Below are 121,896 nucleotides of genomic sequence, written 5' to 3'. Positions count from 1 at the left end.
CCTCAAGGGAGCTTGGACGGCGGCCCGGAGCAACCCACCACCTCTCAGCTCTTCTAATAGGTCTGGGTTTGTTGTAGAAGGAGGACTCTTACACAAGGAGACCCTTTCTGGTGGGCACAAGGAGGACTGCCATCCTCAGAGACAGTTGGTGCTTCCAACTAAGTATAGGGAAAAGCTCTTGAGCTTAGCCCACCATCACCCTAGTGGCCATGCTGGGGTGAATAGGACCAAAGACCATTTGGGGAAGTCATTCCACTGGGAGGGAATCGGCAAGGACATTTCTACCTATGTCTTGTATCGTGAGGTGTGCCAGAGGGTGGGACAGCCCAAGACCAGGTCATGGCCCCTCTTCAGCCACTCCCCATAATTGAGGTTCCATTTCAGCATACAGCTGTGGATATTCTGGGTCCTTTCTCTAAGAAAACACCCAGAGGAAAGCTGTACATACTGACTTTCATGGCCACAATGACCTGAGGTGGGAAACGACCTGAGGTGAGAGTTCCATTCAGAGATTCCAACACAGGCTCATCGGCAAGTTGGGCATCCTGAGACATGTTTGGTTGCAGTGATGGAAAATGGGACTCCCTGACCAGGAAGAAAGGACCTACAGTTTCCCAGGATGAACGTGAACAGATACCAATTGTTTCATAAGAGACAAGCAGTTTGGCCTCAGTGCTAGCAGGAGAATCCATGTGGAATTGTGGGGTTTTCAAATATAGGACAAACTCACAAAGAAGTTTAGAAATTTAAATACCAACATTTGAAGAAGTACTAACTGAAATCAAGTAATATTATACACATGATTTATAATGAGATGCAGGGGAATTTTAAAAGCTGTTACTATTTGTTCTATCCGTGCACCGTGAAAATATTTTCAGTTCATTTTACGATATTTGTAACAGGATATTTATGTCAATCTATTATTTATGTATTTTTCCTCTTTATGTATTTATCATAGATATTTGTTACTTATCAATAAATAATTATTTGATAGAAAATGGCAACCTATAATCATGATTTGAATTAAATACCTATTGAACCAAAAAGAAAAAAGGAGAATAAAAAAAGCCCTGTAATTGTTCAGCCTTAAAACCCCAATTCCAGAGAGTACTTATGCACGTGACTAACTTAAAGTTTGTGAGCCATCCCGCTGCTGTTCGTGCTCGAACTAGGAACATGCTTAAATACATTGACAAATCAGTGTCCCAGTTCACAGTAATTCCATATTAAAAATAATCGGTACAGAATGATAATTAGCCTTTCCATTCAAACAGACCACACACCACACCTGAACTCTGCCACCTTTTCCTATTCTACTTTTTACCAGATTACTTTTCCCCGCAAAAACTTGTCAATTTGGATGTTTAGTGTAGTAGATGGTTGTGTTGGAAGAGGCTAGATTGGTGCCGTTTCCCCCACTAAGCAAGATTGCATGCATCCCTTAATACAATTGTAATCAATTGTAAGTTTGTAATTAGCCTGCCCAGACCCCATCAATCAGGTTGATGTGCATTCACATACCCTCTCCCCGCACCAAAATCAAATCAGGTTTGCATGTATCCAGCACCTACCCAGAATACATTTACTATCACTGCCCCCAATAGTAAGTCTGTGATCACATGCACTCTTATCAGGTTTGTGGTCCCACCCCCTCATCCCATTACCTCTGTGTGCCCCCAGGCTAAATTCATTCTTGGGTGTATACCACAAACAAAATTACATGTGAATAATAAGAGCAGGAATAGACCATTTTGTATTAGGATTATCAAAGTTTCTCTTTGTCACCTCTAAAATGCAGCTCCCCATTTGTTGGAATATGTCAGTCAGTTACTACACATGAAAAATACGGAATTCTTCTGAAAAAGTCTAACAACCCCAAACCTATTCAGCTGAAACTATTCCCCTTCATTCCATCACACCTTTAACATGCTGAACTGAGCTTCAGTTGAGCTCTTTGACAATATCACCAGTTTCATAAGGAGCAGCCATGTCTGTGGGGAATCCCAGCTCACATTTATTAGAAGAGAGGAAAAATTTGTAAATATCTCCCTCTGAGATTCTCCCACATCCTTCCACTCATGGGCAGGAGGAAGGAGGGGCAGGTTCATCTGACAACTTCCTCCTGGAAGTGGCTGTCGTTCCATCTGCAGACTCAGCAGATTCTACGGTTTTGGCTCTGATCCAAAACACAGAAACCTGCAGCATCTGTCTCAGCTCTGGTCCCATTAGATTCCCTGCCCCCGTCCTTTCAGTGCCAAGTAGTATTTTCAGAACTACTATCCACTTACACAAAACTTGGGAGAGAGGTGAATCCTCACTAGATCTGATGCCACTTTAGATCACTTTAGATAAGCTATTACCAACAGGAGAGTGGAGTGCGGAAGAAAACCTGGATTTGTGCTGGAAATGGCCCACCTTGATTATCATACACATTGTAAGGCGAGTGATCACTTTAGATAAGCTATTACCAACAGGAGAGTGGGTTGGGGGGGGAGGGGAGAAAACCTGGATTTGTGCTGGAAATGGCCCACCTTGGTTATCATACCCATTGTAAGGAGAGTGATCACTTTAGATAAGCTATTACCAGCAGGAGAGTGGGGTGGGGGGAAAGAAAACCTTTTGTAGTGATAAACACCCATTTTTTCATGGTCTGCGTGTATAAAAACATCTTTTGTATTTTCCACAGTATGCATCCGATGAAGTGAGCTGTAGCTCACGGAAGCTTATGCTCAAATAAATTGGTTAGTCTCTAAGGTGCCACAAGTACTCCTTTTCTTTCTCCTTACAGTGTAACACCCATTGTTTCATGTTCTCTGTGTATATAAATCTCTGCACTGTATTTTCCACTGAATGCATCCGATGAAGTGAGCTGTAGATCACGAAAGCTTATGCTCAGATAAATTTGTTAGTCTCTAAGGTGCCACAAGTACTCCTTTTCTTTTTGCGAATACAGACTAACACGGCTACTACTCTGAAACCAGTTGATATTATGAAGTTGTTGTCATGAAATTTCCTAATCATAGGAAACCTCTTTCTCTGTGTATCCATCCTCTTGGAGAAAACCTACTGCAGGTCCTCACTAGGCTGAGGATAATAGGAAACACTTAACTTTAAAACTATGTTCTAAACACAACATACTTATGCTAAGTAGGGAAGCAGTTTGGCTAAGGTGGTGTTAAGAAGAATGCGGGTTAGGAGTGGAACCTACTGAAGGTCAACAAAGAGACAGATGACAAAAATAAAAGGTTCTAAAAGAAATCACTAGGGGAAGACCCACAGGACATTTGGGGAAGAGGAAGGAAGAGGATAAACTGGCAAAGGTCAGGTTATCTGAGCTGGGGGAGAAGGCTCTGTTTTTGTGCCTCTAAGTGATGCACTGCAACAGAAGGATGTTGGGTGACCCTGATCCAGGCCCATAGAAAGGCTTGGTGTGTTGAGGAAACTGAGATAGGGAATTTCGTGTAGGGTTTACAATTTTTCTTCCAATCTGTGTATTTTCTGCGTGATTAAGTAAATAGCACTAGTGTGTTAGAATCCTGTGCAAAGTGTCTGGGTGTTATTATCTACACCAGGGGTGGACAACCTGAGCCTGAGAAGGAGCCAGAATTTACAAATGTACATTGCCAAAGATAGAGCCACCGTAATACTCAGCAGGCCCCCCATCAGCTCCCGCCCCACTCCCAGCACCTCCTACCAACCGGCAGCTCCGCCTCCCAGTCCGTCCCCGCACCTCCCGATCAGCTGTTTCATGGCATGCAGGAGGGTCTGGGGGGAGGTGGAGGAGCGAGGTCATGGCAGGCTCAGGGGATGGGGCGGGAAGGGGTGGAGTGGGAGCAGGGCCTGTGGCAGAGCCAGGGGTTGAGCAGTGAGAACCCCCCGGCAGATTGGAAAGTTGGCACTTGTAGCTCCAGCCCAGGAGTCGGTGCCTATACAAGGAGCCGCATATTAACTTCTGAAGAGCCACATGTGGCTCTGGAGCCACAGGCTGGCCACCCCTGATCTACACTTACTCCATGGCCCCTGGAAGAGGTAAACATCTATGGGTGTACTTCTGGGAGAGGACATGTTGAAGCACATTCTGAGCTTCAAAGACTTCCCAGTTGACATCTCGGACGAGCCCCCACGTGCAATGCCAACAGTCCCTAGTTGTCAGCAGGCAGGACTGAACCTTAGACATTTGAATCTTAGTGTACGAGCCTTGACTGTATGAGCTGAAAGCCACATGCCTCTTAAGCCAAGGTTGTAGCTGACTCCTCAATGTCTAGATCAGGGTCAGCAACCTATGGCACATGTGCCAAAGGCAGCATGTGAGCTGATTTTCAGTGGCACTCAGACTGCCTGTGTCCCGGCCACCGTTCACTTAGTTTCTCTGCAATGAGTTTATCGTCTTTAAGTGCTCCTTTTCTATCCTGATTGTCCAGGGGCCCCACTGGTTGTTTAGCAGGCTTCCTGCTTCTGATGTACTTAAACATTTTGTTATTGCCTTTTGAGTTTTTGGCTAGCTGTTCTTCAAACTCCTTTTTGGCTTTTCTTATTACATTTAATTTCACAGTGTTTATGCTCCTTTGTACTTACCTCACTAGGATTTGACTTCCACTTTTTAAAAGATGCCTGTTTATAGTTCTTGAAAAGCTTCCCCCCACCATCCCCAGTGTTGGATGTTACCTTATCATTCACTTCAGAACTCAATGCACAACTACAATAAATGTATTTCCTAATTCCATTCATTTATTAATACTTACTTGATAATTGTTTGTTTATTTCTTACTTGCTAATAATTTATCTAGGCACATTTACAACCATTTTCCCATTTCAAAGAACTCTTAACTTGTGTAAGTGATTTAAACTTTAGATGAATACATAAACCTTGCATGTTGGTACCTCTGAGCAGGTATCTTTCTAACTTGTGGTTGTGAGTAAAACATTCTCCTTAGAATAGGGCCTTTGTCAGATAACATACAATGTACAGACATCTATAAAATGTCTAATTTATATAGTAAATATAATACATATCAGTGATTCAAAGTACAGATTGTCACTATCATTTCTCTTACATTTAGCACAAGTGATAAAGCAGTTACTTAGGGACCTGTGAGTTCTCTCTTTTCAATTTCCATTAAGAAAAGGTTCCTAGAATATAAAATAACAGAAAAGCAGGGGTCCAATGGGGACTTGACTTCAGTAAGATACTGTGAGAGCATAATATTATCATTGGAACACTTCAGCGATTGCTTTTAATTTTATTTGGGTTTTTTTGCTTTTCTTCTTTTCCTATTTTTAAGTTCCCTTGGCCCCACCACTCCCTCTCCACCTGTTTGCAGTGGTGGCCAGCTATAGCTAGGAGCGTGCATCATTCTAATCGGTGTACAAATCACACAAGCTGGACCTTTGCTTATAGGCATCAGTGAATTCACTGCCCTCAGATTCTCTACAACCCCAGCTTTTAATGGTATGTCAGATGATATCACAAATAAACATTTTAAGATGCATTTTTTAACATTTTTTCTTCTTTTGGGCACAATCAAAATAGGGCTGCTACTTTTGTAAATCAGTCTTAAGAAGCAAATTTGTTTGTCACAAATTCCTAACACTGCATTGGCACAATGTATTGCAAAGTGATGGTGGTGTAGTAAAATATCATCCTGTCAGGATATAGCTTGCTGTCATTCTACAACCCGAGGACAGTGCAGCAGAATCACACAATGTGCTGAAACAAAATGATGTTACAATGCACCGAGAGAAGGTGTCACAGTGTAATGTGACAATGGTGCAATGTATTGTGACATGTTTTCATCATCTCATGATGTAACATGGTGATGACATGAAGCAACATGTGCCAAAAAATCCTTCATGTGGTGTGCCAATGTTGTGGTTCAACAGTCGGGTGTTACAGCAGCATGTCTTCATTCACTTCCCTTTTCTGCCTCTGGATCCTTTCCCAGCTTTGTCTTGTCTGTTTTGATTGTACACCGCCCAATGCAGGCCCTATCTCCTACTGGTTGCATGTACAGGGCCTAGCTCACAGGGCCTTGATGGCTGTTGACAGTACTGCAATACACCTTGTGTAACTAAATCATTGAGCTGTGATACTATGTGCTGATGGGGAGACCCCATAACTGCTTCACTGAGCTGGCACAACCCCCTGTGCCGTGGTCCCTGGCTGGGGTTCTGGCCACACCTGAGGCCAGAGGCTTGGGGAGGACAAGAGGGCTGCCCCCTATTTGGGGGGTTACCCCATAGAATATCAGGGTGAGAAGGGACCTGAGGAGATCGTCTAGTCCAACCTCCTGTTCAAAGCAGGACCAATCCCCAACTTTTGCCCCAGATCCCTACAGGGCCCCCTCAAGGATTGAACTGCCAACCCTGCGTTTAGCAGGCCAATGCTCAAGCCACTGAGCGATCCCTCCCCCCTTGCCAACCCCCCCGCGCCAGGCTGCTTTGTGGGGAGGCTGGAGAGACCCAGCCAGCTGCCCGGGGACGCGCATGAGGATGGCCCTGGGCGCGAGGACTGGGCTACCAGCAGCACGTCAGCCACGCATCCCACCCTCTATCCCCGGGCCTGGCGCCTCCCACCGTCTCCCGCCTGCCCAGCTCTAGGGGACAAAAGAGTGAAGGGCCGCGGGGCTAGAGCGGCAACACCGGAAGCGCCCCAAACCCCTCCCTGCTCTTCCGTTTTGTGTGCGTAGGGCAGCCGGCGCGCGCGCTCTCTACCCTGTGCGTAGCGGGAGGCTGGTGCGCGCGCCGGCTGCTCCTCCTATAGCTCCCTTTTGCCGAATCGGCGCGGACCCCGCCCCCCCGCCGCAGCTGGCGCTCGCGCACGAGCGACTGAGAGTCCAGAGCCCCCTGGCCGCATTCGAAGAGTCTCATCTCTGCCACTCACCGCGCCCCCCCCCCCCCACCCCCGTTTGGAGCCGCCCCGCCGCCCGCTCAGTGCGCGCGCGCCCCCTCCTCTCCTGGAGATGGAGCGGCCTGGGAGTCAGAGCAAGAAAGTCAAGCTGAGCAACGCGGTACAAAGCTGGGTGAGCGGCTTGGGGAGCTGCACCGGTAGCGTGGGGGGGGGGAAGGAGGGAGAGCAATGGGGAAGCTGGTGGCTCTCTGCCTGCCTGTGCTGATGTGGCATTGCTCGTCTGCAGACCTGCTCGCTGAGCTCGAGAGAGGCAGCAGCCTGTGTGTCCGGTTCGCGGTCTCCGTTGCACAGGCTGGGTCTGCAGTTTGCCAAAGGTGAGGGGCGGCGAGGGAGGATGTGCACGGCACGTTTGCACAAAGGGGGGTGTTTCGAGCGAGGGTGACTTGAATCCTTGGTACTTGGCTGGGGTAGGGGGTGGTGGTGCAATGGGATTGTAAATGTCTCATTGAGAGATTATAAACGTTGCCTTAAAATGAATATACCTGTGAAAGTGTAGCTCCCGCAGGCGAGTGAGACTGGGTAACAGCACCTCTCTTCATTCCCAAGGGATCTGCCTCCAGGGGTCGTTCTTTTATGTTTTGAAAGTTGGGCTCCGGGGGAAGAAGTAGGAAGGAGGGTTTGCACAGGGAAAAATGCAGATTTCAGGCTTTCACTCCTGTCTTTTGCACCTTGGTTCCTCTGCTTCAAGTATGTTGGAAGAGGGAAAGATGAAGAATTCAATGTACAATGTAACCATTCATAAATCTGGGGCAGCTTGAGACAGAGGTTCTTTGTAATGTGGTGGCTAAATAGAAAGCTGTCAAAGTAAGATTTAAGCCAAACAATGAAAACCATGGTTCTTATTCATAGAGGTGTGGGCATATGGGCAAATCAATTTACAGTGCAGGCCCCAGACTAGCAAACTAGGGAGAAAGAAGCATTCCCCGAGAACACTTATGTTGTTTTTGATACTGTGTGTGAAGAAAATGATTGGGAGTCTGAAAATAATGCTATATTTAAGCAGATGTGATATGGAGAGATGGGCCTCTATTCCTTGCCATAATAAATATTAGATATTTCTTACTGTGCCATTAATATTGTAGAAATCAAGTAGCTAGTGTCAAAGTATTGCTCTGTAGTTTCCCACACATTCTTTTGGTAAGGAAACTTCAAAATTGAAAACTAGTATTTCTTGGTGTAGTATTTCTTGGTGAATGTTAGACAAAACAGGTGGGATCTCTGTTCCTTCTGTATTATTTAGAGATAATATTATTGGTCAAAACACGTGCCTGTAAATTGTTTCCATACTAACTTATTGTATCAAATTGTTGGAAGTTCTTAATTCTGTGTCAAGAATGAGGAGCACGTGACATATTTTAATCTTTTGCTCTTAAACTGTGTGTGTTCAGTTATTCTGGATTCTAGAGTAGGAGAACCCTCTGATCCAGAATAATTGTTGTAATTGACTGCAATGGGCTTACGCAAGAATGAATTTGGTCCTTTGTATTATAAGGATCTTCACCTAGTATTTTATGACATTCTGGGCAGTGTCATTAAGGGAATACTGGTTAAAATCAAATATTTAAAAAAAACAAAACAAGTTACTAACAACTCCATATGATTTTAAAACATTTAAACAAACAAAACCTGCTGGTCACTGTTCCTGCTGGTGTTTTGTTTAACTGAAAAGAAATGTAAGGCTAGTCCCTCTTATCTTTGTTTTATAGACAGTTTCACTTTTTCCTGAGTAGTGCATTGCCTGAGTTCTAAACACTGCTGGGGATGTTTTTGTTTGGGTCTCATCTGGAATTTTAACACCCTCCTCCTCCATTTCTGTTGGTTTTAGGGTTGTATAAGCTCACTCACCAAATCTAAATTGTCAGGGGCAAATTTGCCTCAGCAGTGTCACTTAATTTTAGCAATGTTTTTTATTCATTTAAACAGCTAATATCAATAGACCATGTATGTTGTTTTGTTTTTCTCTAGTACTAGGGGGGTAGCCGTCTTAGTCTATAAGGTGCCACAGGACTCTAGACTAACAGACATCTTGGAGCATTAGCTTTCGTGGGTGAATACCTACTTCATCGGATGCATGTAGTGGATGATGAAGTGGGTATTCACCCACGAGAGCTTATGCTCCAAGATGTCTGTTAATCTATAAGGTGCCTCAGGACTCTTTGCTGCTCTCTAGTACTGTGTAACACTTAAAACTGGTGATGTAACTAACCTGCAAAGGTAAAGTAGCAAATACTGTTAACTTCACCAATGTGTGCTGGATGTTTCCCTAAACCAGGCTGTTGTGGAAGTCAGCATGATACTTAAAAACATACTTGTTTCTTTAAGGTCCTACTATGTTCATCAATCTCCTATATTGATATGTTTCAGAGTAACAGCCGTGTTAGTCTGTCTTCGCAAAAAGAAAAGGAGTATTTGTGGCACCTTAGAGACTAACCAATTTATTTGAGCATGAGCTTTCGTGAGCTACAGCTCACTTCATCGGATGCATACCGTGGAAACTGCAGAAGACATTATATACACACAGAGACCATGAAACAATACCTCCTCCCACCCCACTGTCCTGCTGGTAATAGCCATTTCCAGCACAAATTTGTGCTGGAAATGGCCCAACTTGATGATCACTTTAGATAAGCTATTACCAGCAGGACAGTGGGGTGGGAGGAGGTATTGTTTCATGGTCTCTGTGTGTATATAATGTCTTCTGCAGTTTCCACGGTATGCATCCGATGAAGTGAGCTGTAGCTCACGAAAGCTCATGCTCAAATAAATTGGTTAGTCTCTAAGGTGCCACAAATACTCCTTTTCTTTATATTGATATGATGACCAATTGTGCAGTGTGCTGCAGGGGTGGGAGGCTTCCCAGAGCATGGGCTTCAGTCCAAGTCTGAAGGCGTACACCGCAGTTAAACAGCCCCTTATTCCAAGCTGGTACAGTGTAGATGTAGCCTGTAATTGCAATGTAGACGTGGCCTGGGATAACAATGGCTGAGCCATCAATGGGGCAAGATTCAACCTGTATGGGATTTTTTGGATGAGCTGAGAGAAGCTACCTGGATGTATCAGTGGAAAAAGTTGATGGTTTGGGAAAACTCAATCAGACTAAAGGATCATGTTGGAAGTGGTGCAGACTGTTTCTCCCAATTCAGAGCGGGGGAAAAAAGACACATCTGCCCAAATTATAGGGATAGAGTGGTTGAGCTTAGGTAAAGAAATATAAGTGTAGGATTCTTTTGTTTTATATCTTGGCTCTGCCTGCTGTATACTATTGGGCAAAAGAATAAACAGTACTTTGTGTTGAAGTTGTTGTTCATTCACTTTAATTAGCTGCTCTCATAGACTTCTGAAGGGAAACACTTGTAGATTCCAAATCCCAGTTGGACCTGCAGAAGTAGTCATGGTTGGTACCCAGCAAGCTGTAGCCCAGATTCTGGTCCAAGAGTAGCCAATGTGCAGAATTCAACCTCAGAAGAAAGAAAGGCCTGATACTTCCTGAGACCCCCAAGAAGGAACAGCAGTGCATAAGCCCCAGTAACAGTGATGCATTTATGGCCTTTAGGCTGTTAAAAAACTTATAGCTATAAAGGTGCTGCTGAATTTGGCCACCAAGAATGGCTTATTTATATAAATCTAATTATATCCCTTCAGTACTGATTCACATCTGTAGATAAACCTTATTATATTGGCACCATTCATTTTGATATACATAAAGGCTTTCTCAGCATTTATATTGTAAAATATAAATCCCTGACTAAATTAACTGATCGCTTCTTCAGACTGAAATTAGACATACATAATCTTATTGCCAGGAAACACTGTCTTCAAGTAGAGCCAAAAAAACTGACTGTCTTTAGACTTTGTGTCCTTATTATTTTAGCACTTTTTGGTCTTTTTGCAACCCTTCTGTCTATAATTTGAAATTTTACATTTAAAATCAATTTAATATTTTGGAAAACTGCACATTTTGAGTGATCATTGTCAATTTTTCATAACATTTAATTGTGATACACAATAGTTTTAATTTTGCATAGTGGTGCAACAGTAATATTGATTTGCGTAACTTTAAGATCCCAAAAGTGGGATTTCCAAAAGCACCCAAGTGACTTAAGAACACAAGTCTTATTGACCTACAGTGGCTTATCTGCTCTAAATCCCACTTTAAATAAATAATGTACAAGTGTTATGAGTATGTTTACCTAAGATAGTAAGTGTATATTACATGCTTCCCCGAGACTTTTTCCTTACAAAAGAAAATTATTTTGAAGTATTAAGACTGAGTTGTCCTTGAAATTAAGGAATGTAATATTCTCTGGTCATTGGATAGATTTTTTTTTTTTTTTTTTAAATCAATGGTATATAAACTTTTTCTGGAAAATCAGTATTTATCGTGTGTCTCTGTTAGAACATTTACTCTTTCACAAGTGAATGGCTTATTTCTATTAAATGCGACTGGGTGGGCAGGGCTGAATGGATACTCTTGTTCTCCTCTACTGCAGTGCCAGCTGTTCCAAATACATATTTTTTTTCTTCTTTGAAATCAGGAAGTGAGTCTAGCCATGGAATATCTCCAATTTAGTATATGTACCTGAACTGGTTTGTTTCTTGAATCTATTCCAAAGTTGTCTCGCTACTGAATTAATACATTGGTTGCAGCCTTATAAAAGCCTCCTTGTTAACTTCCGCAGGCAGATAGAGCAAGAATTGGGAAACCCACTTGCTTACTGTTCAACTTACATGGAAACTGAAGCAGTCTGAACCATTAGTTAGTGTGGAATTGAAACTTTCATTTAAAAAAAATTCAAATGTACATTGGGGCACTGTTGTTGTCTTTAATTAGAAAGGACAACAGCCGTAGTGTTCCTGCTGCTGTTCTTAGTTTTGATAGCACAGTAAGTGACTGGATGCTTTTGCATCTTAGTGCAACCGTATGGGCAGCATTAAAACTGGCAGGAATCATGACAATTTTGCTCCGCATTCCCAAGCAGCTGATCCCAAGCACTAGAGCTGTTGCTGTGGACCAGGCTGGTAGCCATTGCCTCACATCTTATTCCCCTCTCTTTTTTTGTGCTATTACTTAGCTGATTGTTTATATCTCTGACTCATATGATTGGTAAATTTCTGGAGCCCTGAGGTCACCTGGAAAACATGCCCACACAATTATTGAAAAACCCTTTTGTTCTGGAGGTATTTAAATGTCCAAGTGTACAAATGTTGAAAATTCTTCACCAAAAATCAAGCTGAACACAGAGATCTGTGTCTCCCAACCCTTCCCTAGCCAAAAATGCTAGAGAATCATAGTTTGTCAAACATAATGCAACATGCCAAGTATATACAGCAAAATAAACAAGCCATGGTTAAGATGTCGTACAGAAACGGAGGTAATTTTCCATTATTTAGGGCAATGGTGCTAGAGCTACTGTGAATCATTCACTATTGATGATCCCGTTTTCTGTAATACCGGCTGCACAATTTGGTGGTAGGTTGTCTAGACTAGGAAAATTTGTACTGCATCAAAACTGTCGTAATTTCCCAATTATGTTCAATTGAGAACAAATTAACAAAGTCACTAAATCTTAGTGCAACTCTTTATTAAAAGCTTCTCTCAAGAGATTTAGTCTAGATCCAGCTTTTATTTGGAGTCATGGGGGTTTTGTCATTTATGTGAGAGGGAATAGTATTGAGCCCTTTGGTTTTAAAGGTGAACTGCAAAATAAAAAATGAGTTGTGTTGTTAGGAAAGGGGTGTATTCTGGGATTCATAACCTTTGGATTCTTTTTATGGTTTCCTGACTCACAGCTGCACCCGGTAGGTTTTTGACACTGAAAGTACACCCCCAGAGCCCACTGGCTGCTGTGCTGGGTGTGTGTGTCTCTTCTCCACTCCCTCAGCTTTCTGCTTGTGGAGTGCCTTGCATGGTGACAGGTTTCAGAGTAGGAGCTGTGTTAGTCTGTATCAGCAAAAAGAATGAAGAGTACTTGTGGCACTTTAGAAACTAACACATTTATTTGGCCATAAGCTTTCGTGGGCTAAAACCCCCTGCATCAGATGCATGGAGTGGAAAATACAGTAGGTAGATATATTACACACACACAGAACTTGAAAAGATAGGGGTTGCCTTACCAACTCTAACGAGACAAATCAATTAAAGTGGACTATTATCCTTGTGCTGATACATGTTCTCTGTGTGTATAGATATATATCAGCATGAGGATAATAGTCCACTTTAATTGATTTGTCTCGTTAGAGTTGGTAAGGCAACCCCTATCTTTTCAAGTTCTGTGTGTGTGTAATATATCTACCTACTGTATTTTCCACTCCATGCATCTGATGCAGGGGGTTTTAGCCCACGAAAGCTTATGCCCAAATAAATTTGTTAGTCTCTAAGGTGCCACAAGTACTCCTCGTTCTTTTTGCTTGTGGAGTGTTTCTGCTAATTTATCCTTGGCCAGACTCTGATTTTGAGTCTTCCTCCCTAGCGAATGACTGCAGCGCCTCTTTCTGCTGCAGCTCACAGTTCTTCAAGCAGCAGCAGAATGATAATGACCTGATCTTTGTCACTTTCATTGCTGCCTACAGTTTTCTCTAGGACACCAAAGAAAACTGATAGGACTTCTGCTGCTGCAGCCTGGGAGAGCCAGCAGCAGAAGCACTGGAATAGTGTGCCCTGGGTTCTTGTTTTGAAAGGTATCTTTGGCACTGTGAGTGTGTTGGGGAATAGGGGAAAGCGAGAATGATGGCATTGTGTGTGCTACTGGAAATAGTCATAATGAATGAATGCTTCTTTTAATAGGTTAAACAGGGTCTTTCTTACATACAACCGAGCAAAAATATTTAATTTTTTAATACTTAAGGTTATTGTTAAAGAAGATGCCTCTGGGCTGCATCCCACTCACTGCATCCCCTCCCAAGTTGAGACTGTGCGAGATGTATGTGGCAGGGAGAATAAGGTTTCTTATGCCATTCAAGATATCTGAAGCAAAAGTAAGGCCTTGTCTGTATTACCGCGGTAAGTCGACCTAAGTTACACTACTCCAGTTATGTGAATAACATAACTGAAGTCGACATAGCTTAGGTTGACTTACAACGGTGTCTGCACTGTGCTGTGTTAACGGGAGATGCTCTCCTGCCGACTTACCTTATGCTTCTTGGGGAGGTGGAGGACAGAAGTCGACGGGAGAGTAATATGCCATTGACTTAGCTTGTTTTCACCAGACCTGCTAAATTGACACCCGCTGCATCGATTGAGCAGCGCCAATCTAGCGGTAAGTGTAAACATGGCCTAAGAGCGCCGTGGTGATGAACATACTAAATATGGATGGTTGGTATTTTCCCATTATAGTTTCTGCAGTGCACCTTTTTAGTACTCTGTATCATATCTCTGAACTTCTCTTAATTAAACATCTCACTTTGGACTCCAAACTACCTGTCTCCCATAAACCTCACTTTAAAACTATCAAATTGCTGAATCCAGAAAGTGAATTTAGTAATGTCAGTGTGTTTGTTTAAGCTAATTCAGCATTTTTTGAGAATCCTTTGAGAATCCTTTTCTAATGTGCTTTGTGTGTTTGTTTTTCCCCTTTATTGTCATATCTCTCATGATCTATTGTCTAATTACCTAATTTAGGCCTCAATCTTGCAGTGATTCACATGAGCAGCCCTCTACACCTTTGTGAAATTCCATCCCCAGACACGTTAACAGACTTCTCCGGCTTCATTGGGTTGGGAAGGTATTTCAGTCAGGGTGATAAAAAGATCCTGGCTGTCGGGGAGAACGGTGTGCTGTGTGCTCTCCTCAAGCTCCTCCTCCTTCTCCTCATCTTCCCCATCCATAAAATCCTCAGGCACGGCGGAGAGTACCCCATCATCGGAGTCCACGGACAGGGGTGGGGTGGTGGTGGCGGCCCCCCTTAGAATTGCATGCAGCTCAGCGTAGAAGCAGCCTCTGTCTTGGCCTCTGTCCTGGAGCGTCCGTTTGATTCTTTGGTTTTCTGGTACGCTTGTCTGAGCTCCTTAAGTTTCGCACAGCACTGTGTTGCGTCCCTGCTGTAGCCTCTGTCCCTCATGGCCTTGGAGATTTTTTTGGAATGTAGTTCTGGTAGCACGGATTCTTATCCCCATACAGCGATCGGATCCAGTACCTCCTGTTTGGTCCATACAGGAGCTCTTTTTCGATTCTGGGACTGCATGGTCACCTGTGCTGATGAGCTTGTCTGACCAAACAGGAAAGGAGATTCAAAAGTTTCTGGGGCTTTTCCTGTACATCTGGCCAGTGCATCCGAATTCAAAGTGCTGTCCAGAGCGGTCACAATGGTTCACTGTGGGATAGCTCCTGAAGGCCAATATGTTTGAATTGCATCCACACTAACCCTAATTTGAAACGGCGATGTCGATTTCAGCACTAATCCCCTCATTGTGGAGGAGTACAGAAATCGGTTTTAAGAGCACTTTATGCCGAAAAAAATGGCTTCGTTGTGTGGACGGGTGCAGGGTTAGTTCGATTTAACGCTGCTAAATCTGGCAAACTCGTAGTGTAGACCAGGCCTAAGGGATTGCCATGCTGATCACTCTGCTGGTTTAGGGCCTTAGATTGTAAGGTCACCATGACAGGAATGTCTTCTTTTTTGACTAGATTGTGTCACACATGCTTACAGTGCTATATAAGTAGGTTATTTTTAAATTTTTTAATTATAAAATAATTCTGGATGAAAGGTTTTGGCCAAAACTATTAACCATCTCCCGTAATCCCTTCTCATCCACGAACAATGTCCTAGACAGATGGAAAACATATTATGAAAGCGTGTTGAACCACACACCTGCTGACAGCTGTCCAGAGCTATGTGATCTGCTAAATCATGTGGGTGCAGACCTAGGGGAAAACACTGATCATCTGGGATAGCCTTTCATACTTCCTCACTGACAAAGTTGCAGAATGGCAGTGCTGCTGGACCTGATGGTATTCCATCTGAGCTACGCAAAAGTGCCTGAGAATCAGTGAGCATCAGCTTGCATCGACTGTTCTTAAAAGTGCAGTCATCAGACAGTTTACCACCAGAATGGAAAGTTGGCATCATAGTGTCCCTGTACAAGGGCTAAGGATCTCACACCGAGTCTGGCAACTGTAGGCTGATCTCATTGTTGTCAGTGTCTGGGAAGGTCTTTGGTCTCATTCTGTTTAGTAGGATGCAGCTGCTCCATAACAGACATTGTCATCTACAGCAATCAGGTTTCACTGATGGGTGATTAACAGTGGAAGCTGTCCCTATCCTCCAGCTCCTGGCTGAGCTGTGCCAAGAATTTAACCTCCTGCTTCACGTGGTATTTGTCGATATAAAAACAGTGTTCAATTTGGTTGACAGGTCAGTACTCCTCACACTGAAAGGAGTTGGCATTCTAGATGTTTTGCTAAACCTGGCACGCAATCTTCACACCAGTACTAGTGTGAGGAGTGTGCTTTGATTCATGGCTTTTGCTGTGTTTCAGCACAATCTCAGGTGTGCAGCAGAGATGCATTCTAACCCTATCACTTTTCTGTTGAGCAGCTGACTGGATATTAGGACTTGCCGCTCCACATGTTAGAATCAAGGCTGGCCAAGAAGCGTCCACTAATCAAGACTATGCCACTGACATTTCCTTGCTTGTGGAGAAGGCAGAGAATTTCAGCCCTGCCCCTCAAAGTCTCCAAGACACCACCAGCACTTTGGAGTTGACTGGTCTTCTGCCATGAGATGTAGCTGGACCTACAGAATCCTTGGTGCAGGTGGAGTCAAGTACCATGGAGAAAACTTGTCCAGTTCATCTATCTAGGTTGCAAACAGAGTTCAAATGATGGCAGCAAACTGGACATTTAGACTAAAAAGAGTTGCTGCCTTCTATGTGAAGTTTGTGTTTTACTTAGCACAAAGACATTTTTGTCTCCCTGAGGCAAAGTTCAGGATCTGTTAACCCCGTGTGCTACCTGTATGGCAATATGGGTCAGAAACCTGGATCCTCTTACAAGCGGGCTTGGAGCGCCTAGAGGCATTTCATATGTGGTCTATTGGCAGATCCTGAGCGTAAAGTGGTATGACATTTAGTGCAGTCAAAATCTTCCAGCATTCTGGTCTCCTCATTGCATATTCTTTGCCAATGCCACTAGGATAGACAAAAACATCCCAGCACACTGTGCTGTCACACTTCCCATTGACATGCAAAGGGGTGCATGCCTTTGTGTCGTTATCTGATAAAGTATGACCATGTAGATCACTGTTGCTACCACTGTTATATAATTGCAACAAATCTTGTACAAAATGTGGCATGTAAGGTTATGAGTATGCTATGTGTATGCACGTATCATTATTGTATTTGAAGTTATGAGTATTGTATTTATACCTGGATTTCAAATGTTTGCTCCTGGGGTAACACCCACAAGATATTTAGCCTGCACATCTTGAGGGGACTATTCAAATTAAGTGGCTCATCAAGGAACACTTATCTCACAGTGGACCATGGGAGAGGCCTATCTACAGATAATGAACTTTCTTTCTGTGACTAAGCGAAATTATGCATGGACATGTGATTTGCCCATGTGACTCCAAACTCCATCTTTTACCTGTAATTTTCTACTAGCTGTGCTGAGGGCTTTGTTTGACACAGTGGATTTCTCTCCACGTGGCAGAAGCTATAAAAGGTGCTGGAAACGTGTCAATTTGCCTCTTTCCTGCTCAAGCCTCTGGACTATGAACTTACACTAATGGGCGCATTCTAACCAAGGGACTGAGGATCTTCCAATGATTTGGAAGCAACCAGAGACTTGACTTAAGCCAGCAGTTTATTCCATCACAGCTACAAGCCTGAACCAAGAACTTCACAGTTATTGTATGTATTTTAGAAATAAACCTTTAGATTTTTTAGATACTAAAAGATTGGAAACAGCATGATTTTTTGGGTAAGATCTGACTTGTATATTGACCTGGGTGTGCGTGGCTGGTCCTTTGGGATGAGAACCACCTTTTATTTGATGACACTGGTTTTAAAGAACCACCCATCTCTAAGTTTAGTGGTTTTGGTGGTGATACAAGGGCCGGAACTGCTGTTCTGACTTCTTCTGTTTCACCACACTGGCTAATAAGTTTACTTTTGTTGCTGGTTTGGTATAACTCATGGGAGAATAACCTCCAGTTTTGGGGTGTGTCTGCCCTATTTCTCAGCAGTTTGTCCTGAATTTGGTATTCTCAGTTGTGACCCACGGAGGCATAGTCTTGACTCTACCTGATGCTGCCTGTGGGGTCACCTCAGACACTGTTGGATTTTGAGCCATATCTGGGAACTTCATTGCACAACAGCTGCAACATCATCCAATGGTAGTCACTCTGTGTAAGGCCCATCAGATCTCGAACCCAGGCCTGTAGAGCTGCTAGGCAGCAAACACCTCCCTGTTGCAGCCAGCAGCAGCGGTAGCCAGCTCACGCTCCATTCCCCATCACCTGCTGCAGACACAGACCATGGGAAGTCCCACCTCATAGGGTAGTAACCTCATGGCTCCTGATTGGCTCCCCACCGCATATAACACCCAGGGGCATTCCAGGAAGTATCCAGTGTGGATCTTCTGTAGCTGCTGTGACTATTCCTGATGTCTGCTTTTGAACTCCTGGCTTCAACCTTGGCTTGATTTAGACCTTGGCTCTTGACCTGGACCTGAAACCTGACTTGGACTCTGGTCCTTGGTATTGATCCTGTCCTGGAATTTGACTATGAACTCCTCCACTATTGTCAGCCTCAGGTTTGACCTTGCTCCAACTATTTGTCCTGACTGCCCTCGTCAGGATCTTGGCAGTCTGGCTGGTGCAATGGTCCTCAGTAGACTATATTTGTTTGATGATGGGGGACCCCCACCTCCTCCACACACACACAATCCTAATTCCTTTTAATAACTTTTCATAGTTTTTTAAAGCATTTTGCTAACTTTTCCTCTAACTGAATAGTCAGGAATTGGAATGATAGTTGAAGGTATTTTAGAAGTTGAAAGAAGATTTACCTACAGGCAGGGTGGTCTAGATGTTTGAGTGCAAAACTGGAAATCGGACCAGACATGCACAATTTACAGGGGAAAGGACCCCTTTTGGGGAATTTTAGAAAGGAGCATTAAGCCTTATAACTGGAGCCTTGTTACAATCCTGTGAGAATAGTTTTCCCCTTAATCTAAAGAATTTACAGTAGTGCTGAAAAAAATCTAACTGGTGTTCTAATTACCTAAATAAGGGCATTTTAGCATCTGACCTCATACTTTTAGCCAGTCAGATTTGCATGCAATAATTGACTAGTCCAGCCATCCCTATGGTGGAAAGTGGGGAGTTCAGTGTATGCGGTTCACGCAGGTGGTCTGTTTAATTTCCTTTGTACCCTTTGGCTTTATGGAGCTGCTGATCTATTCAGTGTTAACTTTTGCTTTTATTAGTTTGCCTGCCAGTCTCGCTTTGTATGTGTGAATAACTTAACCTAACTAACTCTCCTTTCTACAGGGAATGCAGAGAGCTACCAATGTCACTTATCAAGCCCACCATGTCAGCAGGAACAAGAGAGGCCAAGTGGTGGGGACGAGAGGTGGCTTTCGCGGCTGCACAGTCTGGTTAACAGGTACAGTCAAACCCTGTGCATGGATTTATGAAGGTTTTCTTCATTTTTGTTTACCCATTGTATCTTTTTTTTCTTCTTTTCAACTTTTTCTTGCTAAATGTGGGTATGAGGCTTAGATTAAAACAAAGGGGCTTGTCACGGTGCGAGACTTGCCCCTGCGGCGCCTCCTGCTGGCCTCTCAGGGACTTAGCTCTTCCAGCCTCCGGCGCGCCCTCTGGAGGCTGGTGTCCCTCTTGCCGCTGGCCCTCGTGTCCCTCCCGGACCCCGGTGCCCCTTGTACCCCCACAGTCTCTGGGTCTCCCCTCCCCAGGGAACCCCAACCTACTATCCCCACCTCGCCTCAGTCTTTGGCTACTGCCAGTCACCATTGAGCCTGCACACTGGGGCGGACTGCAGCGTATAAGCCAATCATCACAGGCAAGGGGGGTTTGGACCTGCTGCCTCTTCCTACCCGTGGGCTGCCCTGTTGCAACCCCAATACCCTGTCTTAGGCCGTCTGCCAGGCCTGCATCCTGGGGCTTTTCCAGTCTGGAGCCTCCCAGCTCCTCTGGCCTTCCCCAGCCCTCGTACGCTCCCTAGCAGCCAGGTCCAACTCCCTCCACAACTAGAGGAGGCTCAGTCTGCTCCTGACCCACTGCCCTCTTATAAGGGCCAGCTGAGCCCTGATTGGGGTGTGGCCACAGCTGAGCCTGCTTCCCCCAATCAGCCTGGGAACTGCTGGCTCCCAGCCACAGCCCTCTCCTGGGCTGTTTTAAGCCCTTCAGGGCAGGAGGGGTGACCACCCTGCTACAGGGCTACTGCTAGTTTATTGACTGCACAGTCATGGAGTAGGGAAAAGTTTGCTTATGTCCTAGAGAGAGCGCTGAGTGTTGCCTGTAAAAGGAGATATTCAGTCCTTTGTTGGGGGTGGTGGTGTTTTTTTTTTGTTTTTTTTGAAGAGAGGTTCTTGGAAAGGGAAGTGTTCTATAGAATCACAGGTCTCATAAAATATACAAAGTTTTTGTGTAGGCGAGCAAATGTTTCTCTTTAAATCTGTGCAGTGGGATCCTGGTCAGGCTTGCAGGAAATTACTGTAGGATAGACAGTAAAATGGTCTTTCTGCTTTGAACGTGATTTTGAGTAGGCCAAATATCGGCTTACATTTGTGTAAACAAGACAGCACCATGCCAGTGTTAGGGAGCTTATTCCTTCACCCACTTACTTCCCTGGTCCTTCTCGCATGAACAGAGAGCAACAATACCCGAAGTCCAAAGGTGCAAACAATTTGATGTTTATTGGGGTGAACTTCCAGTAAGCATGATTCCAGTTTCCTTCCTTAGTGTTCCCCTTTCCAGCTCTGAATCCAGAGAGCCTTACACCTGTGTCTCTGTTCCCATTCCTGCCCTTAGCCAAACATGATTCCAATAAGAAAAGGAGTACTTGTGGCACCTTAGAGACTAACCAATTTATTTGAGCATGAGCTTTCGTGAGCTACAGCTCACTTCATCGGATGCATACCGTGGAAACTGCAACAGACTTTATATACACACAGAGAATATGAAACAATACCTCCTCCCACCCCACTGTCCTGCTGGTAATAGCTTATCTAAAATGATCATCAGGTTGGGCCATTTCCAGCACAAATCCAGGTTTTCTCACCCTCCACCCCCCCCCCCCCACAAATTCACTCTCCTGCTGGTGATAGCCCATCCAAAGTGACAACTCTTTACACAATGTGCATGATAATCAAGTTGGGCCATTTCCTGCACAAATCCAGGTTCTCTCACCCCCCTCCCAAAAACCACACACACAAACTCACTATCCTGCTGGTAATAGCTCATCCAAAGTGACCACTCTCCCTATAGTGTGCATGATAATCAAGGTGGGCCATTTCCAGCACAAATCCAGTTTTTCTCACACCCCCCACACCCCCATACACACACAAACTCACTCTCCTGCTGGTAATAGCTCATCCAAACTGACCACTCTCCAAGTTTAAATCCAAGTTAAACCAGAACATCTGGGGGGGGGGGGGGGGAGGTAGGAAAAAACAAGGGGAAATAGGCTACCTTGCATAATGACTTAGCCACTCCCAGTCTCTATTTAAGCCTAAATTAATAGTATCCAATTTGCAAATGAATTCCAATTCAGCAGTTTCTCGCTGGAGTCTGGATTTGAAGTTTTTTTGTTTTAAGATAGCGACCTTCATGTCTGTGATTGCATGACCAGAGAGATTGAAGTGTTCTCCGACTGGTTTATGAATGTTATAATTCTTGACATCTGATTTGTGTCCATTTATTCCTTTTACGTAGAGATTGTCCCCACCCCCATTCCCTGTTCCCCCACCCACTTCCTGATTGACTGCAGACTATATAGTAAAACTTGAGTTCTGCGTAGCTATACTGTAACCAATTGTTTTACTGAAATTTAACCAATCCTAACATATTGTAACATGATTATTTAACCAATTATATCCCACCACCTTAATTAGTTTACACCCAGCAAAATTAATTATACAGAAGACAGAAACAAACACAGAACCAGACAGAGATTATACAGACAAACAATGGGGAAATGGGGACTACAGTGATAGAACAAACACAGAAATGAGGATTTCACATCCCAGCTATTGATAAGTGAGTTCTTGCCAGACAGGATGCTATCAAACTAAGTTTCCTTTTACATCTTCTAGGCACTTCCCTTTCTCTGGAGGCGATAGGCATTATCAGGACAGGATTGTATTCCGAACAGGCCAATAGCACCTTATTTCAGTGTGACTAGTTTGGAATGTGAGGATGTGACCGGTCGCTTCCCAGCTTATGGCTGTCTCTGTTGCTTAGCCAAAGGCCTTAGCCTAAGAACAGGGCCTCAGACTGTCACAGTAAGAGAAGGACCTTATGCTGGCAGACAGTGATTTTGATTCTTTCCTTTATACCTCTATAACTAGCCAAGTGGTAAGAATACATCTAAATTCTTAGAGTATAGGCCTTTACAGACAAGCCTGAATATCTATATCCTAACAGCCAGGATCAAGAACTTCCTTCAAATATCATTTTAAATGGCACTGTTGATTTAAGTCTCACTGCTGCTTCCAAATATAAATATGGCAAATTCTAAGAACCTTGGTAAGCAGACTTAGAGGAAAACCAGAAGTAAAAGTACTGATTTCTGTCAGGATTCACAGGATGAAATTGGCCCCTTATTGCCTGTCTAGGCTCCAGGTAGAGAGTTGGAACGGCTGTTTCTGAAAAACCTTGAAGCTGCACTACAAAAGGATGGGATTTTCAAAAGTGGCAAGTGACTTAGGATCACAAGACTCTCCATGGGACATGTGCTCCTAAGGCGCATAATCGCTTTTGAAAATCCCACTAAAAGTCTATAACAGAGCCTTAAACTTTTTTGCATATCTCTGTGCACAAAACGATACATGATTTCAGAGGTTCTGCAGATGATGAGCTCCCTCATTTGGGCAATACAGTGGAAACCTAAGTCTTGTTGGATCCCATAGATGATATCAATACGTTGTCAAGTGCTTCAGAGGCAGAGTAGTGAATCAAAGCCATTAAAGACAGGTTCTACAGCACATGATCAGAGCAGTGAAAAGCAAATAAAGTCTTAGGTTACTGGATCATCTTAATTTGGCTTCTTTATTCAAAATTAATCTCTTTTTGTACCACCAGGTTTACATCTTACATGGCAACCTTTTCAACATAATCTTTCAGGCAGATGTCCAAAGTAGCCCATTAATGGCTAAGAGGAAAAACTAGGGCTCTCTGAGCAATGAAGTGTCTAGGTACTGTTTACATCCCCCCCATCCCCCAAGGTTTTAGGGCCTGAGCTTAACTACCCTGAAGTTGATGGGTTGACTCTCTTGGTTGACTTCAGTAGTCTTTGGGTCAGGCCCTTACTGTATGAGATTCTTTCTTATATTTTAATGGATTTATCTGCAACTTGTCAAGATTCTAAATTGCAGTGTTTGTTCCTTCACTTGATATCCCCCTCTTTGTAAATTGCAGAAAATTATAGTTCCTCTTCAGGGTTATGTGATAGTGTACCATTCTCTTTGTTCTTTCTTATGGTCTCAGTCCAGAATGTTAAAGAAGTACATTAACCAGCATATCAATAGTGTCAGGCAAGTCATATCGCTGAGTTCACTACCACTCAAATAGGTATTGCTCTTCTGTTTTGTAGGATCTCTGCCTCCCTTTTTTGAAAACTAAGAATTTTCTGAGTCAATGATTAAGATTTTTTTAGTCTTTTTTTTCCCCCTCAAGTGGTTGCTCTTTGAGATGACTGTTACTCTTAAATTTTTTCACCCTGTTGCTGTCTTGTTTGTTTTCTCAAGTTACTTTTCAGTCAGGCCCTCCGACTTTGTCTGCTTTAAGAATCTGTCATGTGTATCTACGTAATCATACAACACGCAGTCACAGGCCCTGATCCAGCAAAGTACTTAAATGTTTAACTTGAGGCACATGAGTAGTCTTACTGACTTCAGTTAAGTTTAAAGTTAAGCATGTGCTTAAGTTCTCTGATGGATTGGAGCCTTCATGAGCAGTCTTCACTGAGTTCAGTGCTACTACTATCTAGTTTGCAGAAGACGGCAACTGCACTAGAGACTTGTGTGAGCACTGCTTAATCTGTCTCTGGTATTTCTCTCATTCAGTAGTCGAAGTCTGGAAGGAGAAAGTAGCAGCGCAATAAGCAGCTTCTTATTGTAGACCATGGAGCTCCTATTCATATGGCATCTCTGGCTCAAATTTCCTTCATCTGCTTAAAAATATTTGAGGGGGGGGTGTGAGAGAGTGACTGAATATAAATAGAGGAAGCTGATGGAGTTTAACATAATTTTTCTCCCATTTCTTAAAGTGGTATATGTTGAATGTCTAATTGGTCTAACTTTTTTGTTTTTGACTTGTTTAGGGCTGTCTGGGGCTGGGAAGACCACAGTTAGCATGGCACTGGAGGAGTATTTAGTGTGCCATGATATTCCATGCTACACATTGGATGGTGACAATATTCGCCAAGGCCTTAATAAGAATCTGGGCTTCAGTCCGGAAGACAGGGAAGAAAACGTTCGACGTATTGCTGAGGTTGCTAAGTTGTTTGCAGACGCTGGTTTGGTGTGCATCGCTAGTTTTATCTCTCCTTATACCCAAGTAAGCATACTGCCTTGATACATATTTATGGTGCTACAGGATGCAATGGTTTTGCTGTGCCACAAATGTGTTCATATCACCAGTCTCACTGGAGAAAACACATGCAAAATATGTCAGTGTCTCTCAAGGAAAATTTTTAAGCTTTAGAAATCATCCATTTAGCCTCTCTTCAGCTGATAAATATAGTATACATTTTTGGTATGTAAGCTTGAATTTCCTTTGAGTTGCCTTAGAGATACAACTGTAGGTGACATCTCATGAATTTCCTAGCCCAGTTGAACTTTTTTCAGTATTAGTGCAGTCCCTGTGTCTGCTAAATTTAAAATAGGAGCTGTCTTTTAGTGTAATTTTGTCAGCTGAGAAAAACAAATTTGGCATTAGGACAAGGGGGGAAAAGGAAAAAACAAACCAAAATTTCAGTGTGTTTTTTCACTTGTCCACGTTAGCCATCTGGATTTCTTTGTTTTTTAAATACTGAGAAGATGGAGAATATGCTTCATCTGGAAAACATAATTCAGCTGTTAAAACCTCTTTTCCACCCACCTCAAATATACAGCATGGTCTTTACTTCCTTAAATTGTGCAAGCAAAATATGCACTTGAGCATGCAAAATGGGTAACTGTGTTCAACTAGTTCAGTTTGTTGTTGCATGCAGTTTTGCATGTGTATTTGGATGTGGCTTTTTGGAAATACAGCATAAATGTGTGTGTACATTTTGTACTGTTAAGAATTTTTCATTGTGTCTGTGGAGATGTACTCAGTGAATGAAGGGGAGAGAGCTGGTGAATGGACACCAGGGAGCATCTTTCAAAATAGGTTTTATGGAGGGTGTCTATAGTGTGACAGTTTCCAAGTGAGAATTACCTCAGTATTTCTCTGGGTGTTGCTCTGCAAACTATTCTTTAAAGAATAGTTTGGAGAGTTCAGGATCCTGTAGCAGGCCACAAGTTCTAGAGATGAGAAAAATGCTCTATTGTGTATTTGTTTAGAGATCAAGAAATCTAGATTTAATATTTTAATTAATTGCTTTTTTAATGATGGCTAATGATTGGGAATCTTGTGACTAATAGTATGCTCTCAGCAGGACTGTATTTGTAAAATGTATGTGTGTTATTTGGGGCTGCACAAGTCTAGTCAGGTTGAGGTGTGCAGAAGGAAAGTTGATATTCAGCAGAAAGCCAAAAAAAAAAAAAAGGTCGGGAGGAGGGTTGAGAAGAGTTGAAAGATTCATGGGCAGTAAGTGACATCCCTTCATGGCTTCAATGAAATAGGGTAGATGTATTACTCCTAATATTTTTTTGGGGGGGAAATAGAATATCCCATTGTACATATGACTTGAGTATAAAAATCCAGTCCTGTATAAACTACCTCTGAATTTGGTGTCCATTTTACTATGCAGATAGCAGCAGACCCACTAATCATATGTAGTTTGTACTTCATGGAAGGAACATATGTTCCCCCTACACCCCCTCCGCCGCCGCCCATTTTGTGATTGCAATCTTAAATAAGCTAATGTCCTTCAAATATTCTTCTTTAATTTTTTCTGCTTCAAAATTCTATTTAAAATCTGTTAATTCTTTCCCCCCTCCCTGTTCAGGATCGGAGCAATGCCAGGCAAATTCATGAAGGTGCAAGTTTGCCTTTTTTTGAAGTATTTGTGGATGCTCCACTGCATGTCTGTGAAAAGAGAGATGTCAAAGGACTCTACAAAAAAGCCCGGGCTGGAGAAATTAAAGGTGAATCTAAGTATAGTCACATCTTTTTCCATGCTAAACTTTGATCTTGTTGTAATGGTTGGCTCAATGGACAAATAAAAAAAGGGCACACTCCAGGCTACGTTTCATTAAGGTGCAGTATGGTCCAGTGAATTGACACTGGACTGAGACTCAAACAACTGGATTTCTATTCCGTACTCTGCCCCTAGCCTGCTGTGTAACCTTGGGAAAGTTGCTTTGTCTCTCTTCGACGGTTTCTCCTCCCACCCTTTACCAGTCTTCTCTATTATAAGCTCTTTGGAGCAGGAACAGTTTCTCCACTCTGTACAGTGCCAACCACTGTGGGGTCCTGAGCTAGTTTCCATATGTAGACACTACTGTAATGCTAATAATGGCCTGCCAAAAAAGTAATGGAAAAGTAGTACATTCGCAATCCTTCCTTCTGTAAAGCTGCATCATGAAGACCGGTTTTACAAATTTATTTTTGTGGTGCTGAAGAAGGTGTGGTTGCGTGCTGATGCTCTGTTACATTTTAATACCCCAAATAAGACCCACTGCCCCGCTAGAAAAAATTTAAAAAGCTGGAAAAAAATATCCTAATGGATTGGAATCAGTCAGCAATTTTGCTTAAGGATAACCTCATAACTGCCTTTTTGCTGGATAGTAGTCCTGCAACTTGTAGTGATTGGCAATAGTCATTCTGCCTGTATTTGGAAGCAAAACAGTGTTGTACAGTTTCTGCTTCAGCTACTCAATTTCATAGACTTTAAGGGCAAAAGGGACCATCATGATCGTTTAATCTGACCTCCTGCATGTTGCAGGCCACAAAACCAGCAATAGGCCCATAATCTCTTGCTGAGTTACTGAAATCTTGATTTAAAGACTTCAAGTTACAGAGAATCCGCCATCTTTTTCTCTAGAGATGATGAAGCTACTGAATCAAAGACCGCTTAATGCGTATCTGGATTTCTGTGGAAGCGATTGTGGGTGTGACAGGTTCGATCATAGAAATCTCCTTGGGACTGTCACCTGATGTGGTGAAACTACCTCTGAGCCCATTTTCTCTGCCAGTTTGGGCCTCCAGAACCCTGCCTTGTTGTGCCAGACATGCCAGTCTTCTCCAGCACAGACCCAGGGTCTGAACCACGTGCCCCAAAGCTGCAGACTTAACTGAAAACAGCTTAAGACGTGCTCCTGTCTCCAGCACCCAGACACCCAGCTCCCAATAGGATCCAAACCCCAAATCAATTTGTTTTACTCTGTATAAAGCTTATACAGGTAAACTCAAAAATTGTTCGCCCTCTGTAACACTGATAGAGAGAGATGCACAGCTGTTTGCTTCTCTGCTCTGGGTTAATTAATAAGCAAAAAATGGTTAAATATAAATACTAGGATTTAAGTGGTTCCAAGTAACAACTGACCGAACAAAGTGAATTACCAAGCAAAATAAAACAAAAACACGCAAGTCTAGGCCTAATTCAGTAGGAAACTAAATGCAGGTAAACCTCACCCTCAGAGATGTTCCAATAAGTTTCTCACAGACTAGACCCCTTCCTAGTCTGGGTCCAGCAATCACTCACATCCCCATACTTACTGTCCTTTGTTCCAGTTTCTTTCGGGCATCTCTTTGGGGTGGAGAGGCTATCTTCTGAGCCAGCTGAAGACCAAATGGAGGGGTTTCCAAGGCCTTTTATATTCTCTCTCTTGTGGGAGGAAAACCCTCTTGTTCTCCTGTGCAGAATCACAGCTACAAGATGGAGTTTTGGAGTCACATAGGCAAGTCACATGTCCATGCATGACTCAGTTATTTACTGGCCAATGCCATTGTTTACATGTTTGTTTGAACGTTCCCAGGAAAGCTCAGATGTGGATTGGCGTCTCCCAAAGCGCATTGTTGGTTAAGTGTTTCTTGATTGGGCACTTATTGAGAATAGTCCTTTCTCAAGAAGCTGACCAAATGCTTCACTGAGGCTACTTAAAATCCAAAACACATTGAGATACAACTACATAGCCAATATTCATAACTTCAGCTACAAAAATGATATACACACACAGTATAATCATAACCAGCAAATCATAACCTTTCCATAGACACCTCACACAACAACCTTTGTACGATATTTGCTGCAAATATTGTGACAAAACTCTGTCCTTGCCTCTGTGGGTCCTGCGTTTCCTGGTGGATTTTGCTAGCCTCAGAGGCTCACTGTGACCCTCTAAGTAACCCTTCTCTCTCTAGAGACAAGGCTCACAGTCTACTGAGCCATTTTCATCATAAGCCAGCGAGGGAGGTGAGGAGAAGTTATCCTTCCTTGCACAGTCTGTTATCTCAGTGATCTCAGTCTCTGTTATCTCAGGGGGCAAAGGTGCGGGGGAGCCCAGGCCCACCCTCTACTCCGGGCTCCAGCCCAGGGACCCTAATAGTATCAGCTATGGTATCTGACCTTTTAGAAACATGACATGTACAATTCCCTGGGCTACTTCCCCCACAGCAGCCCTCACTTCCTCAAGCTCCACTTCACCCTTACCTCAGGGCCTCCTGCCTTGTGCCTAATATGGTGTGTACTACTCAGCCTCTCCACCAACGCAACTTCCTCCCACAGCTCCTGACATGCACACTCACCAGCCTAACTGGGAGGCTTTTAACTAGTTTCAGCCAGCCCCTGATTGGTTTCAGGTGTCCCAATCAACCTAGCCTTCTCCCTGCCTTCTGGAAAGTTCTTAATTGGCCCCAGGTGTCTTAATTGACCTGGAGCAGCTGCCATTTTACTTATCCTGGTACTAGGAATTTGTTTAGCCTGGAGCTAATATATCTATCTCCCACTACTTTTCCATAGCCATCTGGCCTTGCCCCGTCACAATATATAGTAGTGGTTGCAACAATGATCTATACCGTCACAGTTTATGTCAATAATGTCACACACTGATAGAGAGATATGCATAGCTGTTTGCTCCCCCAGGTATTGATTACTTACTCCTGGTTAATTAATAAGCAAAAGTGATTTTATTAAGTATAAAAAGTAGGATTTAAGTGGTTCCAAGTAATAACAGACAGAAGAAAATAAATTACCAAGCAAAATAAAACAAAACACGCAAGTTTAAGCCTAATACATTAAGAAACTGATTACAGATGAAATCGCACCCTCAGAGATGTTCCAATAAGTTTCTTTCACAGACTCGACTCCTTCCTAGTCTGGGCCCAATCCTTTCCCCAGGTACAGTTCTTGTTAGCTCCAGCTCAGGTGTTAAGTAGCGGATTTCTCATGTCTGGAACCTCTTTTGTTCTGTTCCACCCCCTTATATAGCTTTGGCACAAGGTGGGAATCTTTTGTCTCTCTGGCTCCTTCTAAATGAAAAAGCCCCAGGTTTAAGATGGATTTCAGTATCAGATGACATGGTCTCACATGTCCTGTGAGACCCCAAGTTTTAATTCTTCCCAGCCTGACTCACAGGAAGGCTTGCAAGTAAACACAGCCGTTTACAACCAGTTGTCCTAGTTGTTGGGAGCCATCAGGATTCCAAACCACCATTAATGGCCCACACATTGCATAATTACAATAGGGCCTTAGTTATATTTCATATTTCTAGTTTGATACAAGAACGATACATTTATACAAATAGATGACCACACTCAGTAGATTATAAGCTTTGTAATGATATCTTACAAGAGACCTTTTGCATGAAGGGAATATGAAGCATATTCCAGTTAAATTATATTCACACTCATTAGCATATTTTCATAAAATCATATGGAGTGCAGCTTCACAATGGGATTGCCTCCCTGGATGGAGAGGCATGATAGCATGATTGGTTAGAAGCTCTTCTGTTTCAGAGTAGCATGTTAAGTAGAGAGGGCAGAGAAAATGATATGGTGTCTGATTTGGGATGTAAATACAGTCTTTAGGAGTGTAATAGCCATGTATAGCAGGCTTTAACAACTCACTTAACTACTTTCAGCTGTATTAGAAAAACCGCTGTGATGTTTTGCCCTTTAGAGTTCTGCATGTTGAATCAAAAACTTGTTAATCAATCTTGAGTGCGGATAAGCAAAATATATAAAGATTTAACAATGCATTCCGTATCAAAGCAATTACAGTAAGGACAGCCAAAAGGGTGTCTAATTAGTAACTTCAGATTGTTGTACATTGTGCTTTTGCAACACTCCCTTCCTCATCCGTGGTATATTCTGTTATTTACTGTAGAAGGGTGCATTTAGAAAGATCGGACAGTGATAATAAAGGGCCTCATTTAAAAAGTCAGTCACCATACAAAATAGTGTCAAAGAAGTTAAAACTAAGTACTCTGCCATACTGCATGTCTGAAGTATGGAGGAATTTTCAGTTCTGTCTTCTGTCATGCAGGTTTTACTGGTATTGACTCGGAGTATGAAAAGCCTGAGGCCCCAGAACTAGTGCTGAAAACTGATTCCTGTGACGTGAATGACTGCATTCAACAAGTAGTGGAACTTCTTCAAGAAAGGGTAAGGAGATGTGGTGGTGTTGTCTATTGATTTAAGTTTTGGTTTAAATTTATCTCCAAATTTGAATTCTTTTAAAAATAAGTTTTATGAAACTAAAGAGCTATAAAAATCTTTTCCACAATTAAAAAAAAAAAATCCACTGTGAACAGTTGTCTTTAAACTCACCCTGCAGAGTCTTAAAAACAAATGTTGTAGCAGTAAGAACCTGAAAGTGGGAAATAGACTGCAAACAAAAATGAAACTTAATTCATTTTTGTTGTCTAAGCTGAGAGACTCAAAAAGTAAGGAGCTCTTCTGATACCTCACAACTTGTTCATCAGTAATATCATGGTATAGTGCGTATAGCAACATTATAAATAAAGTTATGAACATCAACTGAAATCCATGGCTGAAGAGTATTTCCCAGTTAAGTCTGGGGAGTGGTTAAACCAGTTCCTCAAAGACAAAGGGCAAGTTAATGCCCCAGCCAGGTGTCAACAAAGCTAATGAGCCATTACCTACCAAGTGGCCATTATTTACAAAAAAGGGTGTGCAGGGACAAAGACTTGCATTTTAGCACAGAAACAGCATGGAGATTTTTTTCTTCCTGAGACTGGCAGTCTTCTAGTTTCCAACTGGAAAAGCTTTTAAAAGAGGAACAGGGGCAAACACCCCAAGGGACCTCCCCCCCCCCCCCATCTGCCTCTGGCATGGCACCTAAGACGACAGAGGAAAACAGCCATTAGACTCTGGAGGGGATGTGGGTCCTGACCTGAAGAGTTTGGTTAGTAATCTTTCTGGAAGTGTGTGGTGAGAAATTTTGCTTAAATCTAATATAGTTTAAGCACCAGTAAGCTTTTTATCTTGATGTTTCATGTAACCATTTTTGACTTTTATGCCTCGTTACTTGTACTCACTTAAAATCTCTCTTTTTAGTTAATATACTTGTTTTGTCTAATCCAGTGTGTTTTAGTTGAGTGTCTGGGTAACTTTTTAAGATAAGATGGTATATTATTCCCTTAAAAGAATAATTGAGTTAATACATTTGAGCAGTCCAAGAGAGAACTGGGCAGTACAGGACGTACATTTTGGGGTGGGGTTAGGGGAGGGGATGGGAATCTGGGACTGGGGGTATGATGTGATTAGGTGTGATGTGGCAAGGGTGACACAGCCCCTCACTGTTCTGACTTTTACTCCAGTATGTCACATAAAGCCACCCCTGTCACTATAGCGTCTGAGCACCTCACAATGTTTAATGTATTTATCCTTGCAGCACCTCTGTCAGGTAGGGGCAGTACTATTCTCTTTATTTTACAGAGTCTCTGTGTCTCAGGTCCCCAAGTGACTGTGGCAGAGCAAGGAATTAAATCTAGGTCTCAAGTCCTAGGGTAGCACCCTAGCTATAGGCCATCATTGTCTAAATATATACAGGGAATACATACAGGGAAGCATTACTTGCCATATATAGAATGTTATTAATAACTTGATCTCAGGATCTCTGCACTTCCTACTAGGAAAAGCCATCTCTGTTCTAAAACTTCATAATTCAAGAGACCAGCAGCATGTGAGCCCATGTAACGAGTCTCCAGTTCTTTGCTCAGTGCACTGGGTCTGGTATGCTGACTAGGGTTTGGCGTTTTTCTCAATTAAACCGGTTTACCCTGCCCCTTGCTTAGGCCATACTGTAGCACTTACTAAGAAGAGAGAGAGTGAATAACTATTCAGGGAAGGGCATGGGGGACTTTCTTGCCATTCCTCCCCTGAAGGACGAAGAGGGTGAATCCAGAAGGGAGTGTGGATGTGCCAGAGACTGTCTACACTACATCGTTTACAGTGGCGCATCAGTAGTGCTTCAGGGGAAGACCCTCTAAGCTGATGGGACAGAACTCTCCCATCGGCTTAACTACTGCCTCCATGAGAGGCGGTACCTATGTTGGTAGAAGAGCCTCTCCCGTTCACATAGTGCTGTCTACACCAGTGCTTAATTTGTCACTCAGGGTGTAGACTATTCACACCCTTGAGTGATGTAAATTATACTGAAGTAATTTGTAGTGTAGATATAGCCTTAGTCTCAAGTGAATTATGTATGCTTTAAGAATCTATTAGGAGTAGTATTTTACCTGTAATAAGCACGTGGATTCTCTTTTTTAGCAATCTATTAGGACTAGCAGAGGAAAAGCAGAGGGAAGACAAGATTAAAAAATTTGATTTTGTTTAAAATAGTTATGGAGCAATCCTTATGCAAAATGTTGGTATTCCTTGAATTTTTTGAAGGGAAACAAGCAGCTTTGATGTCTTCCTGAAATCTGTGCTAAAAGCTGGTAGTTTAATGGCTATCCAAGGGTTATGTAATCCCAAATTAGGGGAGTAGGTGTTAAATTGGTATGGGATTCCTCATAATCCTGCATCTTCCATTTCACTCATGCTTTTGAAATGGAGTAGGAGGAGGTTTCTGGAGCACTGAATCATGTCTGGATTCCTGTGAATCTTGTCATGGCTGGAGAAGTGCTGGATGTAGCAACATCAGTACTGGTACAGTCCTCCACTAGGGGGCATGGAGAGCTACAAATAGAAGGAGAAGATGAGTTTCAGACTTAGAGTTGAATTGCGGAGATGCACAAAAAGATGGAAGGTAGTAGTGAAATAGCGGAAGATGTTAGTTCTTGCTGGGTTTGGTTCATGTTCTCTTTGGTGATACAGCTGTAGTAACTGAAGAAATATCATCAGTAGGATTCAGGAAGGAGAGTTGATGAGAAATAGACTCTGAAATGGGACTGTGCATGTAGAGGGGGAAGAAGATACAAAATATATCTCCATGGGCTCCTCGGAGAAAAGGAGTGAGGGAGACTAGAGAATAAGACAGTACGGGAGAGAAGTGAGACATCAAAGGGGGTTTTGAAGAAATCTTACTGCAGAGGAGATGAGAAATCTTACTGCAGAGGAGATGAGACAAGGAAAAGAAAGGAGTTAGGACACAGATGAAATGTAGGAATTTGGGTTTCTTTTGGTTATAGTTAGTTTGGTGGCTGAAAAAACCTCAAGCACCCTGTAAAGAAAGAACCTTCTCACCACTGCCCCACATATTAAAATTAAGAAACCTGAATGACAAACTAGAGTATAATATGATCTCCCGTTACCAATATCCATTCTGCTGTAATACAGTTTTAACAATCAGTAAAAAGCATACTGCTCAAACTTCTTTGTCTAAGGTTCAGAGACTAATATTCTCATTGTTAAACCAGGAGGGGAACTGGCCTGTGTGTGATGTGAACAGCCAGAAGTATTGAATTGTTCTCTAAGGGTATGTCTACACTGCAATTAGACACCTGTGGCTGGCCTGTGCCAGCTGACTCAGGCTTGCAGGGCTCAGGCTAAGGGGCTGTTTAACTGCAGTTTTGATATTCTGGCTCAGGCTTCCATTCGAGCTATGGGTCCTAGAGCCCGGGCTCCAGCCAGAGTCCAAACATGTACACCACAATTAAATAGTCTCTTAGCCCGAGCCAGCTACCATGGGCTAGCTGCAGGTTTTTAATTGTAGTGTAGACATACCTGAAGGGTGCTTAAGTTGACCAGCAATATTGTTGCTAGCTATTTTTCTTTTGTTTATTGTTTAGGGCTAACTATTTTCCATTCCCTTCATTTGCTTAGTTACACGTGTTCCCATAATCTGTTCTGAGGAAGTTCTCCTTCTAGCTGGCATACTTTCCAGGATGTGACATCCTAGATTCTGTCAGTCTTAAAAAACACATTGTGTATGAAACACCATCCCCTGTAGTGTTTTATACATTTCACAGCAAAGAACAGCTATTAAGACAAAATCAATCAAATAAGATCTAAGCACTATCTGAGCTCTATGACATGACAAACAAAAAAGGTATTAGCCTTTATTAAAAAACAAAAACAAACCACCACCCCCAAAAACCCCCAAATAAACCTATGGTAGCTGTGAGGTTCAGAATATTACAATAACTGTGAACTAAAGAAACAAAGATATGGGCAGAGTCTAAATCACAAGAGCCTTTAGAACTCAAAGCCCCATACTCTCCAATCCACTTGAGTGTCAAGATACTTACGTCAGGGTCTCCTTTAAACAAAAATGTGTAAGTCAGTATACGTGCCAACAGATTGGTACTCTCTATTGGCTACAAATAGGAAGAATTCCTCCCATCCCATATTCAGCATTGATAAAGTGCTGTCACACTTGAAATTTAGCTCTGGTTTTGCATAGCCTGAAATAGTGTTTTATAATATACCTTCTGTGTCTGAAAGACATGCATTTTTTGTGGTTGTCTATTCAGTAACCAAGAGGAAAAGCTTCTGTCTCTAGCAACTTCCTTGAGATGCTTTAAAAAATGGCTCTGCGTCTCCTGTAATATAAGTTTGGTTTTATCATATTACTGTAAAATTAGAGTGACGTCATTAAATTTACTGGAGTGGCTCCTGATCCGAAGAGTTGTAACAGAGCAGGACCTATAACTTCTGGCTTTATTTTGTCTTGTGGCAAAATAGTCTTGTCTTCTTGAGGAAATACAGAAAAGCATAGTTTGGTGATAATTACTTTCTTATAATTTACACAAGCTGTGGTGCTTAGAACCTCATTGCTACTCACCAGCCAGTTTCTCAGTGGGGTTTCTAAGAAGAAGCTATTTGTCGCTAGGGTTCTTGGTCTCCCTCAAATTTCTTATTGATCATAGTTTCGCCACCTCTGGGTCAGCAATACCGTGCAGAACGTACGCTGCCCATTCTATAAACAATAACCATTAATCTGCTGGTATATAAAATGTAGAAAATACACATTTAAATTGCAGTGGTGTCACTTTTTCTGCTGGAAAAGGATGATATTAGGCCACACTTTGGGCAGTGATCACCTTTTTCAGCAAAATAAAGGACAACTATGTATGGCATGCAAGGGGTTAATTTTGATTAAAGAATACATAATTTCATTTATTTTTAGTTATAGTAATATAGTGGTATTAAGAAATAGTTGACAGAAGGTTTAATATTGAAACTGAAACAAATGCCAGGGAAACCTCTGGGTGAACTCTTAGAGTTCAGATTAGTGTTGGTTCTATTCTCATACAGTGCACTCCTTTTAGAACTGTCCCAGATGATTCAATTCTGATAAGTGGCTGATTTTTACAGTGGGAATTGCAAAGTGTGGATAAAATCAACTTGTTTTAGACAACCATCTTTTTTTTTTTTTATTCAATTGAGAAACGTCTCATTTACCGTAAGGAACGTCTTTAGACTTTAAACATATTAAACATGGAACAGAACCATGCCAGCATTCTAACTGAGCCAAATGCTACTATTATCATTATTATCACCACCACCAAATCATTTAGCTGGTGCTTTTGTTCAAAGCAATTATTAATCCTGTACAGCATGTTATAATTTTACACAAAGGAGTCAGTAGAGCTATATACCTCTTAAGGTAAAGATCCAAAGATATACATTTTAAAAATTGCTCAAATAACCTTCCACAAACATAACATATGAATGTGCACGACACTGACTTCTATAGCATAAATACAAATGTGAAACAACAAAACAGACTGTTTAACAGTATTGACTCAATATTTATTTTGGAGTGTCACGAACTGTCACTGTGAATGCACAGTGTGGGGTAAAAAAATACAGGAAAAGGCTGATTATTACAGGATAGAACACGTTTAAGTTGTAATACAGAAACAATTGCCTTGTGTCACTGTGTTTAGCCTGTGGGTGTTGCTGAAATACTGAACAGTGCGTTCTGTTAACTTGATGCGGAACACTAGTCACCAATAAGCCATAGAGAGTCACCCTGGGACATTTATGTAGGGATAATAGATCAGTGTCCAACCTGCTGCTGTATTTATTTTAAGGGTAGAAATGGTTTAACGTACTAAAATGAAGTATTTTTTTGTGATAGACCAATATTAAGGTAGGTTGAAAGCTATTTTTCTTCATGCTGAGGTCCACAGATCCATTACAAAGGTACTGCAGCGTGGGGGCAGAACCAGACCTGTCAGTTACTGGCAACAGGAGAATGTCCCACTTTCTGAAATCTACAATTTTATCTGTATCTGCAGCAGCCGATGGCTTAGCAGGACCTTCCTGTTGCAGAGCATTATTGAGGACCATTCCGAACTTCATTTCCAATTTTCAGACTAACATTTCAGTTCAATATATCTGTGTAATTCCCAGCTTTGTCCATTAGGTTCTTGAAGAGATTGTCCCCTTAACTCCCCTTTCCTTACTGCTTACCATTTCTTTCCTACCCTGGCCTCCATTGTATAAGGCCAGAAGATTCTTGTGTGTGCAGTCAAAAACTTAACCTGGTATCTGTAGTAAAGATAAATGTGGCTGTTTTCCATGGTGGTCAAGGACTTGATATCTTTTAACAGCAAGGGGAGATTTTATCTTCACTATACAGGCCCTTTGTAGACAGCCAAGTCCAGGCAGGCACTCTCTGTCCTTTCATTTGAGCATAAAATCATAGGTGGCAACCATTTAATAAAAAATATTAACTGTCCTCTGACAATATGTGCCTCAACATGTTTTCACAAGCAGCGCTAACATGGATGGACTGTATTGCAAGTATGGTCTGTCTCTCTCTCTGTCGAAAAGTCACATAGTCGAAGGGCTTCTGTCTTGCAGGTTGGGGGAATGGGATTCAGATGTATTTTATGCAGATATATGGAGCTTTGGTCCTTGAAATCAGGTGCTCAAACAATCAGTTCTGAGTTATCTTGGTGTGATACAATAGGAGACTTTACGGAGAGCTGAGGTTATTCAGTCATTAGAAAAATCTACTTAAAATCCTGACCCCTGCCAGTTCTAGAAAGGGATTTTTTGAAGTAGTCCGAAGTACAACAGGAGAAAATACCTCTTTGCAAGTGATTGCTAGATCAAGTTGCTAGATCAGGGCCAGAAGTTGCTCTCTTTTACCTTAGCGCAATCTACAGATCTTTTAACTCACCTTAGCTGGAGTTGGACCCTTGCTTAGTGCCAGCTCTCTGTTTGGGAGAGAAAGGACTACCTGTAGCTTTGGTCATCTGAGGTCCCTGGACACGGTCTTGAGGGATACGTTGCAGAGATGTGAAAGAACTTCAGGAGCAGCGTTGTTCTATTCCTAGTCTCAACAACCTACCAGAAGGCCGTCTACTTAAGATTGGAGCACTGTGATCTGCTTCCCGTCCTATTTCTAGCCTCAGAACCAGGGACAAGCAGAGTAGGACGCTGAAACGTCTAAAATTTCATAACAAAGGCTTATGTTTAAAGCATTCCCATATTTTCTGTCCTCAGACTATTCTGTTTTGCAGCTGGATGACAGCCTCTTCTCACAACTTAGATCATTTTCTGTTTGATCTTGTGTGTATTCCCTGCGTCTCAAGTCTCCCCACTGCCTGATGGGGAGGAAGTATTTGAACTTGAGTCTCCCACCAACTGGGAGAGTGCCCTAAAACTGAGCTATGGGGTATTCTGCTGTGGGTCTCTTGCTCTCCCCTGTTAAAGCTGTTAAAGCCACTTGGAGCAGGACAACTGGACCTCACCTCTCAGGAGAGTGTCCTAACCATCAGGCTGTCGTCCCTCACTCACACTGTCCTTAGAAGTGGGAGACACCTGTTCAAACCCTCTCTCCTTACAGCTGAGGGAGGCACTGAACCTGGGTGTGTCACCTTCTGAGTGAGTGCTCGAAGTAATAAGGGAGGAATCACCACCACCTCCTCTGGCATTTCTTGCAAAAAACAGCTTAGGTGCCTAACGCCAGGAGAGAAGCTGAGGATCCCAAGCAGAGGGAGGCACCTACCTACAACCTGGACTCAGGTGCCTAACTCCCAGAAAGGGGCAGAGCTTAGGACACACCCCTTTCCTTGGCATCTACTAGTGGCTACCTTGGGTGGCTCCCAGCCTAGTGTGCTAGTTTTTGTGGTTCCCATTCTTAGGTGCCTGTCTGTACCCGTTCATTGTATAGGGAGCCTAGGGTTAAATACTATGCCCAGTTTGTTCAGTCCTTTTCTTCAGGGCACCTTTTATTCGTTGTATTGATAACTTTCAGCAAACCACAAAATAAAACAGTTCAGCATAAGTCAAACAGCTACCTTTCCTTTGACTCCAGGGCTTCTTGCCAGAGATTCCCTGTTCCTGGCAACTCTTCCCCGTCTTCCTGTCACAGGGGTTAATCTGCATCCTGGAGCCCCTGCTCATGAAACTGAGCAGTTTCAGTCTTTGCCTGATAAGCACCTGATTCCTATAATCACCTAACACATCCCAGCTGGATCTGATAATCCCCTGTACCAGACACAAACACCTGTTCTTAATAGGCTCAGAACAGGGCTGGTTGGACCCCAGGCCCATTGGTCCTTAGTGGGTCAAAAAACTCTGTTACATATATCTGTCCAGTAACTCAGTATTCTTCTCCCACCACTCTACACCCATATTATCCTATCTCATCCATTGGCATAGTCTTCATTCCCACAACTGGTGAATGCAAAGAAACAGGTTTTTATTTATTTATTTTTTTGAAGGGGCATCTACCCAGTTCAGCCTAGCATCCACCTGCTGGAACACAAGGATTAATTGAGGTCTCTGAGCACTGCTCCTTCCATAGATAAGACTTGTTCTGATCATGACAGTCAATGTGTCTGAAAGAATTTTCTGCACTGCTATTATGAAAGGGATTCTTCAGTTTTGGGCAGAGCAAACTTTCCTGTCTCTGTGGACTGCACACTAAGGGGGATATGAATACCAAGAAGCCAGATTAGCAGGGTGGCTGCTGCACCCAGAAATATCTTGAAGTCAGTTTGGTGAGCTAATAGATCACATTGCATCTGGAAGCAGCGGTCACGGGGCCCTTTATATAGTGTCTGTGTTGGATCTTTGGATGCCTTTATCTTATTAGAAATCTGCTATTGGAAGACCATCCTCCATCTGAGACCAGACAGGTTTTTAATGAATTCTTGGTTGAAATGATTATTGCTCTCATGGAGCCCCAAAGAGATATTAACAAATAGAACTTATTCTACTGGTTGGTGCAAAATTTACTGGCTAATATATGTTAAACCAGTGAAACATAGTTGTTTGCAATGTTGTTGTAGTCATGTTAGTCCTAGGATAAAAGAGAGACAATGTAGGTGAGGTAATATCTTTTATTGGATCTACTGAAGAGGAGCCTTTTGTAGCTCTAAATCATGTACCTTCCACCAACACAAGTTGGCCCTGCACAACTGCCTGCCTTGTCTCAGTGAAACATTGTCACGCGTGGCCATCGCCCAGGAGGGCTTTCTTTATAAAGAAAATAGGAACCCGAAAGCCAATCCTTATGTGTAGAAGCCCTTACTGAGGTCTATAGGGATACTTTGCTGGAACTGAAGGATCAGGCTCTCAGTTTCTCACTTGACTCCTGAAAAATACACAGTTGTAAATATGCATAAACATATACAGAAATTCTGTATTATCTGTGCTATATTTTTGATTTGTACCTGTCTGTTTAGAGTAACAGAAATAGAATTCTGTTATGTGAAGCACAGTATGTTCCTGGAGCTAGTGATCTGATGTCTGTACTTTGATATTGAAAAATAAGAGTAAAGGGCATGCTGGATGGCCACCTGTGTCATAAAATGGAATCATTACAGGCCCACATACATCTTTCAGTATTCTTTTATTGAGAAACTTAGGCCATTTCAAGCATCGGAGCCTAATATTTTCAATATCAACATAAAGCATGCATACAAAATCTTGAATCTACTGCATTTTCATCATTTTAATATAAATTAGGGAAGCAATAGAGTGCATTTGACACAAAATTCATTATACCCATCTTTTAGTAAATTTTGAATAATTATTTTACCTAAAACCTTCTTTCCTGTCTCTCATGCCCTCCCCCAAATGTCCTTAGTAGTATTCCTAGGCAGTCCCCATTGAATCCTTGAGACCCTTTCTTAGCTAACTATCACAGAGGATGATTGGGTGGGACTTCTTTGGAGTCATAAGAAAAAGTGCTCAGCATAAGATAACTGAGTTAAAGATTTGTAATGGTGGGGGAAGGACTTACTGGATTAAAATGTAATGCACAGGAAGAAATCTATTGAGCAGCCTGTTTCTAAATCTTCAGTGTGTGCAGCGCTGCATATTCTCGGATATCAAAAAGATAAGCTAATGGAGAAAAGATCACTGTTGGTGTAACCTTGAGGAGATTTGTAAGTTTGTAAGAATAAGATTGGCAGTCAGTTTCAGTAGTAAAAGGGGGAGAGAATGGTTTAACATATTGATCTTAATGAAATATATTGTTTTGCATCATAAGAATGACAGCTATATTTTGACACAAATGAGGGGAAAAACACTGGTGAACTGGTTTAAAGAGACTTCTATTTAATTCCTAAAATATGATTATTTTTATACTTTTATACTTTTAAACTGAAGATTTGAACACATATTGTAAGTATGTTCCACAACACTGTGGGCAGAGAAAAGCCTGCATCATCATAAAAAGTGCTCATAATATTAAGTATGATGAGGAATTTTTGTGTACATTAAACTTCACTAATCTTCACACCATATAGTCAACACAAAAGGTGGATCTTTTCCCATATCTCTCTGCAAAATTGAACAGCACATTTTAAGTTGCATAAGTTTTCTCTATCTTTACGAAATATACTACAGTGTGTTGATGGGGTAAGCTGTTTCGTATAATTAAAACAACTATAGTTGATCAAATCAATAAAATACAGGTATAATTGTTTTGAGTTAGTTAACTGGCTAATTTAAAAACTTGCACTGAATCTCCCAGTCATTCATGAGGTTGTGCTGTGGTTTCTATTTTATCAACTGCTACATTCTTTCAATTTATGTCATGTTGTCTATGACTTCTAGAAACAAGAATCAGGGGAGGACTGCTAATAAAGAAAAGGTGTAGGAGCGAAACGCCCCCTCCCCTCCTCCACTTCCTCTTAAGTTGCTTTGTTTTACAGAATATGGGGTAACTTTGAAAACATAGGTGCCTAATTTAAACCCAGTGTATTTAAAAAAATAAATAATTACATGTTTAAAACTATTAAAACCGTAAAATATACATGCATGTTTATACATATGCATACATTGTGGTTTTAACTGTGTTTGCAGCTTTGACCTAAAATATGTTTACTGTTTGTCTAAATATTATTTTCACAAAAAAAACAAAGTGTATTTAAAATGTTGATCCATAATTGGAGAGGGCTCTAAGTGCACCAAGGCTATTTAAAGCAGAAAATATTATCAGTGTCATGTACCCAACTTGCTACCTGTCGGCCCCAAAACATTTAAAATACCCAATGAACACTGATGTCTTTTTAATACTGTAAAATGCTTGTGACTAATATGAATATATAGTGGTCACCATTAGGATCTTGACAGTTGTTGCATGCAATTCTGGCCTTGTCCATGAGACTCAGTTTTCCCTGTACTTGAACTACTTCAGCACATGCTATTCCAAGCTGAAAGTATCAAAATTTTAATGGTAATTGCAGTACAGCAGGTGTCTGTACTACTGTATTTTTAATATCTGGTTTTTGTGGGCTTAACTCAATGTTAGTTGAATGACTGGTGTTACAAATGCCAATCTATTGGTGTAAATTAGCTGAAGACTGACTGTTCCTTCCTCTAATAGTGTATGCTTTTCGCTACTATCCGATGTGCTTAATAAATTGCTTGAAATGCCTAGGTTTTTTTTTTTTTTTGTATTGGTTTGACATGTAATTATATAAATGTACAAAAAAAATAAAAGGGAAATGCTTTATAAGCATTGAGGGATGTTCAGTGCAACTTTATCAACCTAAAGTGGTCACTAGATGGCCTGCTAGCATAGCCTTTTTACTGAAATTTCATATGGTTTGAAGACATATGGATTCTTCTTGCTGCTGTTTTTAATCTAAAGTGATGTTTTAAATACTGTTTTTATATCTACCAGGAACACTAGATTTACTAATGCTTTAAGTTATTTAAATGTCTGTCTCTTTGTGAAATGGTTTAATGTTCCAAAGTGAATTTTATACTGCACATAAAAAAACAGGTTTTTTTCACAAACAAATTTTAATGTGCTGTCAAATATATCTTTGGGTAGTGCGCACCTCCTTGGATGGGGGGAGGGAGTGTGTGCGCGCACGCGTGTGCGTGTGTGTGTAATATACACATTATACAGTTCAGATAGAGATTTTTAGTAGACATAAAATATGACTAAGTTTAACTTTCAAAGGCAAATTTGGATGCAGAAAATAAAGGGGGGAGGGGAATGTCATAACTTTGTTATGTGAGAGCACAGTGTTTTGTTAACAATATACCAAAATGCTTTTATGTTTAAGGAAAAGTGTCCTTCACCTCCCTTTTACGCTTATGGAGCAGACTGAAAGTTGTGCTTTTTTTTGTTTGTTGATTATTTTGAGGGAGGGAGCAATGTTTTAATTCTGTCATTAAATGAAGCTTTAATTTTCTCATAGCCGTGTGATGGAAGTTAAAATAAAAACAGAGGCTAAGCATTAAGATGTATGAAAGATGACCAAATAAACATTGCAAAATTTAATTTTTAATAATGAGAGATCTGGCAGCAATAATAGATACAGATCATTGACATATTCTTAGCTGGGTCTATGTAATTGAGTCTGTATTTTCTCATTATATACATAATTAAAATTGAATATCTCCATTTTTGTTTTGCATTCTGCATCTGCAGTAGATCAACTTTAAAACAAAATATTTTTACTAAAAACTTTATGGTAGAAAAATGTATGGATTTTGCAAAGCTGCATGCTGTGGAATTTAAGATTTTTATTAACAATAAAGAATGTAATATTTAATTTCTTTCATGTGTACAAACACATCAGGTTTATAACAGAATAAATGCCAGACTGTTCCCATGAACAGATTATTATAGTTCGTAATCTTGTTTAGAAAACTGTAAGGATTAGTAGATAGACCCTGGAGATTTCTTAGGTACTATCTTGCTCAACTGGAACTGTCTGCATGCATACTGTGGAAAGTGTAGAAGATGTTTTTATACACACAAAGCATGGAAAAAATACCTTCCCCCACCCCACTCTCCTGCTGGTAATAGCTTATCTAAAGTGATCACTCTCCTTACAATGTGTATGATAATCAAATTGGGCCATTTCCAGCACAAATCCAGGGTTTAATAAGAACATCTGAGGAAGGAAGGGGGGTGGGTTAGGAAAACAAGGGGAAATAGGTTATCTTGCATAATGACTTAGCCACTCCCAGTCTCTATTCAAGCCTAAGTTAATTGTATCCAATTTGCAAATGAATTCCAATTCAACAGTCTCTCGCTGGAGTCTGGATTTGAAGTTTTTCTGTTGTAATATCGCAACTTTCATGTCTGTAATCGCGTGACCAGAGAGATTGAAGTGTTCTCCGACAGACACACCCCTGGAACCCCAACCTGGGATATTCTATCTACTACCCAAGATCCATAAACCTGGAAATCCTGGGCGCCCCATCATCTCAGGCATTGGCACCCTGACAGCAGGATTGTCTGGCTATGTAGACTCCCTCCTCAGGCCCTACGCTACCAGCACTCCCAGCTACCTTCGAGACACCACTGACTTCCTGAGGAAACTACAATCCATCGGTGATCTTCCTGATAACATCATCCTGGCCACTATGGATATAGAAGCCCTCTACACCAGCATTCCACACAAAGATGGACTACAAGCCGTCAGGAACAGTATCCCCAATAATGTCACGGCAAACCTGGTGGCTGAACTTTGTGACTTTGTCCTTACCCTTAACTATTTCACATTTGGGGACAATGTATACCTTCAGATCAGCGGCACTGCTATGGGTACCCGCATGGCCCCACAGTATGCCAACATTTTTATGGCTGACTTAGAACAACACTTCCTCAGCTCTCGTCCCCTAACGCCCCTACTCTGCTTACGCTATATTGATGACATCTTCATCATCTGGACCCATGGAAAAGAAGCCCTTGAGGAATTCCACCATGATTTCAACAATTTCCATCCCACCATCAACCTCAGCCTGGTCCAGTCTACACAAGAGATCCACTTCCTGGACACTACAGTGCTAATAAGCGATGGTCACAGAAACACCACCCTATACCGGAAACCTACTGACCGCTATTCCTACCTACATGCCTCCAGCTTTCACCCTGACCACACCACACGATCCATTGTCTACAGCCAAGCTCTGCGATACAACCGCATTTGCTCCAACCCCTCAGACAGAGACAAACACCTACAAGCTCTCTATCAAGCATTCTTACAACTACAGTGACCCAACACTCTCACAAATCTTGGGAGACAGGCCAGTCCTTGCCTACAGACAGCCCCCCAACCTGAAGCAAATACTCACCAGCAACCACATACCACACAACAGAACCACTAACCCAGGAACCTATCCTTGCAACAAAGCCCGTTACCAACTGTGCCCACATATCTATTCAGGGGACACCATCACAGGGCCTAATAACATCAGCCACACTATCAGAGGCTCGTTCACTTGCACATCCACCAATGTGATATATGCCATCATGTGCCAGCAATGCCCCTCTGCCATGTACATTGGTCAAACTGGACAGTCTCTACGTAAAAGAATAAATGGACACAAATCAGATATCAAGAATTATAACATTCATAAACCAGTTGGAGAACACTCCAATCTCTCTGGTCACGCGATTACAGACGTGAAAGTTGCGATATTACAACAGAAAAACTTCAAAACCAGAGTCCAGCGAGAGACTGCTGAATTGGAATTCATTTGCAAATTGGATACAATTAACTTAGGTTACCTTGCATTAATGACTTAGCCACTCCCAGTCTCTATTCAAGCCTATTTCCCCTTGTTTTCTAACCCCCCCTCCTCCCCCCCTTCCTCAGACGTTCTTGTTAAACCCTGGATTTAAGCATAGAGGACTACTGCTATGTTCCTGGGTTAGTCAATGACTCATGGTTTAGCAAGATTGCGCATAAAGAACCATTTTAGACAAGTGGAAGATAACACAGTATTTCTAATGTCAACATATGTCTCTTGAATCTTGTATACCCTAGCATTTTATACTGTCCATCAGAAGATGACTGAGAGCCAGGTGAGAGATTTGATCATGGGCCTGATATGCTCACAGTGGCCTAAGCCATGGAGAAGGTTAGCAGATGCTTTCTGGACCATCTGGAGTTTGTGCATAGAATCACAGAATATCAGGGTTGGAAGGGACCTCAGGAGGTCATCTAGTCCAACCCCCTATTCAAAGCAGGACCAATCCCCAATTTTTTGCCCCAGATCCCTAAATGGCCTCAAGGTTTGAACTCACAACCCTAGGTTTAGCAGGGCAATGCTCAAACCACTGAGCTATCCCTCACCCCAAAGGCTTCACATTCAGCTGTAATCTAGCCTAGATGTGACAAATGCATGGTCCCTTGTGATCAGCTTATTATCCAGGAAGAAGGGATGAAGTTTCCTTGTGAGCTGGAGGTGAAAGAAGACATTTTTTTAGAAACTGATGTTTCCTGCTCATTCAAGCTTACTGAGGCATCAAAGTATCCTGAGGCTTTCTACCACATTGATGAATCGTGGCTGTGTACCTTCAGTGGAATGTGGATACTGTGTCTTATAGTTTTCAGAGTAGCAGCCGTGTTAGTCTGTATTTGTAAAAAGAAAAGGAGTACTTGTGGCACCTTAGAGACTATCAAATTTATTAACGCATAAGCTTTCGTGAGCTACATCCGATGAAGTGAGCTGCATCCGATGAAGTGAGCTGTAGCTCACGAAAGCTTATGCTCTAATAAATGTTAGTCTCTAAGGTGCCACAAGTACTCCTTTTTCTTTTTTGTGTCTTACAGTATTTTTCAGGGCTTCTTGAGCTTTGGCATGTGTGATGGGACCAAACTCAGTCAGGTGCAGTGGAATGGATAATACTATCTGGTCAGTGCTAGAAGCTTCTTTCCCAGGTAGCCCCATATGTATTCAGTCGACCTTGTCAGCAAAGTATGCAGACTGCTCTTCACATCAGTCGATGCTTAAGTCTGGTGTATAGGATGTGCAGTCTGGGTTGAGAAGATGGTTTACTATGCAATAGAGCTCTCATAGCCATGATTCTGCTCGGTCGTTTGTGGGGGAGGAGAACGCTCATTTTGCCTTCTTTCCTGCAGTGGCATGTATTTGTATTGTGCAAATCTTAATGAACAGCAAATAAAACCAGCAGCTTTTGTGCCATGTATATTTGTTTGAGCTTCCTTTTCACGTAAACTAGTTCTTAGAGATGGCATTATTTTCACTCTTGTCTATAGAGATTTATTAGTTCCTTGTCTAATAATTGGCCAGACATTCCTCCTTTTTTCCATAACTGCAGGTGCTTTATCACTTCTCTGTCCCACCTTGATTTCTGCAAATGATACCTATGATCTGTCATGCAGTTTACTCAAATGATGCCAGTTGCATAAGATGCAGAGAACATTCCTTTTTGAAACACTAAGAACAAACTGTCAGCGAATTACAGAAGCACCAATCTGTATATTAGTTGCAGGAAATGGAAGAATTTAGGAATAGATTTATATTCATGCTATGTTTTTGCAAATGACTTATTTTAAAGCTGTCTGCACCAGTTTTTTGCCTGTGTCAAAAACAGAACACAGCTAAAAGTTTTGCAAAAAGGGACATCATAATCTAAAAATTATAATAGCTGACTGACGAATGTTTCACTGACTTCAGTTACTAATACGACTGGAACACTTGGTTGGATTCTGAAACTAGCCATCACTGGAGAGGAATTAATTTTCTAGTGAAATTATATGGTGTTCCTCCTTTAAATATTTATCATTTTTCTCTAAGATGGTGAATGGACACTTGTGTGTGTCCTGTACATCTCATGGAATCTGTTACACAATATACATTTTTAAAATAGACAGACATGGAATAAGAAAAGGAGTACTTGTGGCACCTTAGAGACTAACCAACCAAATAAATTGGTTAGTCTCTAAGGTGCCACAAGTACTCCTTTTCTTTTTGTGAATACAGACTAACACGGCTGTTACTCTGAGACATGGAATAGACATTTAATTTTTATTTAGACTTTAAATGATGTAGATTTGGATTTTGGGTTATAGCAGAAGTCTATCATAGTACTTTTATTGTTGCTATCTGACTGCCATGTCAGACATCTTGAACGAGGAATAAGGAGGATAAGGCTAGGGGGAGACGGAGGATGACAATCAGTATACCAAGAAACAGAAGAGGAAGCTTGAAATTTCTTCATTTGGGCAGTTTTCTCTTGTGAAGACTTTAGTTCAAGTCCCAATCCTACAAACACTTATATACATGTGTAACTGTATGCACAGAGTGTTTGTTTGTTTCCATTGAATTCAGTAAAACTTCTTGTGTAAAACTACTTCATGTTAGCGTTTGGATTGGTGCACTTGTATTATCCACTATTTACATGTAATATTTAAATTTGTGCCAGTGCTTTGTGGTAATCAAATTTGCTTGAGAAGCATATTTTGCACTGCTTTGTTAACCTTGCTAAAGTCTCCTGTGCAATTAGTTGCTTAAATTCCAAAATGAATGAATGTTCTCTCTTTCTGCATAAGTAAATAAAGTTTAAAAAAATTTTACATGCCCTGACACGAGCTAAATTTGTAAATGACAAATACAGTACTAATGAAAAATTGTATTCAGTTCAGTGATAAATAGTTACTCTGTAGTTGCTAGAGTTTATACCATACTATATAATTATAAGAGTTCAGAAAAAGGTTCCTTATCAGGGCACTTAACCTATGCAAAAATTAATACCTCTAGCCAACTTGTTGGCTAGCAATATATCAAACTTTTAGAATAAATTTGGTTTTCAACTGAATAAAAATGATTTAAGATGTATACCGCTCAGAGAGATTCTGCAACAATAAAATATTACCTTGACCATATGTTCAGCAGCTGAAAAGCATTTTGAGTGAGTACTGAATTATGATTCTTTTTTTTTTTTTTATGTAGGACATTGTACCGGTGGATGCCTCTTATGAGGTAAAAGAGCTGTATGTGCCAGAAAACAAGCTGAAATTGGCCAAAAGTGATGCAGAGACTCTGCTAACGTTGGAAATAAATAAGGTAGAGGAGTAATGGTATTGTGTTTCAGTGATTTGATTTCTGAAGCTGAAGCCAGAGTCTAATCTGTCAATTCAGCAGGTATAGCACAGTACCTAAACTAGTTACACGCTGTAACTTTTTAAAGATTGCTACAACATCCGCTTTGCTGATCTTTTGTTATCTTTGAGTCTCCATGACCTCAAAACTAATTGTTAGCATTTAAAAAAAATTTAGTTAATTCCCTTAACATCTCTGTGACATGAGTCGGATGGTCTGGATGATATGTTTTCTAGTTTCCTAAACAAAGCAGTCTCCTACCTGCCTTTTATAGATAGCTTTTTGTACAAGTTCTTAATTATTTTACAAATGTCCAGGCTTTTTTATTTTTCTTAAAGACAGATTTATACTATAGAAGGTGACTCTTTGTAATTTCATCCTTTTCTTTTTATTAACTAAGTTACATTTTTTTTTCCCTGTCACTTATTTTTCTTTTATGCTTTTAGCTATCATGACCTCATGCTGCTTTTTCGCTCCTCTTGGCTTCCCTGCTGGATGCCTTGACCTACTCTGTTCTTATTTGATTAATTTACTACTCTTCCAGTTCATATTTGAGCCAGTCTTTTGAAAACACAGACTGGCTGCTTTTTGTTCCTTGTATTCTTCTTTTTTTTCAGAGGAATTGGGCCATGAGCCAGCAAAGCACTTAAACACAGACTTAACTGTAAGCACATGAGTTTTCCTTTTAACTTTTTAATGAGCTTACTAGTGCTTAAGCATATGCTTAACTTTAGGTGCTTTGTGGGATCAAGGTCTCAATCTGTCTTGGAAGGATGCCTTAAGATTTCCAGTCTTTTTTTTCTACACCTGTGGATTTTAACACTTCCTCTCACTGCAGTTTATTAGATTCCTTGCTCTGCTGCCTTCTGTGAAGTTATCTGTTGCTTTTCTGAATTAAAGTAGCTTATTGGTCACTAGTACCAAGCTTCCTTAGTCTTGTATTGTAAATTGCTTCCTCTCTCTATTGGTAAGAAATAGATCAATCTAGAAAAAAAATCCCCCCCCTCCTTTATTTTTTGGTTACTAAATACCAGCACAAGCTGTGGGAGAAATCTGCATCTTAATTGTCTCAACATGAGGTAAACAAAGTAGTAAATATTAGTCATGTACTTGTATTACATGCACTCTTGCACAACGGACCTGCCCAAGCTCAGCAAGCTCTTCCTTGTGAAAAGCTCTTGACTCAGTCTCATTAATGTGCATACAGAAATAATAAAACAGTTGTGATACATCTCACTGTGTGGCCTTTACTAAGTGTTAAGGGAGGAAATTCCCTGTAAACTGATATCAGTCTTTTAAACTAAAATAAGTGGTAGTCTGATTATTATGAGGCTGATGGGAGGGGGCGGAGTCTTAACTGCTTTTTGCTATAAAAATACCACTTCTAATTGATTAAAAGACTTTTAACAGTTACGCCCAGGATTATTTTTCTGTTTTATGTGTTTCCCTCATCCTCTTGCTTAAGAATGTAAGTAGCCCTATGTATAAGACATGGTCTTGTTCATTGCAGAACTATCTGAATTCTGCTAATTTGAACTACTAAAGGCCTTCAGTATGCAAACTAATTGCAATTCATTTATTTCTAGCATAGCATTGGAAATTCAGCTAATACGATGCTGGAAATGTGAAAAGTAGCTCATTTATAAATTGTGAGGAGGAAAAAGGCATTTTTTTTCTGTGAAGAGACTGAGATCTGTGCTAATGATGATTAATGCTCTCTATTAAAAGCTGATCTGTACTTCAGATTTAGTATGGAGAATATATCTGTATTCTGAAAAAAAAATTCTCGAAGGTTACTTGGCTCAGTGCATGGAGTTCACTGGTGTCAGCATGTGTATGTCTGTCTCTTTACCAGGTGGATATGCAATGGGTGCAAGTACTGGCAGAAGGTTGGGCGACACCACTTAATGGCTTTATGAGAGAGAGAGAATACTTGCAATGCCTTCATTTTGACTGCCTTCTGGATGGTAAGGCATTTCAGTTTAAAAATACTTTTTAAAACCACCTGAAGCACACAGCTCTGTAGCTTTGTTGTGGTACATTGATTTGCCATGTGAGAACTGTATTAGATGTGTGTCCTCTCCTGAGGACAGAGAATCAAAACTTGCAAATGATTAAACTTAATATGAAATAATATCTTGCTTTTAGCTTCTGCCTTCTTGTTACTGGATTAGTTTTATAAATGAAAACCTTCCACAATTAATAATTATCTTCAGCAGTGTATATGTCTTTCAAACTTTCCTATTCACTTTTGAAAAACTTTGTCCTTCTCCAGTCTCATTAATTTTTGGTATTCAGGATTACTGATAAATAACTGTTAGTATGTAGCTCTAGACCAAGATTGTCTAAAGACATGTTCTGTGGCTGTGCCAGAGTGAAGAGAGTGCAAAGTGATTCTCTGCTGAGGCTTGGAGCCATGGCAGACAAAACCAAGAAGAAGGTTCAGGCCCTTCTGGTCCCCTTTGAAGCTCTGCTGGACTCCAGCCTGTCTGATTTTGCTTTTGCCTCTTACAGCTCCCTTTTGCTACAGAATTGACTCCCGTCTCACCATTTCCTGCTGTTATTCTTTGTCTGCCATGCTGCCTCCAACAATTGTTACTCCTGTCTTATCCCAATGTTCCAGATACCTCTTTTAAATCCCCATATTTCTTTTACAAATCTCTCAAATGCTAACCTGTATAATAAAATGTTATCACCATTCCATTATTTCATACTCTTCAGGTTTGCACCACCCTCTGAGACTTCTTTCTTTCTTTCCATACCATTCCATTTCTTTGTCTCTCTGCCCTGTAAAGCTCATTCGTATAGAGACTTCAGCTTCTTTTTGCATCTTGTATATGACTGAATGTACTGTTTAACAAAACATACATCCTTTTGTAGTGATACTATAAATGCAGATAAAAAGTTTAGTGAAAAGAGTTTTTTAAAATGGTGGAGTATTTTAATATTCTTTGGAAAAATATCTGGTTACTGTTTTTGAAACAGAATGTATCTCTGTCTGTGTAGAGCTGTCCTGCAATTCTGTTCTTTTGTCTGGTTGTATCTGTAAATGCAACTGCTTTCAGTTTTGCCTCTGTTTCTTTCTTTGATTCTTATTTAGGTCAGACACATGGAGAGAGTAGCAATGTAGGGAACATGTGGGAAGAAAGATGTTGGGGTGAGGGGTAGAAACAGCTGCACCCCTGTCAGTACACCTACAATCTTTCCTTTGATCACAGATTTTTCAACATTTCAGAGGCCTGTAGTATCACAGATGGTCATTTGAGGGCAGGTCCTTCAGTGAGAAAAGAAAAGAAACGTCAATTTTCAGATTGAAGGTAGAGAGGAAATATAGTGCCTAAGGAGGTGATAGCAGCCATTCGGCAGTGTGTGTTTGGTGGTATTCATTTTGAAACATGCCTTTTTCCCAAATCACTTCTTCTGTTCACCTGTTCTGTTCCTTACATTTTTCTTACATTTGTGTATTAGCAGTTAATTACAAGCTAAAATTATTTTGTAACAAATAACAAAATGCATTCCCCCATTTTCCCCATTCTTTGTGCGAATAAAGTTTACTTCAGCACAATGCAATTTCAAAGCCCGTAGCCCCAAAACTTTTCCTTCATGGCTTTAGTTTGCAGCCCTAGACTTGTCATAGTTACAGAGCAAGCTGCGCTTTAGACCCCTTTACAGTTCTTCTTGAGTACACACCTCAGGCAACAGGCTATGCTGCCTTCACCTCTCTAGGTGGAACCCCATGGTTCTATCACTGCTACACTGGATCTTTGGGGTGCGGCCCCCACTATGCCCAAAGGCTACTTAACTTCCAGGGTGTTTGTATGCATTTTTTAATGCAATTTTGAAAAGTTGTAGTAAATCAGGGTTAGCAATTTTTGACTGTCAAGTGAAATATTAATTATTTAACATTGTGTTTTTGGGGTTTTTTTGTTTTTTTTTTTTTTGCAACCAAACCTTAGTGGTGGGCAAGTAGACTGGCTGATAAAAGGTTTGACGCTTTTGCAACACAGTAAATGTTTCTCTTTTGTACAACTAAGTGCTTAATAAGTGCTATTTTATCCTTTGTTTGCTTTGGAAAACAAAGAATCTGGATACTAAGACTAAATTCTGAGTGCAAGTATGCGACACACCTTTCATTTCAGATTATATGAGAGACTGGGAATAAAAAATTATTGCATGTTCTTTTCCAGCCAACTTCATCATTTTTAACTTTCTGACTCTAGGGGCAGGTTTGAAAGGTTTCTAAAATGTATTGTCCAAAGATGTGAGTTTACATAGGGCCAGTGGTGAATTCCTAACCCCACTGAATTCATTGGCCAAATTCCCGTTGACTTCAGTGGGGACAGGATTTTGCCCTAGGTGAATACCCTGGAGTTTCTCATTATTATGGTAAGTATGACACTAAGACTTCAAGCTTTTTCAGTTAATTTACAATAACTAGTCCACTAGTCTCTCATAACCTAATTCCCTTATTGTTGTCAAGAAAAATAAGACTTCCAGCATGTGGTAATGAAGTAAATCTTTAAAAATGAAGTTCACATGTAGTTTTAGAATTGACATGCTCTGGGCTAGTTTTGTGGGAAGTTGACAGTTGATAAGATTGCAACTAAACAAACATATGCTAAATGTCTGACCAACTCAGTTGTCAATCTGTTTTGAAACATATGGGTTCAGGTAGTTCAGTCTGAAAATATGTTGATTCTCTCAATATTATAGTAGTAAAAACTTAACTTTTGAATTAATTGAATAATATACACTAGCTGATTTGACGTTTTTGACCACTTTCCATCACATTGAACTTGCCCAAGCATCTGAAGTACAACTAACAAAAATGTTAGTGGGAACCAGAGGTTAAAATGCAGATTTGTGCCCAAATGATTTTTAGATGATCTTCTGATTTAAAAGGCAACATTGAACAAGAAGTGAAGAGCCTCCTTTTACTCCCTGAATGTCAGTTTTGGAACCACATACCCTAGTATGTAAGGCGGTTCTGGCAGCCATAAAACATGGACTATCTTTAGACTCCAAATATTTGTGTCTAGTATCAATCTTTTGACAGATAGTTCTGTCTGTGTAGATTAGAAGGTTTTGGTACCACTTTCATTAGTGCACATGTTGATTGTGTCACAACCAATTTTTAAACACGCTGGTTCCTTCTCAAGACTTGGTGCCTAAATTACTGTATAGCTACCTTGTATCTCATAGAGGAGCACAATCTCAAGTATTTTATTCTAAAATTTGCCCCTTTAGCACCAGTTAAGTGTAATTACTTGAACTATGTGTCATGGAATGTATAGCTTGTATTATAACTTGTTAGAAAGAGGAGATTGGGTTTGCATATGCCATTTGGTCACCATTTGTGAAGTGTGTATTCTTTATCCTACAGGAGGAGTTATTAACCTATCAGTGCCTATAGTGCTGACAGCTAGCCAGGAAGACAAAGAGAGACTGGATGGATGTACAGCTCTTGCACTGGTGTATGAGGGGCGTCGTGTGGCCATTCTTCGTAACCCAGAGTTTTATGAACACAGGAAAGAGGAACGCTGTGCCAGGCAGTGGGGAACAATATGCAAGGAACATCCCTACATCAAGGTTGTTTGAAAGCTGTGTTATCTAGCTCTAATTAAAACTATCCTTTTTGTAGAGTTATAGTTGCAAGTGGAGTAGAGTTGACACCAGCAACTGTTTACCTGGACCAAAAATTCTTTGCTCTTCTGTTTAATTTTTAGACAGAAGTAAAGCTTTTACTGTTCGATGCAGCTGATCTCTATTGCGTACTCTTCACTTGTTAGTGTGGCATTCTAAAATGAGTGGATGATCTACATGTGAAACGCATAGACTGTGCCACAGAATCAGCAATAGATCAGAGAAGAGAACTTTCTCCTTGGGTACACTTTGGAAATGCAGCCTTCTGTTTAAGGTGGGCCCAGATGGGTCATCAAAACTACTCAAGCAGCAGATGAACATGGTGCATATGGGGTGTATCTATCCTCCCTGAATATATAGTGGATGGTTTTGAAGGTATTGAAACATTTAGTGTTCCCTCTCATAGGGATAATTAACTTTCCTGTCTCCTTGCACTCTGCCTACCACAATGCGTGTTCTGATCATTGAGTAGTCTTCGTGACTGTGTCTTAAGGTTTGTAAACTCTGTTCGTTAGGGTTTGTAAGCTCTATGTGGATACTGCATTAAAGATTACCTGGGTTATCTCCAGTTGAGATGTTTTTTGAATAGTCTTGTTGGCATGCTGATGACTCAAAACCAATGTATTTTTTAAAAACTCAGACTAACTGTGAGTTTGTCCTAAAAAAAGGAAAAGTTATTGATACATTTAAAAAATCTATACAACTAATACTTGCACAAATTTGAAAACTGCACACTGCCCTACTTTACATTAACCTTTTAAATAATATAGTGCCATAGAACATTCTTGCGGGAATATGACTATATCTGGAATATTGCATATTTAGCTGTTGCTAAAATTATTTCAATGATCATGCATTCCATCCTGTACAATGACAGGTCCGGTGGATATGACGGATGGATGGTGAGATTGCAAGTTCAGTAAAAGCTGACAATTATATCGGTTAAAGAAATCCAAGACAATGGAATGCATACAACAGGTGAATGCCACCTTATAGTATGCCACCAATCGCAATATGACTTGGTTAAGATTGGTGTAGGAAATATGAGCCCTCTTCTCATGTCTGCTCAGCAGCTTTGCACCATGTTATCAGCCCAGAGCAGTGGATCTGGCTCCTTAGAATTCCCCTTAGTTAAGAGGACTGTCTAGGTGTCAGAGCTGGTATAGCAGTTCCTATGTTTTTCACATGCCCCTTTTTTTCTGCCCTTGGGCCTCCATTTCAGCAGGCTTTTTAGCATTCTTAAACTGTAGTGATCCCTAGCTGTTGGAATGGTCCCTTTGGAGAACTGGAAGCCCGATATAAGTTAGATTTGCCAACAGGTGCAACTTGGCTGGAGCAGATATTCTAGGCTTTGTTACTTCAATATCCTGATTTGTGTAGGTTTAAAAAAAAAAATCCTTTATTGTAACATTTTGAATGCAGATGTGGCACAAATTTTGTATTCTTCAAATTCCATAATGCTGGAATTTAAGGATAAATTTATTCACACAATTGCTCTTTTGTACAACAACTGGGCAGTTACTGGCTCAGTTGCTCATTTGTGTATCCTTGCATAAAGGCAGCTCTAGCCTTTCAAGAATATGAATTTCATACTTAGATTTCCACGCATACACTTCTGCTCTGTCTTCTTAACATTTGTCATAAATTAATATTTGGTGATAAAGGATGAGATGACACTACTTCTTAAAAGTTATAAATAAGTAAATACCTGTTATGACACAGATCAATAAAAGTCAAGGCAAAATAAATCTAAAAACTTTAAAAATCCTTAAGATTTCAGTTTTAGTCACAAATGTAATTCATTGTAATGGATGAATAGTCAATCAAAACTTTATTTCTTTATTTGCTACTAAATGCTTGTTGTTACTTATTGATTTTGGGTTGACCAGAGCTTTTGTAGGCTTCATTCCAATACTGGGAGTAAGAAGTTTGAACAATTAAATGGCATGTGTCCTGAAGTAGGAAGCTTCCCAGGCATCTACACCTTTTGGCTGTGGATGTTGCATAATTACACTGGTTAAGATGTTAGTTACTTTTCATTTCTATGCAGCATTTTGAAGGGAAATACACGTGCCAGTCACGGATTAGTTATTCTCACCTTCTTTGCCCTACAATGTAACTGATTCAGATCACATTTCAGTGATTTTAAAAATTACCACTTAGACTCAGAGAGTCTCTATAAAATAGAATGAACTCAAAACAGATTTTAGCAATTGCATTGAAGTGCAGTCCTTTAGATGTTCAGCTGACAACTGTCTTCTGTAACTGAAGTGTTTTTGTTTTAATTTATATGCTGACAAAACCTCTTCCACTCTTTCTTCTAGATGGTGATGGAGCAAGGGGACTGGCTTATTGGTGGAGATCTACAAGTCCTTGACCGTATTTATTGGAATGATGGTCTTGATCAATACCGTCTCACTCCTGCTGAACTAAAGCAGAAATTCAAAGAAATGAATGCTGGTGAGTCACTTTTGTAGCTGTATCCTAGTATTCTCCATATTATCCAGAAGCTTACTGCTGCAAGACTGGATGGGCTTCTTGCCCAGGAGGGACAAACATCATTTGTGGGACATGTATTTTGAAAATGTTTTCAGTATCTTGGAAAACTTGAAATTCTGTCTTCTAGATGAAAAATGGGCAGACATATTCTTTAAAATTTGGGTGAGCTGTTACTTGCCCAAGGTATCATAGCAAGTCAGTGACCATTGAAGACCTGTCTTCCCAGTACCCTTCAGAAACCACTAGACGGCTGCTCCACAACTACATTCTACAACTCAGGAAAAGAAGAGATAACATTGGCTTGTGGTGCAGCATGATTTTAAATGATCATAAGGAAGATGTACACTAAACCTCTCCCCAGTGTGTTCCCAGCTGGATAAAAGAGTGCAAGTCTGATTGATTGATTTAATTCAGTTCTTCAGAAAGAATTCACTAAGCCATTGCAATATTGAGCCAGAAACGTAATCTTCAACAACAAGCAAGTGCCTTTTTTCTCCTTCCAGATGTAAAAGAGAGCCTGACTGTTTTGAAAACTTTGTTTTTGTTTGTTAGAAATAATGTGTGTCCACACACACACCCACCCTTAGAGGACTGGATTAGCTTGACTAACTAAAGACTGAAATCTGAACTAGTTGGAGAGGAAGCCATGTTGTGTCAGGCTGTCTAAATTTAGCTGTGTGGGTGTGTTAATACCTGTGAAACTCAGACTCCTGACAAACTCTTGGTGGGTTGGAGGTTGGGTACGTGGCTTTTTTCTGTGAAAGATTTGACATCCCTGATCCTTCAGTTGAATGCCAAGAATGCTCCCTCTTCAGTTCCCAAGTCCTCAAAGAAGTCCTCCAGCAAAACCAGGGAAGACAATTGGTATTTCTGATGGCTTGAAGGGCAAAAAAAACCAAACCCTTTCTTAAAAATAAAATCTTTCAGACTCCTCTGTACATCATAAAGAACCCGCCCTCCCTCTCACCCCCCCAAAAGCACAAGTATAGTTTTTTTTTCAGGTCGCCTTTGATGACTGCCTTTTAAATGAGCTAAATATTATTGGTGTTCTGTAATTCTTTGGAATGCTTTTATAGTGTTTTTCCTTACATATTATCTTCATTGCCTTTTACACTCTTTTAATTAAAATCTATTCCATGCTGCTCTTTGGGAACAAAACACATGAGCCTTGCAAGGAAACTAGCATAACAAAAGGTATTGGAACTTTTTTAGAAGTATTTGGGATCCAATTACTAGCTTCACATCAGAGAAAAGTAACCATTGTGTTAGTTTATTTGTTTTCCGTTTTTAGAGGTTCCTGTTAGATAAATAAGTAACAGACCAAGTGGTAATGGCTTGGCAGTAAAGTTGTTTGTTCTTTGCTCTTCTAGCGGAGCCACAACAAACGGGCTGCTAAGAAAGCACTGTAAGGTGTGGGAGAGGGAGGTAAAAGATGGAACCCAAATCAGCTATACAGAGTTTGAGATATAGAATCCTTACTTTAAGTCTTAGTTATCCAGTGAGCAGACAAACAGTTGTCTGACATCTGAAAAACCTGTTATCCTGGCTTCATTATTTCCTTATAACGAGGTGGTGGTGCTACTGTGCAGTCATGCATGATCCTCATGTCCTTCATTGATTTTCAGTGGAAGGAAAAACACTGTGGTTTTTTTGGTTTGATGTATTGTTGAAATGACTTTAAGGTAATATTAACTGTAGTCTACCTATGTCAGCTGCTTACACTGCATAAACTCTACTATGGTGATTAAAGGTGGAAGAGACCTATTAGGTTGTGTCAAATCCCCTTGTAAAAGGTAGGCTACATTCCTTTTATAGTGGGGGCAGGAGGAAGGGAGGGAAGAGGCAGGAAACGAGAGGGGATATTAAAAGAATTCTGCTGACATCTCAGATAGCCTGTAGACTGTGTGCTGCCTCAGGTTTGTGATCTGGTTATTCTGTAGACTAGTTCATTAAGACCTCCGTGTCCAAAGAACTTTCGTGTTCTGGGATCACTGCTAATGTGATGCCTGTTTGGTAGAGTTCAGCAGCAAGCTACTAGATTTGGATCACTCTGGCAGCTTTATGTTCAACAAATGCCATTGCTGTTGCTTATGGAGAAAAGTTTGTGCATTCTAGATAATAGGGGTGCATTGGTTCCTGTATTACATAACATTTTCTTCTGTGGATATTATGTATACCTAAACCAAAACCAGTATCTTAAATTTCATCCAGAATCCAATCGGTAGAGCCTTGAGCAGATACAAAATTTATATCCGCGGATATCTGCGGAGTTGCAGGGCTCTACCTGTAAATGAGCAAGTCCAGCAGGGCCATGGCCAGCAACCGTGACAGGAACTGCAGCATCAAGTCAGCTGCCACTTGCAGGAGCCAGGGGGGAAGGATAGCTCAGTGGTTTGAACATTGGCCTGCTAAACCCAGGGTTGTGAGTTCAATCATTGAGGGGGCCATTTAGGGATCTGGGGCAAAAACTGGGGATTGGCCCTGCTTTGAGCAGGGGGTTGGACTAGATGACCTCCTGAGGTCCCTTCCAACTCTGATATTCTGTGAGTGCTGAGCCTGGGCAGCTCCTCTGGCATGGCTGTACCGCCCCTAGCCCTACCCACTGGGCGAGCTGTCCCTGGTCATGCTAGTATATGCAAGTGGCTAGCACGCTCCCAGACAGGAGATGTAGACCACTGCGTGGGAGGGACCATGGGACCAGCCAGCTTTCTATGGACCCTGGTTTGAGAACCTCTTGGTAACCAGTACAGATCATGGATCACAGCTGCAATGTGCTCTTGGAGAGATGCCCCACTCAGTAAGCAGACTTGTTTTTCAGTCTATTTTTCTGAATATATTTAATGGGGAGTAGCGCTGTGTAGAGCTCATTGCAGTAGTCTAATTTTCTGAGTGATTAACGTCATTGTATAGGCAATCCATTATTGACACAACTCGATAACCAAAACCTGGAGTTATTTTTTGCTTCTGCCTTGTGAGTAAGGTGTGAATCCATGCTGATTGGCTAGTTCGAAAATGCTGATAAAGTACATAAAGCAGTGATCACAATTTAACATTGTTGAATCATGCAGTCTACTGCTCATGGTCTGAACTTCACAAATAGTAACTCTAACCATTTTGGCCCTTTTTTCTTCCCATAGATGCTGTCTTTGCATTCCAGTTGCGCAACCCAGTGCACAATGGCCATGCTCTGTTAATGCAGGATACCCATAAGCAGCTTCTAGAACGGGGCTACCGGCGTCCAGTTCTGCTCTTGCATCCACTTGGTGGCTGGACAAAGGAGGATGATGTTCCTCTGATGTGGCGTATGAAGCAACATGCGGCAGTACTGGAGGAAGGAATATTGAATCCAGAAACAACAGTGGTGGCCATATTTCCATCTCCCATGATGTATGCTGGACCAACGGAGGTAGATAAATTGTGAGAGTATAAAAACAATGCCAGTGTTACTCTGTAATGCTTTGTATTATTGCGCTGTGTATTTTTTTTTTAAACTGGCAGTTGAGCCTTTAATAATAATCTTCTCTTCCTTAGCAAACAGCACCACAGAAATCTCTTTCCTATTCAGGCAAATATCTGTTTCTATGCAGTAATGGGTTTAAAGTGGGAGATGGGAGACAGAGCAGTGTCAAATTTTTAGATGCTGTTTCCTTTTTTCTGTTAAAAAGACATGATGATACATATCTCTTCACCTTTTCTTTTTAGATGAAGTTATAAAGTCTTTTAACATATTGAATAATTGCCAAAAAACAGGGATTTTAGAGATCCTAGTTTTATGTCCCAATTAAAATTGGGACAGTGGGGTGGGTGGATGAGTGTGTGTCTTTGGCAAACTTAATCTAGGGAGAATTGCTTTACGGCGTTACATAAAAATGACTATGAAATAACTTTTGGCAAGATTTTATTTAGAGGTTTGCATTCAAATTGAACCCTCTAGAGGTTGTGGGATACAGTGAAGAGAATTAAATGTTGACATTTGGGGGAGATTATTTGGCTCAGGGGACATTGGTTCTATATCTCATTACCATTTTTTTTTTCCTTCGGGCCATGGGAAGTTCAGATCCTGACTAGGTTCATAGTAACTGAAAATTAACCATCTGATGGCGTTGTGATGGACTTAGTCTAGTTACTGTAGACAGGGAGTCCACATAGCAAAAATCAGCAGTCACATTTAATGTTCGGTTACCTCTCGTTGGCAGGCAAGGTAGTTATGGAGACTGAGCTGCCTTTTCACCCACAGAGAAAGGTAGCTCCAGATCACAGTTGAGACGTGTTAGCTAGGCACTATGGGAAGCTTGTGCTGTTGCTTACAGTGGATATGTTGCCACCTTTCACTAAAACTAGATTCATGCAGTTTAAAAAAATTCTCTCTTTTGACATTAACAATGTTATTGCTTTTGGCTGCTACTTGTACTCTGTTGTGGTTTAAGAAAACCAAACACCTGTAAATTAAGTCGCTTATGAATACAGTGTCCCTGTTTCCATGTTTTCCAAGTGAAAATCTTGAGTGTGTAAGAGGGATTTGAACAAAACTCTACCCACAACCTTCAGTCGTGATACTGAATAAAATAAGAAACATCCCCTAATTTATGCAGCATTTCCAATGACCTCAGAAAGCAGCCTGCCAGTAATGTATTGTAACCAGCTAAGGGAAAAAAAAACACTCTTCCTTTAATCATTTTCTGTAGGTCATTTAGAAGACATTGGTACCAGATTTGTTTCTTTAGCGCAAATGATTTACAGAACAACAGGCAGCTGTTAAGCCAGTATGGTTATCAACAGGATGTACATGGTTTTCCAGTCTGTAAAGATTTAATGGGCATGTTTTGTAGGCCTCAATTTAACATTTTTGTACTTTAAAAACCTCTTTTTATGGTGTGTTGGGTAACCAGCTAGGAAACTATATTTGCAGTCCTGACAGTTATCTCTGAAGAAAAAGAATCAACTCCAAAAAGGGCAAATGCCATATAAAAACCTTAACTGCTTCAACCACTGGGGAAGATGAGCACATTGTCAAGGAATATGAATGCATCACACTTGGACAATAGTTGCTGATTATGTTCTTGGCTCTCACGCTTACACTTTATATGATTCTAAAGCTTTTTGAAATTATTCTAATGAAACATCAGTTGTATCCTCCACCAGGTCTCATTGTGGCTGAGATTTCTTGGTTGTTGTTAGCAGTATGATAGTACAAAACAGGGGTGGCCAACCTGAGCCTGAGAAGGAACCAGAATTTACCAATGTACATTGCCAAAGATCCACAGTAATATGTCAGCAGCCCCGCATCAGTTCCCCGCCGATCAGCGCCTCCCTCTCCCTCCCCCACCTCCTAATGAGCTGTTTTGTGGAGTGTAGGAGGCTCGGGGGAGCGAGGGCATGGCAAACTCGGGGGAGGGGATGTGAATGGGGGGGGGGGGGCAGAGCCAGGGGTTGAGCAGTGAGCACCCCTCCTCCCCCGCCCGGCACTTTGGAAAGTTGGCGCCTGTAGCTGCTGTCCTGGAATATACAAGGAGCCGCATATTAACTTCTGAAGAGCCCCATGTGGCTCCGGAGCCACAGATTGGCCACCCTTGGTATAAAACATAAAATTTTCCTTTAGAGATCAGGAAAAGCCCAACAGCTATAGTGGCCCATCTGCATGTTGCTTGTGTAAGTGATGGTGTGTTCATGGTGCAAATGTGTAAAATAGACTTCAGATGCTTTGTTTGTACCCATAGCTCTCATCAGCAGTGGAATCCGGTACATGTGCTGTCTAGCTGTGGTCAAGGTGAAAATTCATACCAGTTGTACAGTGGTAATTCTGTAATTAGTTCCTGGTTCCAGTATTTGCACAGTACTTTGATACTATATGAGCTCCCCTCTTAAACGTTAAATCCTGTGTTTCTTGCCATGTTAACACTTGCAGTATAATTTAATGCAGAATACAGTGTCATGCATAGTTACCTAACACACAGGATATTCATCTTTCAATAGGAGATCTGTGTATGAAGCAGCTGCAGAAGCAGGCCTTTGACTCTTAAAACTGTAAAAATGCGAATTTACATTTTTGCATGTAAATGTTTGGAATAGGAAGATGATTATAGGTGTCTGCAGAAGTCTGTTTAAACCTAACTTTTTGCTGACGCAATTTTTATTTCTAAAGTTGCATGTTTCTAATGTCACAGTAACATAACAGTCTCACTCTGATCTTCTGTATCACTTTTTTTTCTCAGTGGTTGCCTGGTATTTTTCTTTTAAGACATTTTAATTACTGTCTAACTCAGTGTGTCTATTTTATGTTATGTATGTTAGTTTATAGTTATTTTTATGAGAGGATAAGAATATAGTTTTAAAAATTTTGTGTTCACACTATCAAGTGCAATATTCTGTAGGCTACACCCTTGGAGTCTTAAAAGGTCACCTGCCCTGCAGGGAATTTTCTAACTTGCAGGGTGAATTCTATTGATTTCCTATAAAAGACCCACTCTTCCTCAAGATAGGTAGAATTTTAAGGCATCAGGATTGTACACTGAATGAAAACATGCACATGCACAAGGTGCTGTACTTGTTAAGCTGTATTTAATTCCCCCCCCCACCCCCCGTTCCCATCAAAAAGTGTGAAGGTTGACAAACATGAGAATATTTCCTGTTAAGGGGATAAATTGATATCCGCTGAACTTCTCTATCATTTTCAGTCAATTACTTACTATATAGTGTACAGCTAAGCCACACACTGAAAATATTACAACTAACAATGAAAGAAGAAAATTTGCTTAAGAACTAATTGTATAACTGGTTATACTAGAAGCCACAGAACTGCTGCTTGGTTACAAAAAAATCTAGTTCCATAAGAGCCGAAGATAATGAATCGAAAGGTGTTACTTTGTCCTATCAGAGATTACATCATAAAAAGACTCCAAGTGGTTTTACTCTTAACATTACTCTTACTCTTAGATTGGGATTTCAAAGGTGAGGGAATTAGGTGCTCAACTTGCAGTGAAATTCAGTGGGATTTGGATGCCTAAATCCCTTAGGCTTATTTTGAATATTAGGAAAATATCTAAAACATACATGGAATCACACGATATGTTACACTTTGGAATCTAGTGAGTATTACTTGCAATCTTTCTATCCACCTATTATTTTAATGAGGATTATCTACAGACAGACATTAAACAAGTTCCTCACTTCTCTAAAAACAGTTCTCTGTGTTTGGCTGTAGAAGAATGTCAGTTCTGTTCAATGTGGCATAGTCTACACAGAATTTGCTTTTTAAAGAAAAAAATTTCTGCCTTCAATAAATAGCTTAGCAAGAGGGGGAAAAAATGGCAAAGTTGAGCTGATGGAATGAGTGAAGCTTGTAACTATGAACTTTACAAAAAGTAATGTAGGAAAAAAATGTTGGCATGTCTCAGTTTTTAAAATGTGTGAGTGTATATAAGTGCATATTAAAAACAAACAAACCCTGAAATATGTTTTAATATTTAAATGCTGCTTTAAGATTTGAAATTTTAACAAAAAGTCAGGAATGCAAAGGTAAAGTTTCTAATAAGTGTTATTTCCTACCTTTTTCATTCAGGATATATTTCAGTCTGACAAGTAATCAGAAATAGTGCACAGATGCAGTTTGGCCGTGTTTAAAATTGCTGTGGGAACTGTAACTTTCACATTTTCTGACTGTTGAGATTTGCAGTCTTAAAACTATTTTTCTTGATGTAGGGGAAGTAATTGTAGTAATGTTCTATTCTTTTAAGTTCCGGAATCTTTGTGTTGACAACCTAGTCTGCCTGAATATATTGCTAACAGAAATAGCAGTGACTTTGGAAATACACGAGAAATACTGTTCCTTTGTCTATGTGACATAAGGAATACCCATCTTCTAAGACTGTAAGGGACAGATTTTCAAAAGAACCCTGCATGCAATAGCTCCTGTTTAAACACCTAAACAAAGTGGACAGATTTTTCATTTGTGCTCAGCATCTGTTGAGACTAATGGGAGCTGCTGGGTACTGAACACTCTTGAAAATCTTGTCACTTCATTGAGGTACCTGAATAGGTGCTGAGTTTGTAGAACAAATAGCCCCAGTTTTGAGTACTGAACACTTCCGACATGGTGTCCCTACATCTTCTGGATCTTTATAAGAAAGGCCATAATGGGTCAGACCAAAGGTCCATCTAGCCAAGTATCCTGTCTTCCGACAGTGGCCAGTGCCAGCTGCCCTGGAAGGAATGAACAGAACAGGTAATCATCACGTGATCCATTCCCTGTCACTTATTCCCAGCTTCTGGCAAACCGAGGTTGGGGACACCATCCCTTCCCATCTTGGCTAATAGCCATCGATGGACCTAATCTCCATGAATTTATTTAGTTCTTTTTTGAATCCTGTTATAGTCTTGGCCTTCACAACATCCTCTGGCAAAGAGTTCCACAGGTTGACTGTGCGTTGTGTGAAGAAAGACTTCCTTTTGTTTGTTTTAAATCTGCTGCCTCTTAATTTTATTTGGTGACCTCTAGATGTGTTATGAGAAGGAGTAAATAACACTTCCTTATTTATTTTCTCCACACTAGTCATGATTTTATAGACCTCAGTCATATCCCCTCTTAACCGTCTCTCTTTTCCAAGCTGAAAAGTCCCAGTCTTATTAATATCTCCTCATACGCAAGCTGTTCCATACCCCTAATAATTTTTGTTGCCCTTTTCTGAATCTTTTCCAGTTCTAGTATAGGCCACTTGCATGCCAAATGGAAAAACTGTTCATTCCCTTGCCTGTGTTTGTCAGTTTGGGCTCTGCTGTATATCTTGAAGTAGTTCTTGGTGAGAGCTGCTTTTTACACAGGAATAGCCGTACGGGATCAGACCCAAGGTCTGTTTAGTTCAGTATCCTATCTCCATTAGTGGATAGCACTAGAAAGCTGCAAGCAACTTCTTGATAGGTTGATATGGGGTAATCTGGCCCCATGAAAGTCTCATCCTAATCCCTAATCTGTCTTCAGCCCTGAAAAATTGAGAGTTCATCTCCTTTCTGCTGCAGAGCTACTCTCCTCCTTCATCACTAATGGGTAATGCTACCTGTGGAATTTTGGATGTGATCCGTTGTTATTCGTGGAGTCTCCAGGACTAAGCCTTGCCCTTCAGATCAGGCCACCAGATCTTCTGCATCTAGTGGTATAACAAAATAGCACTTCAGTAGGGGCGGAGGGTCCTGGGAGGTGGTGGTCAGGGAACAAGGAGCAGGGGGTGTTGGATGGGTCGCGGGTTCTGAGGGGGGCAGTCAGGGAACGGGAAGTGGGAGGGGTTGGATGGGGGCTGGGGCCAGGCTGTTTGTGGAGCACAGCCTTCCTTACCTGGCCCTCCATACAGTTTCGCATCCCAATGTGGCCCTTGGGCCAAAAAGTTTGCCCACCCCTGGCCTAGGTCTTCAGAGTTGCTGCAGACAAGATGTTAAAATCCTGCACCAGTTGGAATGCTAGGCATCTGAAAAACTGTTCATGAAGAAAGATTCACAGCTCCCTCTACAGTGTTTCTAGTGGCCTTGCGGGAAGCTTCATCTGCGGAAGATTTGCAAAGTAGGTTTCCATTCCCCTGCGGAGGTATCTACTCGTAGGAGGTGCTACTGGGTTGGTTCCCAAATAATTCCTTTAAATTACAAATCTCTTGCTGTATATGGGGTGAATGTCTGTTTCTGCCTGTTATTCTATTACAGTAGTTAAAACTCTCTTCTTTTCCTTTCACTCCCTCGTTCTGTGGTACACTACTTCCCATTAGTGATGAAAGAGGAGAAAAGCTGTGCAACAGAATGAGAAATTTGTGACCTGGTAATTCTCTTTGTTAGCAGATTCTCTCCTTATTCAACCTACCCTGGTGGTCTGGTAAATGACTAGAATGCAATTTGTAACAAATTGAAATTTTTTTTCCCTAAAAAGACTTGACCATTTAATTGATTTAAGGTTGTTATATATAAATCAAGTTATTATTTTAATGCTAATCCATTGCTGGAGGATTTTTACAGTTTTGGAAGAACTCTTCTGGTGGCCTGAGCTGCAGGGTGGGACTTAGTGCTGGAGCCTACAGCAACACTGGATTGCCTCCAAATTTCTTAGGTAAATGATATTAACCCAGTAGTGATGCATGAGGAGAGAAGCTGTTAACAGAAAATTATCGGTAAGAAATTGCTCATTCCAGTATAACTTTGATTATGACCTAAAAGTCATTAATCAGAAGTTAACATTTTTCTATTTAATTGCTCAATTCTTGACATTTGCTTACTTATTCTACTGTGAAAATGCCTTATGATAAAAGAAGAGGACAGTGGGGAATATGCAGTCCTTTGGCACTCTGCCTTCCACAGTCTCTTTAGTCTCTTGCCATCTTGCAGAACTTGCTAATTGATCAAACTGTCTTCAAGATGCCAGATGCCTCCTGATCTACTATGGCCACCCAGTGTAGTTTGGAAGGCCAGGGAAATGCAGATGGAAAGTTGTTTTTAGTTTGACTTCAGTTTGGCAAAAGTAAAACTGCTGAAAGTGAGTAAATATTTATTTCATAGTACTGATTAACCTATAGTAATGCTTGCAATTAAAATGTTTATATATGTAATTTTTTATTGCTCTGATGGGATTTTTGGCAGGGAATTACTGGTCTGCATTTCTTTTAGAGGAGGAACGTATTTAATTTTAAAATGGAAATGTGGAGCCAGATCGCATTTCACTGATGGAAAGACTTCCTTTGTATTAATCTGTCATTATACTGTAGGCCAAAAAAAAAGGAAAAATAAAACATTTTCAGAGAAACTAAGTGTTCCCAAAAAGGATTAAAAAAATTAAAGGTTGCGTATTTTTCTTCCCAACCACGTTAAACACAAATGAACAACCCTTTTCCCCACCTCAGCCCTCCCTCCCCCCAGAATTAATATAGAGTCTATTAGGATTTGCAGGTGGTATTTTCAAAAGTGCCTAAGGACCCAATTTTCAAAGGTATTTAGGTGCTGAGAGATGTAGATTATCACCTAGTGAGTTTTCAAAAACACCTGAGCGGGTTAGGCACCTAACTCCGATTGATTTCTGAGTGAGAGAAGCTTTGGGGAGCTTTGGATTTAGCAGTGATATGCAGAGGTGTTGGGAGCAGGGGGCCCAGAATCTCATCAGAGGTGCTCGTAGCCACCTCCACTCCGGCTTTGTCTCAGCGAACCAAGCAAGAGTGCCAGGGGTGCAGAGTGCTTGAGCCATCTGTGCACTAAGAGTTCCCTACTTCCATGCAAAACAGTGCAACGTTTACTCCAACTGTGTTAGAAATAGCCACCTTCTTACTGGTTGGAGTGTTGAATTGATTTATTGAAGTAGATGGCTAATGTGTGAATCCTGTAGATTTTAATTAATGGTTTATGTTTCAGTATGTTGTATTGGGTGATTGTTAATAAAGGGAGTTTTTTATGTAGCAATAGGTTGTAGTGTATTAATATGGGAAACTATTGCCTGTCCATGTTACTTAAGTGATGTGGTGGTTTATGCATAACTGTTTTTTCAATAATTGGCATTTATGGTTGGAGATAAGTGTTGCACATTTTATGCAGAGATGAAGAGGAAAGATGTGCATTATGGTGGGCGTGTCTGGGTGAGGTAATATACATATGGCAAAACTATGGTGGATGGGTGAACATTGAGTTAGGGATTTCCTGTGGTGGCTTTTTTTTTTTTTTTTTTTTTTTTAAATAATTGTTGTATTGGTGATATATGCAGTTGAGCAACCTTACCTGCTTTTTAACATTTTGTTGGGACACTGTATATTCAGCTTATGGATCATTTCCCCGCTCCCTGTCTTTTAGTACCAAATAAGAAGCATAGTTATTTGAACACAGGTGCACTTTTAAATATGCATTTCCAAATTTTGCTGTTGTAAAGCAACGTTGTGAGAGAATGCATAATCTTTTAGGGAAGTGCATTTTACTCTATCAGATTAACTTTTAAATTTTGGGGGGAGTATTGAGGATTGTGCCTAGAAATTGTAATATTATGGAATGGAGAAATAGTGTGTGCTTGGGTCTAAACTATTGCTATCGTTTATTTTAGTATCCTCAAGAATACTCCAGGATATGTGCTCCCTCATGTCTCAGATCAGTGTTCCAAACACTATACTAAAATTACTGTATCTTAAATATGTAGAAGACCCAAGGAAATCTTAGATGTCATTGGATTGCCTGGAGATAAAGCACCACTTGTATGGGCAATACATATAAAAATGATGCAGAAAACCACTTTAATTTTAGGATAGGTCTAGATGAAGGCTTATATTTACATATTTAAATATTTGAGGAAAAACTTGTGTTTGTGTGTTTGTTTAGATTAGGATGTGGAAGTCATTTCTGTATTATCAATCAGAGGCTACCTACCTATGGTCATCCACTGTTTGAGGGTGTGAGACACTCTTCTGACACGGCATGTGTGACTGGTTGGATCACAGAAACCCCCTTGGGAACTGCCAACTGATGTGCCAAGACTACTTCTGCCCCTGCTTTCCCTGCCAGTTTGGGACTCCAGCACCCTGTCTTGTTGAGCCAGACATGCCAGTCTGCTCCAACACAGACCCAGGGTCTGATCCATGCACCCCAAAGCTGCAGACTTAACTGAAAGCAGTTTAAGAAATGTTCCTGTCTTTGACACTAAGATTCCCAACTCACAATGGGGTCCAAACCCCAAATAAATCTATTTTACCCTGTTTAAATCTTATACAGGATAAACTCATAAATTGTTTACCCTCTATAACACTGACAGAGAGAGATGCACAGCTGTTCCCCCTCCTCCCCCCCAGGTATTAATACATACTCTGGGTTAATTAATAAGTGAAAAGTGATTTTATTAAATACAGAAAGTAGGATTCAAGTGGTTCCAAGTAATAGCAGACAGAACAAAGTGAATTACCAAGCAAAATAAAATAAAACACACAAGTCTAAGCCTAGTACAGTAATAACACTGAATACAAATAAGATCTCACCCTCACAGATGTTTCTATAAGTTTCTTTCACAGACTGGACACCTTCCTAGTCTGGGCACAATCCTTTCCCTGGGTACAGCCATTGTTCCAGCTCAGGTGGTAGCTGGGGATTTCTCATGATGGCCACTTCCTTTGTTCTCTTCCACCCACTTATATATCTTTTGCATAAGGCGGGAATCCTTTGTCCCTCTGGGTTCCCACCCCCCTTCTCAATGGAAAAAGACAAGGTTAAAGATGGATTCCAGTTCAGGTGACATGATCACATGTCACTGCAAGACTTCATTACCCACTTGCCAGCCCACAGGTATACAGGAAGACTTACAAGTAAAAAAGAGCCATCTACAGGTAATTGTCCTGGTTAATGGGAGCCATTAAGATTCCAGACCACCATTAATGGCCCACACTTTGCATAACTACAATAGGACCTCAGAGTTATATTTCATATTTCTAGTTTCAGATGCAAGAGTGATACATTTATACAAAATAGGATGACCACACTCAGTAGATTATAAGGTTTGTAATGATACCTTACAAGAGACCTCTTGCATGAAGCATATTACAGTTACATTATATTCACACTCATTAGCATATTTTTATAAAATCATACAGAGTGCAACGTCACAGCATGTTAGTTCAGTTACATTTCTTGATTTTGTAGGCTTATCCGAACAGCATTTCTGCATTGCTCTCTACAGGCAGGTTAATTTTGACACTGCTGTTAAACATTAAAAACATAGTGATTTACACATTAGGTCTCTTTGTTGTAGTCTCTTGTCTTTTTATAGTGGGCAATACCACATGTTTCAGAGGAAGGTGTCAAAAAATCTCTGAAATATATCTACATTAACACTGTAATTTTTCACCTCTAGGGGAAACTTTCTTCCCTAACTCATAAGCTTGTGTTTAGAAGGCTGAAACAGGACACCTCTTTTAACTTCATTGTTGTTAATACAACTACAATACTCTTATCCACGTGAATAACTAATCTGTTTTAAATCCTACTGAGCTATTTACTTCCACGCTATCCTACACAAGGGAGTTGCATAGGCTAATTATATTACTTAGCGTTTGCCCTTATAGATTTTTTTTTTTATTTAGTTCCTTTAAATTTAGAGGTCCCAGCTGACCATTCTATTCATTATTCATTCCATTCATTCGTCATGTCAACATATTCTTTCCAAGTTGTGTCATCCTATTACTCTCCTACAGAAGCTTCTCCCTACATCTTAACATGACATCCCTAGGGCAACTACAGTAATTGGTTACATGGAAAAGTAAGAGGAAAGTATTCATTGTAGCCTGACTGTCTTTTAATGAAACTTAGCAGCTGGAAATGGAAAACCAGCACTGTGACCAGTCAGGTCTTCATGAACCTAATAGCAAGTGCTCTGTTGAACCCTCACTGATTTATGGCTTGCGAACTGCTTAACAAACTGGTATGTAATATTGCTTTCAAGAAAACTCTTGTTTTATATTTTTACTGTAGAATAACAATAATATATACACTGATGCACATTTTATTTATTTTCTTGGGACATGAGACACCAGAGCCTAGTTCTACGTTATAGGCAATAGTGTTAGTTTAGCGGTAGCAATAGCGTTGTTGGTCCTCCCACTTACCTCCCACAACTTCTCTTTGTCTCCTGTTCGTTTGTTTTTCTCAAATTGTGTTCCAGGTTCAGTGGCATTGCAGGTCACGGATGGTAGCAGGAGCTAATTTCTACATCGTGGGACGGGATCCAGCAGGCATGCCACACCCTGAGACTGGGAAAGATCTCTATGAACCAACCCATGGTGCAAAAGTGCTGACTATGGCTCCAGGCCTCAAAACATTGGAAATTGTACCCTTCAGAGTTGCAGCTTACAATAAGAAAAAGAAGGGCATGGATTATTATGACTCTGAACAGTAAGTTGTTTCTGAGTAATGTGTGAGGTTTGGGTTGTATTTTTGTTAAGTCTTTCATAATTTATCACCTAGTTTTTGATTAAATAGAAGCTTCTCGGAGATCAGACAGTTTGGTTTGGGAACACTTAGTCTCAGTTCACAGTTCTTAACTTAGAGACTAACGAATTTATTTGAGCGTGAGCTACAGCTCACTTCATCGGATGCATCCGATGTAGTGAGCTGTAGCTCACGAAAGCTCATGCTCAAATAAATTGGTTAGTTTCTAAGGTGCCACAAGTCCTCCTTTTCTTTTTGCGAATACAGACTAACACGGCTGTTACTCTGAAACCAGTTCTTAACTTGTTTTTTATCTTCGTATAGAAGAAATTATTTTAACCTCCACCTCTTTTGAGGTTGTTCTTCACTCTGTGTGTCCCAAAACAGTTTCTATATATATTACTGTGGTGCTTACCAGTGCAGTGCCACTGTAGGTGGAGATCATTTACCATTTCATTTCAAACCACTTTCTTCAGGAGTTTAAAACACAACTGCTTTCATTTTATACTAGTTGATATCGCTGACAAGCTGTAAGGGTAGATGTCTTTCCAAAAAGAGAGCATAAATTAGGTACGTTATGTCTATAGCATACATTGGGTTGGCCACCCTGAGGCTCCGGAGCCACATGCGGCTCTTCAGAAGTTAATATGCGGCTCCTTGTATAGGCACCGACTCCGGGGCTGGAGCTACAGGCGCCAGCTTTCCAATGGGCTGGGGGGAGTGCCCATTGCTCAACCCCTGGCTCTGCCACAGGCCCTGCCCCCACTCCACCCCTTCCCATCCCCTCCCCTGAGTTTGCCACTCCCTTGCTGATCAGGGGGAGGGAGAGGGAGGCGCTGGGAGAGGAACTGATGCGGGGGGGGGGGGGGGGCTGCTGGCATATTACTGTGGCTCTTTGGCAATGTACATTGGTCAATTCTGGCTCCTCCTCAGGCTGGCCAGCCCTGGCCTACATCTACGTGCTATGTGGTTTATCAGGGCAAGCAAGCTGCCTGTATCACATGGCCTGCTGAGGGGTGTTGTGTGGCACTGCTGCTTTTCCCCCAGTGGCGGGCCTCTGTGAGAGCTTCCTGTCCCTTCTGGATACTGACCTGATCTATGAGCAGGTCTAACTTTTTTCTGTGTACACATACAGCCACCCCTAACTCTTGTTGCCGTCCAGTTCAGGCAATAGAAAAAATGTGGCTGTGCTGTAGGGCCTGCGCATGTGACCACTATGCGCCTATTGCTGAAGTTGCAGGATCCCTCCCTTGGGATTTTTCTATAGGGTAGGAAGGGTGGTCTAGGGAACAGGGCAGTGGACTGGGACTCAGGAACCTGAGTTCAGTTACCAGCTCAGCCACGAATTTCCTGTGTGACCTTGGGCAAGTCACTCAATCTACCTCATGCCTCAGCTCCCCTTCTGTAAAATGGGAATAATACTTCCCTACCATCCAGGGGTATACTGTGAAGATAAAATCGATCAGTGATTTGAGGCACCCAGATCCCATGGTGATGAGGGCCGTATAAAAAGGCCAGTACTCTTTTTCCCTCCTACCATTTGTTTGAGGCTAGTGCTTGCAAGCCCAGGCAGCTGGTAAGACGAGAGAGGTTAAATGGTTTTTTTACTGGAGGAGTGAGGCCAGATGGAAGTAGGGAGGATTTAAGATGATATTCTGAAGAACTCCTAAACTCTGCAAAACTGAAAGTGACCGAAGCTGTGTTTTTTCTGGAGCTAAATAACTCCATAGGACCATGGCTTTCACTCTTGTAGAGTTGAGCAGGTGTTCCCATCCCCTTCACGCTAGCTGGCTGAACTTATGGGTGGGGATGAGGAAAAGGTAGACAGACCTGTTATGTTCAGCCTCGCAGCAGGGAGAGTACTTGTGCAATGCCGACAAGGATTAGATGGCAAATTTACAGAGGGAAATTATGCAGGCATTTGGACAGCCCGTATAACCATGTTGTACCTGGGCCCTGTATGATGCTTAATTAACAATTTGGGATGGTTACGTAGTTTTGGGTGTCTACTGAGGTGGAGTAATTTTCAAAAGTGCTGTAGGTGCTAAGGCGCCCAAGTCCCACTGACTTTCAGTGAGACTAAGGGCTGGTCTATGCTGCAGAGTTAGGCGTGCTTATTTACATGGCTCAGTGCTGGGAAAAATGTCATGCCCTGTGTGATGTAATTAAGCCAGTCTAAGCCCCAGTGTAGACAATTTTAGGTTGATGGAAGAATGCTTCCATCGACCTCACTACTGACTCTCAGAGAGGTAGATGAAAGAACCCCTTCTGTCACTGTAGTAAGTGGTTCTTCACTTAGACGCCTAAGTGTCTAAGCAATTTTTGAACTGGTGGGACTTAATCCCTCTTGTAAATTTTTACCACCGTTTATTTTTAAAAAAGGCTTAATTTTAAATGCTAACCTGGGATTAGAGACAGGGATTATGTGCATAGTTTGGACTGGTGCTGTTTATAATAACTGAGAGCAGTAGAACTACTTAATATTGAAAAGTTACTAACAGCACCTAAATATTTCTGTATTTATATAAAATAAACTACAAGCTTTATAGTAAAGTCAAACTAATGACATGAATATATTTCAGAGTAACAGCCGTGTTAGTCTGTATTTGCAAAAAGAAAAGGAGTACTTGTGGCACCTTAGAGACTAACCAATTTATTTGAGCATAAGCTTTCGTGAGCTACAGCTCACTTCATCGGATGCATACTGTGGAAAGTGTAGAAGATCTTTTATGCACACAAAGCATGAAAAAATACCTCCCCCCACCCCACTCTCCTGCTGGCAATAGCTTATCTAAAGTGGTCACTCTCCTTACAATGTGAATGATAATCAAGATAATTTCCAGCCCAAATCCAGGTTTTCTCACCCCCCCCCCCCAACACACACACACACACAAACCCACTCTCCTGCTGGTAATAGCTCATCTAAAGTGACCACTCTCCTTACAATGTGTATGATAATCAAGGTGGGCCATTTCCAGCACAAATCCAGGGTTTAACAAGAATGAATATATTGTTACTTGAAGATGTCCCTGTATCGTGATATCATGTTCTATGTAGTCCTAAATCAGCAATGTTAGCAATGGCAAGAAAGTTAAATCCATTGAGTCTACCCACTTGTAACATGGGATAGTGCCTGGGGAGACTATCCATATATTATACTGATAAGGTACTGTCACTGCTAGTGCATTGAATGAATATGCAGGCATGGCCATTAGATTAACCTGCTATTTAAGGGTCCTTGCAATAGATACAGTAGCAGTTAATATTGAGCATCTTATCCAACCAAACATTGGGCAAGTCAAGAGGAGTGTTCATGGAAAGGGTAATGTAAATGTTGGGGCTAGGAACTAGAGAATTAAGCAACTGAGAAATGTTTTCTTTAGTTGTAGTGGAAGGGAACCAGCAACAGACAGCAAAACTGAAATGTGACAGCAGAACTCCCATTTCATGTGATGGAGAAAGTTTGTAGGGTGAAGCACTCTCAGAAAAAGAGGTGCTTAGGAAGCAGAATTTTAAATCCTTTTACAAAGGGAATGCAAGCCAACCACCTGGGACTCAGAGAACTTGGCATTGCGAAGGGAAAACAGACTTAAATGTGTTCTGTGCTTTTCCTTTTGTCAAATGATCAAAGCAGAATTGTCTAGCGTGCTGTGTTACCATTTCTTTGTATTGCTGGATAGCTGATCTCACCTACATTTCCGCAGGAAAACTTGAGCATTTTTGCTCAAAGCTGAACTTTTGTAGAATTTCCTCACAAGACTACATTCTACTTCACTGAACTATTACATGCAGAAACCAAGATGGTACAGTACTATGGTCCTGTGCTAACCCTAACTTTTAATGTAAAATTTGATCATACTTACCCATTGATAACTGAATCAGTTAACATTAATACAAGCAAGAGGTTTGGAGAAAACTTCCAAATGAATTGTAATCATTCAGTGCACTAGGTGGGTGCAAAATTTGCTTGCTAGCCAAAAATATACTATGATAACCATGAAAAGGCAGCTGTTACACAGTTAGTTACTTCAGTCAGGTGTAACTTTGCAAGGCTGGAGTTGGCAGCTAAATAACAGTAATTGTTTGGGAGAGGACAGATTCCCAAGTCTTTGCAAGAAGACTTTCCTGTAAAATTCAGCCACAGACTGCTGCTGAGAAGAAACTCTATTAAGAAAGGAAATTTGTTTAATAATCGAAAGAAACCACAGCAATCTTTGGAAAAAATAATAATTCTGTCTTGACGGAGAACGCTGTGAGATCCTCTTAGCTAAAGGAAGCCCATAAATACAGCTACCAGAGCAGGCTGTTTGTCCTCCCTCTAAAATGTGCTTGAAGCTAATCTATCTACATATGCAAGGAGTGATGCTTCTTTAGCTCCTTCTGTTGGCCCTGATAATGGGTTTTGGTGTTGCCAGTGGAAAATAGGAAACTTAAAATGTTAAACACTTACTTTAAAAGTGTGGGGGGAAACTTCAATTTGTTTAAACTAAACATTGCACTTTTCTCAGTAGCCTGCTATCATTCTGCCATGAGCAGACACTTTCCTGGAGGTTAAGGCACCAGACAGAGACTGAGACTCAGGAGAGTTGGGTTCAGTTCCTGCCTGTGCCACAGACTTCCTATGTGACCGTGGCCAAGTCCCTTAATTTCCATGCCTCAATTCCCCATCTCAAAACAGAGGTAATATTTCCTTCCTCTTACCCTTTGTCTTCCCTCTGTGGACTGTAAGCTATTTGGGTTAGTGACTGTCTTCCTATTTTTTGTATGTAAAGCTCATAGCAGGGCATGATGTTGACCCTGGTTTCTGCTGGGGCCTCTTGGTACCACTATAATTCAAAAAATATTGAATGGTTAAACTTGTAATCTTTAAAGAGAGAGAGAAGCCCATTTTACTGGAGTGATAAGAACTCTGGTCTTGAAAAATGAAAGAAAATAATGAACTGTTAATCTATTTTGTCTGGTTTGTCAATTATCACATACTTTGTTTGATTTTTATATCGTGATTAGTGGTATAGTCCAGTTGTGTTACTGATATACAACGTGAGTAATGTGAAGACCAAGTGGACAGCACCAAATTGTTCTCTGTTTGCATCCTAATAGAATATAGGTTTCCACATGTAAAATGCTCTTTCTCTCTCTATCCATCTTGTCTTTTTAATTGACTTATTGCCATTTCCCCCTTATTCAACTGCCTAGCTCTTTAGAACTGAGCTGCAACAGACTGTACTTGTTTTTGGGTCTCAGGCTTACACCAGGCTATAAATCTGCAGCATTATTGACCTTCAAATGCCCTTTCAGCTACAGAGGAGGCATGAGGAATACTATGGAGCTCTTTCTTCTCCCTCCCTCGTCCCCACCCCTGCTATGGGTTTAATAGAGCAATCTAACCCAAACTTCAATGCCCACTCACAAAACATATTTCATAGCACTCTCATGGAGTGATTTTACAGCTTCAGTATAACAGAGCTGCAATACAGTATGCTTTGGAGAAACTTTCATCATCTCACTGGTGCATATTTTGAAGATCAAGTTTTCTGTTTCCCACGCCACGTTGACAGTTTTCACAGCTAATTTATTCCTGTCTTTTTGGAATGTGTGTTTAATTGCTGTTGCTCCACAAATTGTAAAATTTAAGTGGAGTTGTTAATCCTTGTGCAGATCCTTCATGAAATTCCCTGCTGTACCAACCAATCCATATAGCTGCTCCCCAAAACAAAATAATTTAAATGTTACCAGGCTAAGGGGGAAATAAACTAAGGACACACTCTTTCTTTTTTTGTTGTTGGCCACTTCTAAAAGGCTGTGAGTAACCTTTATTCTTGTGAAAGGTACTCCATCACATCAGTGCTACAGTCTGAAACACAACTGGCAGGAAAATAATTTTAAATAACTTGTGGAAGCATATACAGTAATATAATTTGGCTCAGCCGAAACTAATTCCATCCCATAGAAATAATTTTCAGAGTGCCTAAGTCCTATTTTAAAAAGTGATTTAAGTACTTAGGAGCCTGAATTCCCTTAATTTAACTGAGCTTTAAGTTTCTAAGTGCCTAAGTCTTTTTTGGAAATGAGACTTATGTGCCCTTGAAATGTCTACCCAACATCAACGTTACTCTTATGGTAAAGGTGTCTTTCTGTCCCTTTCGTCGCCCCATTTTATTCCTGCCCAGCTTCCCATTCCACCGAGTAATGAGCACAAGAATTCCTAACGCATTCAGGAGTCCTCCTTAGCAGTCCTCCTTGATCTGCGTTGTTTAAGATATTTATTTTTCTCAAGTAGCACCTTTTCAACTGGAAGCAAACTACGTTTACCAATATGTGTTTTTTCAAAAGAATGCTGGGTCCTATTGAATCATAGTTTCAGTAATGGTATTGGGTAAGGCTTCCTTTTCTTGCTAGTTACATCCTCCATTGCTAATACTCAATGGCATTATGATCTTTATCATTAATAAATATGTCAAATTGTGAGTGGTTGAACAATTAAAGCTACTTTTATAGTATTTTCCGTTTTAAAATGGAAAACGTTCTGGCAACACATACAACTTCAAACCAAGGCCTATGCAAGGACTAAGCAAACACTATTGGACCAGATCAGTAGCAGGTTTAAATTGGAATAGTTTCATTTCAGTTTAGCTAAACTTATTTATGCCAGCTGCTGAGAATCTGGCCCACTGCATTTAAGGAAAGCCATGCATTATAAAAGAAAATGTTTGCTGGAGGAAAAAAGAAAAGTGAGGAAGAGTAGAAATAACTCCTTGACCAAATCAAAATTTAATTTTATGAAGATTTGTGTAAATCTTTTTTAGATAGTAAAAGTTCTTCCAGTTTCTTAAAAAAATTAGAACTTTTTAATGCGGCAATGGACCCCTAGACTTCTTTATAATATTCCCCATAATTCTCTAATTGGAGTTTCTTAGCCATCTGACACATCTTGCTTGAAATCTTCAGGTCTGTGCTCTATGTGGCTGCTCCTTAGGGATGCTGTTATACAAACAGGGCCAGGGAGAGGTCAAATAGACCATGCATTGATGGAGATGCACTTAAATAGCATATCTGAGTCTCTTTAAATCCAAAGGCTGGTACCCTCTTCTGATCCCTTCTGGGAACCTGAGCCTCTGTTCAAATTCCCACCCCATTCCCTGCCTATAAACAGCTAAGTGTTGACACACAAATTGTATGCGAGCTTCAGAATTAACACCCCACAGAGTAGAATGTGGGGAGTCCATTCTTACAGCTATCTTAATCTGTAAACTCTGTACTATCTTATTCACACTAGGAAATTAATCTGGGTGCCACCTCCAACAAACTATTGGAGAAAACAGCTGCTTGTGTAGATAGGACAAAACTCTTTCCAACACAGTTATTGAGAGGTTGATAGACACCAGAGTCCTATCTATGCTGGGGAAGAAACTTGATGAATGTTCCCTATTTTTCAGTCCAATTCAGAGCACAGCTCTTCTCCATTCCAGTACCCTCCCTTTAAAAAAATAGTTCAGTTAAGGTTTCTTATCTGATGGGTGTTATATATTCTGTGTAGTTGAAGTACGTTTATATATATTTCTCCTTTGTTTCCGCAATCTGGGCATCCACACTACTGAGAGCAGGAAGCTCATTCTAGGCTTTACTGTTCTGCACCGGACTACAATTCAAATCAAAAAGCTGTGTTGCTAACCGCTTGTATGGTATGCATTGTGAAAGGGGACTGTGGAATGCTTTCTGTACTTTCCAGAGTTGCAGCCGTGTTAGTCTGTATCCACAAAAAGAAAAGGAGGACTTGAGTACTCATGCTCAGATAAATTTGTTAGTCTCTAAGGTGCCACAAGTCCTCCTTTTCTTTCTATAGCTTGCTAACCTCCAGCTCATACTGAGCATGGTTTAGCACTTAAAGTTAAACTCTGCCCTCTGATGCACACACTTGGTTCTCATTTGTTTCAGTCTGAACCATGTGCATGTGAGGTCAGTATTTGGCTTTTATTTCAAACAGACTAGGGAAGAATGAGTAACAAATACATGTTGCAAGTTGAACAAATGAAGTAAGTAAAATTGCTATATTTAATTTAACAATAAATCACTTTTGCTTAGGAACACTTGGTGGATTTTCTTACATTGTGTCTTTGTTTTCAACTGTGTTGGATGTTGAACTTGAGTAGCTGATGATAGATAATCCTGATTGCCCTCAATTTTCCATCTCTCCTCCTGAATTTTATCTTTAGGAATTATAGCTGTAGGAAGATAGGCAGTGGACCAGGATGAAACTATCTTGAGCATGTGCGGACATACACACATACCCCTAATTTATCTTAAGAATATATATATATATATATATATATATATATATATATATTCTATAGGGTGTATATACTTTCAGGATTTTCTGGTACTCTTCATTAGCAGCATGTCTGAAACCACAGTTGTGTTCTCAAAGTAGTATAAAGTCATTGTCAAAAAAAGGAGGAGGTAAGATCAGTCTCAGCTATAACTTCCATCTTTTCAATTTACATTCTCTTTTTATTTACTTTTTTAGCCATGAAGACTTTGAGTTTATATCAGGAACCCGCATGCGCAAGTTGGCTCGGGAAGGACAAAACCCTCCTGAAGGTTTCATGGCTCCCAAAGCCTGGACTGTGCTGACAGAGTACTACAAATCCTTGGAGAAGGCTTAGGCCTCTTATTAACTGCAGATCAATCTTTGACGCTTGATTTATTACCAAGAAGGGGACCACACAGTCACCATTCATGCTGCTTTGTTGTGGTGTCTGTCAGGAAGTTCTTCCCTGGAAACAGACTCTTTCTCTCGAACTTAGCATCATTCGTTGCTTGTCTTATGGGTTCTATTATGTATTGGCACCTAACAAACTGCTGGTTTTAATGTCTTCTCTTTTATTACAGTCTATACTCTTGCAGTAGGATTTTTAACTCTTGTCTTTTTTAATATTATTTTTATGCCTCTGTCCTATGAACTCTGCAGCTGTTACATCGATGCAAATTTTTTTCATACACTATTTAAGCAGTCTGGTAGTTTTTAATTCCATGGTTTGCAGGATAAAAGTAATGATTAGAACTATGGAAGTAAATGAAATATTTTAAAACTGTACTCAATACTTTTTCTGTCAACTAGTGATCACAGAAGCATTGTAACTTTAAGTTCTTGTTATATGTAATCTCAGAGAAAACTTCTTTATGAAGCTCAATTAAACTTTTTTGCTTTCTGTATTACATTTCGGAGTTTATTATTTTATTTTGTACTTCTGCACTGGAGCAGCAAAGTGAGAGAAATGCATAACTCATGAACAGAGAAAAATATAGGCTTTACTATTAATTATATGTAATGCTTATCCCAGAGGTTTAGGGTGGTGGTTGAATTTCTTTTATTTGCTTGTTGCCAATGGTGTAATATGTACTTAGTGGGAATATTTTATCTAGTTGGATTTTAAGTCTTCTCAATATTTGGTGCCACTTATTGTCTCATGACCTTAATACTTTTTTTAAAAAAAATGTCAGAAATCCTGCATCCATTTTTCTAGTTACTTATATTTCTGTGTATGTTCTTAGGCAGAGAGTTCATTCTCACCAAAAAAAATCTTCAAGTCTTGGCTACTATTGCAATATAAATACATGTCTCATGAGAGAATTTAGCCCAACATATGAACTCCCTATTTCCATCTTTTCAAGAGTTTTTGATGCGAAGTAAAATCTAGCCTTTTTTCTAGAACTTCCCAGTTTGCGTAAACGATGAAGCCCCACACATTTCAGAGGTCCAGAAAAAATATTTAACTAGTTAAATTCAGCATCCAAAACAATATTTATTGCAAAAATTACAAAAAGCAAATTCTCAGAAGAGTGAAATACAAACACTTACTTTCTGCTGCAGGATCTTTAGGAGGGGGAGATGAAAGATCACACAAAGTGACTAAGTTTTAAAGCTTTATTGATAAAATAACAACGGTGAGTGTGGGCCAGAGGGAGGGACGCTAAGCCTCCCTCTGTATTACTCGGCCTCTACCGCAAAGGGTTCATACACCAAATACCAACCCCCCCGCCCCCCCCCCCCGGCAGGGCAGAGCGAAAAACTCTAAATTCTCTTCTGCTCAGTCATGCTACGGCTGAGGGTGGGGCACACCTTTAATCATAAAATCCTCAACATGAAATACCAACCGTGCTGGTCAGAGCAAACATGAAATACCAAGGGAAGACCAGTTGGTGCACTCTGCAGGGCCGGTCGCTCTTTCCCCCCTTCCCCCACCCCCCGCATTTTCACCAAAACTGTGACAGATTTATGTTATCAATCTGCCTGGGGCGTCAGGCGATCAGGCTGAGGCCACAGGATCTTTACGGGGGGAGATGAAGGAGCACACCAAGTGACTAAGTTTTAAAGCGGGGTGCTCACCACGTCATTCAGAGGAAGGAAAGAAGCGTTAGTGCCCCAGCCCTAATCCACTTTCATACTCACACACGCACGACCCGAGGCTGGCCAAGCCTGGGTGTAAAGTAAGAAGAAGAGGGGGAAGGGTGGACAAGAATTCTGTCCTGTGCACAGGCCGTCCAGGGTCTGCTGTTCATCTCCGACTTGCTTTAGCTTTCAGGAGGGTTTTAAGTCTTGGGATTTGTGTGTGGCGTTTTGTTCAGGGACCTCTGTACCCTGTGCTCTTTGTACCAGTCTGAACCAGCCTTCCGTGGCTTCCTCAGCTTTCCCAAAACACACCAGCTTCAGGGACGCAAAACTGTTTTCCCCCTCGCTGGCCTTCACCGTCTCACTAATTTTTGCAATCCCCGGCCGTTTTGTTTAGTTTGCTGCTCTATTCTCACGGCTGGTTGGGGTTGGAATTCAGGCCCCGTCTTTTTTGGCATCAGAAAGTTTGCTTGGGTGCGATGGCCTTGGGCGGCTGGAGTCAGCTTCTTATTTTAGGACCTAGCTGGATTGTCGAGTTAACCCGTTCCTTTCTTCCTTCCTCCCCCTTTGGCCTCTCGCAACCTGCAAAGGAATCTTTCGCTCCACACTCACACCTTCAACCCCTCCCAAAATACTTTCCCATGCATATGCCTATATAGGTGTCAGCGATATACAATGTTGGTGCTTTTTCAGGGGACCGCAGGGGGGCAATTTAACTGTGACTGGGACATTCCCATGGGGCTATTTTACTGTGACTGGGACACTTTGGCTGTACCTTAATTTTCTTTTTCCCCCTCCCAGTAATGAAACTGAGTGATTAATTCTGCTTTTCCTCTGTAGACAAACTGTCTCTTCAGAAGGCTTTTTCTGTGTAAAGAAGCATACAACAGAAATGCTGCTCCTTGCTGCAGGCTCCTCTGTGGTGTCACATTCATGACTATACAGTGATTCAGAACCTTTTCTATAGCTGCTCTCAAGCTTAACTAGAGGAGCTTCTCAGTGTCCTTAACTGCCTGGCGCTGACATCCTTTTCTTTACAGTGGGTGCTACCTACCAGGGGGCCATAACTTTGAGAGCCTTATGGAAAAACTAGCAATAAGTGCCTTACACAGGCAGTAGCAGGACTAATGAATTACAGAGGTAAATTTATCCCAGACCTATCCACATAGCTTTTGGCACCTCACGTAACTGAAGACTGACCAGGGTGTTAAAGGCTAACAGGAACTATTTATCTCAGGAACAAGTGAAATTAACAACTTTTTGGAAATACTGATGTAATTCTGAATTGCAAAAAGATAAAGATGTATTTACTGAGATGTTTATTACTTGACCATAAAAGAGCACCCATCCAAAGTTCTTCTTTTTGAAGATCATCTTCCTGAAGTATAACGGACCAGAGTTGATTCTGACTCAAAGAATTTGGATTAGATATACATTTCAAGGTGACTTTTTTTCCGCTCTCACTCTCTGGCTAAAATCCTTACAAATGGGCAGTGGCCTCCCATTCTGATCTTACACAGGGGGACCATATGGCTGTTCTCCCATATTTTTTGCAGATCTCTGGAACTCTTACTCACCACTATCAAATCATTCTGACATATTGAGTATAATGGCTTAAAAAAGTAATAAAACACCAAAAAACTAAACCCCTTTCCTGCTGATTTTAAAACGCTGTATCAATGATGCAAGGACAAACTGGACCCAGCTTTCCAAAACGTAAGAGTTAATGAGGTGGATGGAGTTTACCAAGTCCTGGTCTTTTGGGGTTGAATAAGTGTTACAAAATGATTACAGCTCCTCAGTGACATTATTTATTCCAGATGATGCCAATTCCAGCAACATGCATTGAGCAACTTGAGAAAATTGTATGAGTTTTCCTGTAGAGTCACAAGGAAGCATAGAATGGAGGACTCAGGTTGCCTATTTTAAGGTTACACCAAACTGCTTGTCAGTGTAAATTGTGTGGGATAATGTTCCAAATCAGATGCCCTGGTTTGTGATGGAAAAGCAGCCAACAAAGACTGAGGATAGTGGCTCCTATCTGTATTTTTCAATAAGGGATCTAAACACTTAACAACTCAGTAATATTCCAGACATGGAAAATGTGGAATAGGTTGCATAAAGCCTGGAGATAACCCAAACTTCTACATCTGGAATAATTCTTCAATAAAAATCAGCAAGAATCAAATATACTGAATGTTTTGGATGGGGAATAAAAGGATTTGAGTGATCATAGATCTTAAAGTGGATCTTAATTGCTGTTGGGCCAGTCCTCCATGTGCTTTGTATCTGGCCCGTCCATGGACTTCAGTTTTTCCCTAATTCATTGACTTCAGTGAGAGTTCCATGAGTGGAGCCCCTTGCAGGATCAGGTCCAATGACTTTTAATGAGCTAAAAGAAAAATATACCCTAGACCCTAGTGTTTGTAACTTAGGAAATGCTAACCAGGAAGTTTTGGCCCTCTATTCCTAATGGAATGTGAATTAAGGTACATCTACACTAACAACTGTACACATGTCAATGCACATGGTTGTGCCATAACGCCCCTCTTTTCCACATCTAGACCCCTGAAACCTGTGTCTGAAGGTGAATACAGGGCATGTAAGCCAGCACACTTGAGGAGTGTGGGTATATACACACCTCACACTAGCAGTCACATACCCATTCTATGGGCCAATACCAGGTGCTAAATTTCAGTAGTTCTCCAACCCCTTTCTGATCCAATCTATAAAGGTCCCTGTCTTCCCCTTGTCACTGGGGGTAGCAAACTGTGCTGACCAACTGAGAATGTGTTTTCCGCTGCACTATTTTGATCAATACATGTGAACATGGATCATGTTCTGAGAGCAGCTGCCTAGTTCACCAAGCACACATGGGCGTGGTCAATGTGTAGTTGGAATACACCCGTCCTCCACGATTTCTCCCAGAGCTGCGAGAACTTTCATCTATACTGGGAAACTTCACAAAGGCTGCAGGAGGTGGGCATTTGTTGGACTCCATCCCAGTGCTGGAAACACCTGAGGCACCTGTACTGGAGATCAAAACAGTCACTCTGGGAGGGATCATCATACATGCCCATTCTATGATAAACTGGACACAGTGAATCTAAGGTTCCCAGTGTAGAGCCTGGAGTGGCTAATGACCCCCTCCCCTAAACCCTGACAGCCTCCTCATCCTTTGGGATGCCAATGAGGGTCAGGGTAAGGAGGCAGCAGGGACTGTGGAGGAAACCCCAGAAGTCCCAGAGGAAGAAGAGCATGTCACTTTGCTCCTAGAGGAGACAGCTGAGCAAGCACCCACTGATGAGCCTGGGGAGGACCCTGAGCCAAGGCAGAAATAAGTACCAAAGGCTAGTAAGTTACAATAGACCCACCCCTGCCTTTTCCTGCCAATATCCCCTCATGCTCTGGTGCTAAATGTCTGGTTTTTAAACCCAGCCCCTGCTCCACTCTACTCCAGAATGTCCCCAAGCAAGACATGGCTGTAAATCAACCATTTTACTGAATTCCCATGAAGCACTATTATGTATTTGGCAGAACATGATTTTATACACATACAAACACATCTTTCCTGCATAGGCTTCTCCTTTCCCAAAAGGCTCCTCAGTTCCTAATAAACCTAAAACCCTGTTCCCTACACCATTGGCTGGCCCTTTCACTGCATTAAGACTCTTCAGTTCTGCCTGGTTAACTGACCCTGTGCGAGGAACTGGAAGCCTTTCAGAAAATGCTACTATGAAGATCCTGGACTTTAATCTCTTAACACTGTAAATTTGGCTTTCAGGACCTTTCTCCTATCTTTCCTTATGTCTCTGGTACCTACATGTACCATGACCACTCCTCTCTAGTACTGCACATAAGTCTGTCTAGATGTTTTGTGAGATATGCAGCCTCTGCACCCAGCAGACAATTTACCATGCGATTCTCCTGATTGTCACAAATCCATTACTCGTGCCTGGCTCTCCCTAGTAAATGGGATTCCGTCCTTGGGAGAGGTATCCTTAGTGCGAGAGGATACCATGTGACATCTGGAAGGCGGGTCCCAACTATGGGCCATCTTGATTATCACTACAAAAGTTTTTTTCTCCTGCTGATAATAGCTCATCTTAATTAATTAGCCTCTTACAGTTTGTATGGCAACTTCCACCTTCTCTGTATGTGTATAGATATATATCTTCTTACTATATGTTCCATTCTATGCATCCAATGAAGTGGACTGTAGCCCATGAAAGCTTATGCTCTAATAAATTTGTTAGTCTCTAAGGTGCCACAAGTACTCCTGTTCTTTTTGCAGATACAGACTAACACGGCTGCTACTCTGAAACTATGGGATTGTTTCCCTCTGCTACAGCTTGATGTTCTCTTTCTCTGAGATTTTCATCCTCTTTAACAGCATAGAGGCTGGCAGACTGGTGGTGGGATTGCTCTACTGTGTCCCTTAAAGTCTCCTTTTGTACCTCTCTGTCTCCCTTAGCTCCTCCAGTTCAGCCACTCTGGCCTCAAGAGCCTATATTATCAGAGGGCCATGAGCTGCTTGTCCCATGCCACCTGTTCACAATTGCAAAATGCAGATAATTGCACATGCTGCATTTAGTGCAATGAATTGGGTAGCCCTCACTCTGCTGCTGGACTTCTGCCTGCTTTGTTTGTACTCCTGCAGTTCTTTTGGGGGGTGGGGTTACTGGCCTAAGTTTAGAGTATGTTTGTTAGGTGTATTTGCTTCTCACACTCCCTTGCAAAACTCCCTTGTTTGCTGCTCCTGGCTTTTTAAACTCCTGTTCTTCTGAGTTAGCCCCACCCCAGTCAAGGGATTGCAGGATGGCAGGCTAGAGCCTCATTAGTAAACTCTCAGCCCAGCCTTGCTGGCCCTTTGTCTTAGCACACAGCCCCCAGAAGAGACCACACTATAGTTTGCATGCAGCAAACAAACAAATTAACAGACAAACTCACCCCAATGGTCACATAGTCTCTCCTCCTTCACCTGGAGAACTCCCTCATGAAACTCCCCTCTTTGCTGCTCCTGTTCGTTAGCTCCTGACCTGAAGCTATAAAACAGATTATTAGCAGACTATCAATGTGGCCTTGTGTCTGTGCATTTCTTGGCCAGCGTGCTGTCAGCGATAGTCCTGGGGCCATGCAGACCAAGAGAAGGGATGGGTTTGGAAAATGCCTGGTTGGGGATAGGATAGTTGTTGAAAACTAATGGTTGTCCACAGTTACAGCTGTCTTTGTCTCCTGTGAAGATTACAAAAAAGTTTTGAATGATTTACCTGAATTAACACTTCCCCCTCCATGCCCTGTCTTACTGTCCTCTTACAAATGAAAGTTGAACGAAACTGGGGGGCTAAGAGGGTGCAGGGTTGGTTAGATATGGGAAGGGAAAGGGAATCCTTTGGTTGTCCAAGGAATGTCATAGCAGTTCTTTCTCCCTTTGAAGATTGACAGGTTTTTTAACCCTTCCCAGTCCCTGTTGGCTTCTCCCTGCTCCTAGCTCTATTGCAGAAGCCAGTAGAGGTGTGGGGTGGGTGCAGTATCTGCTTCAGCAATTGTACAAACACAATGCAGTGTTCCTTTGCCGTGGAAAGGTGAGTAGCTTGCAGTGTCGATCACAAAGTTCAGGGACAAAATAAAGTTGTGGTGTGTCTCTTTCCTTCCCTGCCTCTTTCACTACTGTTCGCTGGACACAGGGGCCAGATTTTCTGGTGATGAAGGGGCAGTTGGGGATGGGTGAATGTTCATAGTGGTTTGCTTCTCTCCTTTCATGGAAACTCCATCTGCTAGCATGGAATATAATCAATTTCCTGTCAAATTCCCGCCCACGCGCATATGCATATTTCAGCAAATTTCTGGGGTAGCAGAAATTCCAGCTGGTTCCTGAGGTTCAGCGGCAATGCAAATGTGGTTCACCTTCATAGCTGACCAAAACCATCCATTCAGCAATACGTAGAGGGTTAATCATTAACAGAAACATCTCTCTGGCATTGATTGACGAATCATCTCCATGGGACTGGAAAGCCACATCTCTTTTTTCCATTCTGGTACCTTGAAAACTACTTTGTTCTCCAAATGCTGGCCAGCCTTTAAAGAAGAAATTGGCAGTTGGTAATGTAGTCCCTTGAAGGACTTGAACCCCATCCCAACTTCCCACTTGAGACACTAAGAATTATATTTTTTTAAAAGTATTGCTATATGTGTCTTACCATTATTAGCCTCTGCTCCTGGGGGACTGCAAAAGTTGTCTGAGAAGCAAAGATAGTCTAATAAGTGCATTCCTAAAATGCTCAAAAGTATTGATAATGTGGCCTTCAACAGCAAAATTATGTGTGGGGGATTTTTAGCTTTGTCCAAAAAATTGAAAATAAATTGCTATCCTTGTCTTTGAATCTGAAGGACCTTTGGCTGTAGAGAGGGGAACAATTCCACCAAGAGGCCAGGAGCAGCACCCCAAAGACAGCAGAGGCAGAGGGAGAAGGATCCTGGAGAACCTGCTCATTGATATGGAGACTAGGAACCAGAAGCAGTTTCAGTTCCTCAGAGCACAGGAGGATCGGTCTCTTTAGCAGGAAGAGATACTGATGAACCAGTTCCTGGAGCATGATGCACGCCACTGGGAATGAGTGCTTGCCCCCCAAAAATGGGAGCATGCCCTGATGGCCACTCATACAACTGGTGGCTGAAAGAATTCGAAGCCTGCATGCTGCCATGAACACTGCTCCTCTGTGGGAACTGGCATCACCACCTCCTCCAGCTGCAGTCTAGGGTGCTGATGTGGATGACCCAACCCCCCGGAGTGACTGGGAGGAGCCTGCATGACTCTTTATACAAACACCCCTCCATCAGCACCTGAATGCCCTCATAAAGGAACCCCCCTGAGTGTGCAATGGGGGAATGATGAGCCTGAGGCAGTCCCTGAAGCCCAGTAAGAGTTCAGCCTCTAAACCCTGTCCAGGAGTAGGGTTGCCAGGTGTCCGGTTTTTGACCTGAACATCCAGTCAAAAAGGGAAGCTGGAAGCATCCGGTCATCCACAGTAGCCTCCAACTCCATCCCATCCCAGCATCGGCATGCAGCAACTCCCTCCAAGTCAGGCTGCCTCTCCCTGAAGACTCCGCAGAGGGTCAAACTGCTTGAGTGACCCCGTTCCTCCCTGGGTCCTGCTCCCAGGCTGCAGCTGCTCCTCACCTTCTCCTTGCAGTCTGGGTACCCCGCTCACGCCTCATCCTGAAAGAACCCAAGGTTCCTGGTTGCAGTTGACTGCACTTATGAGTTCCAGGTAGTAATCAGCCCTGTGCTTGCATCGCTCAGCCTGCAATGCTCAGAGCTAAACAGCAAGGACAGTAGCTTTCTACTTGTAAAAGAGGGAGAGGAGAGAGCAATATCTCAATTGCAATTATCATGGACAAGCATGCAAATTGATTATTTGAACATGCAACTGCCATAATTGTGAGTGTGCCTTTTTTGCACAAACAATTGCTCCAAAAATCATGTGTGTGTATGTAATGCCTCTGTGCGCGAATGAATGATCGGTCTCCCTCTCTGTCAGGCCTCAGTGTTCACTACGCGGCTGATAGAATGCGAGCTGTGGGGTTCTGTTTTTCACTTCAATATCGGCCACCCAGCTGAACTGACAAAGCCCTGAGCCCAGGGGTGAGGGGTCTGCAAGATGCCTTCTCACAGACAGGCCACGGGGCATGCTCATGGCTGGGCCGGTGGCTCCAGGCACCTCCAGTGTGCAGTGTTAGGCTGCTAGGCCCTTCTCTGTGGCGACACTATGCTGTGGCGCAAAGTCCAAACTGTGCAGTCGATGGGCTCTGTTCACAAGGCTCGGGCCGGGAGACCCCGGGCAGGGAGCAGCTTTGGGCCTCAGAACAATCCGACCCCTCCCTGCCCTAACCCCTTGCTCCAGGGACCGAGCTCCGCTGTGCCCCAGTTGAGCAGGTGGGCAGGTTCCACGTCAGCTCCTCCCAGCCTGGCTCTGCAGGCAGCAGGTGAGTCCCAGGAGAGGAGGGAGGGAGGGGGGAGAGGACTGAGCAGGGGGCCTGAGCCTCAGGAGAAGAGGCGGAGCAAGGGTGTTCGGTTTTCAGAAATTAGAAAGTTGGTAACCCTATTCAGTAGACATCCCTAGTTGTTCCCTCCTCCCACCCCCAAACAGTTTTCTGTAGCCATTTCTCCTCATGTCAGGGGGAGTGGGAGGGGGAGAGTAAGGATACAGGTTCACATGATAATAAGTGTATGGTGCTCAGGGAGTGAGACACCCATTGTGTTTTGACATGCAGTTCCTCTTTTAAAAGTTTCACCTTTATCTTACATGTGTCATATTTAATAAATGTTACAGTTTCCTTGACTTGCGTGTGGACTCTCCTGCCTGAATGGGACATTTTTTCTGTTTTGGTATAGGGTCCCCTATTCAAAGCTTATTACTTTGATTTGTGTAACACTCTGTGGTGTCAGCACACTGCAAATAATAATTTTTCCCTCCCAACCACTTCTCCCCCTCTCCCCCATGACCATAAATATCCAAATTCCAAAGAACACACCAGAAGGATGGGGAAAGTGAAATGTGCTCATAATGCACAGGTAGTTTTAACATAAGCAGAAGTCACAAAACAGAGAAAGGTTAAATAAACTTATTTATGGCTTGGTTCATATACACGTAAGCAGGATCTGAATGAGCTTTCCCGCCCCACTCCCTCAACATCTAGTGATGAGCTGGGGGAAAAGATTTCAGGAACAGACCGTATTTGCATAAACATAGCTACTCTGCCTAGGAATTCAGCAGAGGGAACTGCTTTGCTAAAGTGATCAGTTTTCCTGGTGTAATGAAATGTTATCCTGATTGTATGAGTAATGGGCAGCAGAACTGTACTTATTCTGCCCTTATTGAATGGGTCACCCTCAACTGAATCTCACTTGCTAATCAGGTGGTTGGGATGCCAAATCCCAGTGAAAGAGAGAGAGGGTGGGACAGCTGTTCCTACCCGGTGGTGTAGGCTATGCCTAACATATCCTAGACACTATTTAACTCTCTCTTTCTCCATTGTTTAATGACTGAGCTAATTAGACTCAATTGCGAGTCCTTCCTTTTGTTTAGTGATTATTAGAACTGAAATCACTTGTAACTAGGTCTGAGAGCCAAGCTTTAGACCTGGCGTGGGACAACGTTTTAATGAAAGACACTGTACAGCCTGCACTCTAGCAGTGAGGTTCCCCACTAACTGGTGAAATCATGGAGAGCTCCGTTAAGTGGTGGGACCTCAAGATGTGGCATCACAGGGGGTGCAGCAGAGAGGCAGGTGCAGCAAAGAAGTAAAGGCACAGTGGAGAGTATGACAGTGCAGCAGGCAATGGTGGCAGCGGTGGGCAGCAATGCAAAGTGAACAATGGCAGCTGTCAGACAGTTGCAGCAGTGGCCACAGCAGCTGAGGTCTTGACGAACACAAGTGAATGCTCCTCTGAACTCTGGGTCCTCGCTGACAAAGGACGGCAACTATGGGGTGCAGTGGAGGGGGAGGGGAGTGGCATATTAAAGGAACTTTTGTTTGTTGGACTTTCGCACCGCAAGATGAGAAACTGAGGCAAAGGACACTACCCTAAATACTCTGGGGTGGGTGTTTTTCTCATGGTATATGCTTTTGAATCATAGTTGTGGTGTTTCCTCAAATTAAAGCTGGCTTCCTTTTTCCTTTTTATTAAAAGTTTTCTTTGTTACATACAGACTCAGTCCTTGCAAGAAGGGAAGAATTGCCTCTTAGAGGCACCCTGGGGTGGTGTTTAACTTTCCCAGATTAGTTATTGCGGGTCAAGCCGGTTCTGTTTTGTATTGTTAGAGGAACCTCCTAGATACTGAACCCGGCCCTCATGGCTGATGACTCAACCTGGCAGAAGTTACATACAGAACCAGGAAACGCAATTAAATTAATGTAACAGTAAAGACATCAGGCACTGAACAGTGATTAAATGGCCCCTCACCCCCACCAAAATTTGACCTGTTTCAACTTTGGTTGTAGTCAAGCATAATAGCTGATGAGTGCTGTTATCACCACACTCAGTCAAGAGAGAATTTCTGAAGTTCTTCAGGACCTTTAAACAACATTTTGGTCATTGAAACTGATTGAGTGCTCCTGAAATTGTTAATGTTAACACTTGTTTGAATTAACACAAAAGCATTCCACAATGATCCCAATAGAACTGGATCAACACCCTCAGCAACACAAAAGCCAAGCTCTGAGGTGTTAACCCCGTGGAGATGCCCTACCAGGAGTCAGTAGTTACAGAAATGGATGGCTAATCACATGGTTATAGAAACATCGGCTACAGGGGAACAAAACCTTCACAAAGGTATGTTGGCACACTATGTACCAATGTTCTCTCTTGTGCTGTTCCAGCCTCTGCATATGGTGTGATGGTATCCCATTGGCACAGGCAGTAATCACCCTCTGTCTTCCTGCTGTTCCAGGATGTGTGTACATGTGGCATTCGAGATTTTCCTTGTCTGCTGGAATCCAGCACTAGTGTGCACATGGGTGGGATCTAGCTATCTGAAAAGGCTTTGTAAACCAATCCCGCCTTGTGCCCACTCTGTGCAGAAATACTCCCCTTCACCATTGCATATGTTGTGGAGGGCAAAGCAGGTCATGATTATGCAAATTGTGTTGGCCACATTCGTGAGGCCTACACACCTGTCTGGATGCCAATGAGCTTTCAGCTTCCGACTCCATGACCATTCTGCAACTACTCAGTATGTAGCTGAAATCACGTTTTCCTGGATCATGGATGTTGGGGTACCATTTCATGATCCAAATTAGGAGCTAGTGTGTCTGGTCCCCCAAAATAACCATTGTCACAGACTACCATAGAAAATCATGTCATGTTTGGGAAATAAATTCCCATTTCCACCCCAGAGGTACAATCCCAATCTCCTCAGCACTCTAGCATCACGAACCTTTCCTGTGTTTCCAGTCTTGGTAATCATGAATCTGCCTCTGAGGTCCACTAAGCCTTGCAGAACAATGAATTAGTAACCTTTTTGATTCACAAACTCACATGCCCCTTTTGGTGGGCAAAGTATTGGGATGTGGGTGCCATTGATGGTCCCTGAACTGTTCAGAAAACATTGCTTCCTCCCTAGTTCAAGCATAAATTACCCTCCTCAGGTTCTTCCTGAGATTTGTGTGCAAATAAGGTCACTGTGTCTTCATTAATTATTTGTATATTGTTAGCACCTCTGGGACACCATTGTGCTAGGTGCTGTACAAACACAGAACAAAAAGACAGTCTGTGTCCTGAAGAGCCTACAATCTTACTTCTGCATGTCGATATGAGCCTTTCCAAGCAGAAGAAGGGAAAACAGCTGCCTCATGGCACCGACCCCAAAGATAAAGAGGGGAAGGGCCATGGCAATGTGCACCATTCCTCTGTTAACAATACAGAAAATTCACACAAAAAATGCAATGCAGTCTGAATCTGCATCCATCCATCCACTTATATAGAGGTCATCATAGTATCTGAACATCTCTGCAGTGTTAAATCCTTGGAGGCTGAGTATGCAAAAATTGAGTTCAACCTACTCATAAATAGAATAAAATATCTTGCTAAAAACTATAAGGCAGCTGGAGATTTCAATCTGAAAGTGATTCACTTTAAGATCATGAGTGCGTTGACTCTAATGGATGCTTGAAAGAGAGAGCAACTGCTGGCTCAAAACTAATACTTTGTCCTGGCACAAGAATTCACCCTTGGAAGTTACTCAGAATGCACCCGATGAAGTGAGCTGTAGCTCACGAAAGCTTGTGCTCAAATAAATTTGTTAGTCTCTAAGGTGCCACAAGTGCTCCTTTTTCTTTTTTCAGAATTTGAAGTTGTTTGTTTGTTTTTCAATCTGAGTGCTTTAAAAGATTAATTTGATATTTGATATTTGTCCCTTTTAATTCCAATGTATAATGTTAAAAAAAGTCACTAGACTGTATCATGCATTTTTAAAAGTGTAAACCTATTGTCAGTATGCCTGTTAGATACCACAGACCTCTTGACAATGCAGCAGCTGTTAGTCAACTCATGATTTGAGAGAGGAACATGTAAGAGTTTCTGCACAGCTGTGTTGTTTTACCTTGAAGAAAGCCTGAGGGTTCAAATAGCGGGCCTCTTTTAAATTTGCTTTCTACTTTCGTAATAAACTTTGTTTTGATTATGAAACAAGCTGGATTTTTACACATTCTTCAAAGTGGACATGAGGTTTCTGAGTCTCTTGCAAATCTCGTGCCCGCCCTTATGATGTTTGGGGTTTTTACATGTGTCCCTTTCATTATTTAGCTTTTATGAAAATGTTACATTTTGCGCCTTTATAGAGAGGGAGGGTAGGAGTATGTGTGCGCATGCACCAGTATCACTCTTGTGACCTTACCAGAACTGAGTGATCTGGAAACACCATCTTGATATCATTTTGAAGCTGAAGGGGAAGGCAGCATCACTGAAAACTAGACCAGCGCTTTAAAGTGCATCTGGGATTCTTAAAGACAATAAATAGTTCCAAGTTAAAACGGAGTACAGAGGTGTGCCATAAAATTCCATGAGACTTAGATTCAGTCAAAGGATTCCCTCTTTCAAAATATTTATATGCAGAGTGGTTGTAGTCCAAAGGCTACCTTTATATAAAATGGCATCTTATTCAACATAAATCCCAGTGGGACATAAGTGGTGCATAGGCCTTGTGCTATTCTGCACTCAAGGGAATTTCATATCCTAAACATCCCACTTGAAATTTCATTTCTCATTAAAAATGCCCATACTCTTATTTCATTCTTCCCATTTCATATTAGAACAGCAGTTATAACATCTTGCTGGGCCATTTCCTGAGGGTTACTGGTTGGCTGGGATTAATTCATTGAAAGTATAGTAAAGAGCAGAATTATCAGACGTAAATAAACACTTAGTTGGGAAAGGGTCAACACAATTTTTGTAAAGGGAAATCATGCCACACCAATCTATTAGAATTCTTTGAGGGGGTCAACAGGAATATGAACAAGAATGATTCAGTTGACGTAACATACTTGGATTTTCAGAAAGCCATTGATAAAAGTCCCACACCAAAGGTTCTTAAGCAAAGTAAGCAGTTATGGGATGAGAGAGTCCTCTCATGGATCAGTAACTGGTTAAAAATAGCAAACAAAGGGTAGGAATAAATGGTCAGTTTTCACAATGGAAAGAGGTAAATAGCAGGGTCTCTCAAGAATCTGTACTGGGACCTGTGCTGTTCAAAATATTCATAAATGATCTGGGAAAGGGGATAAACAATGAGGTGGCAAAGATTGCAGACAATATGGAATTACTCCAGATAGTTAGGGCCAAATCTGCCTTTGAAGGGTTACAAAAAGAACTCACAAAACTGGGTGACTGGGCAACAAAATGGAAGATGAAATTCAGTGTTGATAAGTGCAGAGTAATGCAAGCTGGAAAAAATAATCCCAACTATACATACCACTCAATAAAGATTCTTGGAGTCATTGTGGATGGTTCTGTGAAAACATCTGCTCAATCTACAGTGGCAGTCAAAAAAGCTAACAAAGTTAGGAAATAGGAAAGAAATAGATGTTAAAACAGAAAATATCATAATGGCACTATATAAATCCATGGTACACCCACACCTTGAGTATTAGGTGCAGTTCTGGTTGCCCCATCTCAAAAAGGATATATTAGAATTGGAAAAGGCACAGAAGAGGGCAATGAAAATGATTAGGGGTATGGAAGAGCTTCCATACAAGGACAGATTAAACAGACTGGGACTGTTCAATTTTGAAAAGTGACGACTAAGGTGGGGGGGATATGATCGAGGTCCATAAAATCATGAATGGTATGGAGAAAGTGAATAGCACACAGGTTTTATGACCAATTGATGCCAATGGCAAAACCCCCATTGGCTTTATGACCAATTGATGCCAATAGCAAAACCCCCATTGGCTTTAATGAGAGCAAGCCCTGGGGTCTTAAAATGTCAGATGAGAACTGTGAAGTCAAAGTATAATGTGTTGCATAAATCCATTGTTGCATTATAAATAAGCTGGAGGTCTGGTGACACATAGAGCACTTCTTTGTTGCCTGCTGAGAGATGGCTGGTCACATGGTGTTGCCTTTCTGCCTCATTTCTAGCTGCTGAATCCAGTACGTACTCTTCCATCTAAGTATCTGCTGCAGTTGCAACAAGGATGAAATGTAATCACACATGAAGTGACGTATAAAATGTGGTTCCCACTACAAAAAATTAGGAGAACTCTGCTATATATAATTATTTTATTTGTATTACCATAGTGCCTAGGAGCCCTAGTCATGGACCAGGATCCCTATAACTCTATATTCAATTTAATTTTATATTTCATTAACAACTTCCTCTATAAAGCCTTCCAGGACTTGCCCACTAAACTTACCTTATATTTTTTTAGTCTGAACTGAAGCCTGTTTGAGTCTAATGAAAATGCTCCCAGTGACTTCAAATGGGCTGTGGATCAGGCACCTTGAGAAGGAGGTGTTGGTTTTAATAGTTTAAGTGCCAGAAATCTGTGTGCTGAGCACCAGGCTACAGTAGTTAACTGTAAAACAGGCATAGACTTTAGGAATGTGAATTTTATTCCATAGATTAACATTTACTCCACGGAATGACTTGAAAGCGTAGCCAGATACTGATCCAAAACACTCAGTGATGTAAATCTGGAGTTAACGCACTAAAGAAATTACTTCAGATTTGTACTAGTGTAGCTGTGAACAGAATCTGCCCTCCAAGATTTGTGAAAACTTCTCCGCTTTCAGACTATGTCTAGGTTATGAGTGATGGGTATGATTCCCGTGCACGTACTTGGGCTAGCTCAATGACAGCTAGTGCAAGTATCAATAGTAGTGTAGCCATGGTACCATGAGCAGTGGTAGCTCAGTTGAGCCATATTGAATCCAAACCTACCTGAACCCCGTGGGTGTGTACTTGGCATTGCTGAGCTGTGCTGCTGTTGTCCATGCCACTGAGGTTACACTACATTTATCCTCACACTAGCTATCACTGAGCTAGCTCAGGCGTGTGTATGTGAGCTGGGAATCACACCCCGAGCTCAGAGTGCAGACATAGGCTCATTGACTAGTGATTTTGGGTGACTCAGCTTTTGGGTGCCTAATGTGAGACACCCTAAAGAGACCTGACTCTCAGAAATGGCTGAACTATGAAATGAGGTCCCATTAAATGTCAGTTTTGAGCACCTAGAAACTGAAGCACCCAAAGTCTGTAGTTACTTTTAAGACACAATTTCTGGGTGAATGTCAGGTTGGGCAAATGTTACTCTCCAAAAGGCATCCAGGTGGAAGTTTGAAGGCTGTGAAATTGAGCAATACTTTGGCCTCATAGACCAGATACAACTCAATCCTACTTTCCAGGCAAGAATGCAAGTTATTACACTGTAGTTGTTACCCAAAACCAAAGCTGAAGGAGCCTGTGGGTCAACTGTGCAGCTCTTCTGTGGCTGGAACTTCCCTGGCTTACTGGCTGAGAGCACCAGCAGGGTAGAAGTGAGGCACCTTTGGTGGAATGTGCCGTCGATGCCAACAGGAAAAGCACTATAAAAAAGCTCTGTATGATCATTGTTAATTATTTAGAGGCCTTTATAAGTAACTTCTATTACTATTGCTTTATTGGTTATTTCTCTAAACCACAAGCACAGATGCTTGAGTCCGAAGATTGCCAATCTACTGGACAGTTAAAGATACGTTGAGTAGCAATTAGCTAAAAGTTATTTTCAGCTCTCGTGTTTACTGTTCTGCTTCAAGTTTTTCTAACTGCAGGGTTTTTATAGCTAATTCTTAAACTCCAAATTAATAGGCTCTTGTGAACAATAGCACCAATTTAAGACTTTTCATTGTCAATTACTAAACATCCCTCTTGGGTCACATTTTACATTTGTTTTATAATTTTTCTCTCTAGAAGGGCGAACTATCTTATTCAGAGAATAGCTAGCTTGCATACAGAAAACTGTTCAAATGGAAGCCACTAGTCAACAGTTGTGGTCTGATTATTTCCTTCTTACACAAGTATTCAGCTCAGTGCCTTCTGTGTTCTTACTTTCTGTGTTGCAGTTGCTTCTTGTGAAACACCAGTTCTATACTCTGGAGAGAAGATTTTGGCCTTGTTTAAAAGCAAGTGTGATGGGAGGGTGAAACCCTCAAACTGAATCAGTGAAACACAGAATCTATCATAAATTAAAGAAATGATCACATCATGTAATGCAGAACTTTTTTGCTATATCTTCACAAAGAAAATAGTTTGTAGCTCACTGTTTTAATTACCTGTGGAGGATTTTTATTTTCAAGGGCAAAACAAATACATATTTCTAGATTTAAAACAATCTCTAACTGAACAGGAAAAAAAGGGAGAATTAATGTCCTTTGGTCTCTTGGATATATACCTGATAGAAAAATCTTCCTTTTACTCCTTTGAGTATTCTCCGGAGAAGACATTTTTCCCAGCAAAAGTTGTGTTTTATAGAGCCCATAAAATAGTCATATAACTGAGACTAGATCAGGTCTCTCTTGTGCTGTACTTGGACATGAGCCTTGATGCTACTGGCTTCCATTGTTTCTCTCATCTAACTGTTGAATCATTATCAGTGAGAGAATTTGCTGAATGTTGTCACTGAACTGACCTATGGACGTCACTTGCAACAGCTCTTTGATCAAACCAAAAGCTGCTCATTTCACTCAAATACTCTTTTGTGTGTTTCTCTTGTGAATTTAAAAGCAACCAAAAGAGAGAAATGCATGAATGTCTCTGGTCTATTTATGCGGGTAGTCATTGCCTTTCTCATCCTGCAACCTCCACATGCCTCTCCACCAATAGTAATCTCTCTCTCTCTCCCCAAACTACCTTCAAACCTTGCATCCAGTGTCACATCTTTGGAACACAGATTTGACATTGATGCTTAGGAAGCCTTCTCACACCAGTTTTATGAAGTACATTTTGCAAGAAGTCAACCAGCTATCTTCAGTCTTTAAAATGGCAGCTTAAAGAAAAATTTAGCTGGCTGCGGACAAACGGTGACTCTGACTCACTGAGTGTGTCTGCAAAACATCTCAAATGAGCTAGTTCTCTTCTTACGTGACTAAAAGTGGGCTAGCATCATGCAGGGTTTGTTTGATGACAGGAAATGGGAAAAACCACCAAGTTGTGAACTGTGACAAGATTGCTTGGAACTTCATTGTAATGAACTTGGCTTAAATAGCTAAGTGAAGTTTCTGTACCATTTACGTTAGGTTTTTAAAATTTTTTGGTCCATGACCCACAAAATGAACAAAAATTTGTCCCGTTGCCCACCATATCCCACAATTCTTTGTGCCTTCATTTCCTCAGGGGAGATGCATTTAATGTGAAGGATTCCTGTTTTGAAGATGACTCCACACTGTACACATTCACTGTGCATTTTATGGTTGCTGTGGGATCTTTAATATTTATTCAACCTCCATGTGCAATTTTAATAAAACACGTGCCCATGGGGCATTCCACTCCTGTATCCTCTCTTCCTTTTCTCATAAAAGAGTCCTTTATTGTTTCAGGCTGAAAGTTCGTCTTAAATTTGGACATATCTGCAAGAAAAATACCACAGTTTAGAGTTTTATCCTGTATACTATGAAAAACTCAACCAAATTATGTCTCTCTCATCATGGATTCACAACTTGTAAAAAGCCACGTAATTATCAAACCCAACTGTAAGTGGAAACAGAGACTGTCCGCACAGTTTAAAATGCCTCAGCAGGGAGGGGACTACTTTCCTCTCTTACTCTACATTTCCCCAGTTTATAAAAATAGGGGAAATGTAGTGTAAGGGTAAGGCTACACTGCAATTAAATAGCCATGGCTGGCCCATGCCATCTGACACAGGCTTGTGAGGCTTAGCTAAGGGGCTGTTTAACTATGGTTTAGATATTTGGGCTCAGGCTAAAGCCTGGGCTCTAGAGCCCTGCACAGTGGGAGGGTCCCAGAGGTTGGGCAGCAGCCTGAGCCCAAACATCTACACTTCAATTAAACAGCCCTTTAGACTGAGCCCCACTAGCCTGAGTCAGCAGGCACAGGCCAGCCGCGGGTATCTACTTGCAGCATAGGCATACCCTAGGAGAGGGGAATTAAAATAATGTAGGTGACGGGAAGAGAGGAGTTCATGAAAGGAAGGATGATTTCATGGTTAAGGCTCTAAACTGGGATTTACGAGATCTATGTTCAATTCGCAGCTCAGCCACAGACTGCCTTTGGGCAGATTGCTTCATTTCTTGGTGCTGCAGTTCCCTATCTGTAAATCAGGGATAACGTTTCCTGTCTTTCACCTTTTAGCAGTCTTGTCTATTTAGATATTGAGCTTTTAGGGTCAAGGACTGTCTCTTACTATGTGCAGGTACAATACAGTACACTGGGGCTCTAACCTTGGTGGAGGCATCTAGACTATTATTAAATAACAGTTTATGAGTTCTTTCTATATAAAATTAGGGAAGGGAATTGGTGCAGTAGAAGAAATAAAAATAGAGAGAAAGAGAGGGGAAAACATTAAAGATAAAGAAGGACAGAAGGTGGATGAAGTAAGCAGTATCCATCAGCTAATTACACATTTCTGTTTAACGCAGACTCCTTTTCTTCTCCTACATCTACAAGAAACAGTTGACATATGACGGCTTTTCTTCCCAGGTTCGTACACTGAAACCCATCACTCTAGTATAGGCGGATTGAGAGTTTGGGGAGAAAATTAGTTAATATTTATGTAAAACCAGCATAAGTATATAAAAATGGTATACATCTGTCTATCTCCTTCTGCACAGCCTTCCATGTGTTGTTCATCTTTGATTGTGATTTCTTCAAATCAGAGCCTTTGGCCACCTCTGGTTGTGTAGCTCCCCGCACTCTCCATAAGGCCATGATCCTGAATGGGACTTTGGGGCACTGTTATAATCTAAACATTAAATAATGTAGTACAAGGAAGGAGTTGGTGCTAGAGCTGGAATTAGAATGCAGAAGTCCTTTCATTTCTTCCTACCTTGGCATGTAGCTTTGTCATTTATTGGTCCCAAAAATCAGAAAGGCTCCTGTGGGCCTCAAAGCTTGGATTTGCTGAGGAAAAGCAGCACCAGCTTTTCTAAGTCTAAGGGACGCTGAAGCAGATGAAGTTCTCAACTGGACCTACTTTAAACATATTCTTTCTGGTGTTTTGGTTAGGCAGGTGATTAGCTGTGACATTTGCTTTCCTACTAAATTCTGTTCATTTTATTGTTGCCTCATCCTCCCAACTCGTCCCCACCATCCCCCTACTGTGTCCTGTCTGATACCTAGATTGTGAGCTCTCTGGTTCAGGGGCTATTTTCAATGTTACCTATTGGTACCGTGCTAGTCTAATGCAGCCCTGATCCTTGATTTGGGGCTTCAAGTATAAATAATAATAATGGTGGTGGGGAAAATCCTCTGGATTAGCAATGTGTTATATGCTAATTCTCCTGCTAGCATCTCTTCATTGACAAAATGTTCCCAGAGCTGCTTTAACCTCATCCTTGAAACTGATGCACAAACCAGGAAGTAATCAAAAAGCCATCTTCATTTCAAGCTTCATTAGAAACAAAGAGGGAAGGAGAATGCGCTCCAGACGGAAAACATACCAAGTCAGTAAGGGGGACAAAATATTTTAAAAATTTCTTAAAGGCTATTTGATACCAGATGCAATAAAAGAGAAAACAAATTAAATTATTTGACTAATATTGGGCCTCACGCTGACAAAACTGCCACCGAGACTTTGCATACATTAGGACTGAAGGAGCGGGTCTGTTTTGTTGTTTTTTTATATCATGAGTGTTGCCACTTCTTGTTCTAAAACTAGCTTTCAGTTCTAGTTTAAGCACTGTCAAATTTTATTTGGGGGGGATGCATCTGAAACTGGTAAACTTGCAAGGGGTTTTTCTTTTTTAAACATTTGTATGACTTAAAAGTAGCCAAACTGTGTATGTGTGTATGTGTGTGTGTCTCCCTCTCTCCTCCTGCCCCCACCCTTAAATCTGTAAATAAAATAAAATAATTATGTTTTGGCTGAGAATTTCTTTGCCAAGGTTTTGTTTTGAATTACCTTTTGTTTTTATACCAGGCTAAAACTGTAGGACATTTTGCAGTAAGGTGTGTTACGCTACAACTAGTGTGTTAAACCTGGTCTGCAAATTTAGGGTTGGATCTGCAGGTGTATATGCAAAGGTGGTGTAAAGCACCCCTCTCTATTTCTCTAATGCTGCTGCCATTTCTGGGCAGTGTCAATTTCCCATGTACCAGCCTGATCCTCCGTACCTTCCGCAGGCATTAATCGGATATGTTCGGTTTTAATGAGGCCCAGTAGTTGATAGGCAGAAGCTGCTCTGTCGATAGCTGTATCAGTGCATTCTCTAGCTACCAGCCATGCCCCTTCCCTCTCAGCACTTCGCATTTTGGGAGTTTTATTTGTTCCTCACAGGCCCCCCCAAATCTCGTCAGCTGCCACAAACTCATCCCTCTTGGACTTTCAGCTACTTGAGTTGTCTGCTGCAGTCTATGTTGGCAAAGTCATCTGAATCTAGCCCCCGGCCCTGGAAAGGCTACTACTTTGTAAATGTGAGGAAAATGTCCTAATGGTAGAGTCAATCCTTGACCTTTTCCCAAACAAGCTTTGTTTTCTTCTAAATTGGAATGAGTTAACTATGAGGCTGGAATATTGCCTGAAAGTCTCAGCAATGTCTTCATTCTTTTTCTTGCTGAATTTTTCTTTGCCTTATTTTCTGTGTAGTTTTTGTAAAACTATAAAATGCTCAATAAACGATATTACATGGAAGAATAAAAGTCTCTCCACACAGTTTTGTGCTGAACAAGCAGGACTGTAATGTCTTTCCAATAATTGCACACTAAGCAGACCTTCTACTCATATGTGACACACTTATTTCCATTCACTCTGATCTTTTGCCCAAATCAGAATGCAGGAACTGAGTAGGATTACACGGCAATTAGGGTTTTCATTTTATGCAGACAGTTGTAGATTGCACACTAAATAAAGCATTTGAAACATTATCCTTTTCTGTCATCCAGCTTCTCTTGAAGACCAAGCTGCAAACATTGATTTTTTTTCTGTTTGAAGTCCATAGTATGGTGCAGTAATAAAAGAAATCAAAATATACCTGTAATAATTAGAATAAAAGTTACCATTCCTTAGATTGTAAGTCCTAGGGGGAAGAAGCTATGACTGCCTCTTTTTGTACTGTACATAGCACAATAGGATTCTGAACTTGATCAGGGTGTCTAGGTGTTACTGTAATAAAAATAATTTATATAGTTCTCTCTTTAAGAGCTCAGCTCATATGAACGATCATAACTTATAGCTAAATTTTCAAAATTCCATATATCTGCTTGCATGAAAACATGACCTGTGCGGGAAGATTGAAAAAAATGGGTTTGTTTAGTCTGGAAAAGAGAAGACTGAGAGGGGACATAACAGTTTTCAAGTATGTCAAAGGTTGTTACAAGGAGGAGGAAGATAAATTGTTTTTCTTAACCTCTGATGATAGGACAAGAAGCAATGGGCTTAAATTGCAGCAAGGGAGGTTTAGGCTGGACATCCTAACTTCCTAACTGTCAGGGTGGTTAAGCACTGGAATAAATTACCTAGGAGGTTGTGGAATCTCCATCATTGGAGATTTTTAAGAGCAGGTTTGACAAACACCTGTCAGGAATGGTCTAGACAATATTTAGTCCTGCCATGAGTGCAGGGGACTGGACTAGATGACTTCTCAAGGTCCCTTCCAGTTCTATGATTCTGTGCAATGACTAAAATAGCAAAACATTAGATTTATCAGCATCAGAAGAGTAGGCAAATAAAATTGAGGCTTGATACCGATTTCATGCCAGGGTAAACTGGGTGCAACACCATTTAAGTCAGAGCACCAGTGATGTCAAATCATATCAGATTTAGATCTACCTTTTACTGCCAATGTTAAGTTGGTCTAATGGCATGTGCTTACTCAAACTGATGTGCATCCTTTGAGTCTCATCTGCTTTCTTTAGCAACAAAACCAAGTGTTTATTCCTGTTGGCACTGCAGATCAATACAGTTCTGGAACAGCCAGCTATGTTCCATTCTACATTATTAATCGAACAGCCAGCTATGTTCTGATTGTGCTATCTTTATAAACAGAAAGAACAGAACCTGATTTTTCAGATCTCAGGTTGTGTTTACTGTGCTAGCAATTATAAAAATAAAATAAAATAATCTTCTGGCTTGTATATTGAACTCCTTTCAGTATGAAAATCAATGAAAGAGAACAAACATAGAAAGCTTCCACAAGGTGAAATGACACTTTTTCAGGGTTGACTCCTTGATTGAGATTTAATGGGGGCCTGTGTTGTACGTCAGATTTTAGTAACATTCCTGAAGTCAACATAAAAAAAGATTGTTGCTGTCATGTGCTTGTAGAGATAAATCCATCTTTTAACTTGAACTAGAATTAACTTTCTCATGGCACCAGTAGTTTGAGAATCAGCAGCTTTGAAGACAGAAGTTCTTCTTTCTCCCTCCTTTTCCATATTCTTCTCTTCCTTTCCTCATTCCACACTTGTAATTATACGTAAAGGACCACAAGGATGGTACACAAAACATTAAAGGAAATGTGATCTATATCTACAGTATGCTGCATATTTTAATTCTTGTATTTGGTAATTACATAAGGAATTGTTAATGAAAAACAATGTTTTTCATGGACTTGTGCTAACCTACAGAATCCTTGTTCTTTTCCAGTTGATTTGTCTTAATAAAACTGCCAGGAAAAGCATCTTAGAATTCTGCCTGATGTCCACTCCAGCTAGGGCAGCACATACTGCTTTGCAATACTTCACTTTAATTGATTTTTCTTGGAAAAAACTCTGTGTGTACCCAACTGCAAAGACAGAGTAGTTAATACTGGAGAATTGTGATTAGTAACGTTTTCTTGGTAAGCTCAAAGATAAAGAAATTTTTAATTGCAATAAGCTTTTATTACTATTCCAGCTTTCACAAAGCCTGTTTTAAATTCAAAAAGGTTTTTAATTTCTTTCCTTCAGTAATATGTAATACAGAAAAATCATGGTTTGAATTAGCTTCATATTTATGCGGAATATACTAAAAAATGTTCATAATTAACTCTTCTGTATTTATAGAATTTAAGTCCCTTGGCAGAACTGAAGTTGGTGCCACATAGAGTAGAATTTACCTCTTGACATTAGTAAAGACTTCTGTGAAAACTTAGCTGCAAGTAATACTGATGTGCATTCCACCCTTAAAGTTAGTTTTTCTCAAGTTGAGACATTGGAAAATTTGAAGGCATTACTCCCCTGTCCCCCCACCCCATATTTTTTGTTTATGATGATTTTTATTATTAAGATACAATATGAATGAATGTTCGAGATTTAGCAGATCTTGATAGCTGGACATATTAATAAGAAGCGTTTTTAAAATGGAAGGGAGTGGGAGAAAAAAAGGGGGGGTTAGGTGAATGAATAACTCACAAGGTTCTCTCTCTCTTTTTTTTTTTTGTAATGCCTCTTATGCCAATAGAAGGGATTTTAGGTCATGCAATAGAAACATTGTACATTCAAAATAATTAAAAAACTGGGCTGGCTGACCTGGTTGTGAACAAAAGGACCATATTCAGTAGACAGCAAAGCCCAGAAATATTTCAGTCCATTTGGATCAGTTGCCTAAAACTGGCCAATTAAAGATCCCTGTAGGAAGCCTTGATGACAGGCAGAAGATAAATCCACATGCTCCATTCCCCATCCCCTCTCTTCTTTGTGGCCCATTCACACCCAACACCTTCCCCTGTTGACTTGGTTTCCTTAATTTTATTTGTTTGTTTTTGATATGTGCCATAAAAATCCATGTGCTGGGAACACATGGGAAATCCAAATATTGTGTAAATATTTGGTCTTCTCTGATGTATACTACTTCTGCACTTTGTTGTATATGTGTGCACCTAGTATTTGTTTGGTTTGTTAGAAGAAAAAAAGATTGAAAACATTTAATAAATAATCAATTTTTTAAAAATGCAAAAAGCTTTGGTTAAACCTTTTATTTTTAAAGTGGTAACCAAGGCAAAATCTTAAGTGTAAAGAATCTTTTGCAAAGTTAAAACAAGCTTCACTCAAATATTTAACATAGCAAATACCTCATCATATTTTCGCTTTGTCTCCATATAATGTGTAGGGTGATTTCAAAGCAAAGCTTATTATGGCATCGGAACACTGTAGGCATCTTCACTGCTGTGGTACAAAGACTATCATTAATTAAAGGTGGCAAAAAGAACTTGTCACTTTGCAGCATGATCCATCACTAGCTTTGATAGGTTTTCTACTGCAAACTCAGTGGGTGAAATTTGCTCTTATGCAGAGGGCCAGCACAAGACCAATGTACCTCTTAATGGCAAAATTCTCAGCTGATGTAAATTGGAGCTCTACTGAAATCAATGGAGCTATGCCAGTTTACGCCTGATGAGGGTCTGGCTCACAGTATCATAACCCACCGAGGGCTCAAACGGTGAGTAGGTCTTGTGCTTAATGCTCTGTACAGGAGTAAATTTAACCAAATATGAATGGACAAACCTACGCTTACATGAAAGGGCTTCATCAGCTTTTAACAAACCATATGGTAAAAACATCTATGCATATTTTTCTGTTACCTTCAGGCACTGCTAAGCAGCTGGTATTAATGAATAAAAATAGCCAGTGAAATCATAGCATGTGGTTGTTAGGAAGGAACAATTTATAGCCAGGAGTATTATAGATTACTGGGGGCGCAGGGGAGAGGGGGGGACCCACAACCTCTGAAAGCACGTATGATTTCTGCATTTCATCTAGATCTCGGGCACCTGTGCCGCTCAAGGCAACAGAATGCTGGATTGATTAGCAAGTATTAATTCTATTCTTACCACTGATCACCATGGGGAGTGGAAATCTGAGAACTGCTGTTTTTTAAAAGGGCCATTTCCGTCATTTGTTTTCTTGTCACGTATAGCATTATGTCAATTTTACAAGGGAAGTTTCCCTCTCATATTGGGTGCCTGTTGGAAGTATTTTCACAACCAATAATCCAAATGTAATCCATAAAGTGAGCCACTAAAGGTGGCTGTTGTATAACTTAGTTTAAGTTAGTGAAAGCACTGGAACTCATAACATGAGGCAGGTATTTATAGCCCTTGGTTACATTTTCACACCTTTCTGTTTAGTAAAGTTCAACAGTACTTGAGCGAGCCCCTTTCCCTTACAGAGAGCAGTGATTAATTGCATAACCAAACAGGGGTAACAGCATTAGAAGACTGAACTGAAAAGTGAAAGTTGCTAATTTTCAGGGAGGCATCTGATTTATTGCAATGCCACTGTATAAATCAAAGGTCCAGCGCCACTCCCTCCTCCCAACAAAGAGAGTGGAACACAAACTTTTGGGCAAGGAAAGAGGGTGCTGGCCTCGTGGCATATTTTCCCCCAAAATGCGCTGGCAGGTGCAGCAGCCACTAAAAGCAGGACAACTCAATACAAACTGGGTTAGCATTCACTGGCATGGTTTCCCACCCTGCTCAGTGAAACCCCTCTGAGAAGCCAGGGAAGAAGCACTGAGAGTTGGGGAGGAGGAGCTGGACTGACATAGGGGCTGATCAGCAGGCTTCATGCTCCCTGTCCCTTCGGCCTGGGGATGGGGACCTCTTTAAGGCAAGGGATCTCTGAGTGCAATCGTTCCTAGAGAGGAATGGAGGGGATAAGAGTGGCAATAAATCACTACATCTGACTTGGATAGATAGCACCCAGCCTCTTTTTATAGTGTTTCAACACTAAAACCTACTAAGCCCAATAGACTGGACAAACTGAATTGTGACTCCTAGCAGAAAACTTTCTTCACATCTTCCTAAGGCTCTGCTCACATCTATTTGCGAATAATGTGTAAATTGCTGTGGTAGTTCAGTGAACTGGTTGATCCCTTCTACCAATAGCTATGGTACAAACTGGGCTATGTTCTAATTGGGCAATAGTGCAAATTGTCTATAACAAAATTATTGTCCCATCATAATATAATGATACTTAGCTCTGATAATGATCCAGACCTGACTGAAATTGATGGGAGGTTTTCCATTGACTTCAATGAGCTCTGGATCAGGCTCAAACTGTGCTTTTTCATCTTGAATTTTCAAATTCACACACAAGCTAGGCAGAATTTATGCACTTACTGTAACTCCTGTAGGCTCCTCTAAAAATTCCAGCCTACATTCACAGATCTCAAGCACCTTAACAAAGGTAGGTTAAATATCTTACTGTGGGTTTTATTTTATTTGCAGCTAAACAGTGATTTTGGCAGAATTCTTATTAGGAGCCAAGATTCAAAGTTCTCAGTGAAGAGCAAAAGCAGAAAGTGTGAGTATATTTAAGAAGGGCAAAACTTTCATCACACTTAAGACAGCTAAAAAGAAATACTTTTTTTAAACATTGCTTTTCCATGCTGTAGTTACCACAGAGATGTTCTGATAAAATAAGTAAAATAGCTATCATAAAATGCATGTTAAATAGATTAAGAACTGGCTAACTGATAGATATCAAAAAAGCAGAAGTTCCTAATTTCACCAATTACATTCAATGTCCAGTCTTATGAGAAGGTCAGACTAGATGATCTAGTGGTCCCTTCTGGCCTGAAACTCTGTGAATCCATTTTATGTATTTGCAATGAAAGGGAAGGAGGTCTGTAATGGGAGAGAGGTGATCCACAAGATAATCTCTCTACAAAGATTCAGCCAGCACTGTGAAAATGTCTGAGAACTCCTCTTTAGGCTAAAAGAAGAGCTTTTGTACAAAAAAAAATAGGAATTTCAAAAGCACTCAGCACTAATCAGATTCTTCTGCCATTAAAGTCAACGGGAGCAGAGTCAGGCCAACGTTTACTTGCTTTTGAAACTCCCACTCCTGCCAGTGTCCAGGGATGTTTCATGTATCATGAAGGTTGTTACTGAGTGGATATTCGAATCTCAATCTAGCTAACAGCTGAACAGAGTGAATGTCTGTGATATTTTGTGGCAAGCAATAACAAGGACTTAATTACAGGCAAATTCTTTGGGGATAGGGAAGGCATGAACATCACCAAATCATAAGCAGTAGCAATGACTCAGTACTTGGGAGCACCAAGAGTATTCTCGCAGGCAGACAGGTCTGGTAAGGACTCTAATGACATTTTAAAAAAATTTTAGCTGTTTTAAACTTGTTTCAAAAAGCAGTTTGAATTTTTTGTTTACTCTCCACTGTTGGTAGTGACCTCTTAAAAGCTGGGAAATATAACATCTTTCCCTAACCAATTTTGTCCTTTCTATTTGGTAAATGCTAAATCTGTGTATTTGTCTGGTTCTAATATTCCTCTCTGGCCTAGGGGGCTATGATCCCCTGCTGCCTTCAGTGACTTCCAAAGGCAATTATGTGTACTCCTCTTAAATGAGACCATCATTAAGACTTGGTTTTCAAAGCTGCTGAGCACCTGCAGTTCCCATTGACTTCAGTAGGATTTGTGGGTGCTCAGCACTTGTGAAAAGGTCATTTGCTTTTAACATAGCTGTTACCATCCTGCTAAAACCCAATCTTACCTAAGGACATAATGTAAAAAATCCAAATTACATCAAGACAATTAGTCCTTCATGTGGACAAGGTATTTATAGATACAACAGACAAAAAATAAGTTGAAATATTTGTTATGAAAACAGAACTCCAGAGGTATGTAGCTAAAGACTTAAAAACTTTTACTCCAGAAGTCCTGATATGCATATTTATCACATTTTTGCTAGGCATTCATAAAGTCATATTCTTAGATGCTCACATTAAAGCCATTTATAATTATATCCCGCTGAAACTTGGCATAGCAATTGCCTATCCTGATCTTGGCTTTTTTATTATTATTATTATTATAAGAGTTTTAACCCGAAATAGTCTTTTTAAAATATATTTAGAAAGCAGCCAAAACCTTACATTTTTTCCTGGCATTTGGAGACTTCAGTGGCAGCAGCTGCTGATTAAAAAAACCCACAGAGGTACCAGTATCTGTGCATTCCCAACAGAAAGTGAAACTTATGATGCTGAACTCACTCCCCTTCCTCCCCAAAAGTTTTAAGCACTACCTTCTCACTTCTGCTTGTGATTGCTGGTGCTGGCACCAGTCTTGGTGAGCCTGGCCCAGGGCTGGCCCAAAACATTTTGGCACCTGAGGCGGGGAGCTCAAATGATGCCCCAAGCCCCCTCCCTTGGGCCAAAACTTTGAAAGGTCTCAGTTCTGCCTTCTTCCTGTTCTACTCCTGTCATGGTACTGCTCTGCTACCTACCCCAGTAAAGGCGAACTAATAACTTAAAATACCTTGTTCAAAAATGTTAAGTTAACACTTAACTTTCAAACGCCTGAAAAGCAAATGTAACTTTTCTTGTCTGCATAGTAAACACTGGCATTTTTATCTGTTTGAATAATCAAAGTGGTGCTTCCCGTGACTTCTTGGTTGCAAAGATTTGAACTGCTTCCTGAAGGTCCACAGTCTGGGCCAGCTCATGCTCTGTTGAGATGGTTGCAAGGTTCACTAGCCTCTCCTGTGTCATTGTGGAGCATAGATGTGTTTTTATGAACTTCAGCTTGGAGAAGCTGTGTTCTCCACTGGCAACTGTTACAGGAAGTGTTAGAAGTATGCACAGAGCAATAAAAGCATTTGAAAAGAGGGTGGTCATCTTATATTCCAGAACAGTCTTTGGAGTTGATCCTGCTGAATGTACCTTGGGTTTTCAGTTCATCACCTAAGTTACTTGCATCAATATCGCGCATGTAATCATGTGTCTCTGTCTCTAGTGCCCTGCATTGCTGGTGTAGGTCTTCTTCAGGTATAGTGAGGAGTTTTGGAATATCATACAACATCCCAAATACACTGCTGTGTTCCTTGAGCTGCATGAAACATTCAGTTGACTGTATTGCACAATCTAGCACCTGGTTAAAGAATTCAACTTTGAATTGTTGTTTGGGGTCTCTTATGGGATTATCTCATGCCTCGTAATCAAAATGTTTTCTTTGGTGACTTTTGTATGCTTGAATGGGTGGGAAAATAGCTTCAGTGTGAAGTTCCTCTGCCAACTTCTGTGCACTCTTCAAAATGTTTTGAAATCCCTCATCTGACCAGTAAGACTGTAGCTATGACTTTGCTTTGGCCAGTTGTTTCATTGCTCGAGATATATCAAGGTCAACACCTTGGAGTCGCTTGCTTACAACATTTATTTCAAACAATATGTCATGCCAGCACACTAAGCCACACAGAAATTTGAAGTTATGTATGTTTCTGGTGATTCCATTTCCCTCTGCCACTGTTCTCCCACGAACAGTTCCTGTCATAGCATTATCCTCCATAATGGAAACTATGGCATAATTTATCTTCCCAATTTGGTATTTGGTAGGCTTTATCACCTCCACTCGACTTTCCCATCCTGTGGCACTCAGTGGTTTCAGAGTCAGAAAGGATGTTCCCAGATGTTGCTTCAAAATTTGCCGTTGATGAGTTGATGCAGAGAAAAATACATAGATGCTCTGAATTACATTAAAAAATTCAGCAGCCTCACTAGAACCTGATGCTGCATCACTGACCACCAAGTTCAATGAATGAGAACTGCATGGGACAAAAAAAGCTCGAGGGTTTAACTCTCAGTTCCGTGTCTGCACTCCTCTGTTCTTTCCTCTCATGTTGGCACCATTATCGTAACCCTGACCTCTCATGTCAGCTATTGCAATTCCCGTATTTTCCAGATTTTTAAGAAGCACATTTGTCATGCCAGCTTCTGTAGTATCATCAATGTCAATAAATTCTAGAAAATGCTCTCTGACTGTCACCATTGCAGGGACATTTTCACTAGGTTCTGTTGTTGTTACAAAATGCACCATTAAAGTCATTTGTTCTGTATGGCTGATGTCAGGTGTGAGGTCCAGAATAACAGAGTAATATCTTGCTGACTTCAGATCTGTCACTATCTTCTGTTTGACTTTTGTTGCCAGTAACTGTATGATCTCATTTTGAATTGTTTTTCCAAAGTAGTGGTGTGTGTACATTTCTTGGGTGGTGACTCTTCTTAGATGCTCCTAGAGTACAGCATCAAACTCAGCCATCAGCTCCACAATTTTAAGGACTTTTCCATTGTTTGGCACCTACAGCTGATCTGAAGTGCCACGCAATGCTAGGTTTTGGGTAGCAAGCATTCTCACAATGGCAATGAGCCTTTCAGAACATTTTGCCAGTAAAGAGACTCTGATGCAATCTTCTCTTGATGCTGATCATCTATGTGGCCTTTAACCTTAGTCTCATCTCAAGCTCTTTCCACCTATGGAATGCTCTCTGGTGATTTGCTGCCTTCTCATGGCATGCCAGATTTCTAGCCACATTTTTCCAGTCCTTTGTTCCTGCAGAACCCAATGTAGCTGGAGCATTAGACTGGAAGAGTTTGCAACAAAAACAGTATGCAGCATTCTGGGTTTTTAAGTACATAAGCCGTGGCCTCACCACTTTGTCACCATTGGGGATTTCACACCAGTAATGTGTTGGATGGAAACTTCTATTTTCATTGTCTTTGGGGAACATGAAGTTTTTCACTTGCTGTGGCCCATGCAGTACAAGGAAGTCCCTCAGGCTACTGCTCAAGTGGGTCCACAGTCCTGGATCATCTAGACTTAAGGAACTAAACTCAGCAGCAGCTGTTTCTTGCACCTCTACCACACTCTTCTCTGATCTACACTTTTTTTCAGGAATGTGCATGGTTACATCCATTTGAGATGGAGATATGGATGCTGCAGTAGCTGTCAGGTCACCTGCACTCTGACTAACTGGAAGATCAGACACCTCCTCACCACTCACATCCTCACTGGGGCCGGAAGGTTCACCATGAACATTTGTGTCTATGTATCTCAGGAGAGCTCCTTCCTGCTTAGATAGAAAAGCTTCCTTTGCTTTCTTTCTTTTTCTGAATGCTGCCCCAGAGGGGTGTTTTCTTCTTTCACTCATGACTCCTGTTCTGTGCCTGCTATAGTGACTCTCAACACTCAATTGAAGGGGACAAATAAGCAGGCTGGTAACAGGACCTGAGTGAGGGAAAATATCAGTGTCTTAAGGGCCTAATTGGCTCCTACTACTTCAGTCGACTGCCTGTTCTCCTCAAGTGGGTTCAGGGAAGCAGCAGAACACAGGAAGCTCCCAGAGAAGGTGGTGTTAATCAGTCCAGGCTCCTGGGGGTACTAGAGAGGTACAGAAGAGGCTCCTCCTCCTCTCCCTCCCTGCAGCTCCTACTGCTTTATGTTATTCCCTCTCACCTTTCCTCCTGCCTGCCTGTTATGTCTCTTGTGCCTCCTTCCTCCTGCACAGCACTCCACCATCTTTGTGCATCTAGAGCAGAGGGACTACATATGCACCAGCAGCAGACACAGTTTTCTATACTCTGGGTCCCAGTGGTGCTCCCCCCGGCCCCGTAGTCTGGCACCTGGGGCAACCGCCTCAGTTCGCCTCATGGTAAGGCCACCCCTGGCCTCGTCCGCTGGGGGTTGAGGGAATGAGGAGGGAATTGCTTGGTTCCGTGATTCTAGTAGCATAGGGCAATGTCACTGAATACTGGCACTGTTTTCCAGAGGCGGTGGTGATTTTAGCTGATATCTCATTCCTGAGAGTGACAAAGGCAGAGAGAGCACAGATGCTGCTGGTGTCCTAAAGCAGCCCAGGCCTGTATGCTGCTAGCCTGTATACTGCAGTAATGCCAGCGGTGGTTATCACTGAGTGGTGTGGGAAAGTGTCTTACTGTGCAGGAAGAAATAAGGCTGCCATCCCTAGAAAGCTTTGGCAGAGGATTGCAGGACACCTTCATGAAAGTTTAATTGAGATCTCTCAGGAGGATTCAAGGGACATCCCTGTGTACATAAACAACCTGCTCTGCATGGTCCCCCCTGCCTAACTCTAGAAGTGAATGAAAAGCAGATAGCAATTCTACTTTTCTTGGTTTGTACCACTGCCTTGTCTAGCATGAGTAAATTAGTGAAAAGTCAAAAAATTGTGTCCTGCTGCTTTGGGGATGTCATCCCTGTAATTGAAAATTTGTCTACACATTTATCGGAGGTTCCTTGCCCTGCATCGAGCTCACCCGTGCTTGACTGGTGGGACTGGCTGAACTGCAGTGGCATTAAAAACAGGTCCTGACTCATTGCACAGCTGGATCCCCTGGTTGCCTATCGCGTCCACCTCTTCCTCCTTACTGGTCACGGCAGGTGCTTGTGACCCAGGCTCCTCGGCGGTATCCATGGTGCTGTTGGGGGTGGGGATGAGGTCTCCGGTGAGTATGGCAAGCAGCTCTTTGTAAAAACAACAGGTGTACAGCTTGGCACCAGATCGATTGTTGGCCTCCCTGGCCTTCTGGTATGCCTGCCGCAGTTCCTTGGCTTTCATGCAGTCCCTGTCATAGCCCTTCTCCTGCAATCACAGTGGCACAGTGTCCCAAGGGAAGAGTGTATCACATGTCTATGATTGTTCAGCTGGATCGGAGCTGTGCCTGCAAAGCCTCTTCTCCCCATGGGTCCATGAGATCCAATATCACCTGTCTACTCCCGGTAGGAGCTTGTCTGGCGTGTGTAGCCAGCATAGCTAGCTGAGGAGTTGCTCTCAACAATGGAGAGCTGCTAAGTGTGCTTACCAAGCTGGGCAATCAGGAAAAGGAATTACAAAAACTTACAAGACGTTAAAGGGCAGGAGGGCTTCCAGTCTCTGTGACCCTGGGGCAGTGGAGTTCACAATGGTGACCAGAGCAGTCAATGTGGGACAGCTGCTGGAGGACAGTTAAAATCAGCATAACTGATGCAGTGTCTGCACTCGCACTGTGTAGACGTCAATACGGCGATCATGGCTCAGTGCTGCTTGGGGAGGTGGTGTTACTATGTCAGTGTAACGGGGTGCTTAAAGTGGTGGGAGAGCAATCTGAGTGGAGACACATGCACAACTAAGTCAACGCAAGCTCCGTTTTATCGACCTAACCATGTAGTATAGACCAGGCCTCAGAGACTGTCAAACAAGGGGGCTTTTCCTTCTAAGACTGAACTTCAGCAATAACAGCAGCAGTGACATCTCCAGTCCATCTCAACTAACTTCTTCTCTTTCCCCACAAAAGGACAGGTATTACATCTTTGATACCATCAAAGAGACTGCCACACAGGGGATTTTTCTTTCAAAAACCTCTCGAGCTAAAGGGAAAGGAAACAGAAAAAACTTGTTACTCTGAAAGTCTTATTTAATACTTTACATTTCAAATGTTTTAACTGTTTTTCCTTCTTTTCTTTATCTTTAATAAAAGGATAAAAGGATTTTTAATGTGTGTTTAATGTGCTAAGCAGGCAGAGGTCTCTGTATACCAAACCCTGAACCTTGTTTAATACTGTTTAATGCTAGACAGTGACTAAGTTATATTAAACCTTTGGCCTGTATATTCCATCTAAATTAATACAGTAGATGTGTGGTACTCAGGTGTGGAGGAGTTTCCTGAAATGTCTTTGCATGATTACTAGGTTACAAATAAAAATTTTAGGGAAAGTACAAGACTGAGATCAGAAAAGGGAGGCAAGGGGCATGCATGTAAGCTCATTCAGCAGACAGAAAGATACCGTAAATACTGCAAAAAGAAAAGGAGGACTTGTGGCACCTTAGAGACTAACAAATTGATTTGAGCATAAGCCTTCGTGAGCTACAGCTCAGTTCATCGGATGCATTCAGTGGAATCATCCAGTGAAGTGAGCTGTAGCTCACGAAAGCTTATGCTCATATAAATTTGTTAGTCTCTAAGGTGCCACAAGTCCTCCTTTTCTTTTTGTGGATACAGTCTGACACGGCTGCTTCTCTGAAACCCATAAATACTGGAAACTGTGACTATATTTGTAACTGACCTTCAGGGGACAATCTACTTTCTAATCATTTTGTTCTTGATGCTTCCTATGTCTGAAACTTCAGTAGGATACCGAGCTAATTATTACAAAATATGTTCCAAATAAGCAAATCAGGAAGGGACATGGAATCTGAGGAAAATCAAATATGTGCTATGTTACATTACCACTCAAATCAAATTCATGTCTATCACATTATCACTTACTATAGTCTCTTCCACCTGGACCACACTGACTGCACTACACTGCATGATTGGCCTGTGTGTCTACATTTGTCAGAATACACTGTAGGAAGATGAAAAAAATAGCGTATTATTTAGCATTTAACACGTTATGTTATTTTAGAAGTATCGAGTGCTAGAATATGGGGGAGACTTACACACACACAAGCTATTGTAGGACTTATGACATGCATACAAGAACATAACCCTCCCATTTATCTTCCTTATTCAGTCTACTATTAAATGCAACCATGCTTTTTAATTTATGCCTCAAAATGACATTTGGAAATCTTAATATAATATAAGAAAAATTATCTCATTTCTAATAATGGTGATGGGTGCTATAGAAAACACTAAGGACTATGTTGTCATTTTATGATTGCCCTGTGTAAGGCTGCCCCTGGAGAAGCCTGGGAGAGAGTTTGTGACTCAGAGTCACATTGATTCTCCCAGTCTCCTTGCTATTCCAGGGAGGAAGTATTCAGATCTATATCTGGTATAGCATACTTCCCCTGGCACAGATATATAGGCTGGTGCTTTGGGGGATGGAGGAGTTCTGCCCCTTCATAGCTCTGTGGATTTTGCTTCCCCTCCCATGCTGCTAACCATGTTATGGGGAGCCAAAGTAAAGGGGCACCAGATGCTTCTTTCACTCCACTATGCAGCTGTACAAACTGAGCCACTATGACACTTTGATAGCTAGGTAGAATATTAACAAAGGTTTAAAAAAGGACTTTAAAAACACCTCAAAATTTTTGCACACAGACCATCTTTAGGAAGTGGCTATTTAGTGAATCTCTGTTGATGGACAGTCCAGCTGACATTCATTCTTCTGCCTCACAATTCCCTGCCTTAGATAAGTGCAACAGACCTGGAATACTGGGGCTCAGCCAATCACCTTCCCTCTTTTCCCCTATGGCAGAACTGGCAAACAGCCTGGTGGGTTTCTTCACCTTCCTTTTGGCATTCAGGAAGTCTAGTTGGGATGCAATGTTTGTTGCAACTTTTGGCAGGTTTCCAGTGAAGACTGCAAATGACTCACAAATGATTTGTGGACCCTTAGCTCTGATTTTGGGCTAGTCAGGCACTAGGTTTTGAGTATTATCTTGGTTTAGTGGGGATTCCAGACTCAATGTGTCACTCAGCTTGAGGCTCCCTCATACTAATACTTGACCTCATCTGAGGAAGGGAGAAGGGACTCTGGCCATTTGTACCAAGTCCCTTAGCTAGGAGATTGAGAGAGAGGGTATGGATGAGAACCTCCTTCCTTATGGCTTCATTTATGTCTGTGACCAGCATGAAATACATGCTGACCTCTCCTGCTGGGTAGTGTTCATGGCAGTGATTCCCAAACTTTTTCAATTGTGCCCCCCCTTACCTGGCCTGTGTTCCCCTGGGAGCTGGGGATGGTGCTAGGGGGTGATGAATGGGGCAGGATGGGGACAGGGAGCTGCACTCTAGGAGAGGAGGGATGTGTGGGGAAAGATGCGGGAGGGGGAGCTACTCTCCGGGGGTGGAGGGGTGAGTGGGGCAGGATGGGAGAAGGGGGAGCCATACTTTTGAGGGGTGAGGGGGGAAGGACAGGGGAGGAGAACCCATGCTCTTGCATTTGGGGGTTCCTGGGGCAGGGGAGGGAAAGCCACACTCCAGGGGTGTGGGGTGACTGAGAAAGAGCAGGGGAGGGGGAGCCATGCTTGGGGCAGGACAGGGAACTGCTGGTACCTCTTTCAATAGAGCTCTTCCAGGCTCCAGCAGCAGCTGCTGTTCTTCCTTCCCCACAGTTACTGCAGGTAACTGGACTTTTAGTGTCTGGTCAGCAGTGCTGACTGGAAACTGCAAGGTTCCCTTTCCGATTGGACTTTCCGGTCGAAAACTGGGCACCTGACAACCCTAAGCTTGGCCAGGGGCCTGTGGCTGGCAGCTTGGGCCAGGTGGGGAGCTGCAACTCGGGCTGGGGCCAGGGCGGGAGTGAAACTGGGAGCGGAACGGGGCTGGGTGGTGCTCTGTCCCTGCCCGCCATGCCCCCCTGGACATTCCTAGGTCCCCACAGTTTGGGGACCACTGGTTTAGAGTGTTTTTAAGATTGAGTTAATGGTTAATTAATAAAGTTGTGGCTTCTTAATTGAACCAACATTGCTTTGCTTGTGTTCCATTGTGTTGCATCCAGATCTAACCAGTCAGATGTATATACAATGAATTATATAAAAGATATCCTAAAAACCCTACAAAACTGATCAAAATCGTTACGGTTATTTGCACTACTTTACATGGACCACCAGATATCAAATTGTGGTATCACCAGATAAAGATTTCCAGTTTCATCCAAAATTTATAGACCTTCAAAACTCTCAGTACAAATGCCTATTTATTTAAACTCGAGGTAAAACGTTTTAGTAAATTCTAAATCTTGGTCTTATCTGCTTGTTCCATAGATTCTGATAAAACAACTTATTTTCAAACTGAAAATAATCTCATGCTGTCATAAACAGTAAGTATATATATAGTTTAACTTTCAAATGTTAGCCAAAATTTGGCAGGGAAACAAATTGCTCCACTAGAATCAATATTTATAAATTCTTCCTTAAGAAAATGCTTGTTCCCCTGGCCATACTAGGGAAACATTAAAACTTGATAACTTGGTAAATAGTGCCACTCTGAGAACAAATTGCATTAATAGTAGCAGAAACATGCTCTCTCCTCTGTTCAATAAATTAAATACTTTCCATAACTTCTGTCTCCCATGTGTTGACAACATTGCTGGACTTCTATTTCAAAATGAATAGTAAATCACATAATAAAGATCTGTAGTTTTGTTTACAATTTTAAAGGTAAATTTTGCTCCTCAGAAAAATGTAGAACTGATGGACAGACCAAAGACAGGAGTAGTTCAGACACGTACTCAACAAACTTCTCACAGACAGCTCTGTGAATGCACTTCAATCCTGGCCTGATGTACTTTCTGTGGCAAAGCACACCTCAGCCTTACAATTGGCCATTTCAGTCTTCAGTCCTCAGCTTTAGAATGCTAGACCTGACTTTGGTCTGATCCAAAACACACTGAAATCAATGGAAAGAGTCCCATTAACGTCAATAAAGCTTTGAGTCAGGGCCTAATTGTACCCAATTGGTTTTTATTTTGGGGGATGAGTCCATTTTAGTATGAAGACCATCCTGCTCCTTTTTGTTTTATTGGCACTGGGTTTGAAGTGAACCAGGAGCTCTAGAAATGTGCCATCTTGATACTGAAAATATATATACTTCACTGCTCTGTTCAATTTAGCCTCTTACCAATAGGCCACAAATCAGTGTAAGGAATACAGGAGCAGCAATAGAATAATGATACCTAGCTCTTATATAGCCCTTTTCATCTGTAGTTCTCAATGCACTAGAAGCACCTCCTACCTGTGTGTCTCATCCATCTATTGTATTTTGTCATTAACCTAGAATGCAAACTCTTTAGGGCAGGGACTGTCTCATAGAGCACTAGAACAGTGGGGTTATAATCCCTGAATAGGACACTATGGTATTACAATAATAATACCAAAAATAAAACCTGACACTGAGCAGCTGACAGCTTCTGTGCCACAATACTAGAAGCCAATTTCAAAACAAGGGAGTATGTCAATAAAGAAGAGACATACAGCCCTTATCAGAGAAGAATGGACCACAACACTATCATTTTGGTGCCTTTCCTTGGTGTCCCATCCCCACAGCTGTAGGACTTCCTCAATTCTATATAGTCCTCTTCTTGGAGTGCAGTATTTCTCCTGAGAACAAGGCCTGAGGGGTTCGTTGATTAATAATCATAAATGTTAGATGTCAGTGAGGGTAAGTCAGCAATTCACATGAATGAAAGATGGGTCCGTTGTTTTGTTTTTTAAACTGTAAGTCATGAACTAATTCACAACATTAAAGGCAACAAACACATTTGTAACACAATTGCAGCAGGAAATAAACAAATAAAACATGCTGTACTGTCCAGTGAAGAAATTGCATGTAATTAAAGCTTTATTCTTAAGAGTATATTGACAAACAATCTTAAATCTTTTAATGAATAATAGTTATTTTCTTTTTTATATGAAGTAGATAGCTTAATCCTTCCCCAAAAGCCCTTATTTCCAAAAGCATTTCTCCATAAATGTCTCTTGAGTCTTGGTATCATGTAAGTTAATGAATGCCTGGGTTATAATAAATATTAGGTAGCTGACATTTTTAAACAATAATTGAATAGTTTGGTTTCCACCCAAAGTTATTAGTAAATCGAACTTGTTCAGGAACAGAAAAAAGACTGGTTACCTTGATGAAAGATGAGTGCCTGAAGGGTTAATGTCTAGCTATTCCACCTGGAAGCAGGCGGGGCACACCCTGACTGTTTCCTAGGAGCAATGCACACATTGCTCTATCCAAGGACAAGGGCTAGATATGAACCCTGAGAACTTGATTGTTTGGACAGCAACTGTGGGAGGTTTTTTTAGCCTGGGCTCAAGGCCTGAGAACCAGGATTGTAGTAGATAGAGGATGGTAACTAAGCATATGAATCAACGTCATACATTCCTTTGTGTAGCAGTGTGTAATGCTTAGGGGGAGAAATATAATAAAAGGAGAAGGTGGAAGGCAGGGGGGGCAGAACAGCCCATCTCCGCTGACCAGCCTGCTTGCTTGCAAAAAGCTGTGTTCTGTCTCATCACTGAACCGCAACAACTGGCGCCCAACGTGGGGCCCTCAGCACTCACCTCGCCCGGCAAGGGTTTCAGACGCGTCACTCATCCACTTCGTGGATCCCGGTGAGTATTTTTCATTGTGGTAAGTATGGGAAGCTCCCTCTCTGCTTTGCAAGTGCAACACCGTAATGAGCTGCAGTATTTGCTGCGTAAGGCTCAGCATGACTGCCCGGCTCGAGAACTCACTCTCCTGCTACAGGAGGTGCGTGCCAAGTGCCCGTGGTATCCTGAAGCTGGAAGCCTTAAGCTAGCGGACTGGGAGCGATTGGGCCAGACATTGCACAAAGAGCCTCGGGCACCCGTGCAGGCTTTACATGCCTGGCACCTCTGCCGCGACGTGGTACAGCGTGTCGCCTCGGACAGACCCTCCCTCGCGAGGCTGGTGCTCTCGCCGCCCCCGTCCGCCCCTGCAGCCATCCCCCCTCCTGGCGATGCGACACAGCGTGTCGCCTCGGAAAGGCCCTCTCCAGCCCCAACAGAGGAGCTGCCGATCCTGCCACCCCCGTCTGCTCCTGCAGCCATCCCTCCCCCTGCTTCGCCCCCAGTGCCTCTATTACCACCGCCTCCCTGGCCTTCCCCACCGGAGCCGGTGTGT

At 41.5% G+C, this 121,896-nt stretch overlaps 2 protein-coding genes across 4 annotated transcripts in view; both read left to right on the top strand.

Annotated features, from left to right (window-relative positions):
* Positions 1-6,760: 6,760 nt before the first annotated feature.
* PAPSS1 (3'-phosphoadenosine 5'-phosphosulfate synthase 1) lies at positions 6,761-81,207 on the top strand. Of its 3 annotated transcripts, none has more exons than XM_073340852.1 (12): positions 6,770-7,019; positions 19,399-19,513; positions 24,413-24,648; positions 26,246-26,384; positions 30,725-30,843; positions 48,790-48,903; positions 50,795-50,906; positions 54,323-54,528; positions 56,907-57,042; positions 60,219-60,487; positions 71,726-71,955; positions 80,516-81,207. In XM_073340852.1, the coding sequence occupies exons 1-12, from the start codon at positions 6,960-6,962 to the stop codon at positions 80,652-80,654; spliced, it is 1,875 nt and encodes a 624-aa protein (XP_073196953.1). In that variant the 5' UTR covers positions 6,770-6,959; the 3' UTR covers positions 80,655-81,207. The 3 variants fall into 3 exon arrangements, with proteins under 3 accessions (XP_073196956.1, XP_073196953.1, XP_073196954.1); XM_073340853.1 differs by lacking the exon at positions 6,770-7,019 and adding an exon at positions 7,093-7,221; XM_073340855.1 differs by lacking the exon at positions 71,726-71,955 and having other exon boundaries at positions 6,761-7,019; positions 80,516-80,603.
* Positions 81,208-120,901: 39,694 nt separating this feature from the next.
* Positions 120,902-121,896, top strand: part of LOC140910291 (uncharacterized) — a 3,011-nt gene continuing 2,016 nt past the window's right edge. Inside the window, exon 1 of the mRNA XM_073340851.1 lies at positions 120,902-121,896. This exon is cut by the window's right edge and continues 219 nt beyond it. Coding sequence (XP_073196952.1) covers positions 121,390-121,896 — 507 coding nt within the window. The 5' untranslated portion in view covers positions 120,902-121,389.

The sequence above is a fragment of the Lepidochelys kempii genome, chromosome 4 (assembly GCF_965140265.1).
Source record: "Lepidochelys kempii isolate rLepKem1 chromosome 4, rLepKem1.hap2, whole genome shotgun sequence".
NCBI classification, from domain to species: Eukaryota; Metazoa; Chordata; order Testudines; family Cheloniidae; genus Lepidochelys; species Lepidochelys kempii.
The sequence above is the reverse complement of the archived record's forward strand: the minus strand, read 5'-3'. Positions and strand labels throughout refer to the sequence as shown.

Bases quoted from the DNA above. Each gene is read 5' to 3' on its own strand.
- PAPSS1 (XM_073340852.1), top strand. From the start codon at position 6,960: ATGGAGCGGCCTGGGAGTCAGAGCAAGAAAGTCAAGCTGAGCAACGCG. The intron at 19,514-24,412 runs GTACAGTCAAAC...TGACTTGTTTAG, and splicing joins CTGCACAGTCTGGTTAACAG to GGCTGTCTGGGGCTGGGAAG. The intron at 50,907-54,322 runs GTAAGGCATTTC...TTTATCCTACAG, and splicing joins TTTTGACTGCCTTCTGGATG to GAGGAGTTATTAACCTATCA.